We start from the raw sequence: 144,179 nt of genomic DNA on the forward strand, positions 1-144,179 counted from the left end.
CTGCTTAACTAAAGACCTGTTGCATGACCATAGACAAGTCACTGAAATTCCCTTAAAGAATCCAGACAGAGGGAAGAGCATGGGCAAAGACACAGGCACACAAGGGCAGATCCAAGGTCAAGAAAATGTTCACACACAAGCAGATTTTTTACATTCTATTATTCCATTCCATTATTGTTGATAATAATGGTAATACTAAACAATTTTTTAAACTCTTTTAACTTATAATTAAATCAGAATTTATGGTAGGAGGGGAGCGCAAGATTTTTAAAAAATAATAAAATAGATAAAACAATTAAAAGTGGAATAAATATGAAGAAGTAAACTAGTTAAAGAAAAATCCTTCCCCTATTCTCCCCTCTCCCCCCAGTGATTCCAATGAGCAGCGAAGGTTGAGTGCAGGAGCTAACATCACTCCGTGGTGTGGGGCAGGCGGTGCTGCTGTTTCAGGTGAAGCAGTTCTCCTGATTTCAACCACTGCAACCCAGCAGCTGGCCACCACCCACAGAGACGGGGCATGCGGCAGGGCCTGCTTATCAAGTCTCCAAGAGATGATGTTCGGGGACTAGAGGGAACATGACTTGGATCACAGCAGGAGAAGATTGGGTTAGATCAGTGGTCAGCAAACTGCGGCTTACGAGCCATATGCGGCTCTTTGGACCCTTGAGTGTGGCCACGAAGTTTCAATCACACTGTATGTGTGCTCCCGCACGTGGTATTTTGTGGAAGAGACACACTCAAGGGGCTGCAGTTTGCCGACCACTGGGTTAGATCAACCAAAGTGGGCCAAGGCCCCAGAACCAGTTCCCAGTAAATATCAGGGGACAGACTGGGAACCCTGCTGTGACGGGAGCCTGTGAAACCCTCACAGGTGGACTATTGATAGTCAGAGGAACTAGGGGTAGCAAATGACCTTCCCAGCAAGCAGAGCATATAGAATTGGAAAGGCAACTGTGACACCAAGACAGCCAGGAGCCAGCATGGCTGCTCACTGACCTGAGACCCTGGCAAGTCCCTCCTCCTGCATGAGCACAGTGTCCTCATCTGTGGCCTGAGGGAGCTTGGTAAGCCTGCTCTGGGATCAGTCTAGCTCTGCATTTGCACACAATAGTCAATGCAGAAGACCAGTGGTTAGGCAGGCAGTGAGCTAGGAGTAAGGGTGCCCAGCACTCATGAGGGTGGTCATATTTGTCTCTCACCAAGTTAAGGAGGGAACCTGGATAGACCCCAGGGCTTCCCAGCCATTGCTCAAGCTTCAAACTTCATGCCACTGAGAGAAGAGAAGGGGTGGGGAGAGGGAGGAGATGGCCCTCATGAATAAAAACTACTCTGGGAAGGGGCAGGAAAGGGAATGGGGAGGAAGAGAAAGAGAGAGGGATAAACATAGAGGAAGGAAAATGCAGCCTCATCTGCTTGTGTTTCTTGTATTTAAGATGCTGCCTTCTAGCATATTTTTAAATCCATCAGACATGAGAGGCTAATTTAAATAGACCCACACTGGGAAGCTGGTAATTTCACTTGGCACAGTAGACAGCTGGCTGGACACTGGTGAGGCCTCAGCACCCTCCCCATGCTGGACGAGCTGTGAAGCCCAAACCTCTTCGGTTGACTTTTAGGCCAGGTGCTTTCCAATTCCTGATGTGAGAGCACAGGCTGGAGGTTGGGAGGTGGAGAGGATGAGAGAGAGTTAGAAAGATAAAGAAAAGGAAGAAAGGGAGGGAAAGTAGGGTGTAGGGAGCGGCTATAGGATTAAGCCTGGGACTGACCTGTTGGCAAAGCCACAAACAAGTCCCAGCTTAGAGGGCACAGCCCTCTTAGCATAATTAGGGTTGACCTTATGATGCTCCCTAGATCTTATCTGGGTAGCTAATGGGCTGGGGGAGGTACAGCAAGTGCTGCCAAAACAAGTGAAACTCACAAGAACATTGTAACTATGGTGAGCACTACCTTGTTTACCTCTGGCTATAAAATAAAGCATCAGCTTGCTGTCTGGGTCCCTCTCTGTGGCCTTAGCCAGGCACAGGAAATCCACTAGACCCAGCTTATTCTCTTTGTCTGTCTTTTCTACATCCTTCGCTGCCCCCGCCCCCCCTCAGGCTCACCGAACCCTTGGCTGTGCTGGCCCGGCACAGTAGGGGGAGACCAGGAGAGAAAGTGGAGGTGGATTCCTTGTAATTCACTGTATCTAGTTTCTCACTGACATTCCAAAAAGAAGAGTTCATCTGCTTGAACACCTCCAGTGTCAGAGAGCTCACTACCGAGTGAGGCAGCCCATTCCATTGCTGGACCATGCTCACTGGGATAAGCTTCCTTGCGATAAATCAAGTCCCCACTGTCTGCATTCCCAGCCCTCTTGAGTCACTCAGAACAAGTGTAACACCAAAGTCAGCCCTCCCTGAACGCAGTATGCCAGTCCCTCTTCCACACTGATCCGTCTATGCTGGTTCCCAGTCTCCTTACTATACATTATTACAACATAAATCTTGCAAAACCAAAATATTTTGGGGTGCTAATGAATGTATTTCCAGCTGTAGTTAATGCAACAGAATTCCAGGAACAACAAAAGACAATTGTCATTTATTTATTGTTGTCATTCAACACACTCTCATTGAGCCCCTACTCTGGGGTCCGACTAGGTGCTCCTGTTGGCATGTGGAATATGAAGGTCCTGTCCAGGACCTTATATACAGGGGGAGCCAGGCTCCTAAAGAGAAGCGTGTGCTGGGCAGGGGCAGAGATGCCAGGAGGACTGAGAGTCCCTCCCCCATTGAGTGGGTGTGGGTGAGGTTGGCTCGAGGGCCTTCAGTGAAGGAGAGCCATGGCATTGTTGTGGCATGTTAATGTACACTGTAGGTTTCTAGGTGTTTCCTCAAGTACTCAGAGGAACCTTTCCTGCTCCCTCACCTCTGGTTATAACTTGAGACAAACATTGAGCATCTTAGAGCCCAGTTGTTGGGCATTGAAGAGAATCCATCCTTCATTCATTCAAGGAATATAAATGTTTCAGAAGGTAGTTTTTTTTTTTAATGTATTGAGGTATAATCTACATAACAAAATTTATAATTTTAACCATTTTTAAATGTACAGCTTAGTGGCATTAGTACATTCACAAGATTGTGTGCAACCATCAGTACTCTCCAACTCCAGAACTTTTGCATCATCCTAAAGTGTTTTATAAATCTAATGTAAAGGTGGTTTAATTAGGAATGTGCTATGTAAAGTCTTAATGGACAGCAAACCCACCCATCCACTGCCTCATGTCTATTACATACCAGGCCCCAGTAAGTACAATACTAATGAGACCAGAGCCCTGCCAGTGAGAACCTTATCGTCTGCGATGCTGGCCCTGTCCAATGTCAAAGCAGAGTGAGGGTACAAAGCTTTCTTAGAAAAAAGTCTCTAGCTTGAAAGGATGCAAGTTCTCCTTATTCTATTGGCCCAGGGAAATGGGAGCTGCTCTTACCTGAGGCCTCAGCTTCTCCCAGTTACCAAATGTGGGCTTTTCTTTCTTTTTCCTATTTTGTTTTGTTTGGTCTCTTGCACAAATTTAATAACTCACATTTGTCTACAGACTTTCAGTTGACTAAGCCCTTTCCTCAGAGTTCTCATTTGACCTTCACTACCCTGTGAGGGCAGTTGGGCAGAGAGCGCTATTGTACAGACTTGGAAGCTGGGGCTCACAGTATCATGCAGTTCCAGGTTTTGCTCAAGGTCATATAATTTGTGGGGAGCACAGCCTGGGTAAAGATGGCTGGTTCCACACCAGGAAGAAGGCGAACTGGGCAGACAAGTGTCTTTTTATGCGCAGAAGCATGGAGCTCAAGTCAAATTAAGCTGTTGAGCTGCCTGTGGGTAATGGATTGCTGCTGCTCGTGGCAGCTGGGGTGGCTGCAGGGTGATGAGCTGGAATGCTCTGATGGGCATCACACTGTCTGAAAGGCAATTAAATTGCAGCAGCTAGAATGCTCCTCAACACTTTGTTTTAAAAGCCAGAAGCATTTTAAAACATTTGACTCATTTGAAGCAGCGAAGCAAACCCCATGGGTCTACCAGGTCACAGGCCCAGAGGTCCAGCCTTTGGGACCTGGGGCTCCAGGGGAGTGAACTCACCAAGTGGTGAGCCTTGTTCTTGAGAAATGAAGCTCTGCTCTGAGTGCTCCTTTAGGCAAGCATTGTTTGCCAGTCACTGTGCTAAACATGAGGGGACAGAGATGAATGCTTCTGCCTCAGGAGCTCAATCCAGTGCATTTTGCTCATTAGAGCCCTTGGGGCAGTGTATATAAATAATTACTGCACACTATCATTACAGAATAGCCTGGGGAGTTCATGGGCCAGATATTGAATTGCCCCTGACACTCTGCCCTTGACCTAATGCTACACATGCTTGATGAATTCTAGTTCTATAGTCACATTACTCAAACATTCTAAGGCCCCTTGAAGTCCACATGCTTCAATTTCTGTTTCCAAGTTTTTTTTAAAAAAGTTCATTCTTTCCGTCCATGTTCTTTGGGCATTTTTGCTTGGTAGTGTGGTGTTTTTATGGGTAGCATTTATTTTTATAGGTCAGATGGATCAAGCAATAACTCATTATGATAGCACAGGCCTCACTGGCTCTATGAGTTCTCATTTGTTGGGAGAGGAATCTCCTGGTGTTATGACAAGAGCCTGTAAGTCCCACTTCTGAATCAGAGCCAAAGCCCTGATCAAGTCCCAGCCCTGAGATAGGTCAGTTCTTGGACCTGACTCAGTCTTGCCGCAGGGTGATGAATGACCCACCTCGCCAATGCTCCTCAGTTTCCACATTGATTCCAGGTCCTCCGCCAAGTGCTATGTGGTTTCCCAACCTCCAGCATTTCCAGCAAGATCTTTTTCCTAAGTAGGACAGTTCAATTAACTTGGCTCCACTGACCTTTGTTCAAGGTTAGAGTTGTGATGTTCTTTGTTACTTCTACTGCTGATAATTAACATGTTTATTAATGGACACCTTAATAGATTTAGGAAGTGGGGGAGGTTTAGAAACCTCCTATATCCTGTTAACCATTATCAATACCCCCCACCACAATCTATATACCCCAGGATAAGAATGTAAAATCCTATGAATTTTGACTGAACCTGATTAGAATTTGTATAAACCAATTTCTATTCCTCAGATGACAGGAGGAGAGAGGGCAGTACTCACAGGGCCACTCAGCAACAGGGCATTTAAGTCTTAGGTTTTGTATGTTTGTGTACTGTGATTTCATTATTTTGAAGTCATTAATCTGCTTTTTAAAAAAAGTTTCTGATTTGCATTCTTCCTTCATTTATAGCTTTTGACCAAAGCTTTGTGTAATGTCTGAATTCTTGGCAGGAGGAGAAACTGCCTGAGGATGTCTGGCCTTCTTCACTTCCAAGGAACTGGATACCTCCTTGGGCTGTTCATCTCTAGCACAGAACCCAGAAGCTCAAAATGGAGAGGAGGATCCTCAGATCTGAAGGACTTCTGAGTTTCATGAGAGGAGGGTTCTCAGATCTGAAGGACTTCTGAGTTTCATGTTCTCCCTCCAATTCAGAAGAGATAAAATATGATGGGGAGGAGCTTAGAGGTAGGGCTAAGAAATGAACTCAGAGTTCTGGCTATGTGGTATGGAATATAAAGAAGAAAGCAGGGATAGAAAGCAGAGCTTGATTTGTACATCAGTTCTTTGAACTTTAAATCAGCTTTTAAAAATATTTTCAAAGACCTAAAGGAAACAATGTCTAAAGAACTATAGGAAAGTATGAAAACAATGTCTCTCCAAATACAGAATATTAACAAAGAAGTAACAATTATAAAAAGGAACCAAAGAGACATTCTGAAATTGAAAAGTACAATAATGAAAATGAAAAATTCACTAGAGGATCCCAATAGCATATTTGAGCAGGCAGAAGAAAGGCTCAGTGAACTTTAAGATAAGGCAATTGAGATAATCTGGTATGAGGAACACAAAGAAAAAAGAATGAAGAAAATTGGACAGAGCCTCAAAACCTATGAGACATCATAGAGCATGCCACCATGGCCATAATAGGGGTCCTAGAAAGAAAAGAGAAGGAGAAAGGGGCAGAAAAAAAATTTAACAAAGTAATGACCAAACACTTCCCAAATTTGATGAAACACATTAATATACACATCCAAGAAGCTCAACCAACTCCAAGCAGGATAAACTTAAAGAGATCCATAACTAGGCACATCAAAGCAGCAAGAAGCAATTCATCATATACAAAAGAACCTCAATTAGATTAGCAGCTGATTTCTCATCAGAAACCATGGAGGCCAAAAAACAATGGAATAGTATATTCAAAGTACTGACATTCTGACTGAACAGGGAAGGACGTGCAAGGAGGGTGGGGGGAGGAGGGAAAGTTGGCAAGTGGTAGGGGGCGTTATAAACCAAAAGTTCTATATCTTACAGTTACCATTCAGTCATTTCTAGATAAACAAAACTAAGAAAGTTTGTCTCTAGCAGACCTGCTCTATAATAAATATGACTGAAATGAAAGAACACTAGATAGTAACTTGAATCAATATGAAGAAATAAGGGGCACTGGTAAAAGCAATTACAAATTAAATATAGAAAATGGTATAAATGTATTTTTTGCTTTAATTCCTTTTTTTCCTGTTTGATTTAGAAGACAACTCCATAAAATAACTGTAAATCTATGTTGATGGAAACAAAATGTATAAATATGCAATTTGTGACAATAACAACATAAGGAAGGGGTAATAAAGCTATACAAAAGCAGTTTTGTGTACTGTTGAAATTAAGTAGGTATTAATCTAAACTAGTTTGTTATAAATGAGATATTAATAGAAACATCAGGTAACCACCAAGAAAATAAGTTTAAAAAAGTATAGTAAATGAAAAAAAAGGGGAATTAAAACAGCACACTAGAAAATAACTAAGACAAAAGAAGGCAGTAATGGAGGGATAGAGGAAAAAAGACATTCTATATAACAAAGAGGTAATATGCAAATTAACCCTTACACCCTCACAAGATGGCTGCCTATAACCAGAGTTAGTGAGGGATGACAAAATGACTGAACAAGCAGGCTGTGTGGGGTGACCAGGCCAGCAGGGGGGTTATTGAGGGATGACCAAATGACTGAACAGCAAGCTGCATGGGGAGACCAGGCCAGTGGGGGGGGGGGGCAGTTAGGGGTGACCAGCCTGGCAGGGGGTGCAGTTGGGGGTGACCAGGACGGCAGAGGGGGCAGTTAGTGGTGACCAGGCCAGCAGAGGGGGGGCAGTTGGGGGCGACCAGGCAGGCAGGCAGGTGAGCAATTAGGAGCCAGCTGTCTAGGATTGTGAGAGGGATGTCCAACTTCTGGTTTAGGCCCAATCCCCAGGATCGGGCCTAAACCGGCAGTTGGGACATCCCCCAAGGGGTCCTGGATTGGAAAGGGTGCAGGCTGGGCTGAGGGAAACCCCCACCCCCTTTGCATGAATTTCATGCACCGAGCCTCTAGTTGAAATATAAAAAAGAAATAGCAAAATGGCAGGCATAAATCTTAATTTTCTAATTACATTAAATATAAACAGTTTAAACTTGCCAATTAAAAGGCAGAGATGGGAGGAATAGATTTAAAACACTATCCAACTATATGCTGTCTATAAGAGGATCATTTTAGACTCAAAGGCACAAATAGGTTCAAAGTTAAAAGATGGAAAAATACACCATGCAAACAGCAACTGACAGAGAACTGTTGTGACTATACTAATATCATAAATAATAGATTTTAGATACAAATTGCTATAAAGACAAAGAAGGACACTTTATAATGATAAAGTGCTATTTCATAAAGAAAAAATAAACAACTACAAACATATATGAACCTAGAAATAGAGCTCCAAAATACATAGAGAAAACCGAGGTCTCTAAGAGCAGTCGAGGAGAAGGCAGCTCTGTCTTAAATATTTGATGCCCACGACCCATTATGGTGCTTAATAGCCTACCACTAAGAGTTCATTCCTTGGGTTAAAGTTCTGGTCTCCCTTAGAGTTCTTTGTTAAAATGTAAATATAGCCCTGAAGCCACCATTTGTATTAACACCTTCGTAGAAATTGGTTTAAGATCTTTTGGAGCAGTGATCTCTTGGGACAGAAACAAAGGCTGAGACATTTTTGATAGAGCGAACAGGAGTGGCCTGGAGTAGGCCAGGGGAGAGTAGAAAGGAGGAGAGTCCAAGACTGGGTGGAGGTATTAAGAATAGAGAAAGAGCCCAGAGTGGCTCAGTGTTTGAGCATCGACCTATGAACCAGGAGGTCATGATTTGATTCCCAGTTAGGGCACATGCCTGGGTTGCTGGCTTGTCCCCAGGAGGGGGCAAGAAGGAAGCAGCCGATCAATGAATCTCTCTCATCATTGATGTTTCTATCTCTCTTTTCCTCTCCCTTCCTCTCTGAAAACAATATAAATATATATATTTTTAAAAAGAATAGAGAAAGAGTACAGGATGGGAAGACATGGAAGAAAGCTAGGGTATCACAGAGAAACAGAAAAGACCTCAAAGAGTCTGTGAAAGGAAAGTGAACGGGGCATTGGTTTGGTGCCAGAGCTCATGGTTTGGCAATTCAAGGCTGAGGGCAGTAGCAGACCCCAGAAGAAGCACAAGGAAGCAGAATACAGCAACAAGTGAGGAGCCAGGAATGACAACGAGCACAGGTCATTCCCAGGTAAACACCAAGGAGCTGGCACCGGGTCTGAGCTGCTATATGAGTCCTGGAGAACCACAGATAGGGAGGGAGAGTGGGCTATGGGCTGAAATCAGACCACAGACACTGGTAGACTACAGACATTGACTGGAAAGCCAAAGGCCATGAGGCAAAGCCAGATACAAGCTCATCAGCCAGGTAACTGGACTGGGGAATGGGGATTTATCCAGTTTGGGGTAAGCACTTGGTGTTAGTTGGTTCTTATCTGAAACTGAAGCAAGGAAAAGGGACTGGGCAGCAGCTCAACAGTAATAGCCCCTATTTGTTAGCGCCTCCTGTGCTGGGCACTGTGCTAAGTACTTCAGAAACATTGCTTTATTTACTAGTTTAAATGTCCCTGAGAGGTTGATGTTGAAACCTCTGATCTACAGATTAACATGAAGCCTGGTGAAGTGACTTGCTCAAGATCATAACAGCAATGTAAATGGGATGGAGAAGAAGTTTTTCTGATAGCACTGCTGGCTCGGGGCCAGGCTGACCATCCCTGGGTGACTTTAATCACCATGGTGGTTTAAAAGGAATGGGAGAGTGCCCTAACTGGTTTGGCTCAGTGGATAGAGCGTCGGCCTGCGGACTCAAGGGTCCCAGGTTTGATTCTGGTCAAGGACATGTACCTTGGTTGTGGGCACATCCCCAGTAGGGAGTGTGCAGGAGGCAGCTGATCGATGTTTCTCTCTCATTGATGTTTCTAACTCTCTATCCCTCTCCCTTCCTCTCTGTAAAAAATCAATAAAATATATTTTAAAAAATTCCTTAAAAGGAATGGGAGAGAAGGGGAGGAGAGAAGGGAAGGCTGAGACATGGGAACACAGAACTTCTCAGAGTCTCTCTGAAGTCCTCATGCTCCACACTTCTTCAAGTGAGGTTGGAAAAGGGAGCAGCAGAGGCCTGAAGACACTTTCTGCCCTTCTGTCTCTTGGGACCTTTGAGGGTTCGTGGGGCTTTACCCCACACACTGGAAGGCCAGGCACTAGGGTCATCCCACCCTGCTCTAAGTCCTGAATCCACTTCTCCTAAATGGAAAAAATGCAGCCCGAGCCAGGGGTCAGGTGTTCAGGGACAGATGCATCTATGGCTGAGGGAACCCCACGGAGAGCCTGCTTGCCCCATAAATCCCAATTGCCATCCTGTTTCCATCAGAAGCAGGACAGCTGCTTCCCTTTCTCCCTGGCAATCCCTACCTTCCACCTGCACTCCATACAAGTAAAACATACATTCACACAGCAACACACCAGATAAGAGGGCCACCGCCGGGTGACCGTCCCCCACACATCCCACAAATGAGACCACCACCAGTGTCCTCTCCCAGGAAATGGAGTCTCCTTCGAGTTCCCCTCAAACTCTGAGTGGGGCCAGAGCAGCCTAAGTGGGAAAATGAGCAGGTCGTCAAAAGCATTCTGAGGGGGAAGAGCCTGGAGCATCAAATAGCCCACTGCTCACTTTACTGCTGAGATGGGGGCCCAGGGAGGGAGCCGGCTTGCCGAAGATCCAGGGGCCCCTTCCAGTGCTCATTGCTGGGTTTTGTTCCACACCCTTCACGGGCTCCCTGGTGCCTCTGAAGGCTGGATGACAGAGAAGAGAGGAGTCTGCAAAAAGAACTGGGCATGTACCTGGCAACCCCTGGGGCTCTGACCCCTTTGGGGGTCAGTGGAGAGGATGTAGGGAGGAGCATTGGGAACTGTGGCCTCTCCCCAGCCTGGCTGACTGTGTGCATTTGTCTTGAGTCATCTTCTCAGAGGCGTGTGGGCACTTTCTGCCTCTCTGCCTTCACCACCTCCTCTCCTGCGGGCCTGGGCCCACAACCCGAGAATGGTCATCGGCAGTGATCTTTATGGTCATTTCATCCAACTTCCCTCCCAGGGCAAGAGTGCCCTCGCCAGTTCCGCTGCCAGCCAGCCAGGGCTGGGCACTCATCAGCACCCAGGCCAGAGACCACCACAGGCCCAGACCTTCCCTTCATTCCAATGCCCTGAGGTGTTGCAGTCACGGTGCCCAGGCCAGCAGCTACACTCTTTTGACAAACACCAGCAAAATGTCACCATCACAGCCACACTTAAAACACACACACACACACACACACACACACACACACACACACACGGTCTTCTGGAAAATCGCAAATCAAATAAAATGAAGTCAGTAATGATGGACCTGGTGTTGGGCCTCACTGCCTGCATGTCAAGCTACCCTGTCAATCATCACATACAATTTCTCAGAGAGCTATTTTGAGAAACATTTAGAAAATGGCTTTACATAGCTATAGTTTATTTATACCCTCCAGAAATGGTCGCTCTGTTTAGCAGCAGATGGTTTTTCCCCCCTGGTTTTCTTTTCATCTCTGAAAGTGAAGCAGGAAGTAAGCCCACTCCCTAACCCTAGGCACCCATTTATCACCCCAGCCCACCTGGGAGTCCTGGCTGTGGGTGGGCGGTGAGGAGAAAAGGCTGGGGTTCTTATAAGGCACTGTTTCTGAGAACCCGTGGGGCAAATACCACGGGCCAGTGGCTGCTGAGAGAGGCTGGGCCCTGAAGCCTGGGGAGGAGCAGGACCCCTGGGGGTGGAGGATGTGGGGTGAGGAATAGGATGCGGGTGCCCAGGTTTGCTCCCCTGAACACCACACAGGCACCTTGAGGTCCATGAAGCATATGCCAAGAGTGTCCCATTGGCATCCAGAGAACAGGAGCCAAAGCCCGACCAGCCACCCTGGCATTCATTGCCCAGGTGCTGTATCTGTGGCCTGCAGGAAGCAGCAAGTCGGCCCTGCACAGTTACCATGGCAACTGCTTTGCTGAGGCTCTTAAAGGCAAGGGGGTTGGGGGGAGGAGGAGGGTGGAGAAGGCACGTGGTGGCTTCTCTGGGAAAGCCCATCTGTTTCTTTCCCCAGGAAGCCAAGCTGGAGGTGGGGGGAGGGAGGGAAAGGAATGGGCATCTGGGATCTAGAGAAAGAAGGAAGAGGAAAGACTCTAAGGTGCTCCAAGAGCAGCTCTCCTGAGTGGAGGTGCTCCCCTTTCTTTGGGGAAGGCAAGTCCCTGTCAAGGACAGAGGTCTGGGCCGGCCTTGGCGGGAGCACCTGTGCCGAGCCACGCGCAGCGTTCAGGTGGGCCCTGTGAGCCAGGCCTGGGGGAGAGGCGGAGGCGGTGCCTTTCAGCCACAGCAGGATTTTTTCTTGGCAGGGCGGGCAACCTGGATGGTGTCCTCCCTCACTGTGTCTTCTTGCTCCTTGAGGATCCTGGGAGGAGGGAAGGAACAGCATCACTAGTGGGTAGCTGCTAGGCCCTTGGGTTACAGACCCTCTGGGTGATACTGAGGGGCCGCAACCTCACCAGAGCATCAGAGAGAGTACTCCAAGTCTCCCCTGTGGACTACAGGCCCATGAGTATAATGTGTAAAGCCAGAGTTCAGTCAATAGTGAGCCTTCCCACCTCCTCCAGGAAGCCTCCCCTGACCGTCCAGGTGGTGTAGTGCGAGGATAGCACTCTGACCCTTCTGTTCAAACCCCATCGCTCCCTCCGCACTGAAGGAGCTGCTGAGAGCAGAGACTACGGTTTGTCTCTTCATTTCTGCAGCCCATCACAGTACCCGGAACACATAGAGGCTCAGAAAATATATTTCTTAGTTATTAACTCTACGGAAGGGCTGTCCCATGTGGCCACAACTCCAGATTAAATGTGGGAAAGGAAGGATTAAAAACAGTGTTAAGAATCTTATCCCTCTTCATACTGTCGAAGTGCTTTCACCTTCAGCACCTGCTTTGATTCTCACAACAACCTGGGAGTGGGCAGGGAAGGTATGATTGATGTGCCTACGTTAGGGCAGAGCTCAGAGGCAGAGTGACTTGCTCTGAGAATCAGTGCAGAGAAAAGCCTAAAACTTTCCCCAGGGTCTTCCATCGCTCTACAACCTCGCCAGGGCATAGAAATTGTTCTGGGCTCTTAATTACTCACCTAAAATGTTTTTAGATGCCCCAGAATGAATGCTGAGCACAAATGATTACTATTAGATATCTGTTAGCTGGTGCATGGATGGAATGAAATAAATGCCTGAATAGATGAAGGAGTGAATGTTCAAGTATGGAAAATAGGGCCCTGTGTGTTGTGGCGTTTTCTTAATTGTGATGTAGGCAGAGGTTTATGGAAGTGTCTTTCTATGGGACCAGCCCTTGGAATGCCATCACCTTGGTTGCCTCTGGTCTCCCATCACAGCCCTTCTCTCCTGGGTTCCCCCTCCCTCTCCCCCTCCCTAGGAGTCCTAACCCCTCCTTGATCCCAGCTGGCTGGCAACTAATCCCTGCTAAGACTTGAGCCAGGATTGTGGGACCTAAGATACGACCTTTCCCATGATCATTTGCATTTAAAAAGAGGACACAGACAACAGTGTGGTGATGGGGGTGGGAGGGGGGAATTAGGGGGTGGCTAAAGGGGGTATGCAAATGGGGGACATCTATAATAGTGTTAGTAATAAAAATAAAGAATTCCTGGGGAAAGGCAGCCTTTAAGAGAGAAGATTGCAGACCCAGTGACAGGCAGGGAGGCTTCCTTCTTGGCTTTTTTTGTGTGTGTTTCAGAGGCTGCCCTTGACCCCTGGAATCACACACAAAGGCCCAGGCCACCAGCCCATTTACCCAGAGGCTCAGGCACATAGAAAACAGACCAGAGGTCTGTGGGAGGTGGGGGATGATGGTGAATGCAGTGAGCTTGGGGGTGGGAGGTGGGGGATGATGGTGAATGCAGGGAGCTTGGGGGTGGGAGGTGGGGGATGATGGTGAATGCAGTGAGGTTGAGAGTAGGGCTGTGTGGGAGTGGTGGTGAGTGAGATGAGGCTACAGGTGGGGAGTGGGGTGGTGGGGAGTGCAGTGAGTTCTGGGATAGGAGGTGGGGTTGGTGAATGCAGTGAGGTCGCAGGTGTGGGTGTGGGTGGTGGTGGTGAATGCAGTGGTCCCTGTCAGACCCGCAAAGCAGTCACATCATCCCACCCATCCCATCCCATCCGCGGAGCTGTCCTCTACCTGGCCAAATGGAGCAGGGACTCTTTGGTGTTGTGACCAGAATAGGCACTGCATTCATAGAAGATCAGATTGTTCTCCTAGAATCATAAAACAGAGGGGATAAAAGGAGGGGAGCTGGAGGGAACTGTGGGGCAGGGGAGAGCACCCTGTCTGCATCTACCAACACCCCTGCTTCTTCTCCAAGTCCCCTTTAATTCCTCCGCCCCTTGCCATTCTCTAAGAGGTTGATTTCTGTCTTCTCAGGCAAGTTCTGTAACCATTTCCCAGGTGAGCTGTAACAACTGTGAAGCAACAAAACCATAAGCTGCCTTAGTGCTTCACACTCCCTCTAATTACTCTCTGGTAAAGCGTGTACTCATTTCCTTTTCACACCAGCCTGTGATGCAGACAGGCAAAGACTCAGAGGCCAGGATGGGCAACATTCTTCCCACTTCATGGGCAGGAAGACTGAGGCTAGAGAAGGTATAAGTGGCCGGCCTGCTCCAGCCCTGTCTTTAGTTAATGGCAGGGCTCCCAGCAACACACCTTTCCCAGGACACAGGCATGCCATGGCCTAGGGGCAGATGTCACTGAGGGCTCCCATAGGCATTCTCCTTCACACAGTTAATTAGCACTCCAGCGTGGCTATCAGCCCTGGTGCATGGACAGCTGTCCATCCCTTGACCAGGCAGAGGCGGGGCTGCACTCACAGCACAGTGGGCCCTTGGCCAAGGCTCATCATTTTCTATTTATCACTCCCATTTATAGCTGTCCTGCTTCCTCATGACAGTGCTAATGGCACTGAGCCCTGGAGGCTGATGTCCTGTGGGGATGCAGGCAGTTGAGTGAGGACACTTCTTTTGTGGCTGCAGATCAAGAGACTCTGCAAATGCTTGTTTCCAATTCAGCTTTCCTGCTGCACACCCCACGGGCCCAGCTCTGTCCTCCAGCCTCTTCACCCCTGCCCCTCCCGCCTCAGTCAGACCCTGACTCCTGGCCAGTCTGTGAAGAACGAAGGTTTCATGGGGAGGTGGGGGATGTGCACAGGGCCTGAAATTGGAAGACACAGTTTGTCTTCCAGCCTCAACTACAGACCCCACCACTGAGAACCTGCGTGATACTTTGAATAAATCACTTAATTTCTCTGAGCCTGTTTTTGTTTCACTGACAAAAAAAAAAAAAAAAGAAAACGGAATGATAAAAATATAGGTCTTGCAGTTCCTTAATCAAAATCCTTGGATCCAGTTGTGTTTTAGAATCCAGAAATTTTGAGTTTCAGAAAGATAATGCATGTATACACGATATCAAATAGTACCCTCAGTGGGTCTGGGGCAGCACCCTGTAACCAAGCGTATTAATATTTCTTCAGTGAAACATTTGAATATTCATTCAGAGTGTGGCACACAGAGACCATAAATAGCTGCATGTCAGTTCTGGTCAGATTCTTCTGCCAGATGAAGTCAAAACCGCTCTTTGTTTTCAAAGCTTTTTGGATTTTGGAATTGAGGATGAGGGCTTGTGGATGTAGCTGCTTGGTGACCCTCCATAGGAAAACCTACCGGGCCCTTCTTCCTTCTTTTTCCTTGGATCTTACCATCTGTGCCCGTTGTCCCAGCCTCTGAGCCACGAGCCTCTGTTTAGATTGAGCACACTAAAACGATGAATCCTTGGCCGAACAGCTCCCCCATCTTTCCAGACACACGGTGCCCCGAAAACTATGCTGAGGGCTGGAGCAGCCCAGGGAGAGCACGGCGTGTTTTGCTGCCTGATTTCCGTCCAACCTTGTTGGCTCTGGGCCTGGGCAAGCGGGCCGCTGCTTGTTTGACGGCAGGCCATCCAGGGTGTGCCCTGCGTTGGTCTCGAGTTCACAGCTTTGAGGCTCAATCTGACAGACAGGATGCACTCTCCACAGAGCTGTCCAAAGAAGGACCAGCCTTGCCGTGAGTGAGTGTTCCATCCCGGGAGGCGGTCAAGTGGAAACACAGATGATGGGATTCAAGCATCAGATAGGGACTAAAATAACCAACTTCTCACTATCTAAGAATTTCTAATTCTGACTTCTGAGGGAAAGAATTTGGGAAAATTCCCCACACCTTAGTCATCCCTGGCCAACTCCCACTTACAATCTGAGGCTCCCATGGAAAGTTCCACATGCACAGGAGCTGGACGCCTATCTTGCCCACTCGCTCCCTTCCCAGCGGACTTCCAGGGAAGGTTCCCCCCAAGGCTCTGGGGCACATGCCCAACTGCCTTGGGTGCCACCCAGTCCATAGAGATGGGGATGCCTGCTCTTACCTTGGCCAGCTGTTCTCCAAGGCCCCGGGGAACTTCCCGCTCTTTCTCGTTGTCAATTTTATTGCCCAGCAGAAGTACAGGAATACGGTCCCCCACAGCTTCCTGTGGAACAGACATCCCCACTCAGAGAAGCATCCACAGGGAGAACCCAAGGGCAGGCTTGGAATGCTGGATGGAAAGACACATCCGGCTGTGAATGCCCTGCTGCTGCAATAGGCCAGGTGACAACAGAGGCATCCTGACAGTGGAGACCCACCTTCTGTGGCAGCCTCTGTTTACAAGGCTTCTGCCAGGTGCCCGGGGCCCACTCTGGGTGCCTCTGGGTGCCCCCAGTCCCTGTCAGTGCAGTGACCTCTGCCTCGCCACTCTCCTTGGCTGCTGGACAGAACACACGGACCCCCTGGATGTGCTGGGAGTGGGTATCAGGGTGAGGGCACATTTGAACTATGTGTCCTTCTCCAGGGCTCACAGCCCCCTGAGGCCATTCCTACATGACTAGACTTAGTCTTAACAAGAACGAACCAAAGGAATTAATGCAATGTGGTTTGGGGCTGTTCTAGGGGTTGCTGGGTTAGAAGTGGCATCTCCAGGCATTTCATATTGGGCACGTAAGCTCTCTGAGGGTTGGGTCCAAATCTGATTCATGCTATTGGGTCCATGGTGCCTGGAAAATGACTGTTGTGTGCCTCATGGAGGTCACCACGTGGGCCTGCAGAGCCTTGTCATTGGGTACTCTGGGTCTGAAGGAAGCCCTGTGTGGGAAGAACTGTGTGGCCATAGCAACTGCACCTCTTGGGCCAGAAGTGACAGGATTATTCAAGGGGTCAACCCTATTTACTCCTCATGCGGCTGCGGCAGACCAGCAGGGGCCTGTGTACCCAGAGTCCCCGTGCCTTGGCGTCCTCCCTGTGAAGTGGGTGCACCGTCCGTCCCTCTCCTGAGGGCAAAGGGCCCAGGCCACACAGCTATTTAGTAAGGACATAGGGGAATGTTCACATTTAAGCAGGTTGTTATTTTTACTTGTGAGCTATTTAATTAGGGGCTTTTGATCATCATTTGGTAGAAAATAGTTATTCATTGTAGCTAAATGTACTAAAGAGAGGGGGCTGTGGGAGAAGAAGCTAACGGTTATAGTTTCGCCAATAATTCAGCTATTTTACATTGCCAATCCAAATAAATGTCCAAAGCCCACCCAATAGGTACACCTCTTTTAAGTTTAAATGCAATTACATTTGAAATTAAGCCCCAATGATTTCTTAAAGTATACATTCAATTTTATTGCTGTTCAGTCAGGAAAAACTTAAATCAATGAGAATTTTGAAGCTCAGAGAGTCCAAGAGAACATTCAACATCAAAGTCACTGAGTTATGAGGACCCTTTAGTATATGGGCCCACAATTCTCTAATGTTTTCCTCTAAATTCTGATTTCCAACAAACTCTCTGCTATTTAGTGTCTCATTAACTAGAACCCTCTAAAAGCAGTATTCCACATATCCATGGTAAGATGGTAAATAATGTTGGTAATGGTGACTCAAAGGCACAAGATCTTACATTGTCTTCTGACCCATCAAAATAGATTCAATTATGTGTACTGTAGTTGATGTGTAAAGTGGATTGCATTTAAAAATTTGCAAGTGAAAACCCCACTTATGGATTATAAAGAATGCTGTGTCATTAATGGGAATGCCCCATTCTCTGACTGTGCTGTGCCGCAGAAACCTGGGCAAAGAGTTTTATACAGAAAAGGAAGAAAAGAGGAGGAAGGCAGGAGATGGGCCAAAGGGCTTGCTGCTTGGAGTACAGGAGAGACATTTGTAGATTTATGTGTGAGGAATGACTAAGGCTTGTGGGATTTCTTGACGTGGAAACTCTGAAAATATGAGCATCAGACTTGAAATCCCAGGGCAGGAGTCTAACCCAATCTGGTATGAATGGTGGCCTCAGTTTCCTCCCTTTTAAAGGGCATGCTGGGTACTGAAGGAGGGGATTGGGTGAGGTAGGAAACAGTCCTAAGCCTGACATTTGAGCCCTGTGCACCACACACAGCAGTGTGCCCCTTGGGAAAAGAAGGGGAAGTCTTCTTTTTAAAAGAAATTCCTGGATATAAACATAGAAGAGCTTATAAGGGGCAGAAAGTCCCCATCTGGAGCAGTGGCTTCTGCTCTTTGCATTGTCCCTCTTTCACAGACATTCTGCACAACTCACTCCCTCTCAGGGGCCCTGGCCTGCCACTGATAAAGGAGAATTCGGTTTCTCTCCAAAGATGTGGCAAAAATAAGTGAGACCACACATAACACTGGAGAGTGTGCTACCGTGGGCAACCAGTGGACGTCACTCCAGCCCCAAGTCAGTCTCTGACACAGGGCCACCCACAAGGAGGGGTTGGGGCTGGGGTGGGTGTCTCATGGTCCTCTCTCACTTTAACCTCTGACTAAACTCCACCCTTTTTGTACACATAACTAGGTTTTCAGCCTATATATCACTTGCCACAAAGATGCTCATAATTATCCACCTGATGAAGCAACACTTCCTTTTAAAAGTCCAAAGTTCACCTCTTCTGAAGAACAAGTCTACATCCCCCAACCTCTGCTGATGTTTCTACAGTTGTTGGTAAAGTCCCATAGGCATGCCAGGTCAGAGGGAGCTGAAGCCCCTTAGCCGTGCACACAATCTCTGTAGGTGACCTGGCTCTGCTGTCCTGTGGGGCCCGCCCCAATTGCTCCTCTCTGCTCTGAGCTGTGAAATAGGCCTCTAGAGCTGGTTTCCCTCTTCTGACTTAGATACAGAAGCCTCTCTACACCTCCAAACACTTTAGTTGCCTTTCTGTGAACTTGAGCTTGTTGGAAGATAGACTAGTTGGAATTCAAAAGATTATGCATCTCTGATTTTAAATAACAAGGCTGTCAATTTGGAGCAGCGGACTGACATTTAGCTCCAAATGTGCAGCTGTTGGGTTTGGTTGGTTGTAGTGTGTGTGTGTGTGTGTGTGTGTGTGTGTGTGTGTGTGCGCGCGTGCACACACATCTATTTGCTGGGAGGTAAGAAAAGCACTTAACTGGGAGGGTGCTGCTATCTTTCTGGAGCCAGAACAAAAATTTCTCAGCACATTAAAGCTTGCAGTTATGCTAAGAAAAAAATGACTGTAAAATTATATCTTGGGGGTTTCCATATTTATCCACCCCTTGACTATGAGTCAAAACAAGATTTATTTGTGTAGTTCGTTTAAACTGCCAGCACTTCAAGCTCAGCTTGGAATGTGGGGAACAAATCTGCTATTTTTTGCTCTGTGTTGCACATTGTCACCAATGACAAAGATCACAGAATGAGAATTAGCCAACAGTCCACAAAAGGGGAAGAAAGTGGGCCTGACCCCTTTCTGCTGAAGAACTAATGGTTCTGCTTTGAGACCAGAGCTGGCAGGACTGAAAAAGAAATGAACACCTCTTTCTCAGAAGCAGATTTCAACCATGGGCCATGTGATGAGAGAGAAACATAACGCAGTGGCAAAGCCCTAGATTTTAGTTCTGGCTGTGCTGTCCCACAGGCCGGAGTGCCTTTGGACAAGTCACTTCCTCTCTGGATCTCAGGATTTCTCATCTCTATAATAAGAGGCTGCATTGGATTAATTTCCCCTTTTTTTCCAGCTCAAAGGCTTAATGATACCAGTCGTATTCCATTTCCTTGACTTATAGATCTAACAATATAGTGCTCTAGAATAACAAAAATATCTAAAGTAAAAGTTCAACATGCAGACACTAGGACCAAAAATCTGGGTTTGGGGAAATACCAACCCACTTAAGCTCATTCTAAATCCTATTTTCTCTGTCTGATACAGGCCCCAAAGCCTTCAGATGTCTGGTGTGTCCCATGGTCTAAACGTGGGGCCCTTACAGCTCAACCAGTTTCTTGTTCAGATTGGACTGGTTAAGCCAGTCCCAGCAGCAGAGATGAGAAAGAGGTAGGGAGGGTTGGGAATGCTGAGTTGGCAGGAATGACTAACTGCTTTGATTTCCTATAGGGTGTGTAGGAAATGTAAAAGGGCAGGAGTATCAGCACAGAACAGACTGTGTCTGGGCCCGGCTTGGGCCTCTTCTGCAGAAGGCCTTCGGGCTGGGTTAAGCTATCCAGGTGGGGAGGATGAGGGAGGGTGAGTCAGGGGGAGAACAGTCACAGCGGCAGGATGCTCGCACCTCATAAAGCAAGGTGCTTCTCTGAGCCAAAGGGTTTTGGTTCCCTCTGGGCTGGAAGGATCCTTTAGGGTCCCTCTGATGCACAAACACTTCTGACCCATCCTGTGGCCCCCAGAGAGTCTAAGGTCATACTTTGTAGAATGTGGGGGCCAGGAGGGACCTTTCAGAGACTCTGATTCCTTCCTTCATTGTGTGACTGGCCACAGTTTCATGACCAGAAATGGCCAAGCTGGGATAGTAAGACCTTCCTTTTCAGGGAGCTCCATACCTCCCCTGAGAGTCTGTTCCAACCACAGAACCTCTTCCACGAGTAAGTCTTTGCTATGTATAATCTGGGGCAATTTTAGCCCTTTATTCTTGTGCTGCTTTTCAGGTTGTGGGAGGAAGGGACATTGAGAACAGCTGGCCAGCATTCACTTAATAATACGGCTTTAGAACCTGCAGCCTGTTATTAAAGCTCCCCTCTACCCTCCCTTCCCCAGGTGAGGGAGTAGGCAGCATGCTTGGAGCTCCATGGAAAAATAAGGTGCTCCACAAATATAAAGTACTTGCTATCTTCAGTTCCTCTCCAATCAAATTATGTGTCAAGTTTTAATCTATCGCCTGACACCTCTGATTGCTGGTTGCCACGGCAGAATGAGTTAGCTTTTCAAGAATCTTGAGAATTATCACATTTATGATGCTACTGCACCACACCTTCACCACGCTGTCTGCCATCTGACACAGCCTTCTGCACTTGCTCTCAAAACCCTGGGCCACCCAGCTGGGTGCCTCATACTGAGTCCTCAGGAGTGCCTCGTAGGTGCTGGACATGTGGGAGAAGCTCAGAAAATTCTCATTGAAGGGCATGAACATCTTTGAATAAGATTTAGAGGCTTGCTTCTCAAAGTGTGGTCCCTAGACCAGCAGCATCAACCTCCTCTGACCATGTGTTAGAAATGCAGCATCTCAGGCCCAGCCCAGACCTGCTGAGTCAGATTCCGCATCTTAACAAGATGTCCAGGACACTGCTAGGCCTATTAGAGTTTGAGAAACACTTGTCAGCTGGGAACCATGATGGCTGAGAGTCACTTGGGAAGGTGTTATCTATTTATTTTTACATTTCCAGGCCCTGAGTCATTCTCTCTGGGAGAGAAGGCCCTGACATCTGTTTTGTTTGATAGCTCCACAGGTGATCCTGATGTTCATCTAGGTTTGGGATAGTCATTGAGAGTTTAGCTATATCTTCTGCTGATTTTAAAAAAGGAGAACTCAAACTACAAATTGTACAAAAAGGCCCATCCACACACAGATAATTCTGATTTAACCACATAAAGAACTGCCATCTCAGGTTGGCTTCTGAGCCCATAGAGGCACCGGGGCTCCATGGGGACTCCTGATGGGCCCATGCTGACAATGCGTTCAGCCCCACCCCATAAGGAACAGCACATGGCATAGTTTTTCTGAAGAATGACTGAACTTATGCTTCAAGCTGTGATTATGCCCTCTAATATTTCTTCACCTCTACCATCAGCACCAAGTTCAACCTGATCTTCTGCTTCTCCTGCTAAGTCACAGGCTCTCTGTGCTAAACAGGAGACTTAGTAACTATACCTTCCTAATGATGGCAGAGAGGGAAGTTCCATGAATTTGACTCCATTTATCCCTATTGATCCCAGACTATTTAAAATTCCTCTACCCAGCTCTAGTATATATCAAAATATAGATATTTAGGAATAATTAAATGTTTGTGGCTGGGATATATATGACAAACTCACAGATAACATCATACTCAATGATAAAAAGCCAAAACCTTTCTCTTTAAGATCAGAAACAAGACAAGAATGTTTATTTTCACCACTTTTATGCAACATAGTATTAGAAGTCCTAGCCACAGCAATCAGACAAGAGAAAGAAATAAAAGGCATACAAATTATAAAGGAAGAAGTTAAGTTGTCATTATTTAAAGATGATATGATACCATACCTAGAGAACTCTAAAGATTATACCCAGAAAAACCTATTAAAACTAATAAATAAATTCAGTAAAATAGCAGGATACAAGATTAATATTCAAATAATGAATAATACACAAATAATGAATATCAGAAGTAGAAATTAAGAAAACAATCCCATTTATAATTGCATCAAATAGAATAAAATGCCTAGGAATAAATTTAACCAGGAAGGTAAAAGACCTATACTCAGAAAATTATGAGATAATGAAGAAAGAAATAAAAGAAGAAACAAATAAATGGAAGCATATACCATGCTTATGAACAGAAAAAGCTAACATTGTTAAAATGTCCATACTACCTAAAGCAAGCTACTGATTTAATGTAATCACTATCAAAATACCAATGACATTTTTCACTGAACTAGAACAAATAATCCTAAAATTTACATAGAACCACAAAAGATCCTGAATAGCCAAAACAATCTTGGAAAAGAAGAACATAGTTGGAAGTATCACGCTATCTAATTTCAAATTATACTACAGGTTACAGTAATCAACACAGCATGGTATGGGCACAAAAACAGACACAGAGAAATGGAACAAAATAGAAAGCCCAGAAATAAATCCACATCTATATTATCAATTAATCTATGACAAAGAAATAAGAATATACAATGAGGTAAAGGCATTCTCTTCAATAAATGGTGTTGAGAAAACTGGATAGAGATACATGCAAAAGAATGAAAATCATTTTCTTATAAGAATAAACTCAAAATGGATTGAAGACTTAAATGTAAGACTGAAATATAAAAATCCCAGAAGAAAACATAGAAAATAAACTCTTTGACATTACTCTTAGCAATATATTTTTTTGGATATGTCTCCTTGGGCAAGAGAAACAAAAGAAAAAAATAAACAAATGGGACTACATAAAAATAAAACGTTCGTATACAGTAAAGGAAACCATCAACAAAATAAAAAGACAAACTACTGGATGGGAGACGATATTAGCCAATGATACATCTGAAAAGGGGTTAATATCCAAAAATTATAAGGAACTTATACAACTTCACACCAAAAAAAACACAAACAATCCAGTTAAAAAAATGGGCGGAGGACCTGAATAGACATTTCTCCAAAGAGGAAACACAGATGGCCAATACACAAAAGCAAAGATCCTCAATGTCACTAATTATCAAGGAAATGCAAATTAAAACCACAATGAGCTATCACCTCACACCTGTCAGAATGGCAATCATCAATAAATCAATAAACAACAAGCATTGGTGAGGATGTGAAGAAAAGGAAACCCCTGTGCACTGTTGGTGAGAATGCAGACTGGTGCAGCCACTGTGGAAAACATTATGGAGGGTCTGTAAAAAATTAAAAATGGAACTTCCTTATGACCCCAATGTTTCAAAAGAATATATGCACCCCAATGTTCATTGAGCATTATTTATAACTAGAGGCCTGGTGCATGAAATTCAGCACTGGGGGAGGGGTGTCCCTCAGCCCAGCCTGCACCCTCTCCAATCTGGGACCCCTTAGGGAATGTCCGACTGCCAGTTTAGACCCGATCTCTCTCACAGTCCAGGACTGCTGGCTCCCAACCACTCACCTGCCTGTCTGCCTGATTACCCCTAACTGTTTCTGCCTGCCAGCCTGATCACCCCCTAACCACTCCCCTGCCAGCCTGATCAACATCTAACTATTCCCCTGCCAGCCTGATTGCCCCCAACTGCCCTCCCCTGCCCACCCAGTCGCTCCCAACTGCCCTCCCCTGCTGGCCTGGTCACCCCTAACTGCCCTCCCCTGCTGGCCTGGTTGTCCACAACTGCCCTCCCATGACGGCCATCTTGTGGTGGCCATCTTGTGACCACATGGGGTGTGGCCATCTTATGACCACATGGGGGCGGCCATCTTGTGATGACATGGGGGTGGCTATCTTGTGTGAGGGCATGACAGTCAATTTGCATATTACCTCTTTATTATATAGGATAGCCAAGACATGGAAGCAACCTAAATGTCCATCAAGAGACAAATAGATAAAGAAGATGTGGTACATATATACATGGACTATTACTCAGACACAATAAAAAGAAATGAAATCCTGTCATTTGAGACAACATGAATGGGTCTAGAGGGTATTACTATGCTAAGTGAAATAAATCAGACAGCAAAAGATAAATACCATATGATTTCACTTTTATGTGGAATCTAAAGAACAATATAAACAAACAGTACAGAAATAGACTAATAGATACAGAGAACAGACTATGTGTGGTGACAGGTGGGTACTAGACTTATCAGGATGATCACTTTTTAAGAAATATAAATGTCTAATCACTATGTTGTACACCTGAAACTAATTCAATATCGTATGTAAACTGTACTTGGAAAACTAAAATATCAAAAAAATGTTTGTGGCTAAAAAAAGAATGGCTGACCTTCGCCCACTTCCCCCAAAGTTATGGCCTCAATTTCTTTCTTTTTTTTTTAATTCTCACCTGAGGATATGTTTCTTATTGATTTTGAGAGAGAGAAAGGGAGAGAGGGAAACATCTATGTGAGAGAAAATAGTGATCAGTTGCCTCCCATACTCGCACCAACTTGGGACTGAACCCAAAACCTGGATATATGCCCTGACCAGGAACCAAACCCACAACCTTTTGGTGTATGAGACGATGATCTAACCAACTGAGCCACCTGACCAAGGCATATCCTCAACATCTTAGTTTGAAAATGAGATGGCTGTCTTAGACTAGTGATTTTCAAAGGGAAACCTTCTTACCTAGCAAAATTGTACCAGCACCTCCAATATACCAAACTGAAAGAACTACAGTGGCTCTGACTGAGAGAGGGGACAAGGGCCCAGAACTGTGATGGTTATACCTTTCCATGCCCTGCCTCTGTCCCTAGGAGTGTCACTCTGCTTCTAGGGTTCCACCAGAGAAAGTTTGAAAACCACTGTATCAGGTAAGCACAAAAGTCTCTGGTGCTTAACTTCAATGAGGAAGATAAATCACTGGTGATGTCAAAGAAAAGTCATGTCTGAAATCCCAAAGTTCAAATAAGATCCACTTCCAGATGACCCATACCATTTGTTTCCATTAATAGCTTGGTGTAGAGCAATTCACTACATCTCAAAATGTACATTTTCTCTATTATAACTGTTTTTAGGCTCAAAGATTTTAAGAAATAATTTGTATTAAGCAAATTTCTGAGAAACTCAAGAATCTGACTTCCATTCTTGTTCTTTATTTTGGGGGAAATGAGAAGGATGGGGATTAAGAGTAGAGAAAGGAGCCCTGCCCAGTGAGGCTCAGTTGGTTGGGCATTATCCCATGCACCAAAAGGTTTCTGGTTCAATTCCTGGCCAAGGTACAATACCCATGCTGCAGAATTGAGCCCCAGTAGGGGTGTGCAGGAGGGAGTCGATCGATGTCTCCCTCTCATATTGATGTTTCTATCTCTCTCTCTCCCTTTCCTTCTCTCTTAGAAAAAAAGAAAGAAAGAAGAAAGAACTAAAAGAGTAGAGAAAGAAGTGGCACAGCCAGTCCAAACTATAAGAGCAACAGATTTTGGTGGGAGGAATCACAGATATTAGGGCCAAAAGGATGAAGAAATGAACAACTCCAGGATTCTGATTGCACAACGATACAGCATCCATTCAGGCATCCAACATGGGCTGAGCTCTAGTTCTGTGGGCCCCCTGCAAGCACTTTGTTACTATGACAAAGATGCAGTTTCAGTTCCCAGGAGGCACAGAGTGCATGCAGCACAGATCCACGCTGGGAACTATGTCCTTTACAGCAATGTGTCCGTGTGGCAAATAAGTAAGGGGTCCACGGAAGGTCTAATGGGCTTGAATAGAGGTTGAATGTAAGCTTCGTGAGGACAGGGACATTGTTTCATCTACCTGCTGCTCTAATTCCCAGATCCTAGGAGAGTGGCTGGCAGTGTTTTGAACAAATAAATGAACAATGCATGAATTCTGCTGGTGGAAGGAAATGGGACACCCTACCTGATTGCTTTGTAAATGAATCAGCAAGGCCCTATTAAAAGAAGTAAGTGGCTTGCCCACTCTGCCATTGGCCTTGAAAAGTTGGCATTTAAGTGGTAAAGGAAGAGCATGCAGATGGTCAGGAAGTTAAAAGGGACATATCACAAGTATAAGTCAAGAGGTAGTGTCTCAGAGATAATCTAGAATTCAAACAAGAGTGCTGTTGCTTGTGGGCCCACCTAGGGTGACTTTGGGGTGAACCTGGGGCCCTCATATTGTGGGTCAACCTCCCCTCCTGTGAAGGGCTGTGACAGAGGCCTCAAAACACTGTGTGGTGTCACTTTGGGCTGGGCACAGCTGGGCCAGCTGGAGCTAGAAAATGCAGGGATTTGAGGAGGCGGTGGTGAGAGTGGGGGAAGAGCACAATTGTAACTCAGTTTAAACACCCATTTCTTAGGGACACCTTCCTTGACATTGTACTCTGTGCTCCTCCTCTAATCCTGTCCTACTCACTTATAGCTCTTATTGAAATCATAATGATATAATTATCGGTACAATCTCTATTTTTGTATGTCCCATAGGAGCAGGGACTGTATCTGTCTTGGTCACTTTAGAGTCCCCAGTAGCTAGCTTGGTACTGGTCACTTGGGTAAACAAATGTGCGAATCGGTTTGTCCCTGGAGAAGGTTTTGAAAGAGCAGAGGAACAGGCAGGAGATGGGCAGAGAAGAGAGAAAAGCAAGGGGCCTGCATAGTGCTCCCAGGAAGGTCACCAGCTCACCTCCACGCTGCTCAGCCACTGCCGGACCGACAGGAAGGACTGTTTGGCTGTGAGGTCATACATGACGATGACACCATCGGCCTTTCTGAAGAACTGCTGGGTGATGCAACGATACCTGCCATTGAAGGGCCACAGGTCAAGGAAGCACAGCCCTCCCTTGCAACCCAAACCTTCGGCCCCCGGGGAGAATGGAGGAGGCAGTGTTACATCAGGACGACTCCTCACCTCTCCTGCCCGGCCGTGTCCCACAGCTGCAGGGCCACCTGAGAGTCACCCACATGTACCATCTTCACACGGTAATCGATGCCTGAAAGGTGGACCAGGCTTGTTACTTCCAAATAAGAGCATGATGCCCCAACATGTCTGGAATCACATCAGGTCAAGGATGACAGCTCCTGTGTAGCTCATGGGAGGCGATGTGGGGAAATGGACAGAGCACTGGACAGGGAGGTGTGGGACCTGATTCTATCTCTGCTACTTATTATCAAATCACTTAACCACTCTGAACTGCAGGCTCCTCCCTGTACCATAATCCATACCCTCCTTAGGGATACTACAATCAGGTTCAAATGTAAAAGCAATATGCCAATGCAAAGACATTGTTATATTCATGAATTTACTCTCTTACCACAAAGATGGAGCAGGAGGAAAGACTGTCCTTAAATTTCTTCCTCCCTTTGCCCTTCCTTCCTTCCTTCCTTCCTTCCTTCCTTCCTTCCTTTCTTCCTTCCTTCCTCCCTTCCTTTTTCCTTCCCTCCCTCCCTTCCTTTCTCCCTAAAATCATTTTCAATGTTCCCCTAATAAAGTTCAAATATCCCTGGGTATGGATCATACTTTCAGACTTCCATCAGCCACTGCAAATGTATGTGACAGAGCCAGAGGAAGAACAGGGGGAGCAGGAGGACAGGAAGGTGTGGCAGGTGGGGGAAAGGCTACAAGAGAAGAGGGTGAAGGAGGGAATCAAAGGCAACATTCACCCTGGAGGCGACATCAGAGCTCCTAATCCCAGCCACTGGGCCACTCACAATGGTCTCTCTGACGCTGCAATCCCACTTGAAATCATGGACCACAGAGAGAGGGAGCAAGCTCAGGTACACACATTCTGAGCCCACAGCAGCCCTCAGAAGTTCTTTGATAACAGACATTCCTCTCTCGCCATCATTTAAGAATGTTCACAAATGCTTAATCAGGCTCAAAAAGTCTTTCCCTCTTAAGGTATCAAATCTTGGAAACAGAGGGCATCCTATACCACCTCCAAAAGGGCCCAGCTTCTAAGGTCCTCACCCTGGAGGGCTCAGGGAGGACAGCAATAGCAGCTTGCATGGAAAAGATAGAAGTGACAAAACAGACAACAAAGAGGCAGTCAATGGAAAAGACCATCCCAGCCACTGTCCCCAGGCAAAGGCCAGTGCATTATGGACACGTGAGTGGGGGAGAAGAGGGAGAGTCGTCACCCCTAGAATGACTCTAGAGGCCCTGTGCTTTGCAGATGAGGGCAGAGGGGTACATTTTCTAGGTAGAGAAAAGAGTGATTTCACCCATTGGTAGAATGCTTGATATTTCTAACTTTCATATGCTATCTCTCTATCATCACAGTGCTCCCCCCATGACACATATGCATGCACATACATACACATGCCTACAGATATGTATATACACACCACCCCACCCACCACACCAATGAGAGATAAAGAAACAAGAATCCAGAGATGGCATGCCTCGCCCAAGCTCATCAGGTGCAGTGTGTTGCAAACCCAGCTCTGAGGTTCATTCTTCTTTTTTCACCAGTATCCTGGGCACAGAAACACCTGGCAGCTTCATTTCATCTGGAAAGTCCAGGGCTAAGTGTTTCCATCCAAATGGATTACAACTGGCTGGGAGCTGAATCCAGGTGAGCTTTCTTCTTAGCCAAAAGTGGAAGTGTTTCCCCAGTGTATACTCTGGGAGACTGAAGGGGCTGCCTACTTTCTGGCAACAACTCAGGAGAATGCCAGCACTGTCAACACACTTTCAGGGCCTGATCTGAAACCAGCCAGCCCAAGGTGGGAAGCCCAAGGACAGAGCCTTCTTCTTGGTGGAAAGAAAGGCTTGAAGGCAGAGGGGCAGACAGGTCTCAGCTCTTTATGATTGAGCTCTGCCTCATTGGCTGATTGCTTTGCTGAGGGACAGGATGCTTATCTTGCAGAGAGTGAGGTGGACCAAGGAGTGCTGGACAAAAACAGGTTCTGTGCTGTGGTGAGCTTGGTGAGTACCTGCCAGGTACTGGTGCTTCTTTCTGCAGCCTCAGACAGGCAGGCCCAGGAAGCAGATAAGTCCATGGGAGGGAGAGGCAAGGGAAGGTAGAGACACAAGGAGTCAATTCCAATAGAAGAGGCTACACAATAACATGGGACCTGAGGGCCTGAACTACACTGACTTCTAAGACCATAACCAGTTCCAACACCCCAGGAGCCAGGCGACCATGTTGTGTTCCTGTCTTAGCCCTGCCTTTGACCAGCTATGTGATCTTGATGACATTGCTTCATCTCATTTTGGGGGAGTTTCACTGTCCTCACCTGTAAATTGAGGTGTGATGGAGGGTGTGGAGGGTAAGTTGGTGCTCAGGATCTGTTCAGCTGTAGCATTCAATGAACACATGGAGGTGACCTCCAACTTGCAACCTAACTGGTTCCTTAATGATGGCTGGAAAGCTGGAGCCTCTGTGGCTGTGAAGTGTGTTATGTTGTGGGATGGTAATGAGTTAGAGCTGGTTGATGGACTCCAGAAAGGGTGACAAGACAGGACCAAGCTGTCATTTAGAGCAAGACGGATGTGGGAGTGGGAGTGTCTGCAAGTTGTCATGGGGACAACTAGGGATTTCTCTGTAGAGATGGGGAGAGGGATAGAAACCCAACTGGTGGCCAAGAAAGAGCAGAGTGCAGTCTGTTGGGAAAAGCAGGAGCGGTGATTCTATGTGGGGCAGTAGAAAAACACTGGACTAGGAGTCCTGGGTTCTAGGGAGCTTTTGCCTTTAATAATCAGTCTTTTCATTTACAAAATGAGCTCTGATGTTCTAAGAGACCATCCTTTGACACCCACAAGGCCCAAACACCTGCTTGTAAAGGAATCATGTGGTGCTAAGGTGGTGCAGGCAGGTGCTCAAGTCACACTGTTGTACTGCAGAACTTACATTACGCGCAAGCCAGGAGTTGAGTACCAGTCATGGTCCCTTGAGGCAGTGGGAAGCCAGGAAGTCCCCTTTGATGACGGAGGTAAGCTTTAAGGGGCTGCTGAGTCCCTGTTTGTACTGTGTTCATGGTTCAGGGGCTGCTGCCCTGGACAGGTGGTTGGCTAGAGCTCCAATCTAGGGTTGGACCGCTTTGGCCCTCCAGGGCCAGGACTCTGTGGCTCTTCTGTCCTTTTACAGAAGCATTTGTCAGGTGGCTTCTATGACTGTGCCTACTGACAGGTGCACCAGAGCAAGGCCTGCTGTGTAGCTGGAACACTAATTTGAGCCGCAGTTCCTACACCTAACTTGTAGGTGTTTCCATAATTGGCCCCCTGGGAAGTGCAAATTAGTCTGGTTTTCTCTTTTTAGAGACTTGCATCTTAGGGACACTAGTTGGAAATGTAAACGAACCCTGATTCCCTGATTTCAACAGGAGAGGCACCTAAACACTTGGAATCTGTCCTCCTGCCTCTCATGGTCTGTGCTTGAGCCATGGCTTGTCGGGGCCCACCCCACTGAATGATCTCCCAGGAATTCAGTCCACCTCCTCAGCCATTGCTTCCTGTGTCACCATGCTCACTCCTGAGCTCAGTGCACCTGGCTCACTCCCAGTCACTTTTCTCCAGGGCAGACAAAGCCAGACTCTTCTGGGATGAGTTCACAGACTCTGCTCTTCTTCCCTTCAGGGTCCCGATTCTTCATCTTGAGGTGCTCTCAGTTTTGGGGTGAAATGGAGCAGAAGGGAGGGACAGGAGGATATTCCAGATGTGGAAACACCATAGGAACAGGCCCAGCAGTAAGAATGGCACCCTGAAGCAGGTGGGAGGAGACCCATCTGTAGAGGAAAGTTGGAAGAAGGGCCAGTTCAGGATTAGAGGAAGAACATGGAGTCTCCCCAGTCAGGACTCTGGGGCAGGAAACGTTTGTCTTGTGGGGCCAGCTGTCAGGCACCCAAAGGTAAAAGATGGCCTGGACAGAGGCTCAGGCCTGGAAGCAGTATTGTGTGACCCAGTTCATTTCCCTAATTTTTCAGATGAGAAAAACTGAAGCCCAAAGAGGGAACGTGTCCCCCTGAAGTCACATAACTGGTTAGTGGCAGAGCAGAGACAGAGAGCCAGGACTTCTAATGCCCCACTGAACCTCAGCAGCCTCCCCTGCCTGCACCCATCAGTCCACTTCCCGTGGCAGGGAAGTGTCCTCAAAATCCATGGGGTGCTGAGCACACACAACTCAAAGTTACGAGGGACACTGTGGAATGGAACAGAAGGGGTTTGGGGGCAGAGGGGAGGCTACTATCTGCACCAACCTGCTGATGGGAATGTGGACAAGCCTCTTCACCTCTCTGGGCCTCAGTTTCCTGATCTGTCCATTGGGCTGATAACAACACTTGCCTCCCAGGGTTGTACGAAGGTTGAGTGAAATGATGAATATAAAAGCCCATGGTAAATATTCAGATATATCCATATATTTTCAAATATAGTTGACTTATCAGTGTGGTTAAATGGCATACAGTAGGAACTCAGTGGACTTATTTTTTGTTTGGGTGATTCAACTTGGTAAAAGCTAAAAAGGTCAAGATGCCTGTGGTCTCACCACATATTCCAATGCAATGAGCAACTTTTGGAGAAGGGAGAAAGTCCTTCATCTAAATAAAATATTACACAGGAGTGGGAGCACATTAAGCCATGATCATCCACTAATAGCTGCACTTAATGGGCTTCTCCAGTGAACTCCAGCTGCCACCCAGCAGGCCCAGGAGGCAGGACAGGTAATGTCTTGTCATCTGCGTAAAGGAGCCATCTAGAGCTCTGCCCGCCATCCCTCCTGTTCTCTCTCTTTCTCTCTCTCTCTCTCTCTCTCTCTCTCTCTCTCTCTCTCTCTCTCACACACACACACACACACACACACACACACACACACACACTGAGAGGGGCAGGGCACGGAAGCAATTGGCTCATGGAGGGGGTTGGGGTTGTGGTGACAGGGGTGGGGGGAGGGGGAAGGGAATAAGTCCCAGCAGGAACATGAAGATTCAGGGCCCTGCTGAAAGTGGGAAGAAACAATAAGAGAGAAAGGCTCAGAGGGGTAAAAGGGCTGAAGTCCATCTTTGGCAACTTCAGTTCTACTCAAGCTGGACCTGGGAAGCTTTCGGTGGTCTTGTCCCACTGGGAGTGAGCTTAGCAGCTAGCCCTCTGCAGGCATGGACTGCGCCTGTCCCTCAGCCTCACTGTGGAGCAAGCAGACCTGGCCTCCCCTCCCTGAGGACCCACAGCTGCTCCCATTGAGCTCCAAGTGCCTCCCTCGGCCCCCTTCTCACAACCTCCCCTTCCCTGAAGTGGCAGGGCCCAGTTTAGGGGTAAGAACTTACCCACCGTGGCTGTCATGCCCGGGGAGAACCGGTCATCACAGAATCTCCTCAGGAAGGATGTCTTCCCTACGGCAGAGTTGCCCACAAACACAATCTTGAAGAGCCGGTCTGGGGTGGAGAGAGAGCCTTCCTCCTGTGGACGGCAGACAGTGTGGCCGCAAGCCCTGCTCCTGCCACCACCTGCCCTTCTCCCATCCCTCCGGTGTGCAGGGGACAGTGGGGACCTGGTCTCCACACTGGCACCAGGAGACCGCCCAGCCGCAGATGCAGGTAGCTTTGGGCATCAGCAAGGGGAAGAGGGACATTCATTCAACCGGCAGCTGTTGTCTGCCTACTATGATGCAGGGATGAGGAGGAGGCCTGGCTTGTGGTGGAAAGAAGCGGACAGGCATGTAAACAGACAATCTCAGCACAATGGTCCAAGTGCTCGGGCAGCAGGGAGGAGAGCCAGAATTCACCCCGCAGATGCCTTGAGCTGGGCTTAAAGCAGAAGCAGGGGTGGTGAAAGGGGGGATAGGAGAAATGTTCGCAGGGAGGAGAGGAGATAGAAAAAAGACATCTTTGTCACAGGGGCAGAGACAGCCCAGGCTGGGGTAGGGCTCTTGTTTCTGCCCTTTCATTGAAAGCCTAGACCAGTGATGATGAACCTATGACACGTGTGTCAGAGGTGACACGCGAACTCATTTTTTTGGTTGATTTTTCTTTGTTAAATGGCATTTAAATATATACAATAAATATCAAAAATATAAGTCTTTGTTTTACTATGATTGCAAATATCAAACAATTTCTATAGGTGACACGGCACCAGAGTTAAGTTAGGGTTTTTCAAAATGCTGACACGCCGATCTCAAAAGGTTCGCCATTACTGGGCTAGACTGACGGGGATAGTCTTGCCTTCCTGCCCTTTGCTCTTCTGTCCCATCTCATCAGCTTCCATCCAGGATCCCCATTTGCCTGGGGAACAAAGGCAAGACAGTCTCCACCTCGTAGAAGGGGAAATGCTAACACCAGGCCACTGGCAGCGCATTCAAATCCCCCAGCACTGCTGCTCCTCCTGCCCTGCCCGGCAGCAGGAGGGCTGGGGCTGAGCCCGCTGCCCATTCATCTGGGATGCCGAAGCCCAGTGGGGAATGGACTTGCTTAGACCAGGGGTGGGCAAACTTTTTGACTCAAGGGCCACAATGGGTTCTTAAACTGGACCAGAGGGCCGGAACAAAAGCATGGATGGAGTGTTTCTGTGAACTAATATAAATTCAAAGTAAACATCATTACATAAAAGGGTACGGTCCTTTTTTTCAATAGTTTTATTCATTTCAAACGGGCCGGATCTGGCCCGCGGGCCGTAGTTTGCCCGCGGCTGGCTTAGACACTGAGGGAATGAGAGGCAGAGAAAGGACCTGCCGCCAGCACAGGGTCATTGCTCTCCACTGAGCCCTCATTCCTGTGGGAGAGCTGTTTGCTCGCTCCCCCCAGTCCTGCCTTCAAACCCAGCCCAGCACTGCTGGTTCAAGTGAGGAAACTCTTTGGAATCTATTGAGAAGTGGATTTGGGGGAATTAGCTCCTCTCATCCAGCAAATACTATAATGGAGTGGCAGCAGATCTTAGCAGCACTTGAGTATCAGAGAAAAGCCACTAACAGCCTTTTGGGGAGAAATCAATTCCATGCAGCACTTCAGTAGGTATTCAAGGTCAATTTCAGGAATTTAAACTTAAAGAAAAAAATGCTCCACACTCAAAAACTATGCCCCCTGCCCATTTTCTTTACTCTTGCAATGCCAAGGGCATGGGCTCTCTGCCAGTCTCTGCTCAGCCTCGGTCTCCCCGTAATTTGTTTGAGATGAAAGCTCAGAGCAGCATCTGTGTCCTCAGGCCCAGGTGTGGGGAGACATGAGAAGCCCAGGGCAGGAGGAGCAGGTCCCGCTGCAGAGGCTGTGCCTGACGTTAGCCCTGTGCCCACCCCCTACCATGGGACAAAACACTATTTTTTTTTTTCAGGCCGAAGAAGATAAACACATTTATTGATGGTTCAGCTGCGGCAGGACACACCTGCCAGGTGCAGCAAACTCCTACTCAGTGTTTGTGCACTTAGGCCATGTCCCTTCTGGGGCGAATCCACAGTGAGCCAACCAGATCGGGGCCAGACAACTGGAGGAAGGTCTGCCAATCTCCTTCCGACCACTTTAAAAATCAAACTAATATGTACTTTGTTTTTAGAATTAGGAAATGCAGAAAAGCAGGGAGGAAAATACTAATTATAATCTACCCTACTGCCCTGCAGTGGTCACCACTCATGTTCAAATGCATTTCTTCCAGGCTTTTTTTTCTATATAGATGAATGAATATATGTTTTATTGAGAATGACTTGAGATATTATAATTTTATCATTTTCATATATTATTAAATTATAAATATTTCTCTGTTTCACTATTTTTAAATGTTATTTTTAACAGCAGTGTAATATTCTACTGAATTAATAAACTATAGTTTATGTCCCATTAGATTTTCAATTGCTTGCTATTATCTATAATAATAAAAGCATAATATGCTAATTAGACCAGACATCGTTCCAGACGACCTTCTGGATGAAGCCGGGGGTTTGAGGGAAGCCCGGGTCCTGGGTGCTGGAGGGAAGCTGGAGCTGGTAGCAGGGGGAAGGAAGGCCAACTCTTGCACGAATTTCATGCATTAGGCCTCTAGTACACTTATATTCTTGCATTAAATCTTTGTCTGACTTTGGTTATTTCCTGAGAAAAGACTGCTAGAAGGAGAAGTTCTGGTTCAAAGGACGTGGTATTTATAAGTTCATGATTCCTGCTATCAATCTACTGTTCTGAAAGGTTGCACAGTTTCCGGCTGAGCAGCCTTGCTCGGAGGGCCTGCCTCATGCCACCTTCCGAGGAGCAGAGCCTCTACTGAGGCTGCTGTGGCTGCTGGTGGATCATATTTCCTCGTTGCCGCAGTTTCTGTCCGCAGCTGGAAGGCAGCCCAGACTGGTGGAGCCTCAGTGTGTGAGAGCAGAGGGAGAAGGTTGGGCCAGGCCGCACCCCTTTGGACTTTACTTCCCAGTCTGCCGGAAGGAAGAATACATCTCCGACGCCTCGTTAGATGACTGCAAGGATCAAATGCCATAGCAGACACAATGCTTAGCCTTTTCCCTCTACCGCTGGCCTCTTGACATTTCTTTCACATTTGGGGGGAAAGCATGGGGTACTGAAAACCCCATCTGTGCCCAATGCCTGCATGTATAGCGCTGACAGGGTTGTGGAAGGACAGGTAGGGGGAGGGGCCTCACCCACCAGTGGGTGCCACCAATTCTCCACCCTCCCTGGGGCCTGGGCCTCCACCATTCCACCCTTCAGAGGAGTGACACATAGGCATGAATCTTAATCCAGACCCAAGGGTGATAACTGACACCACATGTCCCTGCACAGTGGCCAGAGAAGTCTTCCTGTCACACATGCTAATACAGCCATGGAAATGCTCCAGGTGGCAAGGGCTAATTCTAAAGGGCTGGCCTAGTGTGCAGGGGAGCCTCTTTCACACTGCCGGGACATTTCTAAAGCTGCTTTGGAGGGTCAAGTGGAGGGGTCAGGGCCCAAGGAAGGCTCCTAGGCTTAGGTCACAAACAAGGTGTGGAACATCATCACTATGAGCCAGAGGAAGATGGTTCATATGGCCTCCTTCTCCCCACAGAGTTTAGAGGAAGACCTGGTGGGGAGTTCAGGTGGGACATGGGGTTGGTGCCTTACGCTGAATCAGAAAAGAACATAGGGTAGGGAGTGGGACAAACATCAGAGTTTATAAGGAGAATTTACCAGGACCCCTGAGTCTCCCCCAAGACACTCAGCTAAGCAGGGAAATGTAGTATTTGAAGGACACAAATATGTTGAATCATGAGACCAGTTACATCTGATTTTCTAAGCTGTCTTTGGGACTTGGCATAGGAGTGACCTCTAAAGTCAAGGTGCAATATGCCCTTACCTTAGACAGAGCTTCTTTCCCAACAGGCTGCCCTCGGGGAGATGTGGGCACGAGTTCCCCCTGAGAAGGTTGGGCCTGCTGGCTTTGTCCTTCCACCCCCTGGTTGGAGACCGCCTCCTCTTCTGGGCATTTGCTCAGCGGCCGCTCAAAGCTGCCATCCAGGAGCTGGGGCAGGGGGTCTTCTTCAATGGAGATGATTCTGCGGAGTGCCCGGGGGCGTGGACCCTCAGCCCCTGGCTCCCTGGTTCCTGGCTCCTCTTCTGGAAGGGGATACCCACTCAGGCCCAGGGAGCTTCTCCTCCTCAGCATGCCAAACACATCCTCCTCCTCCTCTGACTGGCTGTTTGGGGGGGAGAAGATGGAAGAGGGGGAAGAAAATTGTAAAATGTATCAGTATGGAAGCCATAGCGCTTTTCTGACAGATGACAAAAGAGCACCACACCTTGGGGGTACAGAGCTCTGGAAAAGGGAAAACCAAACCCAGCATTGTTTAGTTCATTCACTCAACACACTTATACAAGAGCCTGATGGTGAAGGTGATGAAGGTGATGGTGAAGGTGATGATGATGAAGGTGATGATGGTGATGACAGTGAAGGTAATAATGATGATCTATCAGGTATAAAGCTAACGTCACAGTCATGAACAAATGGACACATCCCCTGTCCTTGAGGAATGCTCAGCTTAGTGGAAGGGCTAGAGCAATAATGACACAACTAAACACATTTTTACAAGTTGTGAGAAATGCTTTGATGGAGAAGAAAAGGGTGTGAAGAAAGGAGCATAAATAAAGCATCCTGGGTTAACGACCAGATAGCCTCGACTCTGTTCCCAAGGCCAGCCCTAACTAACTGTATGTCCCCACTAGTCAGATGTCTCCTGGCTCAGCGGCAGCTGCCCACTAGAGCACGTGCTTTGGGTCGAAGGAAGCCAGGGTATCTCGACCTGCCTCTCCTTCCTTTTCCTTTCTCTTTCAGTGACCCTGCAAGTCAGTCAGAGGGAAGTGGCCTCAGAGCCTGTTTGCTCACCACTATATATATACCCAGCACACAGCGCAGTATCTGTACATTGCAGGCACTCGATAATAGACATTAATGCAGGGCTCATGTCTAATTTATCTTTGGAATCTTCACAGAACTCAAAAAACTGTCTGCTACATAGGAGGGAATTGGTAAATGCTTATTGACTGAATCAATCAATGAATAGATTCTGTTCGGAGGAACCAACAGGCCAACTATTATTGCACAAACTTAGCTCCAAAATTGTACCTCACTGTTCAGATACTTAGAAATTCACAATGATCAGCTCCAAAGACTTGACTCATCAGCTGACTGACAGCCCAGAGCCACTTCCCTTTGCCCACCTGGTATTGCATGCTTGCTGTCCTCAGTGTCTCCTAGATGAGCAAGTTCGCACACTTTGTCCCCAGATCTAATACTAAGGGATCCAGCTGCCTCTAACTCTCTCTGGCCATCAATGTGGATGGAGCACATGCCAACAAGAAGAAGGGGATTGGCTGGTCTCTGAATAAACAACAAACCCCTCCTTTGGGGATGCAATTATGTGTTATCCAACAGGAACAAAACATGTCATCTTTGAGTTAATTACATATGAATCATTGAAAGAAATCAGTCAAGCACAGGCCCTATTCTTGTCTGTGAAGGAGTTCAACTCTTAGAGATTCCATAGGGCACTTTAATTGTCCTTTAGAGCCCAAATAGTCATGTGCCTGAAAAACCAAGTGTATCCATTCTGCTCAACTGACAGCTGGGCATCGTCAGGCCACACTCTCCATGTCTGTCCCTGACCGCTCTTGTTCTCTCCCCTCTGCTGATCTATAGCACTGCTTCAGTCCCTCTCTGCAGGCACACACTGGACAGGACGGGAGGGACAGAAAAGACAATGGTTTGTCCTAGGGGCTCGCTCTGCACCAGACTCCTCCTTGGATGTCAGAACAGGAGGGGATATGTCCTCCAAGATTCAAGGGGAGCGAGCACAGCTGACCCCAGGTTTCCCCACCAGTGCCACTTCCCAAGGGCCAGTCTGCACTCAGCACAGCACAGGCTTGGGGCCTGCTCCCAAGAAGTACAAGACCAGCGAACAGATAATGAATGAACAAATAGAGGACAACTTACCTTCTAAGGATCCCTCTGCCGTCCATATATTTGCCTATCACCGAGCCAGATCTCTGTTTCCAGCTTGCCTTGGCAGCAGCTGTGTTTGCTTTGGCTGCCTTATCTTTCTGCAGAAACACAAAAGGCCCTCAGATCCATGCCTGCCAGTTTGTCCTAATGTTTGAGCAGAAAGGGCTCAACTTTCCCACCTCCTAGGTCAGGCTTTAGACAAAACTCTGAATAAGCAATTGATGTTCTTCTCTCCCTGCTGGCATTTTCACCAGAAGTCCTCCACTTCCTGTCTAATAACCTAATCAAATGAGCCAACACACAGTTTAGAGCCCGGGGTCCACGATATTGTCCTTCACAGGACTATTGATAATTTGCAAGAGCACAGGTAAGAGGAGCTAGATGTGGAAAGCATAGGAAGAATGTTTATGGACAGAAAAGACCCTGGCTCTTTAAATCACACTCTCTGTGTGGCTCCAGTTCCAGGTATTCCCAAAGGCTCGGACATGAGAAAGAGACCAGCCCAGAGGACCAGTTCACTCAGCCCCCGTCCACAGCTACTAAGCTAGCACAGGGTATGTCAAACCTTTTGTGGGTGGGGGCTGGGTGTGGATAAATGGCTCACACATCTGTAAGGAAGAGCCTGGGTGGGGTGGGGGCTTGCACCCTCTTTGCCAATGCTCCCTAACAGTCCCTAAAGGAATCTCTCGTTAACCAGCCATCCCCATGATTCCTGATGATCCTTAAGGGGGGGGAGGTGGGGAGTGGCAGGACTCCCAGGGCCTCTGCAAATATGACTATAATGATTCCAAGTTAATTTTTAATTATTACCCAGAATTAACATGATTTTTTTAAAAAAGAATTAACATGATTTTATCCCCCTTTCTTAAGCCCATTCCCTTTTCAAAGCAAAATGAGTTTGGCAGGTGAGGGAAAGCAAGGTCAAGGGATTAGGATGACATTCGGTTGGAAGTTTTAAAATAAATGCAGTTACTTCTACAATAATAACCATTATCATCATCCAACACACGTGTAGGCTGAGGCCTTGCTCTGGTAGGACTCAGGTGGCGCAGAGGTGTTTGCTGCCAGTCAGTGATAGAAAGGACACAGTGGAACAAGGTCCCTCCAGGATTCGCAGTTATAAACCAGGTGCACTTCATTCAGGGCAAACCAGCTGCCCCTTGCCACCTGCATTTAGGCCACTGTTCAGCCAAGGGTCCAGTGGGAGACCTCCTCTTGACAAAAGTTTTTCTCAAAAACCCCTACAATTTGGGGGGGGGGAAAATAAAGAATAGGGACTCCCTTTCCTGATGAGGTAGGCAGGGTCACGGTCCAAGGAGGCGAATGACTTGCCCAAGGACACACATGAACTTCATGGTGTGATCATTCTAATAATTAAAAACTCACATCAATCAGTCCTGCCACCATTTTTCTTCCCTTGAGAGCATCCAACAGCCGCTGTCTAAGAGGGAAGAAAGTAGGGGAATGTGGGATCCTAGATTTTGTTTAATGCAGCCCAAAGGGAAGATTTTAAATAAATATAGGATTTTGTGTTATTTGGGAAAATATGTAAGTATTGTGCTCAGGTCTGGAGAAGCAGGGGCCTCCACAAGGTAAAAATATTGCTCATAAAATCTACTGCATAAATTGTCAAGTATACATTTTGAATTTTGAATTAAAATGCAAATTTTTTATCAAGAGATAAAAATTTTAATAAAGAAAAATGCTGCAAGCTTTGTGGTGTAAAAGTGATCGTGACATTTCAACTGCGTCATCTCAGGACAGAACTACCATTTCTGCATCCAAGAAATGCGTGACCCTCCCAATTATTTGCCCTGTTATGCCAAGAGGGAAGTGTGTGACTTCATGGGAAATTAACACACTGTTACCCAGGAGGTCCCCTGCATTTTTATTATTTTCTAAAAAGCATATGCCATGGTCCTGCCACACAGAAAGGAGCAAGCAGACCCCACACCTCAGGACATTGCGGGCCAGTCCCGGCTCAGGCGCTGGCTGCCACCGGACCACAGACCTTGTCTTTCCCCAGAGGAGGGGGCACCGGGCACTTACCTGAAAGCATATGTCCCTTTCATCCCGGAGGTGCTTGTTCCTTTCCCTGCGGTGGAAAAGGAAAATCTATTCAAACATGGAGCTTGTGGTCCACGGAGCCGATAGCAGCAGTCGCCAGCGGGTGGTACAGAGGAAGGCGTGCTGTGGAAGGCCCGCCCCTTTCCTTAGGGGTTGTGGTTAATGGCAGAGGATAGTCTGTGTAAATCAGCTCAGAGGAAGGGGATAGGCAGAATGGCCTCCTGGCACCCATGCCCTTCAGATCATGCACGGGTCTATGCCATCACCAGGGAGCCTCCCCCAGAGGGTGCCCAGGAGTCACTCTGGGCCTGTGAGTTGCTCTGGGGCCTTGTGCCCTCTGTGAACCATTCATTCGTGCCCACATCCTCCCAACAAGAGTCTCCTGGACACCCACTATGTGCCAGGCACCGTTCTGCCTATGAAGGTTATACCACTGAACAAAACAAGAAGTTCCTGCCCTCAGAGAATTTGTATTTTAGTGCAGGCATAACTGCTGCTGAGAAAAAGCAGGAGAGAGGAGCACTGTGGGTATTTGTGGCAAGAGCCTGGCGTGCAGAGGGGACTGCTGGGGCACAGCCTGGGCTGGGGGAGGCCTGCTGTGCATGAGGAACAGAATGAAGGGCAGCAGCGTGCTCAGAGGGAGAGCATTAAGAGACAAGGTCAGAGAAAAGATAGAGGAGGAGGGCGACCTGCCGTTCATGGCCTGTGGGCCATTGTAAGAACTTTGATTTTTCATCCAGTTGAGAGATGGAGCCGTGTGGGTGGGGGTGGAGAGGCAGAGGAGTGTCCTGATCTGACCCAGGTTTTCAAAGGAGCCCTATAGGCGCCGTGCCAAGAACAGACTGCTGGGGACGAGGGTGGGGCCGAGAATTGGTCAATATTTTAATTAACATGGTGGTCATTGGTTCCACTTTCAGTGGTAGAAAAAGCCTGACTAGAGGGTGGGACTATGAGGAAAAGAAATGGAGACAGTGACTATAAGGGCAAACAATTCTTTTGAAAGTTTTGTTGAAAGTGATTAAAGAAATGGAAAGTAGCTAGATGGGGAAGGGAGGATGAGATACTGTATAAGAAATATTATAACACATTTAGATCTCTCCAAAGGGAGGGCACAGCTGTGGTCTGACTATCATCACTGTAACATGGCCATTTACTGGGCACGGACCGTGGGCAGGCATTCCGCTAAGTGAGCTGCACGCGGCAGGCGCCGGTCTGAGACAGGCCGGAGGACAGACCTCAGCTCCCGGGGTTGTTCTGTACCAGCTGTGCATCTGGTGAGCAGCCAGGGCCTGCAGAGTGAGCGGGAGGGACGAGGAAGGTTCTTGTAAACCCTGAGGATGGAAAGGGAGCTTCTCATGCCGGAATGGCCGTCCCTCTGTGCAGGAGTGACGTGAGCGTCCCTGCGTCTGGGTGAGGACTTGGGGAGCCCTGGGAGCCACATCTTTCTCGGGGCTTTGCTGTTGTTTCATGCTTTGTGCAGCCACCACCATGCAGAGGCTTCAGTACTTAAAGAAATGCTAGACGCTTTACATGTGTCCACTTTCATTCCCATCACTCCCTGTTGGGATTGCTACTCACATCTATCATCTGAGTCTCAAAGGAAGCCCAAGAGGTGGGCAGGAGGAGATTAAGACGCCCACGGGTTAAGTCAATTGTCCAAGGGCACACACAGTAATGAGGGGCAGTGCTGGGACTGGAACCAGACGCAGCTGCAAAGGGTGTGTTCCTGAAATTGCTTCCATTTGCTCCATTTCCCTTAGGAGGGCAGTCCCCTCCTCATCCGGTCACATCCCGGCCATTGTCCTGATTTCACCACCACCACCCCTCCACATCCCACTGTTCTCCCCACCCCTCCCCTCTCCCAACTTTCTCTCCTCAACTTCCGTTTCCCCATTGCTCTGGGTCACTAGCTGGTGACTTCAGTGTGGAAGAGAAACCTGCTGGGGGCCTCCCCTCCACAGCTGGGCTCTCACCAGCTGGCAGAGGCTGAGCTGGTAACCATGCTGTAGCTCCAGCCACGTGATTCTGCACAAAGGCTGCTCTCCTTTAAAAAGACCCACAAGCATTTGCAGAATGCTGCCTTGTCACCCCCCTCTGCTCACTCATGTTGAATCTGCCCTTTTCTTTTTTCCAAGTATAATAGAAAGAAGGGGAAAAACACAAAAAGTTGGCCTTGAACATCTTGTTCTCTTCCTTTCACCAACGCCTTCCTAAGAATCAACATCTTCTCTTAAGTGGATGAGAACTTGCCCTTTGGGGCCCATTGGAACCAGGCATTAAGCGCAGTAAATTTGAAGGGCATTCAATTTGAAGCACTTTTCAATCTGGTAGCATCAGGGATGTGAGACACAGTGACCTTACCTTGCTTTCAAACAAAAAAACTAAACAAAAGCTTCATCATTTACCTGACTTCAAAGCATTTGCCCTTTACAAATCAGAACCGAAGTCTTTCTGCTTGGTCACTACTCCCCAGGAGGTGGTTGGTAGGCAGCAGGCACTTAGAAACCTCAGAGGCGGAACTCAAAATGCTACCTTTCCCACACAGGTTTGGTGGGATTTGGTTTGGTTTGGGTTTTGGGCGCATCCCAGGCCAATGAGCTTTGAAGTTACAGTGAGTTTTAGCAGGCGAAGGAGACGCCATTCTTGGTGCTGTTTTGACTCATTTTTAGGCAGACCCTGCAGATTACTGACCATGGCAATAAAGGGAATATCGTCCTAAAGCAAGTCATGAATTTTTTGGTTTCCTAGTCCATGTAAATATAGTTTTATTCTATATTGTAGTCTTAAGTGTGCAAGAGCATGATGTCTAAAAAAGTACAAACCTTAATTAAAAAATACTTTATTGCTAAAAAATGCGACACATCATTTGAGCCTTGTGGAAATATGGCACCAATAGACTTGCCCGATGCACCACGGCCCCAAACACGCAATTTGTAAAAAAAAAAAAAAAAAACCCGCAATATCTACAAAGCACAACAAAGTAAAGGACAATAAGATGAGGTGTGCCTGAACTCATTCAACAAACATGAACAGAAGACGGCAGGATAAAGAGAATCGATCCGAAGTGGATCTCCATTCTGGCTCCACCAGTGAGTAGCTGTGTCACTTTTGGTAGATTATCTCATTTCTCTAATACCAACGTCCTCATCAGCTAACTCCTGTATTAACAACTGCCCTGCCTACTTTCCTAAGTTTTGTTGAAGATGAAAGGGGTCGTATGGCTGGCACAGTGTAGATGCTCAATAAATTCAGGTCCCCTTCTACTTGACAAGGGCCACACAGGGTGCTGTGAGAGATGCGGTGAAGAACGAGGGAGGGCCCGCCCACAGGGGTATAAACTGGAGAGGGAAGTGGGCGTGTGTAGATAGACCAAACATAATGGAGAGGGTGGTACTTGGTGTCTGAACAATACATCAAGGGCAGAGAAATGAGGGCGCTCTCTCAGCGGCTGTTTTCCGGCATGTAGGCTGGGTGGACTCAGCCTGGCCCCCACCTGAGGCATCTGGGATGCGCCCTCAGAACACACACAGCGCTGACCCACCTCAGGAAATCCAGTTGCTTCAGGAGCCCCGACTTCTCCCTCTGTAGACTCTCCGTCACGCGGTACACTTCCCTGAGGAGGAGGCAAACAGCAGAGATGAATGATTGTTCGGGGTGGGGGGAGCTATGGGGTATGAGGCACCCGGGAGCCCTCACACTGGAACAAGCAGGCAGCTGGAACATGCCCCAGCGTGGGCATGGGGACCAAAGGGTTTCAAGGAACATGACCTTCCTTGGAGAGCACGTGCAAGTGTTCACAGCCATGACCTCAGTTAGTCATCACAGACACCCCATTTCACAGACACAGGCTTCGATAACCCTCCCAGCTCACACAGACAACCCAGGGTCCTCATCAAGGCCTCCTGGCCCCAGACATGCTCACTCTGCAGCCATTTGCACGCCACCTCTGAGCATGACTCTGTGATAGAGAACCACTGTTTTCCCAGGCTTCAAATGGTCCTGCCCCCCAGAGTTCAGGGGATTAGAATTAATATTCTTCTCCAGCCCAGTCTTGGAGGGTGAGAGCAGAACTGGTATTCTTTTTCCCTTAGGTGCTGGTTAGGTTTGTTTCCAGGAGCTCTCAAAGAATCATTTTCCTGTTTCACCTCCCAAAGTCTCCAATCTGTTTTCAGATATCTGGGATTTCCACCATTGATCACTCATTTCTTTGACTTAGGATTTCTTATCTCTAGCTGTAAAGAGAGACTTATGCATCAGTTGTAATCAGCTGTTTATATCACAGTGTGAACATGGTGGCCATATAGGGAGTTGTGAGGAGGGAGAGAGAAGCTGAAAGTTGCATGGGTGGCTGGAGGGCAACGTAGTAAGGCAGGGTCCTGTCCAGTTTGCTTGCATTTGTATCCTCCCTGCAGGGCCCTGCACACAGGCAGAGTCAACAAGAAGCAGCAGGAAGGAAGAAAAGAGAGAGGGAAGGAAAGAGTGGGGAGGGGAAAAAGGAAGGCAGGGCTAGAGGGAGGAAGACGGAAGGAAGGAAGGAAGGAAGGAAGGAAGGAAGGAAGGAAGGAAGGAAGGAAGGAAGGAAGGAAGGAAGGAAAGAAGAAAGGAAGGAAGGAAGGAAGGAAGGAAGGAAGGAAAGGAGGGAGGGAGGGAGGGAGGGAGGAAAGGAAGGAAGTGGAGTGAGTTGGGGAGGTACTCAACAACACTCAGGGAAGAAAGGAAAAAAGGCAGAACTGGAGACACTGGGAAATAAACCGTGGTTGACTTCATAACTTCACCTCCATCCTTTCCTCTGTGCTCTGCACCATGGTTTATGGAAAGGACCCAAAGTTCCACGTCTCCAAACCACAGCATGGCATTTAGTGAAGGGAGCATCTTACACCCTGATAACATTGTCAACTTGCATAGGCTGTCAGGGCATCTGGATTGTGCACACTCTGGGCTGGGCAAGAACAGTCACCCTCGGCCACCCATCCATGTCATTGAGCTGGAGAAAACAGAACCAGTTTGCTGGGTCCATAAGACTCTGCCAAGCTCACAATGACCTGGTTCCTGAAGAGGTATCGGTGGTGGCTTTCCCCCCTTTATAGAATAACTATAAAGTCAATTACAACAATAACAGACTGAATTAAATTCTAAGTTCACCTCAGATAATCCTAATTAAGCAACAAAACTTCTCTGGCTCCTGCAGAGCTGCAAATTCCTAACATTTTATTACCAATTATATTTAATTTCAACTTGGGGAAAAAACAACATATTTGCCATTACCCAAACCAGGTTCCCAAACCCCTGTCTAGGATTCTGCTCTGATTAACAATTAGAGCTGCCTCCTGGCTGCCTCTGTGCCCCAGGAGCCAAGCTTGCCTGGACGCTTCGTGCGACCCCACCTGGTCCTGCTTCTCTCCGGGGGCAGAGGAAGCAGACAGCTTACCCCTGCTTTGGAAAACCACTCATTGCAGATCTCAGGTCTGGGTTCTCCTAGGGCAGTGGTTCTTAACCTTCTGGCCCTTTAAATACAGTTCCTCATGTTGTGACCCAACCATAAAATTATTTTTGTTGCTACTTCATAACTATAATGTTGCTACTGTTATGAATTGTAATGTAAATATCTGATATTCAGGATGGTTTTAGGCGACCCCTGTGAAAGGGTCGTTCGACCGCCAAAGAGGTTGCGACCCACAGGTTGAGAACCGCTGTCCTAGGGGGTTTGACTGAGGAACCAATTCCTAAATAAGAAGGTGTTGCAGGTCTTCTCTGGCCTTGTTCTCACAGAACAGACCATTGGAGCTATACCAACACACATATATACACACATATATTATATTACATGTCCATGCAAACATATTTTTCCATTTGTCTAGTAAACATAAATCCAGTTGGATATCCTATCTAATAAAAGACAAAAGGGTAATTAACCATACCTCTGCTATGCTTCCCATTGGCTAATCAGGGCCATATGCATATTAACTGCCAACAAAGATGGCGGCAGGCAGCCATGCAGCTGAAGCGAACATGAGGCTTGCTTGCTCCAGTGAAGGAGGAAGCCAAGGTTCCCCGTCTGCGGCGTCCCGGCTCTGAGCTCCGGAAGCAACAATGTTTCAATTATAGAAGCTAAACAAACCCCAGATACCTGCTTTCAGCCAGCTGTGGCCACGGAGCTGAGAGCGCCAGTGACAGCAACAATGTTTCAATTATAGAAGGTAAATAAATCTCAGAAAAAATAAAAAAAAAAAAGGAGAGGCTGGGAGCTTCAGTCCCGGCCAGCCTGAAAACGGCCCTCAGCCCCTCACCCAGACTGGCCAGGCACCCCAGTGTGAACCCCCAAGCTAAAGGGTGTTTGGCCAGCCTGAAAACAGCCATCAGCCCCTCATCCAGGCTGGCCAGGCACCCGAGTGGGGACCCCCACTCTGAAGGGAGTGTGACCAGCTGCAAATAGCCATCAGCAGCTCACCCAGGCTGGCCAGGCACCCAAGCGGGACCCCCACCCTGTTCCGGGACACCCTTCAGGGCAAACCAGCTGGCCCCCACCTGTACACCAGGCCTCTATCCTATATAGTAAAAGGGTAATATGCAAACTGACCCTAACAGCAGAAAGACTGGGAATGACTGGTCACTATGACACACACTGACCACCAGGGGGCAGATGCTCAATGCAGGAGCTGCCCTCTGGTGGTCAGTGTGCTCCCACATGGGAGAGCTCTGCTCAGTCACAAGCAAGGCTGACAGCTGCCAGTACAGCGGTGGTGGTGGGAGCCTATCCTGCCTCCTCAGCAGCGCTAAGGATGTCTGACTGCAGCTTAGGTCTGCTCCCCGCTGGCAAGTGGACATCCCCTGAGGGCTGTCAGGCTGCCAGAGGGATGTCTGATTGCCATCTTAGGCCCAGTCCCCCAGGGAGCAGGCCTAAGCCAGCAGGTGGTCATCTCCCAAGGAGTCCCAGACTGCGAGAGGGCACAGGCTGGTCTGAGGGGCCCATCCCCCACCTAGTGCACAAATTTTTGTGCACCGGTCCTCTAGTTTATATATATAAAAGCTAATATGCAAATTGTCCCCTCAGGAGTTCTACTGGGAGACTGGGAGTTTGATCACTCGCTATGATGTGCGCTGACCACCAGGGGGCAGCGCAGAAGGAAGGGAGGCCCTGGCCAGCAGCCAGAAGACCCGGATCGGCCCTGATTGCCAGCCAGGCCTAGGGATCCTACATGTGAATGAATTTCGTGCACCGGGCCTCTAGTATATAGATAAATAGACATCAGACCCTTGAACAATGTGGGGGTTGGAAGTGCCAATCCTCTGGGCAGTTGGAAATCCATATAAGTTAAGTTGGCCCTCCACTTACACAGATCCCACCAACCAGGGATAGAAAATACAGCTGACTCTTGAACAATGTAGGTTTGAACTGCTCAGACCCATTTATACACATAGAAACATATTCAGATTATTTCGTGTTAACAAAAAGAAAAGCATTTCTGGGTGAAAAAAGGTGCTTGGATGTTTGACTAAATGACCTTGGAAGTCCTCCTAACCTAGACATTCTAAATGTTTACATTGGTAATATGTGAACTAAAAGGGGAAGAACTTGCCTTTTTCACAGGAGTAGTTGGTGAGAGATGTATGGTTGCCATTAGGAAACTGCTGTTGGTTTGTTTTTAGGAGGCAGATGAGATATGGAGCACACTCTGAAATACACTGTCAAGTGAAAAATGTAGGCAAATGCAGAATAATGTGCTACCGTTTTGTCAGTGAAAATTGTGTGTATGCATGCGCACTTGCATATGCATAGAACTCTCTGGAAGGACCCACAAGAAACCATGACTGGCGGCCTCTGTGTGGCTGGAGGCCAGAAGTGATGGCGCAGGGGATAGAGGCAAACCTCTTTTAGTGCATATCCTTTTGTGCCCTTTGAATTTGGTGCTTTGTCATAAACTACCCTAAATAAAAGTTAATTAACAAAATAAACGGAGAGGTGCTTTCAGCTGACCTTCATCTTTATATTATCTTCCCTGCTTGATTGTTCTTTCTTTATCATATTTTAAAATCTAGTTCTCCTTCCTTGAGCATCTTCAGAGAACAGGAAAATCAATTTGCCCATTCAGAACTCTTGCTGATAAATGACTCAGTCTGTTTATCTCTGAATCTTCCCTTTTCCCCTCCCGGCTGTGAAGCAGTGTCAGGCAGCAAGACATCAGAACCAGGCTCTGTCCCATTTTCTGGAACTAACTAGCTGTGCTGCTTTGGGTTGGTCACTATACTTCTCTGAGCCTCAGTTTCATCATTTATAAAATGGGAGATGGAGAGCATTAAGGTCCTATCGGTCCTGGCGGTCTGGGACTCTGTTCTATAGAGGACAAGCGAGGCTCTCCCTGCCTTCTCTCCTGACCTCCCTGGAAGGCCAGGAATGCTCTCCTGGGCTCCAGCACTCTGTCTGGCTGTACAGGACACTGCACGCTTTTCCAAAACAAGCCGGGAACGGGGGAATCATTTATCTCTTCCTCCTATCCCTCCTCCCCTCTTTTTTAATTCCCAACCTCCAGAGACTATCTCTGGCTTGGTTAATTAAGATGAGGCTTCAGGAAGATTTGAATCCTCCTGCTATGATCTGTTACTCCACGCTGTGTGCTCATTTCCATCTGCTATTCTAATTCCTTCGCCTTCAGATGTTTGTTGCTTTTAGAACTTGATTGAATTTTAAAAGCCTGAATCCTTCATTGTTTGCAAAGTTAAATGCCTGTGCCTTGTTGACCTGCTTTCAATGAGGAGGAACTGATTTTGCTCATTTACAATGAAATACACTCTTTTTCCACTGGTCACCCAAGAATTGGTGTGTGTGTGTGTGTGTGTGTTTAATTGCAGATATCTTACTGGGGTAAAACTTTAAATCCAAACACCTCCCTCTCACCCTAGGCCAGTGGTCGGCAAACCGCGGCTCCCGAGCCACATGCGGCTCTTTGGCCCCTTGAGTGTGACTCTTCCACAAAATACCACGTGAGGGCGCGCCCGTACAGTGCAATTGAAACTTCATGGCCCACGCGCAGAAGTCGGTTTTTGGAAAGGAAATAGACGAAACAAGTACAGTGGAGCCTTGACTTAAGAGTGTCCCTACTAACGAGTTTTTTGAGATACCAGCTGTCTCTCCGCCCGATTTTTTGCATTGAGTTGACAGAGTAATTTGAGTTAACGAGCTCCTTAACGAGCTCCTTAACGAGCTCGGTCTCGGAACGAATTAAACTCGTAAGTCAAGGCCCCACTGTATACAAGACGAGTGTGGATGGGAGAGTTGGAAGGGGTCGACCTCAGTGAACGTACCTCAATCAGATTGAGGATGTTTTTAGCAAAAGCCAGCCTTAGGAGTACCCCAATTAAGTTAATGACAATGTACCTACCTATATAGTTTAAATTTAAAAAATTTGGCTCTCAAAAGAAATTTCAATCGTAGTACTGTTGATTTTTGGCTCTGTTGACTAATGAGTTTGCCAACCACTGCCCTAGGCAATCAATCCCACATGATAGAAGACACCACACGTGAGCCAGACAGCAGGACAATTTGATTTAGGCAGGCGGACCAACATTTTGCCAACAGTCCGAAAGTGAGGGCTTTCACTTTTGAGCAAGGAAAGTGAATATATGTACAACATCAAGCATTGGTAAGTAATACTGCCTTTCCTCTAAAATCAGACTTCTCATTCTACCCAGCACAGGACCAGGCACACAAAAACATTTCGCAGAATGAATGGATGAAGACATGAATGAGTGGATGAACAAACGAGTGAGTGAATGATGGCCAGTCCAATGCCTGAGTAAATATTTTCTAGCTGTCTCATTGTTCCTTGGGAGGGTAACCAAGAGTGTCTAGCATTAAGCTTCTTGGACAGATGCTGAAAACCTCTGAACTTCAATTTCCTCATCTATAAATCAAAGTAGATCATAAGCGTCCCTGCCACATCAGGATGCTGTAAAGGTCACAGGAGATGATGTTAAACTATCGACGCAAGACACATTGAATGCTCAGCACAGTACCTGGCACAGAGTAGTTTTCAATAAATATTTGCTAAATAAGTACATAAATATATAGAGAAATGAATGAATAAATAAAAAAGTGAGATTCCTCTCCCTGGGCCTCAGAGTGCATTTGGTCTCAAAACCTAACACTCCGGAGACAAGATAAATGCGGATATTCTCAGCAACTTCTCCAGCTGAATACACAGACCACACCTGGAATCTTTGCAGGCATGTCTCTGCCTCACAAGCTGAGCCATGTCCTGACACCACAGCATTTCACTAGCAAACTAGGCCCCGAGAGGTGTGGGGCTCCCCAACCAGCCCATGCAGAAGAATACTTGTAGGAAAAAGGGGCAGAGATGGAGTGAAGATTCCAGGGCACCGTCACATGCCCCCTCCATTTACATGTCAATCTCAGAAGTGTTCGGGCTTCACTTTCGTCCCCTTCGGTCCCCAAGGTTTCTAAACTACTACGGTCATGTTTGATCAACCCGCTCACTCAGCATTTTCTCACAGACTGAAATATATTTGTTGGTTGGATAACATATCTTCCTGATCACATAATAAATTTTCCAAGAACAGAGCTGTGTATCCTAGATAATGCTCAGCACAGCATTGGTCTGCTGATAGTTTCAGAAAACTAGTTGAGGTCTTAGGGAGCAAGGGGTCCAATCCCCATTTTACAGGCAAAGGGACAGGGTCTCCAAGAGGGGAGATGGCATGCTCACTGCAGGGAGGGAGCAGGAGAGCAGTGATAGGGGTGCCTAAAGGCCACACTCACATCTCCTTCTCCTGGTGGAGTTTGCAGGCCTCTTGCTGGAGGCTTTCCAGCTGCTGCTGGGCATCCTGCAATTCCCGGGAGGTGCGCTCCAGCTCCCGGGCCAGCTCCTGGTTGGTGAGTTTCAGCTTGGTATTCTCCACTTTGGTTTCATGCTTGTCATTATGCAGGGCTGTGCACTGGCCCTCCAGCTGGAAAGGAATGGGGGACAGAGAGGAATGGCGGGCAAGCACCATCATCAGGCTGGCCTGCCCCAGCCTCATCTAGCAGGAACCATCACTGTACCCCGCACTGTCCTCAAACTTTGTCCTGTTCCTTCATTCACACATATACACTTCAGGAAGCAGGAGGAGCTTCCAGAACAATCTCAGCTCTCCCTTGTTTCCATAGGGCTACGAGAAAAGGAAATTCCACATCCATCTTTGACTCTTTTTTTTTTTTTAAATCTTTTTTTTCTTTATTGGTTAAGGTATTACATATGTGTCCTCATTTCCCCATTAACCCCCAACTCCCCCCTCCCCCTCACACACACACACTCATGCTCTCATCCCCCTGTTGTCTGTGTCCATTGGTTGGGCTTATATGCATGCATACAAGTCCTTTGGTTGATCTCTCCCCCTTACCCCCACCCTCCCCTACTTTCCCTCTGAGGTTTGTCAGTCTGATCGCTGCTTCTCTGTCTCTGGATCTGTCCCTGTTCATCAGTCTATGTTGTTCATTATATTCCACAAATGAGTGAGATCATGTGGTGTTTATCTTTCTCTGACTGGCTTATTCCACTTCGCATAATGCTCTCCAGTTCCATCCATGCTGTTGCAAATGGCAAGAAAGAATTCCTTCTTTTTTACCGCAGCGTAGTATCCCACTGTGTAGATGTACCACAGCTTTCTAATCCACTCATCTGCTGATGGGCACTTAGGCTGTTTCCAGATCTTAGCTGTGGTGAATTGTGCTGCTATGAACATAGGGGTGCATATATCCTTTCTGGCTGGTGTTTCTGGCTTCTTGGGATATTCGACTCTTACCTCAGTGATAATTACCATCATCCCATCAATGGACTTAAGCGCTAAAGTAAATCCTTCTTGTTGTCCGTTAAGCCGTTTCTTCTCCTTGGCCGTCAACGGAATGGAGGACACTAAGTAAGGGGCTCTCATGAAACATCCCTCCCGATCGTGAACACTGAGACAAACCTATCACCTTCCCTTCTCTCAGCTGCGTCAGGCCCGTTCCTTTCATCCACAGAAGCTTTGAATGGTAGCCAGAAACACTGAAAATGCCTAGGAAATGGCTCCAACAGGTCAAACCAAACATGTTCCTAAAGCAACTCAAAACCTGCCTTTGAATGGCTTCAGCTTTTCTTGGCTAGTGGTCATGCCTTGCAGAGCTTCCAACCCTCTCAGCAGAGGAAGCACCAAACCAAGGCGAACTGTTTATAAAAATTTAGTTTAATGAATGTAGCCAGTAAGGGGAGGAGGAAGAAATGGTGAGGGATGTTGTGTGATTCTCAGGAGGCTCCTGTGTAATCAGGTAAGCGTGCAGTAAGTAAATCGAGTGGCAATCATTCCTGTGAGGGATAACTCTAATTGGTAAGGACTTAATGCATAATAGTGAGGAGGAGAAAGAGTAGGAGAAGCAAGTCAAGGTAAGGCTGTGGAAGGGGGAAGGAAAGGCAGCTGCCAGTTCCTGGAGTTGACACCGTCTTACTGCAGAGGAAAGAAACCCAAATCCATAGACGGGGTAGTGGAGTGGAGCAGTCTGCAGCCTTAGCATGGGGTGTCTTCAAACACATTCTAATGCATTGCTAAAAATAGGCCTCTCTATTTAAACTGCAGCAATGTGTCTGGGTCTGTCCAGGGCTGGATTCCTTCCAACACAAGACAAAACAGGAGGATACGTGACACTCTCTCCCCTCCATGAGCCCTGGCTTTGGAGAAGAGGCAGAGCCTGAGGTTTGCCGAGGTAATAAATCTTTCTGGGGTCATTAGCCAGGCGTTCCCAGCCATAGTGGATGGACACAGTGCAGCACCCAGCCTGCCTGCTGGGAGCTCAGGTGCATCAGAGGAGCGTCTGTGTCTGCATCCATCTGCAGGATGATGAAACAGTCATAAAGGAGGTGATGAACCACGTCCAGGGGGAGATGGGGATGGAAAATCTGACCTTTGAAAAGCCTCTTCCTGCTGGAGGCTCCATGGCCATCCTGGCGGGCAGACAATACTGTCTGCAGCCGCCCCCAAAGTAGCAGGGACTGTGTCCCTTGTACCTCAGCACTCCCCTCCTCTCTTATACAGCATGCAGAGGACAAATTAACATTTTGGCATTCGGTGGCTCCTGGGCACAATCATACGGCAATGTCTGCAGATACCTCAAGGGAGAATTCTTAGCACCTTCTCAAAGTTAAACACCTGGCATTGGAGAAGCAAAGGCTTTATCTTGGGATCATCTCTGATTTCAAATGCTCTCTTGTACAACTAAATGATTCTTTTAGATTGAAAAAGAGAGAAGTCCTTAACTGAATGGCAGGGAAAGTGGGCCAGAGCCAGAGAAGAGGATGCAGTGAGGGCCGGGCGTCTGAGGACACAGCATACCCGCTTCTGCTTCTGGGAGAGCTGCTCCAGCTCCTGCTCCTTAGACAGCAGCTTCTGCTCCAGCTCCTGACTGCGGGCCTGAAAGCGCTCTGTGTCCTGCCAGAGAGAGGGACATGTGAGGCCTAAATGCACCTGGATGGAGACATTTTCCCACCTTGAACCTGCTCAACAGCAGGGCCTGCCCATCCTGGTGGACTTTGGGGCCTCCCCATAGCATTCCAGGGCCTTGGTGATCTGCCAGCTGGTTGGTGCGGCCCAGTGAGATACAGAAAGTGCAAGTGCTAGGTGTGGCTTGACTGGCGACGATGTACCCCCCTTCCCCCGTAAAGGCAGTGTCAGTAAGTGGGGGAGTACTGAGCAGGAAGAAGAGAACAGGCCTGACCTCAAATCTCAGGCCGTCTCTTCATCTGTAAATTGGGGGGTGGATTATCCTTCCATGTGGATATTCTGTTTCACGTTGGGCCTGTCATTTGATCCCTTAAATGACCATCACTCTGGAAACACAGGGCATCATTTCTTTTGGGTCTAGGTCCTCACTGTTTTCTGACCATGATGGAGATTTTCCCTTCCTCCTGATGTACCTTCCCTCCCGCCCTAGAACTGAGCTTCCCCACTCAGGGATGCAGAGTCCCTGATGATGCAAGAGCAAAAGAGACCTGGTTGTGGGATAAAGAGGAAAGTGTGTAGGTTGTCAGGATGCCTGACACTCTCAACAGAGCCTGGAATGGGGTAAAGGCCCCGAGCTGGACGTCCGGAGACTTGGGTTCCAGGCCTGGCCTTGCCCAGCTAACTTGCTCATTCTTCTAGATCATGGAGCCTTTGTTCATAGAATAGAAACAAAAATACCCATGCCACTTATAGCTTTCCATTTGCCTGAAGGCAGAACAGAGGCGCAAACCATGCAGGAAGAGAAGAAACCACCATAACCTCCATATAACTCACTGTAGGAGCCCCAGTTGCCCGTCCCATGGAACAACGCCTTTCTGAGGAGGACAGCCTTGGAGGCTGCACTGGAGGGCGGCCTGTCCTGCTGGCAGGTTGCATGTGATGGTGCAACAGTCGGGAAACAGGACCGCTCTGGGGCAGAGGCCTTTGGACACCTCCGTTTAGGGCTCAGGTATTTCCTGGGCTCATTGTTTGTAGATGCTACCTGATTCCTCTGCCCATTTTCAGGAAGGTGACTGCAGCTCAGGGACAGCTCTGTGACTGTCCTCATCTCAACCACACGTAATGGCAGAAGCAGATTTGAAGAGACAGTTCCTGCTCCCAACTTCTGTTACAGGAAACCTGTTTCATTTGGCTTGTCTGCTGCTCATGGGGCAGGTACCGGTGGGCAGTGCTGGGAGGGGAGCAGCTTCAGATCCCCATGACGATGCTGCCATCTCTACCAGGGCCTGCAAGTGTCTTACTGCCTCGCCAGCACAGAGCTTTGAGAGTCTAATACAGGGGTGGGCAAACTTTTTGACTCGAGGGCCACAATGGGTTCTTAAACTGGACCTGAGGGCCGGAACAAAAGCATGGATGGAGTGTTTGTGTGAACTAATATAAATTCAAAGTAAACATCATTACATAAAAGGGTACGGTCTTTTTTTTTTTTTAGTTTTATTCATTTCAAATGGGCACGCGGGCCGTAGTTTGCCCACGGCTGGTCTAATACCTGGAGCTGGGTGTGCAAGTGAGTAATATTTCCCTCTTGGTCAAACAAGCTGCTAAACATAGAGCCCCAGAAGGTCCTGCTTTTCCATGCTGTCATCAACTGTAACCCCACTGCGCTCACACTGTGGCCCGGCAAAAGCCTGCATACCCAAGGCTTAGTCGCATGCCATAGCACTTTCTAATAGTTTCCATGCTTATGCAGAAACCATAAATCTAAGCACTGAGTCTGAAAAGTGTTTGCAACTGAGAAGGGAAAATCAGGAGACAGGAGGGGGCAGGTGGGTGAAGCAGAAGCATGGTCAGATCACCTTTGTGATACTAATTTGTCCTTGAATTTTTCCCTCTGACCTCTTCCCACTCCCAATCCCCATGTGTTGGCCCACTTTTGCTTCTGGAAGCATCCCCTTTCTTTAGCCAGGACTTTGGTCTGTTGTCATGGCCCAGGCAGAGGGGCAAATGCCCCAGGGCTCAGCCCCTCTGAGCAGTGGGCCATCTTGGGTAAAGGAAGTGGCTCTCCTACTGCAGGGTAGGGGAAGGCTGCTGTTCTCAGAGGACTATTTCAGGGTCTGCTAGTTGAAGAGAGTTTGAGTTCTGTCTGCCATATACTCACTCCCTATGCTGAAGGTTGGGGGGCAGCCAGAAAGTTTTAAAGCTCTAAAAAGGAACAGGGAGGAGGTCTGGAGAAACTGACAAGTCTCCATAAGGCTCTAGTTAAAGAACATGACTGGCCTTTTCTGGAAGGCATCCAGACTCCTTCTCCATTTCAATGACATCTGTGATAATAAATTAAGATGTGGTTTGGATGATCAAAGCTGCATACAACTAAAAAGTGGTTCAAACCAGACACATTAGCAGGGGAAAAGACATTGTGACAACAATGCTGAGAGGCCAGGGATGATGTGCTGAGAGGCCAGGGATGATGTGGTCTCTGTAGGGTGTCCCCAAAAATTTATATGCTGTCACCTAACCCCCAACGTGATGGTATTAAAAGGTGGGGCCTTTGGGAGGTGACTAGTGCTCTTATAAAAGAGACCCTGGACAGCTTGCTTGCCCTTCTGCCATGTGAGGAGACAAAGAGTATTTGCAGTCTGTGACCCAGAATAAGGCTCTCACCAGGACCTGAATTCCCTGATCTTGGACTTCTAGCCTCCAGATGGTGAAAAGTAAATGTTTGTTGTTTGTAAGCCAACCCTTTTATGGTATTTTTGTAATAGCAACCCCAACTGACTAAGACAGGAGGTCACTGTTCAAGATCAAAACTCTTCTACTGAGAACCCACCAAGTAGATAATCCAAAAATGGATAACAGAGTTTCCTATAGCTTTGTTTTATGAATATGGATATGCTTAGCTTAGCCTGGAAAAGGTGATGATTTTACCAGTTCTGACCTCCCAAAACAAATAGCAAGGCTTGGTAGGAGGCTAATTGCCAGACTAGGAATAGGAAATGTGAGTTTTAAATTTCCTCCCATGGTATCTGAGAAAGGTAGGATTTCATTTGTCTTGGGTATTAAATTTTCTAGGTGTCTAAGGGAAAAGGGTGGGATGTACAAGCTCCAAGGATGGTCCCCTTATGGAGTGGAGTGAGCTGGTGCATTTGGGTGGGCCTACGATATGGGCCTAGACTAGAGCAAGTGTCAGATTCAGTCTTCAGGCTGCTTAAACTGGTAAGGCATGCACCTTCATCTTTTCATTCATTTATTCATTCACTCGTTCATTTACTCATTGAACCAACAAACAAATGTTGAGTACCTACTACGTCCCAGGCATGGCCAAGGTGCTGAGGATATGTTAGGTATAAAGTTAAAGATCCCTGCTCTCGTGGAGCTTACATGTTAGTGGGAGCAGACAGATCACCATCAGTAACAGTAAACAAGTACATTATATGCTATATTCGAAGGTGACAAATGTCGTGAAATAATTATAAATCAAGCAGAGAAAAAGGGAATCAGTAGTGCCATGGGTGAGGCATTGCAATCTTAACTTGGGGGAGGTAGTCAGAGTAGGCGAGATCAACCTGGCCCGCAGAACCAAGCCCCGGAAGTGACTTTTACCTTCAAGAGAAACCGCTCCTTCTCACTTTTGATTTGCTGCTCCATCTCCTCATAGAGATGCTGGATTTCTTCATCATAAGCAGCAATTTTCCTGCAAAGATGGCAAAAGGAGAGTCTGATGAGGCTGACACTGAAATTCTTTTATCCCACAGAAGCAAGTCCTAGAGCTTGGGCACCAGAACCCCACTGGATCTGTGGGTGGTGGGGTGACAGGTGGTGGGGTCAGGTCAGTCTGAGCTGCAGGATCAGGTCCTCAGGATCAGCTGACTATAGAGGCCAGCAGGACCCTCTCCTCTTCTTCCTTCAGACCAGCACTCCCGGCCATGCACATGCTCCTCAGCGAAGCTGCCCTGGCTCTATCAGCTTTATTTAACACAATTCCCTGGCCTCTGCTACACTCACCCTGCCTCCTGCTCGCTGACACCCCCGTTTGCAGACTGCATAAAGTTGTGTGGGCTTCTTTCCTGTTCGGCTTCTTGGACTATGTCATTCCCGCGTTGGATGCATTCTCTCTACTGGCTACATCAGCACCATCTGAACTGCACCATCAGAGGGCTCTCCTAGAATTGTGTGCTAAAGTTTGTGGATACATACTTCTCATAAGAGCTCAAAAGATTGCATGATAATGACAACCACCACCACTACACCCCCTGCAAAAGAAGGGGCCACACCTGCCCAGGTGTTCATGCCCTCTAGGCATGGGGCCACAGGCAGACAGTATGAGACTGTGAGGCTGGCAAAGGCTGGAGTTATAATTAGATGTCCTCATCCCCACTCTCATCATCTTCCCCCACTCAGAAGAGCCCCACAGGACATGAAGGAAGCTCATGGGCTCCTACACAGATGAAAACAAAAGAGGCTGTGAGGACAAGGTTTGTAAGTCACCCTGGGGTTGTTCCTCATTTTTTGCCCAGTAATAGATCCTCCTCCAAATGCCCCCAAATTCAAACAGGAAGGATCAGGTATTAGCATTTGAACTGAGACTGGAAGTTATCACACTGCGCACAAACATTCCCAGGGTATTGTGTTTCTATACCTTTTCTCTGACCTGCAGTGACAGGCCCCCTCTCTGCCCCTGCTCTCTGCCCTCTTTCTCTCCTATTAAAGGAACTCCAGGCTCCAGTGAACAGGCTGAGGTCACAGCTCTCAAGGTCTGTTTTGAGCATGTAACACACACACATCCTGCAAGTTTTGGCACTTGTCATCCTAAACTCAAATGATAGCAAGCCCCCTCTACCCTTAATTCAAGTAAGAAGACTTTAATAATTGAGGAAACAGTCCTAGTCTCAGTTCTAAGAGGTTCTGGGGAGATTCTGAAGAAAACATCAAGGATGGGTATGTATTTATTCCCCTGAGCCTTTCATCGTTTTAACCCCTACCTCCCTATGTCCACTTGGGACTCTAATCCAGTGTCAGCTGTCCCAGCTGCCTATGATTGCACCATAGCCCACTCACTGCCCCTTCCTCTCTTGATACCTGTCACTTGCACAGACTGAGCAATGACTAAGGAGCCATTTTGATTGGCATCCTTTAAATTCTACAGAAACCACAAAACAGACGCAGAAAAAAGAACAGGTGTGAATCTCCATGGTCAAGGTCACTCATTAGAGCACCAGCCTTTGAGTTCCCTTTCTTAGCTGTATATCCAAGACCAGAAACCTGACTTTGAGTGAGTACAGGAATGGTCCCAAGATGTGCTCAGTAAAAGGTGACAGCTCTCCAAGACTTCCATGAGCTGCAGCCCTGTGTTTATCATTGTGTTTGACATCCTGGTGCAACAAATACCTTTTCTGCTAAGAGTAAGAAATCTGTTCTTGGTAAATGACAGGTGTTTTGGATGGTTACTTTTGTTCTTAGCTAACCCATGACAATACAAGAAAATCTTACAGAGAAATAAGGAACAAGAACACCTGCTGTTAAATGGGAACATTTCAGGAACAGAAATGAATACAGTTCGAAAGAACTTTCAAAAAAAATGGTCTTCTCTTGGTCCCAGGAATTATCTTCCTGTACGTGAAGAAATTCAGATGCTAGATGGCAAATGGTGTCAAGGAAAACTTTAGACAGCAATTTCAACTATATAAATACTGGAGAACTAATAAAGTGAGATGAGAAGAATTAAAAAAAATAATTTGGCTCTGTGAAAGTAATACTAATTACAGTCATTCATATAGACTGTTTACCAGTTATGCCTAGAAACCATGCAAGGCATTAATTGTGTACTATCATTAAATGTGTTACATTAACTTTGCTCTAAGTTTTATTTGATTAAATTAATAAACTCTGTGCTTGTTTTTTGTGCTCACATGTCAGTTTGCTAGTCATGAAGTAATTTTGCAAACTGCTAAAAAAAACAATTGGAGGGAAGGCAAATGTCACCTCTGAAAGGTATGTACTCCCATCCCTCACTCACACAGGCTGAGTTCACTACAAAGAAGCGTTGGGAGTCCAGGTGGGCATCCGTGATCCTGGGCCCAACCAGACTGATACATGGAACCAGGCCTTTGGAAATGTGTTGGCTTGGCTGGCCTCCTGGGAGACTGCTCAGGCCTGAATGACTTTTGAGGATGCGCCCTGACTCATGACCAGCCTGGATCAGACACACGAGAAGCCAGATCAGGAGTCAGAGCCCCAGGGGCCCATCCCAGAGCCAGCTCACTTCCTCCATGTGACCTTGGACAAGTGACTTTAGATCCCAGGATAGCACCTGCCCTGCATTTCTCCCAGCACTGTCATGATGAATGTCAAACAAGAGAGCAGGTGTGGAAAGCATTTGGTACTACAAAGTCCTAAATAAATGTAGGGATTATTTATTATGGTAATTATTATCAGGGGCTATGGAGGGCAAGGACTGGCATTCCTCCAAGGGGAGGAGGGCCTTAGTTTCAAGGGTAAAAGGGTTGTTGGGATTGTAAGGGTCAGAGGCAATCAGGAAGATGAAGAATACAAAGCTAGGCAATAAAAATCGCTGTCAGACCAATCCATTAGAGACAAGGTTGTGTGAAAGTAGGAGCTGCAGAGCCAAAGCCTGCATCTGCAGGGAGCTGTGAGAGCAATAATAGCGAGAGACACTGAAAAGATCTATGCGCACAGTGTGTGTTGTTTCAGATGGGCACACCTTATTTTTCCATCCAAAGGAAAAAGGTAACCAATTCTGTTTGCTTATTATATTCATTTTTGTTCCCACGATTTCTAAAACTACTCTTATTGCTTGATGCATACAAGCATAGACTTTGAAATCTTCCCTGTGAGCCAATAGGTTTCCTCATCTATTCCAACCCTCACTGACCTCCTTTTCTGAACTCTTAGGACACCATACGTCTTTATTTGACATTTAATTTTTAAGTCCTGAAGAACTGTTTCATATGGGTTAATGCTGTTTTAATTCGGTTATAAACAATCAGACGTTTATAACCGGCCCACAGGCCCTGTGCTCAAAATGTTAATGTTTAAGACTTTGGGCACCAAACTCAGAAACCCGTGGACTATCTTGATTGAGGGAACACTAAATTCCAGGGGAAATAAAGAATTTCAGGGTTGGGAAGTTTGTCTGATCCAACCACCTATTTTTCCAGTGTTAAAATTCTTACCACAATATCCTCACCAAGTATTTAACCAAACTATATTAGAACAGCTCCAGTGATAGGGGACTTGCTAGATCTCTAAGCAACTCTTTCATCTTTGGAATATTCTGGCTCATAGAAATGTGTCTTCCTATGATTATAAACATCCTATCCATAAAAACCTTTCATATATTTGAAACAGCATTAAGACTTCAAGGAATAGCCCTGGCTTCAGGCCATGCCTCACCACTTCCTTGAATCATGTCTCATATGGATTTTTTTGTTTTGTTTTGGTAAGTCTGCTCACTATTCTCTTTATACCTTGCAAAATGGCCTCTAATTTAGCTCTCTCAAATCATGGAGCCCCAAACCAAGTACTCTGTGTATGAAGACTATTCAGTGCAGATTAGAGCTGGGCTATTGCCTCTCTTGTTCTTACTGCTGCATATCTATTCATGAAGCCTAACATCACATGCTTTCTCTTGGTATGACCCATTTGTCAACTAAAAGCTCTAAACTTTATGGTTGTGTGATGGTTTTTGTTTTAAAGATGGTGCTACTCAATCATACCTTTCCCACTTTGTGCTTCTGCCATTGGCTTTTTGGCTTTTGGCAAAATCTTAAATATAATTCTGTTAGATTTCATGTTTGTTAGATTCAGTCCATCCTTCCAGCCTGTCACTGTCTTAATGGTTTCCCACTGTTTGTTCAGTGTACTCAATGACCTTCCAAGTTTTGTTATATTTTAAATTTCAATCATAATGTAAACTAAATAACCTATAATGTTGCTTTTGATTACTTCCTTCATCTAGAGTTATTTAGAAAACTGTTTAAAATATATAAACTGCCTACCAGTGTGGCTCAGTGGTTGAGAATTGACCTATGAACCAGGAGGTCATGGTTCACATGCCCGGGTTGTAGGCTCAATACCCAGTGTTGGGTGAGCAGGAAGCAGTGGATCAATGATTCTCTCTCCTCATTGATGTTTCTATCTCTCTCTCCCACTCCCTTCCTCTCTGAAATTTATATATATATATATATATATTTATATATATATATATAAATTTATATATATATATACACAAACACATATACACTATTGGTTTCTAGTTTTATCATATTATAATCATATTATAATAAGAGAATATACTGGTAACGTATTTACTTTACAAAATCAATTAACCTTCCTTTTGTAACCAAAAACACTATCAATTCTATGTAAAGTCTATGGGAAGCATGTATATTTATTTGTAGGACACACACACTCTACATTCATCTCTTAACTTAAGCCTGCTGGTGGACGGTTTCAAGTACTGTACATATTTAATGTACTTTTTGCCTGATTAATGTGTTAGGACACAAAATATGTCTTAACAAATTCAAGAACATGGAAAACATACCAAACATCATCTGGGATCATAATGGCATGAAACTAGAAATCAACTATAATAAAAAACCACACACTAGCCAAAACCGGTTTGGCTCAGTGGATAGAGCATCAGCCTGCGGACTGAAAGGTCCCAGGTTCGATTCCGGTCAAGGGCATGTACCTGGGTTGCGGGCACATCCCCAGTAGGAGATGTGCAGGAGGTGGCTGATCGATGTTTCTCTCCCATCGATGTTTCTAACTCTCTATCTCTCTTCCTTCCTCTCTGTGAAAAATCAATAAAATATATTTTAAAAAAACACACACTAAAAACACTCAAACACATGGAGGCTAAGTAGCATATTATTGAACAATGACTAGGTTACCAATGAGATTGAGGAAAAAATTTAAAATTACTTGGAAATAAATGAAAATGAACATACAACAACCCCAAATCTCTGGCACACAGTGAAAGCAGTCTTGAGAGGGACATTCATAGCATTATAGGCCTACTTCAAGAATCAAGAAAAATCTCAAATAAACAATCTAACCCTATACCTAAAAGGACTAGGAAAAGAACAAGAAAAACCCAGGGTAAACAAAGGAAGGAAATAAAGATCAGAGTGGAAATAATGAGAGTAAAAAAAACTATACAAAAGATCAATGAAACCAAGAGTTGGTTCTTTGATAGATAAACAAGATTGATGAGCCGGGCCAGCATGGCTCAGTCGTTGAATGTTGACCTAAGAACCAGGAGGCCACAGTTCTATTCTCATGTCAGGGCACCTGCCCGTATTACGAGTTCGATCCCTAGTGTGGGACGTGCAGGAGGCAGCCAATCAGTGATTCTCTATCATCATTAATGTTTCTATCTCTCTCTCCCTTTCCTTCCTTTCTGAAACCAATAAAAAATATATTTAAAAAATTGACGAACCTTTAGCTAGAACTCACCAAGAAAGAAAAAAAGAGGACCCAAATAAAATCAGAAATGAAAGAGGCTGACATCACAAAAATACAAGGATTATAAGAAAAAACTATGACAATTATGTGTCAACAAATTGGACAATGGGGGCAAAATGGACAAATTCTTGGAAACATACAATCTTCCAAAACTCAATCAGGAAGAATCAGAAAACTTGAGTAGGCCAATAACAACTAATGAATTTGAGCAGTAATTTTAAAACTCCCGGCAAAGAAAAGTCCTGGACCAGATGGCTTCACAGACAGATTTTTACCAAACTTTTAATCTTTTTTAAAAATATATTTTATTGATTTTTTACAGAGAGAAAGGGAGAAGATAGAGAGTTAGAAACGTCGATGAGAGAGAAACATCGATCGGCTGCCTCCTGCACACCCCCTACTGGGGATGTGCCTGCAACCAAGGTACATGCCCTTGACTGGAATCAAACTCGGAACCCTTTCAGTCCACAGGCCGACGCTCTATTCATTGAGCCAAACCGGTCAGGTTTACCAAACTTTTAAAGAAAAACTAACACCTATCTTCCTCAAACTATTCCAGAACAATTAAGAGGAGGGAAGTCTTCCAAACTTTTATGAGGCCAGCATTATCCTAATTCCCAAACCAGATATAGACACTACAAAGAAAGAAAATTAGATGCTAATATCCCTGGTAAACATAGTTACTAATATCCTCATCAAAATATTAGCAAACTGGATCCTGCAATACATTAAAAAGATAATACACCATGACCAAGTCGGGTTTATTCTGGGGATGCCAGGCAGGAACAATATCTGCAAATCAATAAATGTGGTACATCACATAAACAAAATGGAAGATAAAAATCATATGACCATACCAATAGATGCAGAAAAAGCATTTGATAAAATCCAACATCCATTTATGATCAAAACTTTTAGCAAGGTGCAAATAGAGGGATCATCTCTCAACATAATAAAGGCCATATATAAAAAACTACAGCCAATATAATACTCAGTGGGCAAAAACTAAAAGCATTTTCCTTAAGATCAGGAACTAGACAGGGATGTCTGTTTTCATCACTTTCATTCAACATAGCACTGGAAGTCCTAGTCACAGTGATCAAACAAGAAGAAAAATGAAAGGCAGCCAAATTTGAAAGGAGGAAGTAAAACTGTTATTATTCACAGATGACATGACATTATACATAGAAAACCCTAAAGACTCCACCAAAAAAGTACTGGATCTAATAACTGAATTTGGCAAAGTAGCAGGATACAAAATTAATATCCAGAATTTGATGGCATGCTTATTCACCAATAATGGACTTTCAGAAAGATAAACTAAGAAAACAATCCCATTTACTATTGCAACAACAACAACAAAAATAAGGTACCTAGGAATAAACTTAAGCAAGGAGGTAAAAGACTAGTAATCAGAAAACTATAGGACATGAAGAAAGAAATAGAGGCAGATGCAAACAAGTTGAAGTATACAATGTTCATGGATTGGAAGAATTAACATCATTAAAATGTCCATACTACCCAAAGCAATCTATAGATTTAACACAATTCCTATTAAAATACCAATGATATATTTCACAAACCTAGAACAAACATTTCAAAAATTTATATAGAACCAAAAAAGACCCCAAAATAGCCTCAGAAATCTTGAGAAAGAAGAACAAACTTGGAGGGATCATAACACTGAATATAAAGTTATACTACAAAACCACTGTAATCAAAATCGCCTAGCACAGGCACAAGAACAGGCATATAGATTAACGGAACAAAACAGAGAGCCCAGAAATCAACCCATGACTTTATGGTCAATTAATATTTGACAGAGGAGGCAAGAGCATGCAATATAGTAAAAACAGTCTATTCAATAAATGGTATTGGGATAACTGGACAGGTACAGGCAAAAAAAAAAAATGAAATTAGACCACCAACTTACATCATACATAAGAATAAACTCAAAATGGATAAAAGACTTAAATGTAAGTCATGAAACCATAAAAATCATCAAGTAAGCATAGGCAGTAAAATCTCAGGCAATATTTTTGCTAATATGTCTCCAAGAGCAAGGAAAATACAGGAAGAAATAAACAAATGGGACCGCGAAAAAGCTTCTGCACAGCAAAAGAAACCATCAACAAAACAAAAATGGAACCCACTGTATGGGAGGACATATTCACCAATGATTCATCTGATAAGGGGTTAATCTCCAAAATACATGAAAAACTTGTACAACTCAACACCAGGAAGACAAACAATCCAATTAAAAAATGGACAAAGGACCTGAATAGTCAGTTCTCCAAAGAGGACATATAGATGGACAATAGGCATATGAAAAAAATGCTCAACATTACTAATCATCAGAGATGCAAATGAGATTATCACCTCACCCCTATTAGAATGGCTACCATCAATAAATCAACAAACAACAAGTGCTGGTGAGGATATAGGGAAAAGGGAACCCTAGTACACTGCTGGTGGGACTGCAGACTGGGGCGGCCCATTATGGAAAACAGTATGGAGTTTCCTCAAAAAATGAAACATGGAATTGCCATTTGATCCAGTGATCCCACTTCTAGGCATATATCCTAAGAATCCCTAAATACCCATCAGAAAGAATATATGCACCCCCATATATTGTAAATAATGCTGCTATATGTTCATATCAGCATTATTTACAATAGCCAAGATTTGGAAATAGCCCAAGTGCCTATCAGTAAATGAGTGGATAAAAATGCTGTGGTACATTTACACAATGGAATACCACATGGCTGTAAAAATGAAGGAACTCTTACCCTTTACAACAGCATGCATGGACCTGGAAATTATTATGCTGAGCAACATAAGCCAGTCAGAGAAAGACAAGTACCATATGATCTCACTACTATGTGGAATCTAATGAACAAAATAAGCTGACAAACAAAATTGAACCAGAGGCATGGATACATGGAACAGACTGACAAATGTCAGAGGGGAGAGGGGTAGAGGGGATGGATAAAGGAAGGTGAGGGGATTAGCTAAAGAGTATATGCATAGCCCATGGACACAAACAACAGTGTGGTGAAGTCCAAGGGATTGAGAGGGTGGGGACTGAGTGGAGGTGGGCGAAGGTGGAGGGAGGGAGTTGGGAGACATTCGCAATAGTGTCAGCAATAAAAAAATTTAAATAAAAAAATAATATGCATACCTAATATGAAGGGTAGCCTATAGACTGTATTTAATCATTCCTATTGAAATGCATTCTCTGATTCTCCAGAGGCCTGTGGACCCCATTTTAAGATGCTCCTCTACAATTCCTTCAGATTTCAGCCAAGGAGCAAGTAGAAACTGCAGGGGAATCATGCAGCAAGTTGGTGTATGTGGTATGAAGACATGTGCAGGATGAGGAGGCATTAGGGAACAGAAGACATGGGGAAGGACACGAGCTGGGTCCCTCAGTAGAGCAGAGTAAATGTGGAAAGAGAGATCTATAATATCATTATGAACATTAAAAAGTACTGCTTATGCCCTTCATAAAGCAACAATTTAGACTTATGGAATGGCCTCTGCACACCAGGAATTTAGCACCTACAAGCACCAAGTCCAATGCTAAGGGGGCAAGGAGGAAAGAAACAGGCAGGAGCCTCACACCATGAAGTAGACCCCAGCCCACAGTGCCTTGCTGGGCTCCAGCTGACAGTGACTCTGACCACAGAGCCCTGACTGGAGGGAAGTGGAGGAAGCTACCTGGTCTGGTGGTGGGGAGGATGGTAGAGTTGTTGGGGGAAACGTTAAGAAGGCTGAGTCCAGGAAAGGGAGATTTTCCATAGTGAGGGGAAGAGCAACAATTATGTACTGAGGACACCATATGGGCAGGGAGAGATCTGAAAAAATGAGTCTTCCTGAAGGCCAGTACGAAAATCTCAGCACAGAATGTTAGCCAGGTGTCTGCCTGTGGCAGGTGCCCCCTCTCTAAAGGAGGAGCATAAATGTCTGTGTGTGTGTGTGCGTGTGTGGGCGCACGCATTCGTGTGTGGTAGTGGAGACTGGAGGATGGGATGTATGGGAAGAAGGCAGAGGTGGGGAAATACTGATTCTCATGAAATGAAGGCTTAGGTTCTGAGAGGCCTTTACAAGGTAAATTAGAGGGAACTAACTGGAAGATGAGAGGTAGTTAGCAATAATTTATGCTGCAAACCTCCCACAGGTGTTGTGTGAAAATTAATTAACCTTCACAAAGTGCTTTGCACACTGAGAGTTAAGGTACCACACTAGAGTAAAGCATTAATACTCCATACCACAGGCCAACACCTTCCTGCCCTAGAATGTTAAATATTATTTTCCTTGTTCCCTCTCTCCTTTGCCTTCATTCAGGAACAAAATCCATTTGGAGTTCGGAGGTCTCAGAAAGCTGCTAGGTTCTAGGTAGGGGTACTTTTTTTATGCAATGAAAAAAGTACCTTCTCGCCCTAACCGGTTTGGCTCAGTGGATAGAGCGTCGGCCTGCGGATGCAAGGGTCCCAGGTTCGATTCCAGTCAAGGGCATGTACCTTGGTTGCGGGCACATCTCCAGTGGGGCATGTGCAGGAGGCAGCTGATTGATGTTTCTCTCTCATCGATGCTTCTAACTCTCTATTCCTCTCCCTTCCTCTCTGTAAAAAATCAATAAAATATATTTTGAAAAAATAAAAAGTACCTTCTCTCTTCCCTAAATGAAGGTATAGTTTTGACCTTGGACAGAACAAGTGACATTTCTCTATATTTTAGATAAATTTCAGAAGCTTGAACTCAAGGCAGAGCTTCAGAAATGGCCACCGGCTGTGGAGGGTGATCATCCTTATTTCATGGCTTCTATGCGCGGGCAATGGCCTGATCAATGTCTCCTGGTGGGTACAGTCTGGTGAAAAGCAGATGCAATGGGGAAAGAACGCCTCCCCTCCCCATCACAGACTCTGAGCTTAAAAAGCTCATGTATTCCACCTCCTTTGTTGTGCATGCGAAGAAAATGAGGGTCAAAGCAGTGACGGGACCAACCTGTGGTCACCCAGATTCCCTGGGTCAGAGTAGGGGAGAACCCAGGCCTCAACTCCCAATCTTATGTCCCATCTTCAGCAGCACACTGTCTTCCCTAAAACTGAAAAATCCCTACATTTGCATTTAGGATCATCAATGATCCAAATCCCATGTAGAGCTTGTCAAGTGTGGAATGAGCAGACACTGGAGTGAGGAATGGAACCAGCTGACTGCACTACAGGGCTGGGGAGGCCAAGATCATGGCCAAGGCCTGACTCCCTTCCCCACATCTTTCCCACCTCCACCACATATGCACTGATCCCAGAGTGCAAATGTCTCAATGAGTTTTCTATTTGCCAGAGAAGAAAATGGAAGCAAAGTTCAGCCTCAGCCAGCTTTGTGGTTGAGATGAGAATGTGAGGGTTTCAGACTCACCACTGCCCCCTGCCACCTTCTTCAGGCAGTTGCAGTCTCTACACAGCAAGGAGAAGCTCTTACTAGAAAACTTGTATTTACAATTTTCTTGTTTTCCTGAAAATAGTCTCTCTAGGACTCTCTAATTCTCTCTCTCTCTCTCTCTCTCTCTCTCTCTCTCTCTCTCTCTCTCTCTCTCTCTCTCTCATGCACCCACATGCACATATGATTAGAGTAGAGCTTAATAAAAGGAAAACAAGAATTTGTAGAAAATTCTGCAAAGACTGTGAAACTACCAATTGAATTTTCAAGATGGATGGTTTCTCCCTAATTAGATTCTGCTGTCTTGTATAAACCAACTTTACAGCTTTATCCCATCCTATAAAGCAAACCATTTTTCATTAGCTAGGTTTACAAACGATGCCCATGGAGCACGCAGAGCACAAACAGTCCTCACCTTTCCACTTGCTCTCAGGGTGATGTTAACAGCATGCTGCTGCCTCAGATAATAATCTATACTAATAAAAGGGTAATATGCTAATTAGACCGGGAGTGGGGGAGGGCAATTGGGAGCAATCAGGCCAGCAGGGGGCGGCAGTTGGGGGTGAGGCCAGAAGGGGGTACAGTTAGGGGCAAGCTGGCCCACAGGGAGGTGCAGTTGGGGGCAAGCAGGCTGGCAGGTAGGGTCAGTTGGGGGCAAGCAGGCTGGCAGGTGGGGTCAGTTGGGGGCAAGAAGGCCGGCAGGGAGGACTGTTGGGGGCGAGCAGGCTGTCTGTCTGGGGCAGTTGAGGGTAATCAGGCCAGGAGGGGGGTAGTTGGGGGCAATCAGGCCAGCAAGGGGGGGGGGCAGTTGGGGGCAACCAGTCTGGCAGGGGGGACTGTTGGGCTTGAGCAGTCTGGCCGGGGTGGGGGACTGTTGGGGATGAGCAGGCCAGCGGGGGGGGGGGGGGGGTAGTTGGGGGCAATCAGGCTGGCAGGGCAAGACAGTTGAGGGCAAGCAGTTTGGGGGGGAAGTTAGGGGTGATCAGGCCAGCAGGCAGAGTGATTAGGGGCATTCAGGCAGGCAGGCAGGTGAGTGGTTAGGAGCCAGCGGTCCCAGATTGCAAGAGGGTGCAGGCTGGGCTGAGGGACAACCCCCCTGCTGTGCCCAAATTTTGTGCACTGGGCCACTAGTACACCAATAAAATACAGGTGCCTGATTAAGCCATAGCCTTATCACCTTGAGCCCTTCCTGAGAACTTACCTTTACTCTCAGAGCAGGAGTAAAATTACAGGTAGAAGGGCACCCTGGTGTACCTTCTGCAGGTTGTTACATTCTGGAAGGACAAGCTAGAGCAGCATTTCTCAAAGTGTAGTCTGTGGCCTGCCTGCATCAGAACCACTGCGGGAGGTGCGGGGGGGGGGGGGGGGGGTGCGGCAGGGGACAAAGATGCACATTGCAGAGCCCCTCCACTGATTTAGGCTCTCCACTGATTTAGACACACTGATTTAGGCTCTCTGTGGAAGGGATTAGGAATCTACCTTTTAATCAAGATTCTCTGGTCATTGTGAGGCAAACTAGCATTCAAGAATGGCACAGCTAAGGCTCTTCCCAGGTGGCCAGATGTTCTTCCTCAGTCTAAACTGTATTCTTCATGCTAAATGCAAAGTTCTCTGAGCCTCTGCACTGTGGACAGAGAGGAGAGTGGCACAGTGGCCATCTAACCCCACTCCCTTGGAGAGAAGTAGAGGCATGGTTGGAGCATTCCTCACTTTGGAAGTTCAGCAGCGGAACTGGGTTTTAGCCTCAGGTTCCTGCATTTGACCTTGCCCCCCACCTCACCCCACAGGACTGTGGCTACTTCCCGGTGGACATGCAATAGAGTCAAACATTGTACCCAGGCTTCCAACTCAACTCTGAGATTTCCTCAACTTCTGCCCCAAAGGACAAGGGGCTGGGGGATTGGATGCTCCCAGACTGGCCTTTTCTCCTTTTCCCAACATGCAGGTTTAAAAAGTATCCATGGCAGTGAGGTAAGGAGGGCCCCGGGTTATTTCTGACACTGTTGCAGAGATTGGTCTCCTGACATCAGCTTTTAAGAGTTATCCCAGGTACTCAACTTAGCTGCATCCTCCTACCCCCCACCACCTAGAGGTGAGCCTGGAGAGGAAGCTGGGGGACCTGTCACTCACTGCAGCAAAACTCTAACCCTGGGGAATGGCCCAGCCTGGGGAGCTGGGACAGGAAGTTCATGCCCTGCTTGACCTGGTTGAGGCCAGATTTCCCCCAAGGTCAATCCCATCTCCTCTGGGTCCAGTGGGAGAAAGAAACGAGTTGTGGCTTGGAAAAGGAGGAAGAAGCAGAGGCTGCAGCTGCCAGTGGCAACGCTGTCTAGTGTTTCAACAGCATGGGAATTTTCTGGCTGGCTCTGTGGCAGCGTTTTTATGGGTATGAGCTCTGCCTCATCACTGTAATTGTAAACTCCTCAAAGATAGGGACTCTGTGTTCTATTTGCTTAACTCAGAGCCTGGCACAGAATAAGTGATCGTTAAATCTGGGCTAACAGAGACACGTGGATCGTATCCCTGGTGCCTGGCCCTGAGCTGGACACACAGGGGTAATGACCTGAGCTCTCATTACCATCTCCGGGACAGGTGCGCATTTCCCAGGTGGAATTGAAATGTGATTCCCTGTACCGGAAGGGAGCTGTGGAGGAGCCTGGCGGGTGCTTGAGACTCCTCAGGATGCCCCAACTCCAGCCTGAATTGGGCCATTGCCCAGCGCTTCCTTCCTCTTCCTTCACAAGCACCTTTCTCTCCCTCCCACACACAAGCCCAAACCTGCCCAGAACCACTTAACTTCACCCTGAGCCATTTGTAAAGAATCCCACTGAAATATTCTACATCCCACTGGGGATACCGGTTTCCTGTTTGACTTCTGGATTCTAACAGCCCTTATAGATCACCTAGTCCAGTCATAGCCCAAAGTGAGATGTGACCAACCTTTTCTTTTTTTGTCTTGAAAAGAAGAGAATAAAAGAGACTCTAATAGAAAATGTCAAAGCATGAGCACTATTTCACAAAACTTGTTTCAGTTAAACACATGTGTATGGAAGTTACAAAAGCAAACGCATTCCCTTCTAGAGAGTTACAACCACAAAGTTGGAAAAATACCAATCACATTCTCTCACATTACTAATAAGGAACTAAAGCACAGAGAGGTAAAGCAAATTGCCTAAGCTCACACAGCTGGTCAGTGGCAGTGCCTAGGCAAGAACTCAGGTTTCTCCTGTCGTGTTGCAGTGCTCTGGTTCTGCACCCAGAAAACACCCCTGGATGGGACTGGCAAGAAAGCACAGTGAATCCCCACCCCCACCCCCAGAGCTCCCCAGCCAGGAGTGGGCCTTAATCAGCTGACCCCAGGTTGGGAGCTGGCAGGGATATCCACAAATGATGGGCTCAGAGGCCTAGAACCTTTGGCTGAGCTAGTTTTGCATGTGTAGCCATGACTACCCTTGACATTCATCTTAAAACTTCTTAAGCAATAACTAAATCAGGGCAAAAGTTCTACTGGAGGCCACTTTAAGATGGATGTGAGGGCTAAGAGGCTCTGCAGCAGGTCGGGAGCACAGGCCTCTCTCTGCGGGAGTGTGGGCAGCAGAGAAATACCCTGCAGGTAGGATTCCAGGCCATGGGCTGGGCCCATTCAGACTGTAATTACCCTCACCTCCTTAGAGAACAAGAGTGCCATCCTCTCTGTGGGTTGGGGGGTACCTGACTTGTGCTATGGCTCCTGGTGTGATCAATGCTGTGGTCAGAGGCGAGATGGGGTGTGGTGATGGTCAGAAACTAATCCAATCTCCTCATTTTACAGGTGAGAAAACCAAGGCTCAGATAGACCCAGAGAATTGAGCAAGGTCACAGAGCAAGCTGGTTGGAGAGCCACACATGACTCAAACTCAAGCTCCTCATTCCCAGCCTCCCACTTCTCAAACCCATGTCCAAAGCACCTGGACATCCTGCTAAAATGCTAAATTATATATATGGAGCCCTGACCTCATTTGCATAATATATTATTTGCATATATATGCATATTTGTATATATTATGCAAATGAGGCCAGGGCTCCATAATGGTCACGACCAGCTCAGGAGGAGGGGCTGGGTGTGGCCAAGAGCCTGAGAGATCAACACAGAGGGCACCTGCTCCAAGCCTCAATGGCACAGCTGAAGGCAGGCCACCAGCAAACATACATACACAGGGTGCCTGCTCCGAGCCTCCAACATGGCTGGGGGCAGGCCCCCAGTGGACACACACACACACACACACACACACACACACACACACACGGCACCTGTTCTGAGCCTCCGTGGCCAGACTGCAGCTTAGGCCCACTCCCCACAGGGCCTAAGCCATCAGTAGGACATCTCCTGAGGGCTCTCAGACTGTGAGAGGGGGCAGGCTGGGCTGAGCGACCCCTCACCCCCAGTGCACAAATTTCATGCACTGGGCCTCTAGTCCTACCTAATAAAAGAGAAACATAGTAATTAGCCGTACGTCCGCTACCCTCCCATTGGCTAATCAGGGTGATATGCAAATTAACTGCCAGCCAAGATGGCAGCCGGCAGCCAGGCAGCTTCAAGCGAACATGAGGCTTGCTTGCTTCAGTGACGGAGGACTCCAATGTTCCCCGCCTGCCGCTGCCGGCCTCTGAGCTTGCAGTTTGAAACATTGTTACAAATATAGAAGCTAAACAAAACCCCAGAAACCTGCTTTCAGCCAGCCGGGATCTCAGAGCTGGAGTTGAAACAGTGTTTCGATTATAGAACTCAAACAAACCAGATACCTGCTTTCAGCAGCCGAGGCCTAAGAGCTGGAGCCAAGCCTCAAAGCTAAAGCTGGCCCAGAATAAAAAAGAAAAAGAAAAAAAGGAGCGGTTGGGAGCTTCAGTCAGCCTGAAAACAGCCCTCAGCCCCTCACCCAGACTGGCCAGGCACCCCAGTGGGGACCCCCACCCTGAAGGGTGTGTGACCAGCTGCAAACAGCCATCATCCCCTCATCCAGGCTGGCCAGGCACGCCAGTGGGGACCCCCACCCTGATCCAGGACACCCTTCAGGGCAAACCAGCTGGCCCCCACCCATGCACCAGGCCTCTATCCTATATAGTAAAAGGGTAATATGCCTCCCAGCACCGGGATCAGCGTGACAGGGGGCAGCGCCCAAACCCCCTGATCACCCTGCGGCTCTGTGTGTGACAGGAGGCAGGGCCACAACCTCCCTATCCACCCTGCTCTGTTCGTGACAGGGGAAGGCGCCCCAACCCCTTGATCAGCCCTGCTCTGTGCCTGATAGGGGGGAGCTCCCCAATTCCCTGATCACCCTGCAGCTCTGTGTGTGACAGGGTGCGGCGCCCCAACCCCCTGATCGGCCCTGCTCTGTGTGTGACAGGGCATGGCGCCCCAACCGCCCCCCACAGGCCCTGCTCTGTGTGTGATGGGGTAGAGCCATAACCTCCCCATCGGCCCTGCCCTGAGTGTGACAGGGTGCGGTGCCCCAATCCCCTGATCCGCCCTGCTCTGTGTGTGACAGGGTGCGGTGCCCCAATCCCCTGATCCGCCCTGCTCTGTGTGTGACAGGGGGCGGTGCCCCAACTCCCCTATCAGCCCTGCTCTGTGCGTGACAGGGTACGGAGCCCCAACCCCCCTGATGGGCCCTGCTCTGTGAGTGACAAGAGGCAGCACCCCAACCCCCTGATTGGCCCTGCTCTATGCGTGACAGGGGGTGGCGCCGCAACCTCCCCATCAACCCTGCCTTGAGTGTGACAGGGGGCATTGCCCCAACCCCCCAATCAGCCCTACCCTGAGCGTGACTGAGGGTGGCATCGCAACCTCCCGATCCACCCTGCTCTGTGCATGACAGGGGGCAGTGCCCCAACTCCCCAATCAGCCCTGCTCTGAGCCCAACCAGGGGCTGCACCTAGGGATTGGGCCTGCCCTCTGCCACCCGGGAGCGGGCCTAAGCCAGCAGGTCGTTATCTCCCAAGGGGTCCCAGACTGCGAGAGGGCACAGGCCTGGCTGAGGGACCCCCTCCCCCCCGAGTGCACAAATTGTTGTGCACTGGGCCTCTAGTCCTATCCAATAAAAGAGTAATATGCAAATTAGCCATCACTCTGCAACAAAGATGGCTGCGCCCACAACCTATAGAAGGGAATATGCAAATTGCTGTCACTCCTTGACAAAGATGGTGGCAGCTGGGGCAGAATGCTGGAGGGCCTGTGGGCCTGCTTGGTCGCCACTGCTGTGGAGGCGTAGGAGCAGAGACACAAGCCTTCAAGGAGGCCCGGCACTCAGCAGCTCCAAGCCCCAGAGCCACTGGGACTGCAGCAGAGACACAAACCTGCAGCAAACCTGTGGAAAGGGAGATAAACTAGCATAACCTTATCTCCCTTTCCACAAGATGAGAAAACTGACCCTGATTTATTTAGTGATATGGCCCACACCTTTCTACAAGCACAGGGTATGTTATGACCACTCCCAGGAAGGTCTGGTCAGAATACTGTCTCCAGGGAATAACGCTACTGTGGCAAATCATCTAAGAGGAAACAAGCTATTGTTGGGTTTATTCTGAAGGTCAGAGAACAGGCCACCCCAACATATGCCATGTTGTTATATTGATGATCTTGAGCTGCAGATGCTTGAAAAACAGCAAATGCAAGGAGAGGCTTTCACTGAAGTCTCCTGATCTGCCTAAAATCGGACCCCCCCAAAAGGTCCCCTTGATGGGGAAAGTGCCATCAGCCAGTGAAGACTGACTCCAGTCACAGGACAGGAGACTAGAAGTTCACATCACACCCAAACTTTGTTACAAACTATCTCCCCCCACCCCCATTTATGTTTCCTAAAAATCATGTACTCTCCTCTGAGGCCTACATCTCCCGTCCCCTCTCCCTAGGAAAAAGGTATTTAAATCTGGATTTTAAGCCACCTTGGGGAGTTATTCATTTTTCCCTGGGATTTCCCACATATACACGAGGTACATATGTTAATGAACTTTTGTTTTTCTCTTGGTAATCTGTCTTTCATTACAAGGGCCTCCGCTAAGAACTCAGAAGGGTAGAGGAAAACTATTTTTCCTCCTCTATAATTCTATCTCAGGAAATCAAGTCCTGGGCTGAACAGTGAGGTTGGCTCAAGTGCCAAGCAGTCCCAGCTGAGGGGAGGGAAGCTTCTAGAGGGAAATCAATGATATTGGCATCAAAGTAGGACAGAGGGCACATGCATGGTTGCTGGTGGGAGTTTAAAGTGGTTCAACACTTTTGGAGGATGATTTGGCAAAATCAATAGAAATGTTCAAGGTACATCCAAGAGTGTTCTTCTAGGAATCTCATCTGCTGAGATAAAGCATGAGTGCATAAGCCCTGGTCAGAACCCAGGATGCTACTGCAGGCTCCCCTTCCACGATAGGAAAACCTGCTAACAACCTACATTTTTAGGACAAAGTGGCATCTACACTAATAAAAGGGTAATATGCTAATTAGGCTGAACATCTTCTGGACGACCTTCTGGACAAAGCCATGGTGGCAAGGCTAAGGCAGAGACAGTTAGAGGCGATCAGGCAGGCAGGGGAGAGCAGTTAGGAGGATCAGGCTGGCAGGCAGATGAGCAGTTAGGAGCCAGCAGCCCCAAGGGGTCCCGGATTGGAGAGGGTGTAGGCCAGGCTGAGGGCCCCTCCCCCAGCTCTCGTGCATGAATTTCATGCACCAGGCCTCTAGTATATATGTAAAAGCCTAAGCAACTATTAGACCGTTTGACCATTCAACTGGTAGCTATGATGCACACTGACCACCAGGGGGTTAATGCTCAATGCACAGGCATGGAAACATGGAACAGACTGTTTAATCTCAGAGGGTAGTGGGTAGAGGGGAGGGCAGGAAGAGATTAACCAAAGATCTTATATGCATACTAGAGATCTGGTGCACAGATTCGTACACTGGTGGGGTCCCTCGGCCTGGCCTGCAGGTATCAGGCCAAAACCGGCTCTCCGACATCCCCTGAGAGGTCCCAGATTGCGAGAGGGTGCAGGCCAGGCCAAGGGACCCCACCAGTGCACGAATCTGTGCACTGGGCCTTTAGTTTTCTGGATAAGGAGGCTGAGATTCGGAGAGTTTAAGTAACTTGCCTAACTCACACAGCTAGTAAGTGCCAGAGCCAACATTCAAACTCAGATCTGTCTGGCTCATGGTTTAATCAGCTACAGACTATATGGAAATGTATCCTCAACCCTCCTTTCTCTGAGCCTTGGGGGCCTCTTCCCAGAAGGCTCATGACATTGCTCAGTTAAACCAGGTCCCCCCAACACTAGTTGGTCACAACTTTCTCATAACTCAGGGTCCTAAAGTTCCTATGTGTACCAGTGGACCTCAACAAGTTATCTTTAGAGCTAATGTGAGGGGCGGGGGCACAGAGCTCGGGTAATACATGGCAGCTGACCTTCTCAGTAAGACACAAGGCGATCTCTTTTAATTAGGGGCTTGCGAGCTTTCACTAAGGCCATGTCCACACAGACTCTGAAACACTGCCCTCAGGAGGCTGTGCTGGGCACCAGGAAGCTTGTGGGGAAGTATCTGCATGGGTGGGGGTGTGGTCTGTGTTGGAATTGCTGAGGATTCCTATGGAATATAGGCGGGTCTCCAGGTGGGGATGAGTCTGTGGCTGAGGCATGGGGGAGGGCCACCTTTGCATGCTTCTGAGCGCTACCCAAACGCAGCCATGCATTTTGGCTGCACATTCAGGATTATGCATCATCCGTAGTTACACTATGTTTCACAGCACACGAGCTCACTGCTGTAATATACATGCAATGGCTGTGTACAAGCACAGCACCCAAATGGCACACTCATTCCCTTACTACAGGTGAATAGGTTGGTCCTGCATCTGTGGCCAACAGGTGCCTGGCTGAATTTCATTTGACTCCTAAGCAGCCTCTTCAGGTGTTGGTGTTCACTGGCCTGGTCTTGCCTCCTCCAGGAATCCTAGAAATTGCTAGTTTCCTGGAGAGGCCCTGAGGGCAAAGAGGGCAGCAGGAGAGACATGAGCTATGATGGCAGAGTGTGATCATAAGGGGGAATGCAGTGAACCAAGGGCCAGTCCAGAGTTGGGAGGGTGGGTTCAGTACGCTGGAGGCTTCCTGTCCAGAGTAGGTAGAGTGGTTTTCCAACTAGTCTCAGTGCCAGGCTGTCTCCCTCTGAACCCCAGCTCTGCCACTTACAAGATGTGTATTCTGGGGCTTGTTACTTAACCTTTCAGTCCCTTGAGTTCTTCATCTGTGATGTAAATAAAAATAAATCCAACTGAGCCCTCACCGGGTGACTCAGTTGGTTGGAGCATCATCCTGTGCACCAAAAGGCTGTGGGTTCATTCCCCAGTTGGGGCGCATATGGGCAGCAACTATTCATGTTTCTCTCTCTCTCTCTCTTTCTCTCTTCTTCTCTCTCTCTTCTTCTCTCTTTCTAAAATAAATTTTAAAAACACACATATCCTTGGGTGAGAATTAAAAAATAAATTAATTAAAAAGTAAAATAAAATAAATCTAAATGAGCTAGTGTATATAAAGCATTTAGAATAGCACCTAGCATATGGTAAGAGCCTAACAAATGTGAGCAAGGGCTTATAGATAGATATAGATATATAGATATAGATATAGATATAGATATAGATATAGATATACATTAGATATAGATTAGATATAGATGATATAGATATAGATATAGATATAGATATAGATATACATTAGATATAGATTAGATATAGATGATATAGATATAGATATAGATATAGATATAGATATAGATATAGATATACATTAGATATAGATTAGATATAGATGATATAGATATAGATATAGATATAGATATAGATATACATTAGATATAGATTAGATATAGATGATATAGATATAGATATAGATATACATTAGATATAGATTAGATATAGATGATGATATAGATATAGATATAGATATAGATATAGATATAGATATAGATATAGATATAGATACAAACACACACACATTATGACGGCAATGAGGCCTCCCACTCTGGCTCCCACTCTTACAGAATATAAGAGAAAGCACCATTTGCATTCCTGTTTTTCACACAGATGGACAGAGAGCAGCTGAGGGCACCCACTTTCTCAGGGCACACTCCAGTTCGTTCTTCTCCTCGTGGGCTTCTTGGAGCTGCAAGAAGATTCTGGTCAGGAAATCCTCGAAGTTGGACAGTAAGTGAGGCTCATCCTTCTTCAGCTGCAGCCAGAGTTGCTTGACGTCACTTTCACTGCAAGAGGAAAGGAACGTTAATGTAAGAGTGTGGAAATGAGGCTTTAAGGCAGCGGTTCTCAACCTGTGGGTCGCCAGCCTGTGGGTCGAGACCCCTTTGGGGGTTGAACGACCCTTTCACAGGGGTCGCCTAAGACCATTGGAAAACACATATATAATTACATATTGTTTTTGTGACTAATCACTATGCTTTAATTATGTTCAAGTTGTAACAATGAAAATACATCCTGCATATCAGAGATTTACATTACAATTCATAACAGTAGCAAAATTACAATTATGAAGTAGCAACGAAAATAATTTTATGGTTGGGGGTCACCACAACATGAGGAACTGTATTAAAGGGTCGCGGCATTAGGAAGGTTGAGAACTGATGCTTTAAGGGAACACACAAGTCCCCAGCTGTGAAACAGGCAGCCAGAAACAGCATCGTCATCATAATGACGACAGTGGCTAACCTTTACCGAGTGCTTGCTGTGTGCATATTAGCTCATTTTATCTCATAGCAACCTCTGTGGCAGGTGCTGCCATCACCCATTTAGAGATGAGGTGACAGATGGGGAGAGGAGAGGTGGAAGAGCTGTCTCAGACCACTCAGCTGGTAAAGGATGGAGCTGGGAGGCACACTCGGGCTGTCTGACTTCTGTGTTGACCTCCTTATCTGCCTCACTGGCTGCTTCCACTCCCCTGTCTTTCTCTATGGGCTGGTGGTGCTGAGCGTGCACAGCTGCATGCTGGGTACATCTCAGATGCCCAGAAGAAGAAAGGAGGACAGGAGTCTGGTGCATGTGAGGACAAAGGCTGTGGAACTACAGGAGAGAGCTTGTCACCCTAAGAAGGAAGGTCCTCACAGCTGAGAGGGAGAGACATGCCATTTGATGGATGGCAGAAGCAATTGTCACTGCGGGAAAAGGAAGAGAATAGGCAACACCCCACTGGGGCCTGGTGGCAGCAGGAATGACTGACAGGTGAAAGGAGGGGAAGTGGCAAGTCTGAAAGATGTGTGCACCACATGGAAAGACAAAGTCAGGAGGGAAAGAGCAGGCAGAGAGACAAAGACATAGAGGGACATGGCCAGAAACCGCCCCCCAAAAAAACACACACAAACACACACACACACACACAAACAGGCCCACAGGGCACATTCATATGTGCATGCACAGCAGCAGAGACACCTAGGGTCATGCTGACCAGCAGCGAGGAATAGGGAGGTGGTGTACACCATGGACCCTGCTCCCTTCTCTGGAGAAACTCAGTAATCTATAGCCAATGACCCCACTGAGCCAGACAGTAATCTGATTTGCACTCCATTAAATTCTACAACCACTATGATATGAGGGTAGCTATGACCAGAAACCCTCATGATAATGAATAAAATCCTTTGTGCTTATATCACAAGCACCATATTTGAGAAACTTTCCTCAGAAGTGGTATTTGATAGTATCATGTTACTAATGTGCCTGGAATATAGATATTACTCTATGAGAAGAGGCCAACTGAGAAATAGATCTATCTCTGGTTAGTTATCGTATCATCTGTCCAATTATCCCTCCCTCCCTCCTTCCTTCCCTTGCTCCATCTCATTCAAGCATTCACCAACTCATCTAGACCACCTGTCCACTCACCCATCTGTCCATCTATTTACCCATCCATCCATCTATCTACTCACTCACCCACTCATTAAGCCACCCACCCATCCATCCATTTATCCACCCACCCATCCATCCATTTATCCACCCACCCATCCATCCATTTATCCACCCACCCATCCACCCATCCACCTAACAAGTATTTATCATCTGTTGAAAAACTAGCATTGAACTGGGTGGCATGAAGGAATCTGAGAAACAAGTGAAGGAGAGGTAAGGAGCTTCCTTATTTCCCATAATGAGCTCCATTCTCCCCACACAGAACATGTTGTGGCTATCTACTTTATTATCTGGGCACAATGGATGGGGCAAAAAAGTTTCAGAGCTAAAAGGTCTCAGGGTTGCCCTAACCGGTTTGGCTCAGTTGATAGAGCGTCGGCCTGCGGACTGAAGGGTCCCAGGTTCGATTCCGGTCAAGGGCATGTACCTTGGTTGTGGGCACATCCCCAATAGGAGATGTGCAGGAGGCAGCTGATTGATGTTTCTCTCTCATCGATATTTCTAACTCTCTATCCCTCTCCCTTCTTCTCTGTAAAAAATCAATAAAAAATATATATATATATATTTAAAAAAAGGTCTCAGGGTGATGCCACAATGGCCTCCTGTCACTATGACAGGTTGCTTTCCTCATGAATAACTGCATTATAAAAAGATCCATCTTACTAGCCTATATTGGTCTTTTCACATTTGTCAAGTTCCTAATGGGGCCTGACAGAACCACCAATTGGGCTCGAACCTCCAGTGAGATTTGCAGACCCATTTGACCCTTTCCCAAAGCTCTTGAACCGCTTATTAATGGCCACATCAACTCCCCCAGATTTCTAGAGAAGAGACAAGTCTTTAAACCCTTAGTAAAATAATAATAATAATAATAATAATAATAATAATAATAAACCAGGCACATAAACAACAAAATCACTCAACAAATCAAACTGTCAAAAAAAGGTGGGACTCCAGATGTCCATTCTACACCCAGGGTTCTCCTCTGGAAAGATATAGGCGTATGGAGCTAGAAGGGAGTTGGGTGGTCAACCTGTCCATCTTCCTGCTTCCAGGACAACACACAAACCATCTTGGAGCTTGAAATCTTAGTCTTCATAGCCTCCTCTATTTCCTTATCTGGAGTCCCACAGTCACAGCCCTCCTGCTGAAAGTTAAGCCCTCTTCCTTCTTGTTCCACCCCAATGAGGATGGAAATTGCTGGTCACCATCTTCTATGTATCAATTTTTGTAGGCCACTCTTGAAACCTTCCCCAGAGCCTTCTCTTCTCCAGAAATCTCATGTGACTCATTTGTGCCTCTGACATTAGTCAGACATCTGGTGACATCTGATGAACTCTGATTTGCGGGCCCTGCCAAGAAGGTGGCTGTTCCGGAAGTGATGGGGGTAGAGAGGCACCTCTCTGCATTACAGTCCCTTGGCTCGCCACACTGCCCTCTCCTTCCCCCTCCTCTAGGAGGAGGCTTCACGTAGCCACTGGCAGTGGTCACTGTGCTCTGGCCTCTTGTCCCTGGAGAAGCTGAGTCAGGTGTCTGACTAAGGAGCTTCACACATACCTGCGCCCCCAGCACGCCTGCCTAACCCACTCCAGTTCTGCAGATCTGCGCCTGCACCAGCCCTCCAGGCCTGAGCAGAGCTGCTGCCGCTGCCACTTTGTCATTTCATTTCCTGGCCAGAGCCTCCCGCAGGGCTCTCTCCTAGCCCCTCCACCTGTCCTTTCCTTGCCTGGCACAGGTTTTCCCAGCTTTTCTCAACTCAGACACAGCCAATCAAATCATTTGCACAGCCTGTCATTTGCTAGAAAATTCACATAGCAACAGACACTTTCTTTGGCCTGCATGTTGTTGCAGACTCCTTCTCTCCTGCTTCCTCTTTATCACAGTCTCTTCTTCCCAAGCTCAGGACACATCAGCTCCAATCATTAGGCCACTCCCACCCTTCATGAAACACACACCCAACCCAAAACCTATAGACTCAAAAATGAAAAGGCAAAAGGCAACAGAAATAGGGGGTGGAGTATTCCATGTTTTTCAGGTCACTGTATGGTTTCCATTAGTGACGCCATCACTTTATTTTATTTTATATCATTTTTTTAAATTCCATTTTAAATGTCAGGGCTCAGATTCTTATGTCTTTCTTCCAAAACACTTTTTGCAAAAAAAAAAATAGAAAAATGGAGTATTATGTTTTGTTTGAAGTTCCATCTAAAATTTCTAGCTGAGCAACTGATTTCCAAGTGGTGGGCTGGTAAAACCTGGTTAATTTCCTGCCTCGGCTTCCTGACAGGTTTGGTTTGGCTTGGGATGCAATGTGCAGACACTTCCACAAAGGGCGCCTTTGCCAGGAGCCTACCATAGCGGGTGGCTGGGATGCACCGCAGCCCAGAGAGCCTGGGTTGGCCCCAGTGAAGGTGGCAATGCTGGTGAGCTGAGGGTGAAGCCTTAGGCAAAATGCAGAGAAAACCACAAGGCCTGGCACAGCCCTCTAATGTGCGAGCGCTCCTCACTGAGCCTCAGACTGTGCTGGTAATGAATAGCAGGAAATGCAGAGAGTGGGAGAGTAGGGAGATAGTTGATTCCCATGAAAAAAGTGGGAAAAGCAGAGACAGGGCCCCCACACCATGACACACAAACAGGACATTGCAAGGGCAAGCTGTATGGGGCAAGTCTTGAAGCTGGCAGCACGGAGCCTGGGCCTGGCTCTGGGGGCTTAACAAACATTAATGGTTGAATGAAGCAGATACAGAGGTTGCTCCTAGGCTGGGTTCCCTCCCCCAAGTCACTGTCGCCACTTACTCTTCCAAAACATTTTGGGCTCCAAGTTTGTCCATCAGCATCTGGAACTGGGCTTCTTCATCTTCATCCAGGTCACCCAGATCCTCCTCCGCTCTGGACTGATACACCTTCTCCTCCTGGAGCGGGGCCACCTGTTCACTTGCATCTCCCTGACTTGGCTTGCTCTGGCTGAAGAAGAAATGACCTGGGGGATGCATGGTACAAGGGTCTGAATCAGGCCATGCTCACCCAAGAAGACCTTCCCTTTCTCAGTTGCCAAGAATCATTTGAGGTTCATCTGAGAGAAGAAAAAGGGAAACCACCTATAGCAAATATCCTAGGACAACATATTCTGGATTTTGTGTCTTTCATACTCCCAAGAGACTCTGCCAGAGATGCTAGAATAGAACCTGGGAAAGGCAGAATGCATGGCAGGTACTCTGGCACCTTGGTGGTTCTCAGTCCTTTAAAGTCTGGCTTAGAACTCATCTCTTCATTGATTTCTTCTCTAAACAACAAGACCTTTCTCTCCGTCATACCCCAGTGACCCAACCGCCCATGCTCCATGTTATCATCTACTTGGACCTACCAGCAGCATCGCTATACTTCACGTTCGCAAATTACTGTATAGCTTCAGGTGCACTCTTCCCATTCTCATACGGTCTAGGAATACAGTTTATCTTCCTAAGACCATTGCAAGCTCCTGAAAGTCAGGAAAGGCCTCAGATACTTCACAGTAAACTATACGGCACCTCGTGGGAGCCACATGTGTGGTGAAATGTACCTGCTGATTTATCTGATCAGTATCTGCTCTAATCAATATCAGATCAGTCTAATTTGATGGCATAGCTGGTTTTCTTGTCTTCTTCAAGGATCTCTGATCTCCTGGTTAACCTGGAATGACTGTCCTATTCAAACCCTCTAGGAAGTCCTAAACCCCGAGACTCAGCCGGAGTCTGAGTCGTCCCACTTTATCGTCCTCTAGTACCAAGGCAGAAATGAGAGGCTGGGAATCTCATCTCAGCTCCCCCTTTCATGCCAGGCCTTCTGCCAGAGCTTCTCTGGATTCCACTTGCCATTCCTGGTGGCAGGGAACTTGGCAGTGACAGTGTGGTAAGCACTGACAGAGCAGTGGTGTGAGCAGCCAAGGAAGACATATGAAAGAGCCACAAAATCCAGAGCCTGAAAGTGTCAGGAAGGCAGAAAAGCTTGTGCTCCCAGGACCCTAGGATCTGGTGGGCAGGGTGCACTTTCTGTAGGGTTAGGGAGACCCAAACAATGGGGCCCCCACATCCATCAGAACTTACTAAACCCAGTGGTGAACTCCTCTGGAGTCAGAAAGCCATTGCCATCAGCATCCAGGGCATCAAACACATCCTCCAAGTCCTCCAGGCTGAGGGGCAACTCTTTATGGAGCCTCTGAAAACAACCCAGACCGCACTGGTTAGCATTCATGATCATGGAGGGTGGCCTGGGGCCTCCTGCCAAAAAAGGCCCATCGGGGCCCTGTCCTACAGAAGCCGGAGTGAGCGTCTGAAGACCACTTCACCATCCTTCTCCTCCTTGGAATAGTAGAATGTCAACCAGTTATTGGGTGCTTACCAAAGTGCTAGGCAATTTTCTAAGTGAGTTATAAGTATTTAAACATGTATATATTTATCAATATATTTATATACCTTCTATGTTAATATATCTTTGCATTGAATTCTCATGACAACCCTAGGAGGTGGGTGTTATTATCTCCATTTTATAGATGAGGTGTGAAGTTCAATGACCTGTCCCATGGTCGCCTAGCCCAGCGGCCGCCAACCTTTTGAACCTCACAGACCACCAGTGGTCTGTGGACCACCATTTGGCGACCACTGCTCCAAAGGTTTCCTTAAACCAGTGGTCGCCAACCTTGCGGACCTCACGGAATGACGTTGCCAGGTGTCAAGTCCAGGTCTGACTCAAAAGCTGGTGCTTCTCACAGCTGTAATGGACCGACTGTACCGGAAACTATACAGGACTGAATCCTATTGTGGGGTGATACCCACACAATGTGAGGCCGTCAAGTTAAATGAGCTAACAAATGTAAGGAATATGGCATAGTGCCTGGCAGGGAGAGAGGGAGAGAGAGAGAGAGAGAGAGAGAGAGAGAGAGAGAGAGAGAGAGAGAGAGATTGATTCTGACCAAACAAGGCCACTCAGTGAGTGGGTGACAGAAGCAGTTTTGTGCCCAGTTTTTCCCGCTCTGCCTGAGCCCCTTTTCCTCAGCCATGCTACCTCCCTACTGAGACGCGGGCGTGGGTCACACTCGCAGAGCTTTCTCTGATGAAGGCCACTCATGTCTCAGGGCCCCAGCACCACATCTGTGAGTTCTCTGGGACACACATTGGTTCTTCAGCTCCGAGTGGGGACTGGATTAGCCCCTTCTTCCCTCTGAGTGACCTGTACCCCTCACACCGGTTTATGCTCCACTCTTGCTCCTGCTGGCTCTCAACTAATTCCTGACAGGATGTTAACTGCTGAGGACTTAAGGTATCAATTCTAGAGAACATTTGTGTTTTAAAGGAACCTGGGCAAGATGGTGTGTGACGTCATAAATAAATGCTGACCTGAGTCCTGGGCTGAGACCAGAACAGAAAGGACCAACTGATGGGATGACGAGCAGCGTGGCCTGGTGTGCAGTGGCCCAAGCCAAGGCTAATTTGCATAGTGGAAACAAATGTCCTCTTATACCCTAATAATCTAAGTCTCCAAATGAGGGCTCCCCAAGGAGTTCATTTTATATCCCCCCTCCCAGTTAGCCAAAGGACAAGTGCACAGAATTCCTGTGAAAGTGACTGACAGCTGAATGTAATGAACACAGGCTGCCGGAAGGGAGTACATACTCATCTGGACAAAAAAAAACACGAAACAAACAAACAAAAAAACCTGGCAGGTGTAAAGCTCATAACATAACATGCAAGAATACTTGGCTTGATCCAGTGGCAATCTTCTAGCTGATATGCCATAAAGTTTAATTTGGCAAGTACGTGCATTAGGGAGACTATGATGCATTACAAAGTGGGAAGACAGGATGATGTGAAAGCCATTTAGAAGAATTAAATTAAACATGAATGAGTTTTTGTCTTAAGGAAGGGGAGTGAGCGTGTGTGCAAAAATTCTAGAAGTGCATCTGCTTAGCATACAGCAGAGTCTCTGGTTTACCAGTAGTCCATAAACCAGCCATCCCAAATGCCGCAGGAAGAGAATGGGGAGTGAGGAATCAGTTTTGCAAGCAGAACGTTTATTAGCTCCGCTGAAACAAAAGGCATCACACTGAAGGTGGGGGAAAAGCCCATTCAGATTCCAGCCCTTTCTTTGGAAACACCCTTCTCCCTCCCCACTGTCAGCCTAGGGTTGCTGGACCTGGTGTGAAATGGGACAGCACACACAGAGCTGAAGCCAGAAAAGGGCTGGAAGGAAACTGCTGAGGTCGGTGGGGTCCTCAGCTTGGCTTTCACCCAAACCACCCACACGTGATAACTTTTCTCTTGTTAGGAAGAGCCAAGAGGAGCTATGTCATACCCCACCTTAGGCACTATTCCTGCATCTAACGTATCCCGCCACAAATCCTTCCCATTGTCTAATCCCAATCCTCTGTCCACATCTCAAACCCAGTGTCCTCTTCCTGCTGTCAGTGAAGATGAGAGAGCAATATTATATCCTCCAAGTAATTCCCACTCTTCATATCCTGGCAAATTCGCACTGAGTTCTTCTTCAGCCTTCTCCGCAAGCCGCACCACGCCAGAGTTCATAACCCCTTTTACCTGAAAAACCCTTTCGTCTTAGTAACTATAATTCTCTCTTATTTGTCTTTCCTCTCAGGGCCTGCAGCTTATTCTGGTCTTGTTCCCTGGGTACCTAGTGCGCTGTGTCTGGTCAGGATTACTCCTTCCTCTCTGTAAATAACCGTGAGACTCTGAGGTCACAGCAGAGACCAGCGCTGGGAGGAAGACCCAGTTTCCCATCCCGGCTCCTGCTGCAGTCCAGGGGTCCTCTGGTTAATCATTCTCTCACTCCCTGTCCGCTTACCATCCCACACCTGCCCACCGACCACCACCATCTATTTGGCCAGCACCATCAGGCACGGCCTCAAAGAGCCCCTGCTTCACTCCCACCCACCCCCACCCTGGCAGGCTGGCAGCAGGGAGGAGACATGGAAGGACATCAGCGCGCCCTATTCCCTGGCCCAGGGCGGGCCCTGCTCCTCAGAATCTGCGACTCCTGTAAACACTGGCCCCCCTTCACCACCTTTAAGAAACTCTGAATTGCTGCTTCCCTCTCAGCTCTGGCCTCTCTTGCTCAGGGAGCTCTGTGGCCCCAGGTTCGGCCAGTACACACAGACTCCCCAAACCCATTCTCTCACTCACAGGTCTCACCTGGGCTTGTATTTTACATGCTGTAGATGTGATATCTTGGTGAATGTCTGCTCCTTCAGGGGACTCGAAGCTCTGAGAACAGGAACCCCATTCACTTTTCCTCGCTACTGTGACCCCAGGACCCAGCCCCGTGCTGACACACATGGAGTATTTAGATATTTGTTGAATAAATGAGTGACTAAGAGTGATCACAGGGATCCTGGACTCCTATTGACACAACGTTGGTCTAGACTCCAGAGCAGCACTACTGTAGGTTCTTATAAACTGTGCAAGCCTGCAGCAGCAGCATTGAGGCCTCGGGCTCCAGGGCCCGGGAAAGCACTGTCTTCTGCTGCACTCAGCCTGACCCCTCTACCTTCCCGGTCACAGCCCATGGCATGCCCCTTGAAGCTTGAAGCAAATGTTTGCGCTGCTTTAACCATGTCTCAGGGGACACTCATGAGAGAGAAAATCAGACAAGCTCCATCCTTAGGGCCGGAATGAAAGTCTCCCTCCTTTGGGGGCTTCCACGGCATCCTGCCCAGACCTCTGTCCCAGCACCAGCCAGGTCTTCCCTGGGGTAGAGCTGAGCTTCCAGAACCAAAGGTTTTCAGGGTGAGAATGTGGAGACAGGATCCACCTTTTTCCTGCTTTGTGGTTTGATGTGCTTGGTTTCGGCTGATTCCTTGGTGTAGACAGGGGTTCTCAACCTTTGCACTATTGACATCTTGGAGTGGAGAGTTCTTTGTTGGAGGAGGGGCAGCGGGGAGAAGCTGTCCTGTTCATTATAGGATATTTAGCAACATCCCTGGACATTACCCAGCAGATGCCAATAGCACCTTCCTCTCCAGTAGTTTCAATCAAAAATGCCTGCAGATATTGCCAAATTTTCTATAAGAGGCAAAATTGACTTCACTCTCGCACACTGATCACAAACAAAAAGAGCACCAGCTAGGTACATATGGAAGGTGCCTTCTTCAGCAGAAAAGTCCTCTGTTTATCTCTGAGGAAGGACAGATGACTTGCACTTAAAATCACAGCTTGATGGAGCAGCCACCATGGAAAACAGTATGGCAGTTCCTCAAAAAGCTAAAAATTACTATGTGATCCAGTAATTGTACTTCAGAGCATGTGCCCCAAATAATTTAAAGCAGGGACTCAAAGGATATTTATACACCCATGTTCATAGCACTGTTGTTCAAACTCAGAGACATGAAGCGACCCAAGTGTCCATTGACCGGTGAGCAGAGAAACAAAATGAGCATGTGTGTACATGGTACATTATTCAGCCTTAAAAAGGAAGAATACCCTGACACATGCTACAATGTGCATGAACCTTGAAGACATTTTGCTAAGTGAGCTAAGCAGTCACAAACGGGCAAATGCTGTGTAATTCCCCTTAGATGAGGTAGTAAAATTCATAGACAGAAAGTAGAATGGTGGTTACCCGGAACTGGGGGAGGGGGAAGGAGGGGGACTCAGTGTTTAATGGGCCCAGAGATTCTATTTTGCAAGATGAAAAGAGTTCTGGAGACGGATGGTGGTGAAGGCTGCACTGCACAACAAAGTGGACATATTGAACTATCTGTACCACTGAACTATACACTTAATTGTTAAAATGGTAAATTTTATGTGATGTACATTTTACCACAATTTTTAAAAATCACGGTGTGGAGGACACTGGGTCTGGGTTAAGACACAGGGTACAAGTCCCCCTCCCTCCCACCGTGCACCAGAAACACACCAGGTTCGGTCTCAGGGCTCAGTGCCCTCCTGCTCACTTGTTCTCTTCTAATGCTGGGAGGTGCTACAATGGTTCACAGGGGAGGAAGCATGGCCAGAGGGTGCCGAGACATACAAACGCCCATTGCTAGCAAGTTGCAGATTCAGAATTAACACTCAGGTCAATTAAAAAAAATTTTTTTAAAGTCTTCTTGTTAACCTAAATCAGGCATCAGCTAACCCTTTTCGTAAAGGGCCAGGTAGTACATATTTAGGCTTTGCAGGCCCTCCGGTCTTGGGCACAAACTGCTCAGCTCCGCCTTGGGAGTGAGAGCCGCTGTGGACACTATGTAAATGAGTGAGCACACTGTGTTCCAATGCAACTTCACTTGCAAGAACAGCTGCTGGGCCAGATTCGCTTGGTCTGCCGATTCCTACATGATTCTTAACAGTCTGGCTAAGCCAGGAGTTCTAGGCAGTGCTGGGAGGTAGATAACCATTTCACTCCTCTAAAATATCAGGAAAACAGGGTTTTTGAGGCTCTAGGTTTCTTCAGAGAGAACTGCTCCCACCCTGCATGCCACTCCCTCCCCCAGATGCAGGAGTCCCTCCGTGCCCTCTCCAGCTTGGCCTTTCATGTCCCTCTGTCCCTGTGAGACAGGACTGGCTCTCACCCTGGGCCCTTGGCCCTCTAGGGCCCTTGCTTCTCTAGCGGACTGTGCAGACCCCACCCTGAAAAGCAATCTGTACCCCCATTCTGCCTGGAGTGATCCCTTGGAGCCGGAGAGGTTCCCTGTGGAGGAGAGTGGAGTCTGAGGGCGGATGGGTGGAGCTGAGGACCCTCAAGGGCTGCCTAAGCTGTTCCCACAGGTCAGGCTCCACCCTCTCGACCCTGCAGCAGGATGTCCTCACAAGGAGCCCCTGCCCTCAGTGCAGCCACTTCAGTCCCTCCAGGGACCGCTAAGGAGAAAGCCTTCTCCTGGCCCCTGCTCCTTCCCGTCTGGGCTCTCTGCTCCTCAGGGCAGGCGGACTGCCTCCTGCTGGGGCTCCGCCCATGGTGGCCGTGTCCCCCACCTCTCAGATGACTGGGAAGTCCACCTCACACTCTGCACATGGGCTTTTGTTAATCAGGAGAAGGAACAAGAGCACTGGGGAAGGAGCTTAACTCTCCCATTCATTTTTCAAAAGGACAGCGAGCTCTCTGTGGTTTTGTTCCAACTCTGCCTCTTCACGGCCTCCTCCAGCCCCTACGTTCTCCATCCCACGTAACCCACAGCCTCTCCTTCCTTGAGAGCCGTTCTCAGTTTTAAAGGGCCTTTCCTAGTGGCTGAATTTTTGTGTGTGAACACTTTGAACTCTTCTCCCTCCGGCTCCCATGAGGCTGTGCTAGGAGCTGATGGTGAGAAGGGTGGTGCTGGGCAGGTACATGGAGCTGGCCACCAACCAAAGGGGTGATGATGTGGGAGTGACAGGCAGCAGGCAGATATCTGTAGGTTCTGCCCAGGAGAACCACGGGGCACGTGGACTTTACGCAGATAGCCTGGGGTCAACTATGAGAGGCGACTGTCCTTTGTTTCTCTCTTTCCAGCATGTCTTTCTCCAGACGTGACCAGTGGAAGCATCAGAGAAAGTGCTTAGGTGACAAGCTTTGTTCTCTCTCTTGATAGCACTCTCTTAGTCTGAAAATATGAAGAATGTTCAATGCTTCATTGTCCACAGTTACACAGAAATTTCAAAAAACTAAGGAGCTGGTAGAAATAAGTGCCATGAATGCACATGCATCTGCTGGTGGATGCCATCCCCCCCCCGCCCCCCCACCTGGGTCAGGAGTGAGGAATGAGGGAGGAAGACTAAGGAGGGATATAGCTGAGTTGATGTCTCTGCACTCGATGTTTCTGACTTCATTCCAAGTCAAACACAAATGATTTCTTTAACGATTTCCACTTGGCAGCTTAGATTCCCCACGCCTCTGCCTCCTTTCATTGAAGAGCGGGTTTCAATGCAGGTTAACGGGGATCTACACAGTGAGGTGCACTGTGCATGTGACCCAGAATGACCCTCAATAAATGTGAGTGCCCTTTTCCCTGTTTCTAGAAGGGATAAGCAGAAGTTAAGGGCGCTATTGGAACTATGACCACCAAGCACCACTACCAGACCTGTGAGTGAAGTTTGCAGACAGGGTTTTGTCACTGGTTTGCACAAAATACATGAAATCCGGCCTTCTACCTGAAGTGAGGCTTTGGGGATGAGTTTCAGTGACAGACTTTATTGGGGAGTCAATTACTGAAAGAAATTGAACCCACAAGTCTGATCTCACTGTGGGCTTAGCTGGCTCTATTTCCCAGGTCTTTTCCTCTCAATTTGTGCAACTACTGGATGGTGGAGGGGTGCTGGGAGAAGCCAGAATACACCATCCTCTGGGCCAGGAGAGAAAGACCCGCTCATCTTAGCCTCCACGCCTTGTGACTCACACAAGTGAGCAGCAATGGGATTGATACTAATGAGGTCTAGTTTCATTGTCCAACTTTAGTATATTCTGAAAACCTAGACTTAAAAAAAAAGAAAACCTGGCCATTGCAGGTCTTGCTTCTAATAGCATAGCTGCCAAAAATGCTCTTGACAGAGCAAGTGGCAACAAGATATGGAAAAGAGATGCTTCCATAGAGCTCCAGTGGAGCCTGAATTTTATTTACTCACATCAGGGTGAAATCATGACTGCAGCATAAGAGACTTAAGTGAGACACCAAGAAGAACCAGACCAGGGGTGGGCAAACCATTTCCTAGCTATAAATCAGACATATCCCACTTTTGTATGACCAGTCAGCTAAGAATGGCCTTTACATTTTTAAATGGTTGAAAAAAAACATTAAAAAAACTTTTGGTGATGCGTGAAAATTATTTGAAATTCAAATTTCAGTGTCCATAAATAAAGTTTCATTGGAACAATGCCACTCTCGTTCATTTACATATTGCCTATGACAACTCATGCAGAGCTGAGCAGTCAGGACAGAGACCACATTGCCCATAAAGCCTAGAATATATATCCTCTGGCCCTTTAAGGACCGTTTGCTGAGCCCCACACTAGCAGATGTGTGCACTGGGGATCTGTATTCTCTCTCTCTGGAAATGCTTACAGAAGGGGTTAAGCGTGGTTGGGTTTCAGAGAGAGGAACAGACAAGGTGAGCTCCAGGAATGCCTTTCTCTGCGAGCTGCCCCGACACACATGCACCTCCCAGGAAGGACTTCAGCAGAGCTTTGATGTGAAGCAACAAATTGGTGCCTTTTCACCTGTTTCAGAAGGTTCTTCACCGTCTCTGACGTACGTCCCTTATAGTGCTATCACCTTCTCCCCAACCCCGGGGAGTTACTGAGTCAGGAAGGGAAATAACCCCCGAGTATGACAGCAAGCAAAGACCAGAAAAATAAGGGAACCCGGAGAGCTTGGACCGATACCTCCTCCCAGGGCAGAGTTTAAGGCCTCTTTTCTGTTAAGGATGGTGCCTCCAAGGGGGCAAGTTGTAACCTGAGACAGGGAGACCCAGGCCATTTGGCTTTCCAGGTGGACAGGCCCCTCTTACCTGCATATCCCTCCTGGCGATAAAGCCCTTGCCCTCCGCATCACAGGTCTGGAAGAATTCCTGTGCCTTCCTCAGCATGGCTACCTCTGCCAGCACCATCTCCTGTGTCTCCATACACTCCAGGCTGTCCAGGGGGCCCAGGCAGGCCCCATTCCCCTTCGGTCCCCGGGCAGGTCTCTGGGGCCTAGAAACCACTTTCTGGTCAGGGGTAGCCATCCAGGTTTATCAATTTCTCCAAATCTTTTCAGACCCTGATAATAGAAGATGAGAGAGAGGTGAGTGTGGTGGGGATGAAGTGAGGCTGAGAACGAATGAAGGGGATGAGAGAGAAGCACAGAACTGCTTACCAATGTGCCCGGCATCTCTTAGCAACCACCTCTTAATTAGCAGAAACTCGGACAAGGGGAAGTGTGCCATGATCACTAATTGATCAGCCAGCCCATCAAAGAGAAAAGAGAAGAACAGGTAAAGAAAACAGACACTTCCAGATTGAAAGAAAATGGGTAGAGGAAGCCTGAAAATAATTTCTCCCAATTTAAACAAACAACAAAACAGATTCTGATAGACCAGCTACCATTTATTGCATGTTTACTTGTAGGCAGGCACCAGGCAATGGTCTCTCTCTATCCATCATCATTTATTTCTCTCATCTCTCTGAAATAGGTCTTATCATCTCTATTTTATTGAGGCTCAGAGAGGTTGAGTGACTTGCCAAGGCCACACAGCAGTTTGTACAAATTTGTGATTTAAATGCAAGGTCATCTAACTTGTATTTGCTATTAATCCCACACTGTCCTGACTCCTCCTGAGCCAATGTTTCAGGGCTCCCCTCACTCAGATGCACTCTCTCCTATATCACTCATAACCAACAAGTTCTTGGGGAGCGCTTAGGCTCTGCCACAGATCCATGGAGGCCATGATGGCTGGATGAGAAAGTGCACCCTGTCCTCAAGGAGCTTCCTGTTGTACTGGACTTCCCAGGCCTGGTTTCTGGGATTTGTGATTCTGTCTTCAGCCAATGTAGAATCACAAATCACAGACCTGTCAGGTGTGTGTGTGTGTGTGTGTGTGTGTGTGTGTGTGTGCTTTTGTTAATCCTCACCCAAGGATAGTTTTCATTGATTTTTAGAGAAAGTGGAAGGGAGGTGGAGAGACAGAGAGAGAAACATCAATGTGAGAGAGACACATCGATTGATTACCATCCAGGTTTGTCAATCCAGGACCAGGGATCAAGCCTGCAATCTAGGTACATGCCCTTGACCAGAATCAAACCCAGGACCAGAATCAAACTTCAGTCTGCAGGCTGATACTCTATCCACTTAGCCAAACCGGCTGGGGCTCAATGAGGTCCTTAAAGCCCCTCAAGGAGTTTTTTTCAGAAGGTTCAGTGCAATGTGATGTCATAGAAGAAGGCACAAAACCTGGCTTCCAGTCTGGACTGCACTGCGACTTATGAGACCTTGAACAAGTCACTTGTCTGGGTCTCAATTTCCCCATCTGTACAATTAGAAGGCCGGGCCTGTTGGTCTTTAAAGGCCTTTCTCGCTCTAACAGTCTGGAAGTCTGACATTTCAATATAATTAAATGTTTTTATTGAAAAATTGGGTTAATGTGATAAAAGAAAATAGCAATATCCTTAATATCCTTGGATTTTCCCATCTGAACTTTCGAGAAGTAGACTAGGTCCAAATTTCAAATGTATGACAATATTTGAATTTAAAAATATAGCTATTCACTGTAATGCATTTGATGGGAAAATAGAGAAGTGAAGTCCTAAACCACATTTCCTATGACCACGGTCAGAATAAAGGCAGAAAATCACTGTATCACCAGGTGGGTTTCTCTGACTATTAGAGTCTGGGACTGTGGCTCAGCCACACCAGGACTCCAAAGTCATCTATTATTTCAGTCAACACCTTCCATCTGTGAGATTTGTCCAGAGACATGGGCCTGGAGCTGGATGACCGCCTCGGCCCCAGGAATGGAGTCCGTGGAACAGAGCCGGGACAAGGCAGAGCAGGCTCCCCTTCTCTCTGTGCTCGGGCTGAGCAAGGAACTCCCACCCTGACACCTCTGACCAGCCCCTCACTCGGAAAATGGTCTTTCCTTCATCCCTACATGTGCGTGTGGGCTGTCACCTGATCAGAGGCAGATTTAACATTTTTATTCTGTCTTTCCCAGGGGGAACTGCCTTGCACGTAAGTCCCCAGAGAGCAGGGCTGTGTCTGCAAGGCTTATTTATGTGCACTGCCTGGTACATCTGCGTGCAATGCTGAGCTCAGGGAGGGCTTTTGGATAATGATAGTGGTGCTATCTGAGCTTCTGTAAATACACAGCATGAGCAGAGCAGCTGCAGTCTTCCTGATGTCTGCAAGGCCTCATCCCCACCTGCTGTCCCAGACACTAGGCTAATAAAACCTGTCATTCCCAGGCCCCTAACCTATTTCATCCTATTGAAACCTGACATCCTTCCATAAGGTACATAGGATTAGGATTCCTGTCAAACAAATGAGGAAACTGACTTTGGGATAGGTCTAGTAACTCAGATCAAGGTCTAGTATAGTTAGAGGCTCATGTACTTACTGTATCACATTGCCTTCCTATCATAGGTCCCAGCTGTGGGCCTGCTCATCACAGTCTACACTTCCCCAACTGATAACAACCTAAGTCACCTCCTAGAGGAATGCTGATGATTTTAACATTATTCATTCATTTATTCATTCATTCATTCATTCATATCTATTGATTACCACATAGCAGGCTCTGAGCTAACATTGAGAAATGGAAACATGAATAAAACATGGTCTCCAACCTTAATGAGTAAGTGTCTGTGGGATTTTAGTCATGGTGACTGGCTGTGAAGGAAGGTATTTTGGATTGGGTCCCTCCTTCATACCCTTCAAAACAGACTATATAGCAATCATCTACTACTGACCCACTGTGTGACTTAAGTGAGTCCCTGAACCACCCTGGGCATAGAAATTAGTGAAGATGATCTCTCAGTTCCAGGTCTGACTTTCTCTGGGTCTCTGCCTTCCCTGGCCATGTCATAGGTGATGCATAGTATAAAAAGGCCTATGTAATATTTCTAAGGAAGCCAGCTATGAATACGGGTAGGTAGGTACCTTGTCTTATTTGATTTTAACCCCAGATCCTAGCCCTGAATATGGCATAGAGTCGGTGCTCATTGCTTGTTTGCAGAAGACCAATCTTGCTAAATTCTTTGCAAGGCCTGAAAACATTTGTATTTCAGTCAGGTAGCTCTATATCCAGGATTCTTAAGTCTCATAAAGAGTAAGTTCAGACTTTTGTTTCCAGAAAAGATGGAGTAACAAAAACTGTATCGAACCTTCCAGTTGAAATAATAAAAAATCCAGGAAAAATATATATTTATAATGGTCTTCATGATGCCGGATATTAGGCAATGAAAGACAGTGCTGAGACTAGGGTAAATTGAGTGAGGCCTTAAAGTGCAAAATTAAAAGAGGCATTTACTCTCAGTTGCTAGCCCTGTATTTGCACAACTCTGTATCTTCTTAAGACTGAGGTAAAAAATTTAAAGGGGATCCAAAATGTAAAGAGGAATCCACTTTCAAACTATGTATCCAAGAGTGTTTATCCTCTAAAATTTTCACTGTAGGGGCTGTACTCACCTCACACCAAGCCAAGCCCTGCTCTTGAGCGGTGAAAAACAAACAATATAAGTCCCATTGTTGCCTAAAGAGTTTCTCTGTCATGGCACAGGAAGGGGTAACCCAGGCAGAGCCTGGAAACTCCCTAAGTTGAGAAAACCCAACTATATGCTGCCTAAAAGAAATGCACTTTAAACATAAAGACACAAATAGGTTAAAAGTTAAAAGTTGGAAAAATATGTATACCATGCTAACACTAGTCAAGAGAAAGCTGAATCTTAATTAATAGGCAGACAATGTAGATTCTAGAACAAAGAATATTAATGAAGATAAAGTCATTTCATAATGATAAAGAACTCAATTCATCAAAAGAAAGTAACAGTCCTAAACATTTATGTACCTGATAACTGGATTTTAAGATGATGAAGTAAAAACTGATTGATAGAACTGTAAGGAGAAAGACACAAATCCACAATTATATTCAAATATTTCAATGCCCCTATATCAATAATTAATAAAACAAGTAGGCAGAAATCTGTTAAAAACACAGAAGATTTAAACAACACTGTCAACTAATTGACATTTATAGAACACTCCACTTAACAAAAGCTGAATACACTTTCCTTTCAAGTGCACATGGAATATTCTGGTCCATAAAACAAGTTTCAATAAATTTAAAAGGATTCAAGTCATAAAAGTATGTGCTCTGATTTTAGTGGAATTACATTAGAACCAATAATAGAAAGACTTCTGGGAAATACTCAAATATGTGGAAACTATGAACCTCACTTCTGAATTAACCCATGGGTCAAAGAAGAAATGAAAAGGAAAATTAAAAAGTATTTTGAGCTAAATGAACATGAAAGCACAATACTTTATATCAAAATTTGTAGGATATTGCTAAAGCAGTACTCAAGAAAAACTTTTTATAGCACTAAACCATATATAAGAAAAAAGCAAAAGGCCTCAAATCAATTACCTCAGCTTCTATCCTAAGAAACTAGAGAAAGAAGAGCAAATTAAACCCCAAATAAGGGGGGAAATAATAAAGATCAGAGCAGAAATCAATAAAATAGAAAGCAATAAAGAAAAACAGAGAACACTTAAACTAAAATCTAGTTCTTTAAAAGCAGTAAAGAGAGAAGACCCAAATTACAATATCAGAAATTTGAAAGATAAAAGCATTACAAATTTTACAAACATTGAAAGGCTAATAAGGGAATATTATGAACAGCTTTATAACAATAAACTTGACAATTTAGAGGAAATGGACAAATTCCTTGAAAAACATTAGCTATAAAAAAAGAAATAGATGATAGCCATTCTCTCAAGAATGAGGTGATACCTCATTGTTGTTGTAATTTGCATCTCTCTGATGACTAGTGACTTTGAGCATTTTTTCATATGGCTGTTGGTCATCAGTGTGCCTATTTAGGTCCTTTGCCCATTTTTAAATTGGATTGTTTATCTTCCTTTTGTTAAGTTGTATGAGTTCCTTATGTATTTTAGAAATTAAGTCCTTATGAGATGTAACATTGGCAAATACATTCTCCCACACAGTGGGCTCCCTTTTCATTTTGTTGATGGTTTCTTTTGCTGTGCAGAAGTTTTTTATTTTGATGAAGTCCCATGTGTTTATTTTCTCTTTAGTTTCCCTTGCTTTAGGAGATGTATTGGCAAACATATTGCTGCAAGAGATATCTGAGATTATGCTGCCTATGGTTTCTTCCAAGATTTTTATGGTTTCACATCTTACATTTAAGTTCTTTATCCATTTTGAATTTATTCTTCTGTATAGTATAAGTGGGTGGTCTAGTTTCTTTATTCTTTTTTTTTTTTTTTTGCATGTACCTGTCCAATTTTCTCAACACCATTTATTGAAGAGACTATTTTTACTCCATTGTATGCTCTTGCTTCTTTTGTCAAATATTAATTGAGCAAATTGGGTTAGGTCAATTTCTGGGTCCTCTGTTCTGTTCCATTGATCGACATACCTGTTCTTGTGCCAGTATCAGGCTGTTTTGAGTACAGTGACTTTGTAGTATAACTTGACATCTGGTATTGTGATCCCTCCAACTTGGTTCTTTCTCAAGATTGCTGTGGCTATTTGGTGACAATGAGGTATCATCTCACACCTGTCAGAATGGCTATCATCAACAAATCAACAAATGACAAATACTGGCAAGGATATGGAGCAAAGGGAGCCCTAGTACACTGCTGGTAGGAATGCCGACTGGTGCAACCACTATGGAAAACAAGTATGGAGTTTCCTCAAAAAAATAAAAATGGAACTGCCATTTGACCCAGTAATCCCACTTCTAGGAATATATCCTAAGAAACTTGAATACCTGCCAGAAAGAATATATGTACCCCTATGTTCATAGCATCGTTATTTACAATAGCTAAGATCTGGAAATAGCCCAAGTACCCATCAGTAGATGAGTGGATAAAAAACCTGCGGTACATTTATATCATGGAATATTATGCAGATGTAAAAAAGAAGGATCTCTTACCCCTCGGGACAGCATAAAGGGATATGGAGAGTATTATGCTTAGTGAAATAAGTCAGTCAGAGAAAGATAAGTATCACATGATCTCACTCATTTGTGGAATCTCATGAACAAGAAGATCCAGAAACAGAAGCATGGAAATGACTGACAAAACTCAGAAGGAAGGTGGGGGTGGGAAGAGATTAATTGGGGAACTTATATGCATATATATTGGGGTGAATGCCTGAGAAGGAGGGGTGCAAGTTAGAGGGGTCAATAGGGGGAAAAAGAGGGACATCTATAATACTATCAACATCTATCAACAATAAAGATAAATTAAAAATAAATAAATAAAAGATGAAGAGAAAAGAGAAATAGATAACATGAATAAAAGAAATAGATAACATGAATAAACTATATCTATTTTAAAAATTAACCTGACAGTTAAAAATCTTTCTACAAAAAGCTGAGAGGCCCAGATGGCTATAATGATGAATTCTACCAAATATTAAAAGAAAAACGAATACCAATTCTATGCAAACTCTTTCAAAAAATTGAAGAAGATAAAATAGTTCCTAACATATTCTATGAGGCCAAGATTATCCTGATACCAAAACTGGACAAAGACATTACTCACAAAGAAAAATACAGGCCAATATCCCTTGTGAATATAGATGTAAAAATTCTTTAGAAAATGCTAAAAGATTGAAACCAACACCATATATAAAACAAATAATACATCCTGATCAAGGGTAGTTTCATCCAAGTAATGCAAGAATGGTTTAACATTTGAAAATCAATAACATCATTCACCAAATTAACAACTTAAAAAAGACAAACATTATGATCATCTCAATAGATGCAGAAAAAGCTTTTGACAAAACCCAACAGCCACTCTGGGTGAAAGCTCTCAGAAAACAAGGAATGTAAAGGAGGATTGTCCAACCTGAAAAGGAGCACCTATCAAAAAACCAATAGCTAACATCATACTTCATCATGAAAAACCAAATACTTTCCTCTATGATCAAGAAAAGGATAAGAATGTCTGCTCTTACCACTTTCTATTCAACATTGTGTTGGAGGGTCTAGCCTCCAAGGCAAGGATAGGGCAAGAAAAACCCCCAAAAGATCTAGATTGGAAAAGGAAGAAGTAAATTGTCTTTATTCCTAGATATTAGTGTTTATGTGGAAAATCTGATAAAGTCCACAAAAAGCTACTGGAACTAATCTGTGACTTTGACAAATTCAAAGGATACAAGTGCTCTATATAAAAATCAATTATATTTCTGTAATAAAAAGTTGAAATGAAAATATCACTTACAATAGCATAAAAATATGAAATACTTAGGGATATATCTGACAAAATGTGTAATACCTATTCACTGAAAGCTACCAAATATTGATAAGAGAAATTAAAGAAAACAGAAGTAAATGGAGATATATGCATGCCCATGAATTGGAAGACTCCATACTAAGATGCTATTTCTCCCTAAATTCAGGTATAGATTCATCTCAATCCCAATCAAAATCCCAGCAGGGATAGAGATTGACAAGCCACTCTAAAATTTGTACGGAAATACAAATAAAGATAAATTTAGAATAGCCAAAATAGTTTTGAAAAATAACAAAACTGGAAGACTAACACTGCTTGATTTCAAGACATGAATCTGTAGTAATCGAGGTAGTGTGGAATCAGCATCAAGACAGAAAAATAGACACATGGCATAGAACACAGAATAGAGAATCCAAAAACAGATTCGACAAACATGCAAAGTCAATCCAGCAGAGAAAGCATAATCTTTTCAGTAAATGGTACTAGAATAATTGGATATCTATTTGCAAAAGAATTTCAATTTGTACATTATGCCACATACAAAAATTGACTCAAAATGGATCACAGACCTAAACGTAAAATCAAAATATATAAAACTTCAAGAATATCTTTGTGACACCAATAATTCGGATTTTATTAAAATTTTAAATTTCTGCTCTTTAAAAGATGCCATTTAAGCTATAGACTGGGAGAAAACATTTGCAAAGCACATATCTGATAGAGTATTTTGATTCAGTTTATATAAAGAACTCTCAAAACTCACAAGAAGATAAACAACTCAATTTTTAAAATGGGCAGAACATTTGAACAGGCAATTGATATATAGATATCAAATAACTACATGAAAATGTTCAACATCATTAGTCATAAGGGAAATACAACTTAAGCTGCAACAAAATTTCACCACACACTTATTGGAATAGCTAAAAGGAAAAAGATTGACCATACCAAGTCTTGGCAAGGATGTGGCACAATTGGGTGGCACTCTCTTACACTGCAGGGCAGAATGTAGAATGGTACAATCCCTTTGGAAAACATTTATCAGTTTCATTAAGAAGTCAAACAAACTTCTACCCAATGATCCAGTCACCCCACTCCTAAATATTTTATCCAAGAGAATCAAAGCATATGTCCATACAAAGACTTGCACATGAATGTTTATAAAAGCTTTAGCTATAGTAACCAAAACAACAGAAATGCTCACCAGCAGAGTGGGAAACAAATTGTGTTGTTTTGCATTCAATGGACTGCTACTCCCAGGAAAGGGAAGGCGCTATTGATTGACCCAAGCAACAAAACAATCATGTGAATAAATGAAGCCAGACAAAAAAGAGTACTAGTACTGGTACATACTATTTGATTTAATGTATATAAAATTATTAAAAAAATGAAGACAATCTATAGCGACAGAAAAGAGATAAGGAAGGAGAAGGGTGAATAAGAGGGATTGCAAATGAATTAAGAGGAAACTTTTGGGGGGGTGTGAATATATTCGCAATCTTAATTGTGGGAGATATGTACATATATATACATATACACATATATACAAATATATATCAAAATTTATCAAATTATATACTTTAAATATGTGCAGTTTGCGCATGTCAATAGCTCAATAAATGTATTTAAAAAGAATACCATAGGTCCAGGCCAGAACCTTCTTATGTCCTCCAGGACTTGCAAATCCAGCCCTGCCTATTGTGCTTCATCTCAGGAGCTTGATTCCTCCTTTTACATTCAATCTAACAAGCAGGAAACGGCTGAAAATTTAGTAATTTCCCTGTGAAAACTCTCAGTCCCTCCTCTGAAAAAAGGGGAGCAGGCAGAGCCCCTCCTGAAGCCCATTCCATGGTGAGTTCAACCCCCTTCCTCTTACTCCTTGGCTGGTCTTGGCCTGCAATCTTTGCACAGCACCTGTGGGTCTTCCAAAGGGAGCGGAAGACAAAACAACAGAAGCAATCTCCTTTCAACTCAAAAGAAAGTAGAAGCTCAGTGATACGCTCTGTGGTCTCCCATTTGGATGGAGCCCAGGATGTCCTGACTCAGAGCTGGAGACAGCTTTCTGTTTCAAAGAGTTGTCAGAGCAGCAGACAGCATTTCTACAAAAGGGAAGTAGTGGGGTGTGGTCCAAGGCCAAGGGAAAGGGCCATTACCTTCACGACGAGGACAGAGAAACTGCTTTTATGAAAATTGAATTTATTGGGGTGACAGTGGTTAATAAAATGATATAGGTTTCAGGAGTACAGTTCTAATAATACATCACCCATATATTGTATTGTGCCTTTCCCACCCCAAGTCATGTCTCTTTCTATCACCACTTATTCCTCCTTTATCCTCTCCTGCTTCCCCCACCCCTTATATGATTTCACTTACATGTGGAATCTAATGAACAAAAGAAACTAACAAACAAAATAGAAACAGACTCAGAGCTATCAAAGGGGAAGCGAGGCTGGGTGAAAAAGGTGAAAGGATTAAGAAAAAAACCAAACCTACAAACAGACAACAGGATGGTCAGAGAAACTACTGTTTATCTCCCTGTCCCTCAGAGCAGACCACTCTTCTCCCCACCAGAATGAGTTCATAAAAGCCTTTGAACACAGATGGAAGTTATCTAGCCTTCAACCATTTCCAGAAACATTTCCCAGACTTCCAAAGTAATTTTAAGATCAAGCCTAAGCCCTTCCTAAGGTTTCTAAGATAATTTCCCCCTCACTCTGGGCTCAGCAGAGATGGGGAACAGCTGGTAGCTCCCTGCATGCCACATCCCTTGCAAACTTGAAAGCGGCTACTAATCCACCCTGATCTCCCTTGCATCTCTCCTGCAGCACACAGTCAGGAATCAAAGGCCTCACAGCATCTTCGGGACCCATCAGATCTCCTTGATTACCCAGCTCCCGTGGAGGGATGCTCCCTAGGCGGCAGCAGCCCAAGTCTCTGCCATTAGCTCTGAGTTGGCTGTCACAGGAAGGCAGAGACAGGTGAGTCTTGTCAGAATGCAGAGGGGGCAGGAGGGTTGCTGCTGGAAGGGTTCCAAAGGCAGCTCCAGTAAGAATGGGTGTGAGATACAGAGCATGGTGCCTGGTGGGCCACAGAGTGGTAAGGGCACCCTCTCAAAGGTGCCTGCATACACTTGCCCCTTGGTATGGGCTGGCGGGGCACATGGCCCTCCTGGTGGCCTGTGGTGGGTGACATTATACCACCAAGTCCCATGCAGCCGGGGCAGCCAATGGGAGATTGATGGGCCTCTTCATGGTATCCCTCATATAATATTTTTTTGTTTTGTTGTTTTTTGTTTATTGGTTTGTTAGGTTAGAATTTGATCTGGGGTGTAGGGTTTGAGTTCTACAATAATAAGAATAGTAACAAGAGCTCACACTCCTAAGGTACCTTCCCACCCTCATGTTACAGGTGAGGAAAGAGGCTCAGGGAGCTGAAGAAACCTGTTTGTGGCCACATGGCTGGTGCCCCAGGTGGTCTGGCATCCGGCCTTGGAGTCTGTGTTCTTATCAGTAAGAGGCCTATCCCACAGTAAGAGGCCTATCGGAGAAGGGGTGGGATTTGCCCAAAGCCCCCCCGCCCCGACCCCCCCCCCCCAACTGTCAAAGAAGCACATGGCAATCTCATAGGGAGCAGGGAAGGTCTGGTTTCCAGACTGGCCTGGCTCCTGTGCTGACACTTGAGCAGTGGTTGGGGGAGAGGAGGGTTGGGAGGGGGGGTTGGAAGGGGTGGAGAGAGGAGCCCCCTAAAGAAGCAGCTTGGCCACTCTGCCCTCCCTGAGAAGATCCTCACACCTGCCTCTCTGCCTTGGTCTCAGCAGAGGGTCCACCCAGAGCTATGGGGACAGGGAGGGGTAAGGGCATGAACAGCAGCCAGGCCACCTGTGGAACCCAGAGGTTTGGTTAAAGCACTTTTCCCCCACGTACTAAGATGGATTTAAAACATACCTTTTTGTGGGGTGGGTGCAATTCAACCCTTAGCAGGTAATGTCACAGAATACCTTGAAACAAAGATTTCAGTCAAAGTGGTTTGTCTGGGGAGAGGAAAGGGGAGGGGAGGGGAGGGAGGGGAGGGAAGGGGAGGGGAGGGAGGGGAGGGAAGGGGAGGGAGGGAGGGGAGGGAAGGGGAGGGAGGGAGGGGAGGGAAGGGGAGGGAGGGAGGGGAGGGAAGGGGAGGGGAGGGGAGGGAAGGGGAGGGGAGGGAGGGAGGGAGGGAGACTTTTGGAAAGCACTGTGCCTTCCTTGAGCTTAATCCCAGGGCACTTTCCAGCTTGGTGTACACCACATGTCTCAATGATCCAACCCCAGGGGCAAAGAAGCTGGGGTATTTATATATCAACCCTATCAGTCACTGGGTGTGGGCTGCTCCTGGGGGCATTAATTCCCCACACTCCACTTTGCCATGTGTGGAGTGGGTGCAGGAAAGCCCCAGGCAAAGAGACAAGCACTGGCCCCTGGAAGTTGCCAGAAGACATGGAAATGGTCAGGCTCCCTGATGTGGGCGGGTCCCCAGTAGCATCACAGGGGTAGGTGGGGTGAGGAGAGGTTCTGGGCCTCCCACATGGCACCCCAACCCTGCTTTTCTCTAGGGAGTGTTTGCCTAGGTAGCTAGTTAGTTGTAAATATAGGAAGGGAGCAAATGGATCAGACATTAAGCCTAATAAACAAGGGAGCAATATTGGCTGAGCTTAATGAGGTTGAAAGCTACAGCTTCGCACATTCCAGTCACCCCCACTCCCCCTCCCCCCTGCCCCCAATCCTCTAATTCCTGAAGCACTTGGGAAAGATTGGTTACTGGCCATTAGCTGGGATTACTGAGGGAGAGATATAACAATTAAGGGAAAATTCCTCTGCTGGGCGCATGCCCAGTAGGAGCCAAGATGGGAACCATAAGGGAGAGGCGTCTAGCCTGGGAAAAGGGCCTGCAAAAGATTGGGAAAGAGATTGGGCTTTTCAGTTTGAAAGCCCGAGGTAATATAATACAAACTTAACAAAGGTCTCTCTGGGTAACAGGCGTTGGTTTGTTGGTGTGTTTGCGCACTTGCATGTTCAGGCCCAAGCATGGGCTCCACGTGCTGGCCTGGGCCCGGCAATGCAGCCCCAGGCGGAGCTCACCTGGAAACAAGGACTAAGAGAGCTGGATGGGGACAGGGCCTGAGCTGGACTAAGCTTTGGCATCGACTGAACTGATGACACAGGATTTCTGGATCCTGAACCTCCTTCTGGGCTTGATGAGCATAGGCTGGACTTCTTCCACAGCGGGACAGAGTTTGACCACCTGGCCGTGGATGAGACACTGGCTTGTGGGAAACTGTTTATTGCCTTCACTATCTGATAAGCATAGATAGAGAACACCGCCCCCCCCCCCCCCCCCACACACACACACACACACAAGGCTGGGTGCCTTTGAAGCCCTAGCAAAGGTCGGAGCTAGGCGCCACCTCTGTTTGTCCAGACAGTGGTAGCTGAAACTACTCCCCCATTTATTATTATGTAAATCCTTGCTGATGGGATAGTCTGCTTGTTACTAGGGGGTCACCTGCCTAAGGGCTATGCTATGGGTGCATCCCAGATCAATAAAAGCTTGGTGAGGCCTGAGCACGGAGGAAGTCCTTTGGGACTTGCCGCCTGGTCCCCCAATATTGCAAAATTATCTCGTGTCTTTTTCTCTCATTTGTTGTGTGGCTCCTCTTTCAGGTACCCAACCCTACTCCACGCAGAATGTGGAGGGAGTCTTACTCGACACTGGCTCATCCTGGAAACAATCCATTGTGTTTTCTTCAGCTTCAACAAATCTTACCACTACCTGTCATCCTGCATGCGTGATCCCTGAAACGCTTTTCTCTCGACACCACAAGAACCTCATTTCCACCGGCAACAGCAAAAAATGTGGAGGGTGAGGTGGGGAAAGGCTGGGGACCAGAGCAGAGAGAAAACTCCGTCTCTCTCTTCCTCCCCATGGAAAAGAGGAATCCAACACAGAGGGTTGGTAAGGGCCAAATTTCCCAGGTTCAAATCCTGCCTCCACCACCTTCTAGCTGCATGACCTTGAGCAAGTTAACCTCTCCAGGACTCAGTCTCTCCATCTGTAAAATGCAGATGACTGCATCTACTTCATGTGAGGACTAAGCAGCATAAAGCATGTAAAAGACCTTGAAATTATGCCTGGCTCCTAGCAAGGAGGTGATAAATGTTAGCTCTAGTGATTATTTCTAAGGCATTTTCAATATTAACCTTTATAGTTCAAAATTCTGATAGTAAGATGACTCTTTGGGAGGTGATGAAATAATTAAAGACACACTATAAACCAATAATGGCACTTATTACACTTGGTAGTTTAAAAAGAACTTTCACTTCTGTGATCTCATTTCCATAGTGATCCTGTGAAGATGTCAGGACTGGCTGCCTTTTTCCGCTTTTACTAATGAGAATCTCATTCTCCAAAAGGTTAAGCGACACGCCTCAGGTCATGAGCAAGTTGAGCTGGGATTCAAACTTCACACCACTGAGAGGTCAGAGAAAAGACCAGGTGCATAATAGGGCTACATTTGTTTTCTAGGACTCAACAAGGGAAGTTTCTCAATCCTTCTCCCTCCTGTAAAAACACTCCCTAGGTCTTCTCCAACTCTCGGTATTGCATGTGCCTTTAGAGCCCAGTTTCCAGCCCACCTCCTCCAAGAAGTCCTCCCTGACCACCCAAGCATCTGTGTCTCTGAGTGCGCTTGCATGCTTCGGGCATTAGAACATACTGCTTGGTCTGGTGGAAACAAGCCCAGAATGTATAGCTGGTCAGTCAGACACATGGGTGACAACCTGATATTTCTTCTTTTTTCCTCAAGGCAGAAGCCTCCTTAATAAATCTTAATAAGAATTAAATTGATATTTGCTCATTTAAATAAAAAATGCCCCACCAATTCCCAGCCTGGTACTTCACGGACAACAGTTGCTCAATAAATGTGTGTTGGTTTCTTATTAAGACCATTGAGAGTGAGGGCTCAGAGTGGTGACTATTTGTGGTATAATGAAAAATACTGGTTCCTAGCACAGAGCTCCTAAAACCCTCGGAATTCCCTGAGTGAAAGGGGTATCTTTTGTAATGTATAAGGAGCCGCTTTCATCCATACCTGAGTATATGCTGATGAGCTTACTGGAGGCAGGCCCTAGAGAGCTTCTGGGTGGGGGCTGATCGCCAGAGGAGCCACCCATGTGATTACAGGGTCAGGATTTTCAGGTCCCCCCACCCTCCCGCCTCTAGGAAGGAGAGGGACGGTTATTTCATCAATCATGCCTGTGTGACAAAACCTCCAGGAAAGCCCTCGCCCAGGGCTCGGGGAGCTTCCAGTCGGTAAGTACCTGGAGCTGTGCTCTGGGCGGGCACCCTCTCCCTACACCTTGCCCCGCTCGCCTCTACCCTCTGGCTGTTCCTGAGTTACATCCTTTATAAGCTGATATCAGTAACCAAAAGTAACTAAAGTGCTTTCCTGAGCCCTGGGAGTTGTTCCAGTGAATTACTGAACCTGAGGAGGGGGTTGTGTATAGCTGGTCAGTCACACACATGAGCGACCATCTGGGACTGGCATCCAAGTGAGGACAGTCTTGTGAGACTGAGCCCTTAATCCGTGGGGTCTATGTTACTGTCAAAATTGAACTGAGTCAAAGGACACACATTTGGTATCAGAATGGTGTTGTGGGGAAAAAAAGACACTGAAGTATTTAACATTCATTCTCTGGGCCGGGTGGGGGAAAGCCCTAAGTCAGTGGTTCTCAACCTTCTGGCCCTTTAAATACAGTTCCTCATGTTGTGATCCAACCATAAAATTATTTTCGTTGCTACTTCACAACTGTAATGTTGCTACTGTTATGAATCGTAATGTAAATATCTGATATGCAGGATGGTCTTAGGCGACCCCTGTGAAAGGGTCGTTCGACCGCCAAAGGGGTCTTGACCCACAGGTTGAGAACCACTGCCCTAGGTTATCATACCTGAATATTCCTGGGTGTCCATATTTCCACAAGGAAGAAATTGTGATGCTTGTGTTTCTGCCCAGGTGTCCTGAGAGGTCATTTCCATGTCCCAGGCACTGTCTGCACAGGCCATGGCAGCTGGTGCCACTGTAGACTGTCCCCACCCTGGACTTACAGGGTGGGGCCTGTTTTAAATCCATCTTAGTACATGGGGGAAAGTGCTTTAACCAAACATCTGGGTTCCACAGGTGGCCTGGCTGCTGTCCATGCCCATGCCCCTCCCCCTCCCCATGGCTCTGTGGATCCTCTGCTGGGACCAGGCAGCAGATGTGAGGATCTTCTCAGGGAGGGCAAAGTGGCCAAGCTGCTTCTTCAGGGGGCTGCCTCCCACACCCCTGCTAGGTCCTAAAACCCACATACACACACACCCACTGCTCAAGAGTCAAGTGTCAGCACAGGAGCCAGGCCAGCCTGGAAACCAGACCTTCCCTGCTCCCTATGAGATTGCCATGTGCTTCTTTGACAGTTGGGGGGGGGGGGTCGGGGGGGGGGGGCTTTGGGCAAATCCCACCCCTTCTCCGATAGGCCTCTTACTGTGGGATAGGCCTCTTACTGATAAGAACACAGACTCCAAGGCCAGATGCCAGACCACCTGGGGCACCAGCCATGTGGCCACAAACAGGTTTCTTCAGCTCCCTGAGCCTCTTTCCTCACCTGTAACATGAGGGTGGGAAGGTACCTTAGGAGTGTGAGCTCTTGTTACTATTCTTATTATTGTAGGACTCAAACCCTACACCCCAGATCAAATTCTAACCCAACAAACTAATAAACAAAAAACAGCAAAACAAAAAAATTATAAGAGGGATACAATGAAGAGGCCCATTAAAACATACTGCTTGGTCTAGTGGAAACAAGCCCGTTGACTACCTCGGCTGCATGGGACTTGGTGGTATAATGTCACCCACCACAGGCCACCAGGACAGCCATGTGCCCCGCCAGCCCATATAAAGGGGCAAGTGTATGCAAGAACCTTTGAAAAGGCGAACTTACCACTCGGTGGCTGGCTGTCACTTATGCAACCACTATATCTTGCCTGCTTTTTCCTCAAATTAGGCTCAATTTCCTTGTTCTAGTCTCAAGGGAGAAAGAGAACAGCTGTCTCCTATAAACACCTCTTCCAGGTCTGGACAACCATTAATAAACACCCATTCCCACTTCTCTGCTCTATGATAGGATACATCAAAGGCCCTGGATAGCGGCTGCAGGTCTCTGTGAGACGGCTGCTGTTCACCCTAATTCCTCTAATAATTAGTGGTTGTAAACCACTCCGAAGATGAAAGGCATTTTATAAGAGCTAAGTCCTGTTATGATTAGCTCCCCACTATGCTGATGAGCACATCAAAGCCAAACACAGCCACAGCATGGTGTCTGGTGCTTAATTAGATGTAGTTCAAGGTGGCTGGTATATATTAAAGAAACCGCTGCAAAATTTGTCAACATTTAAAAAGTGCCTGCTTTCTTTCCAACACGACAGGCTCTTTTCCAAGGCGGTCCCTGTTGATGCCTGCAAGGCTGTCCGGGGAGGACGGAGCTAACATAGCCTCTGGGCCCGGAAGGGAAGGATGCAATAACAGCACCTGCCCGCGGATAATGTCTCCTTGCTGCCAGCACGAGTCTACGCCTGGGCTCTCATTTTGTTCTGTTTCCCTATCATTCTGCAACATGAGCGCATAACACTACCCGCCCTTTGCAGAGGAGGAAGCGGGGATCCACACATCAGGAGGTACCACTGGGCAGGGGAACAGTTATCAAGGCGACCCTTTCGCCGCCCCGGCCACACCCCCAGGAGATATGTACACCTCTCCAAACCCCACACCCAGCCTCTACGTGCCTTTTCTAACTCCTTCCACCTGTTGACTCTCAGAAGGCTGGCACTTGGGTGCTGGAGCCACACTGTCCACATGGACGGAGCCAGAAGTGCCTGAGTTTCCCGTCACCTCTCAGCCCTGACCCGATGGCTGGTGCATACGTGTGAAAGCCCAGTGCCCTGGCCTCCATCAGGGACAAACGCTGCCTTGTGATTTGTACTTTAGAGCAAAGTACTTTAGAGCCTGTGGGTCCAGGCTAAGGCTGGAGCCTGCCTGACATCACTCTGGCTTCTTCCCCTCTCCTGCCCTGCTTCCTGCTCCTTTACTTTGTCCTCCTGGGAACGTTTCCTGAATAAATCACTTGCCCATTGGTCCCCCTCTCGGGATCTGCATCTGAGAAACCAACCTAAGACAATTCTCTTGGTTTAGCACTAATGAGGACATTTTGCATGTTTGCCATTAAATGCATTCTCCCAGATCTCTTCGGTTTCAAGTCTTCGCTGCCAAGTCTCCAACCCTAATATTTACCTTTTCTGTGTCTACTCCCAGGCCCCCACCTCTTAGCTCTTCACTCTCAAAGTACCTGCTTTCCCTTGGATCATGATATCCCAACTGCTTCTGAAAAAACTAACCTTTGAGCTTCCTCTGGGCACATGGAAGGCACCGAACCAGCAGATGCTGGGAGAGATACGAAGATACGTTTATGACCAGCCCTTTCCTCAATGAATTTACAATCTTGCAGGGACATAAGACACAAATACTGGGGGCAGAGGATATGAGAAGAGCCGTGTGCATGCACACAGGAAAACTGTAGGAGAAACAACTCAGAATTTTGCCCCAATGCAAAGCCACTGTCCACAGCTCTCCGCACTGTTCGATTCTGGCTGGTTTACTTAATCTTAAATGTCTAAGGAAATGGAGGTCAGCTCTGGCAGAGATACCCCAAATGAGTGGAGAGTCCAAAAAAAGCAGCTGGTATTTCATCCTGGTTGGCATTTTCTAAAAAGCAGTCCTACCTCAGGAAACAGCTTCAGAGAGGGTAAACAAATTGACCTAGGAAGACAGCTAATTAGTGAGAGTGTGAACTCAATCCTAAGCTTGCCTGATTCGTTAAAACCTCAGTTTATTTATCTGTAAAATATGACCAATGATTCCCACTCTGCATAATTGTTACAAAGATTTAAAAATAGCTTATCAAAAATATCTGGTACAATAAGCACTACATAAGTGGAAATCACTCTTATTACTTCCAGAGGTAATATTATTGAGCCAAAGAGCACTTTATATGCAAATGTTAAAGGTTCTTAATACATATTACCAAACTGCTTTAAAAAACAAAAACAGCTAAACAAGGCCGTGACAGCATTGCCCAGGGAACTTTCCTGAAACGCAGGCCTGATCATGCTTCCCTGTGGCATTCAGAATCATTGCCGCATTATTCAAAATAGCAAAGATATAAAAACAGCCTAAGTATCCATGAATGATAAATGGATAAAGAAGAGGTGGCATATATTCACAATGGAACATTATTCAGCCATAAAAAAAGATAATCTGCTATTTGTGACAACCTGGATAGAAGGGCTTTACCCTAAATTAAATAAATCAGACAAAGAAGACAAATACTATATGATCTCACATGTGGAATTCAAAACAAAATAAAAAACAAACTGAACTCATAGGTACCAAATACAGATTGGTGGCTACCTGGGGTGGGGTGTGGGGGGGTGGGAACCTAAACAGGATGTTCAAGGCCAATTTTCCACACGCATGTGCAAAAGGCAATGACACAGCAGTTTTACTGCTCGCGCTGCGCAGGCGTACCTCTCTATAACCCAAATATTGATGTCCCTATTTGTCAAGAAGCCTCTTTTTTCTAAGTTGGTATAAAGAGGTGTTACTGGCCAGCAGGTACGCAGCTGCTCTGTGCGGCTACTTTGAACAGCTGCTTTGTCTGATGGCTCCTTGTTATCAATGGCTACTTGATCTGCAATAAAGTCTCTCCTATATGCCTGTGACTTCTCATATCTTCTTCCAATGCCAAAGGGGAGAGAAATGGTGAAGGTGGTAGAAAAGAACAAACTTCCAGTTACAAGGGGAGTATGTCCTGGGGGTGTAACGTACATACAGCATGGTGACTACAGCTAACAATATTGTATTTTCTAAGGGAGCAAATTCTAAAAGTTCTTGTAACAGGAAAAATATTGTAACTATGTGTGGTGATGGATATTAACTAAACTTATTGTGGTGATCATTTTACAATATATTCAAATATCAAATCATTATGTGTACCTTAAAGTTATATAATGTCATATGTCAATTATATTTTAATAAAGCTGGGGCAGGGGGAGAGGAGTGGGGAGAAAACTGTGTCCTCAAGTAGACTGGGAAAAACAATGGCCATCTGATGAACTCAGTTTCTGGAAGCTAAGCGCCTGCTAATGATTCTCATAAATATTAAAAACAGCAGCAAAGACACCCACACAGACTTCACAGATTTCAGGCCTGAGGACCAGGGGCTGTGGGGTACCCTGTCCACCTTTTGATCTCTCACTCACCTGGCAGGTCCCGGCTCCTCAGAGCAAGGGTAACGCTTCAGGTCTGGAGAGCACGTTTGTGACCCGTGTTTGAATCCCGCCTAGGAAACACACAGAGATGAAAACGCCGTCTTTCCCCCAGGAGCCGCAGAGGAAGGGGTTTATGGCAATGGGGGGAAATGTCCCTCTCGCTAGGGTTGCAATGCCCCTCAGAAAACAGGCCTCGTCCCATCCTTTTCCAGGTTTTGGAGATGAGGAGAGTTGGAGGGATTACAGTGGGAAGTCTGCATAGCAACGTGAGTCTGGAGATGGGTCCAGCCCAGCAGAGGCTGACTCTTGTGCCTAAGCAGGGGGTAGCCTTGGGGATAACTGGACACCCCCTTTCAGCAACCCCAGCTCTCAGCAGTGATCTTTCAGCTTTTGCATCTGATCCACAAACGCTGTCTGCACCATTGTGGAAGCTTACCCTTGAAGATGGAGAAAGAGAATTGTGGCCAGAATCACTGCCCTACCTAAGAAAGCTCTGCAGTAGTATAGTAAGTAAGAAAAACCTAAGGGCCCCATATGGGTACCAACCTAAACGGTGCTGGAACAGGCTCTGGGACAGGGAGATGCCATTAATTAGCACTGTGAACTTGGGGACAAACTTTGCAGAATGCTTTGGCCTCATGCTAAGTAACATGGTCTGAGGGCATGCCTGAAATTACTGCAGGCAGCTGTAGTGACTGCAAAGGAGGCTGGGATTCTCTGTTGTACCCCTGCTGAGGCCAAATCTCCAACAATCACTAGATCTGGCAGACCAGATGTGTATTCCCAGCAACCTTGGTCTCTGTAGGGTTTACATGCACAACTCATCTGAAGCAAGTGCCTGGTGTTCTATATGAGGTAATGCAGTTCTCAGGTGTTCATTCAACCATCCAGTGAATGTTTGCTCTGTGCAGGCACTTTTCTAGGTGCCAGAGAAGCAGCAATAATGCGAATCCAGCAAGCTTTGCACCTGTGGAGCCTAGATTCCAGTGGAGAGAGACAAGCAATACATATATAAACCCAGTAAGTATTTTCAGAAAATGAAAAGTGTTGGAAGAAGTCAGCTTTCAGTACCTACCCCTCAGGGGCATTGCTGCTGGAAGCAACCAAGGTGTGGAAGCCCCACCCAGGCAGCAGCCTTCAGCAGAGCCAGAGCCAGGCAGAATGGAGAGCAATGTTGCCCTGACTGTCCCCAGCTGCCGACACCTGGGAAACTTAGGTTATACATATTTAGAAAATATATTTTGGCTCTACATAAGATGTTAATAGTGTTATTTCTAGGTGGTAGTCTTAAGAGATGATTTATTTTGCCTTCCTTCTGAATTTCCTAATAGTTTTATTATTACAATGTAGTGCTTTTGCAATGAGGGAAAAACACATTTTAAAAAATGAGAACACTGGCCTAGATAAATCAAATTAATAAGGAATAAATTTGGATGGGTAGGCAGGGACCAGATCTTAGGATGATGAATAACATCTTGCCATGCCACTTTATGGCTTACAAAAGCAATTTCACAAAAATATCTCCTTCAACCCTCACAAGATAATCTCAAGGTTACATAAAAAAATAAACCTTAGTGCAGGAAAATGCCTGCCCCCAGGTGCCCGACTTCTCAGCCAAAGTGTTTGCCATTATTCCGCGTGGCCTTCTGAAGCTGACCTCCCTTCAGACACCACCAGCACCCAGGTGCTAACTCCCCCTGTCTCCACCTTTGCCCTCTCCTACAGGGACCAAGCTGATTTGTTCAGATGTGTAGTTATTGGCCCAGTCTTCACCTGGTCCTACCTGGTTCTAGGCTTTATACTGAGTGCTGGGGACACAGGGGAGAACCAAAAAGGTCTTCACAAATTAATGAATGTATGATACAAATCATGGTTACTGCAGTGGAAGAGAAGTAAGGGTGTTACACAAATGGCTAGCACCAGAGGGAGCTGATCTGGATGGGACACTAGCCCTTTGCCCGATACTGAGCAATACGTTGTCACTAAGTCCCCAGGGTATGTCAGGCACACATTCTCATTGAGGCCAATATTACAAGATACCTGTTCTCAAAGGACATATACCCTGGACAGAGAGGCAGCACTCAACACCAAAACAGAAGTCCACTGAGGACATCGTGGCACTTAAAATGATGAAGTAGCCCCCTTCAGCCCTCTCTAAAACAAGGTGAAGTTGACCAACCCGATCATCAGTGTTGGCACAAGTAAACATGTGATTGTCACCAGGAAAGAAATGGCACAGACATACAGAAAGTGCATAGCTGACACCACAAGACCGGGCTTCAGTGTCTGAGTGGGTGGCACAAGCATTTAAGACAATAGGACCTTAGAGGTGGGAGAGGACTGGATGGGCTGCCATGCTGGAAAAGGCTTCTGTGGAGGAGGCCGGCCTCAGACAGTGAAGGGATTTGGATGTTCTTCCAGGCAATCCCATTTAGCATGGCCTTGAGGATGCCCAAGAAGCCTGCAGCACAGCCCGTGGCCCTTTCTCTCCTGGACACAGGAGGCTGGCTTCCCGACCTCTTGCCTGGGACTTGAGAGAGGAGGCCTGGGGTCCTGTTACGTCTGTTTTGGGGTTTCTAAGTGTCCCTCTAACTAAGCTCTGAAGAGCCAGGAGGGCTGTTCGTCACCCAAGGCTGAACATAAAGTCTGATTTCAGCACCAGGCAGCTAGCAAATGATGAAAACACCTGGCTAATGAGTGCTTGTACACATTGGGTTTTACTGAAAAAATCCATAAGCGAAGCTCAAAGACTTTCAGGTGTTGTGATCTAATATGAACAGAAATTTCAAGTCAGGTTATGTTCTCAGTTGCCATTTGATATCACAGGCACCACTGCAGTGATCTGAGCTATGGTGAGTTCCCTGGATACACCACCAGCTGAATAGTAATAACCATACAATAATGACAACAAACTTTCATATGGTGCTTTAGAATCAACAAAGATATTGTCACCTATGCCTATGAGTTAATATCTTATTTGTAACTAGAGGCCCAGTGCATAAATTCATGCACCAGTGGGGTCTGGCCGGCCTGCCCAGATCAGGGTCGATTGAGGCTGAGCTGGCAGTGGGGAGGGGACATGGGAAATTGGCCAACCGGCCCCACCCCTGATCAGGCTGGTTGGCTGCCACAGTGCACGTCATAGTGACCAGTCATTCTGGTCGTTCTAGTCGCTTGACTTTTATATATATAGATAAGACCATGCTGGCAGCTATGGATCCTGGACTATAGCTGGTGAGGCCTGGGCCTGACGGTGCCAGACCTCTCACACCTACCCCTCGCTGTGACACTGAGTCACCCTCACTGACACCTTCATCCCCACAGCGTTTTGACTTGGCAGTGTGCGCTGTGAATAGGCTCAGGAAACCTGTGCTCATCCTGGATCTCTTCTGTTCTTTCTGTTTGAAGAACACAAGGTTTTGAGTTTAGACAGCGCTAGGTTCAAGTCCCAGGGCTGTCATTTATGACTCATGCGATCCACAGCAAGTTATCTGGTTTCTCTCAGCCACTTTCCTCCTTTCTTTTTTTAAATTTTATTTTTTCAATTACAGTTTAACTCAATATTATTTTTATTAGTTTCAGGTGTACAGCATAGTGGTTAGACAATCATATACTTTACAAAGTGCTCCCCCTGATATTTTCAGGAACCCACCGGGCACGATACATAGTTATTACGACGTTATTGATGATATTCCCTATGCTGTACTTTACATAGTGGTGACTATTTTTTAACTACCAATTAAAAACTTTGTTATCAATTTACTACCAATTGATAACTTTTCATATGTCTATTGGTCATCTGTGTGTCCTCTTCAGAGAAGTGTCTATTCAGATCCTTTGCCAACATTTTAATTGGATTGTGTGTGTGTGTGTGTGTGTGTGTGTTTTGTGTGTGTGTTTTTTGGGGGAGAGGGGTTGTTGAGTTGTATGAGTTCTTTATAAATTTTGTATATTAACCCCCTTATCAGATGCATCATTGGTGAATATGTCCTCCCATTCACTAGGTTATCTTTTCATTTTGTTGTTGTTTCCCTTGCTGTGCAAAAAGTCTTTAATTTGATGTAGTTCCATTTGTTTATTTTTTATTTCGTTTCCCTTGCCCAACAAGATATATCAGAAAAAATATTGCTAAATGTCAGAGATTTTACCATCTATGTTTTCTTCTAGAAGTTTATGGTTTTGAGTGTTTAAGTCTTTAATCCATTTTGAGTTTATTTTTGTATATGGTGTAAGTTGGTGGTCTGGTTTCATTTTTTTTTTTTTTTTGCATGTATCTGTTCAATATCCCCCACAGCACTTATTGAATAGAAAGTCTTTACCCGATTGTTTGGTTTTGCCTTCTCTATCAAATATTAATTGACCATATAGGCATGGGTTTATTTCTGGGCTCTCTATTTTGTTTTATATGTCTATTTTTATGCCAGTATCACGCTGTTTTGATTATTATGGCCTTGTAATATCATTTGATATCATATGCTGTGATACCTCCAACTTCATTCTGTTTTCTCAAGGTTATCATGGTTGTTTGAGGTCTTTTGTGGTTCCATATAAAATTCTGGATTATTGGTTCTAATTCTGTGAAAATGCCATTGGTATTTTGATAGGAATTGCATTCAATCTATAGATTGCTTAGGGCAGTTAATGATGTTAATTCTTCCTACCCATGAACCCAGTATATGCTTCCATTATTTGTATCTTCAGTTTCTTTATTCAACATCTTATAGTTTTCTGAGTACAGGTCTTTTTCCTCCTTGGTTAAATTTATTCCTAGGTATTTTTTTTTATGCAGTTGTAAATGGGATTGTTTTCTTAGTTTCCCTTTCTGATAGTTCATTATTGGTGTATAAAAATGCAACTCATTTCTGAATATTTTTTTTGTATCCTACTACTTTACTGAATTATTTTTTAGTTCTAGTAGTTTTTTTTGTGGAATCTTTCAAATAACAGTACCTCTCTTGTAAAGGTGCAGTAAAGATAATGAAGTACTTAGCACAGGGCCTGGCCCCCATACCTAGCACTCAATACCTATTAACTATGTTGTTGTAGTTACTGTTATTATTACAGAGAGGACAGCTCCATGTCATTCTCTGTCTCAACCCAGAGACTAGGACTCTGTGGTGTGGCATTCTCCCTCTTTCTGGCAGGGTGGCCTGGGGGCCCTGGGAGAGGCCTGTTGGCGGGGAGGCAGCACTCCCCCTCGACAGGGCCTGTCGCTCCCCAAGCTGTACTCACTGGGGTGAATGGCAGAATCTCACCCCTGAGCTCTAGAACTGCACTGTCCAACACAGCAGCGGCAGCCACAGCCACACAAGCTCTGAGCCCTCACAATGTGGCCCGTCCCAACGGAGACCAGCTAGGAGAGTAACCTAGTTCCAACACAAGGAATGACCACAACAGGGATGGGTCCTGAGGGCGTTGTGCTCAGTGAAGTAAGTCAGACAGTGAAAGACAAATATGATCTCACTTACATGTGGCATCCAAACAAACACAAAAACAAGCTCAACAGATTACTGTTGCCACAGGTGGTCAAACTAATGGTACCAAATCCTGGTTATAAAATAAGTAAGTCCTGGGGGTTTAATGTACAGCATGATGACTCTGGTTAATAACACTGTACTGTATATATGAAAGTTGCTTAAGAAATAGCTCTTAAAAGTTCTCACCACAAGAAAAAAAAATTCTGTTAAGTATGTATGGAAACAGATGTTAACTCGACTTATAATGTGATCATTTCACAGTACATATACAAATACTGAATCATGATGTTGTAAACCTGGAATTAATGTAATATTATATGTTAATTATGCTTCAATTTTAAAATGTAAATTATCTTCTTAATAAATTTGTAGATGGAGACTATGCTGAAATGATAATATTTGGGGTGTATTAGGTTAAACAGAATATTAAAGTTAACTTTGCCTATTTACTTCTTCTGATGTGGCTACTAGAAAACTGAAAATTACATGCGTGGCTCACATTATACTCCTTCTGCACAGCGTGGTTTGGACCAGGAGCTCAGTGAGGCCAAGGCTTTGGCACTGTGGTTCCCTGCTGAGTTCCAAGCACCCAGGACAGGCCCTGAGTGAACGAATGGGCCAGTGAGTGAGAGTGTGAGGAGAGCTTTCAAAAGCGGGAGGTCAAGCTTAAGGAGGTGGGGGTAGTCCTGGGGCAAGTTAGGGGCAGCCTGGATTTTGCACAGATGAGTAAACTGAGGTTGGAAAACATATTAAAAACTTGCTCCAAAACAGCCAGGATTCAAATCAAGTGCATCCCAAACCTATGTTCTTTCCACTAAAACCCGTGATCTCCCACAGGCATGCAGAGTTGCAGAAAGAAAAAAATACATACATATATTTAAAGCACATTCCCTCCATACCACTGAAGTCCTAGCTTGGGGAAAGTCACTTGGCCTCGCCTCAGGGTGCTCACATCCTCATCTGCACTGTGTAAACCACCAGACCCCATGGATCTCATTTCTTTCCCCCAGTGTGTGCACAGAGCGAACCCCAGTTTGTGCACGGAGAGAACCCCAATGAGTACACAGAGAGAACCCCAGTGAGTACACAGAGAGAACCCCAGTGAGTACACAGAGAGAACCCCAGTGTGTGCACAGAGCGAACCCCAGTGTGTGCACAGGGAGAACCCCAATGAGTACACAGAGAGAACCCCAGTGAGTACACAGAGAGAACCCCAGTGTGTGCACAGAGCGAACCCCAGTTTGTGCACGGAGAGAACCCCAATGAGTACACAGAGAGAACCCCAGTGTGTGCACAGAGCGAACCCCAGTGTGTGCACGGAGAGAACCCCAATGAGTACACAGAGAGAACCCCAGTGAGTACACAAAGAGAACCCAGGTGTGTGCACGGAGAGAACCCCAGTTTGTGCACGGAGAGAACCCCAGTTTGTGCACGGAGTGAACCCCAGTGTGTGCACAGAGAGAACCCCAATGAGTACACAGAGAGAACCCCAGTGTGTGCACAGAGAGAACCCCAATGAGTACACAGAGAGAACCCCAGTGTGTGCACGGAGAGAACCCCAGTGTGTGCACGGAGAGAACCCCAGTGTGTGCACGGAGCGAACCCCACTGTGTGCAGAAGGCAGTCAAAGGCTGACCTCTGAGTGCTTCCTCTCTCCTCTCCACTCTTTGGCTCCAGCTGAGATTTCTCGGCATCACCCAAATCAATAATTTTTTTAAGGCTTCTCTTTGATTTTACTTGGTTTTAGATGTTTTTCTTCAAAAGCAAAATCTTGCAGACTTTTTCCTTGATCTTGTAATGAAGTTCCTTCCAAGATATTTAACTTTAGAAATAGTTTCTGCTATGCCATCTTCTTTAAAGAAAGACATCTAAATCACAAACATCCCATCACAGTCAACTAAAAAGCTCAGAAGGCATGCGGGCTTGTCTGCCTTGTATCTGCCTTTACTAGGTGTAGCCGTTAATAATGCGGATTTTTTTCAATAGATGGAGTTACACGTATGTTGATATAAATGCGATTTGATATGTATGCTATTTTGTTGTATTGACAACAAGCTTCAAAACTTCATATGTCAAATTTGCTGAAGGTGTTAACATAGATATTTTTCCACTTAAAAATATCGAATTTTGTGCCAAAAAAAAAAAAGAGAGCATTTGTGGGAAGTTATAATTCATTACTTTATTTTGAAGAAAAGTGCTGCTGAATACTTTGGAAAGCTTATGGTGAACATGCTCCATCTCAAGTGGGGCCTTGACTTACGAGTGTCCCGACTAACGAGTTTTTTGAGATACCAGCTGTATCTCGGCCGATTTTTTGCATTGAGCTGATAGAGTAATTTGAGTTAATGAGCTCCTTAATGAGCTCGGTCTCGGAAAGAATTAAACTCATAAGTCAAGGCCCCACTGTACTTGTGAATGCTGGTTTAAATGCTTTAAAAGTGGTGATTTCAGTGTGAAAGACAATGAATGTCCAGGTCAACGGAAAAAGTTTGAAGACCAACAATTATAAGCATTATTGGATGAAGATGCATGTCAAACTCAAAAACAACTTGCAGAAAGATTAAACGTTGCTCAGCAAACAATTTCTGATCATCTACAAGGATTGGGAAAGATTTTAAAGGAAGGAAAATGGGTGCCACATCAACTGAACAAAAGACAAATGGAAAACCGAAAAGTCATCAGTAAAATGTTGCTTCAATGGCACGAAATAAAGTCTTTTTTGCATCGAATTGTGACTGGCGATGAAAAGTGGATTTATTTTGAGAATCCCAAATATACAAAATCATGGGTTAATCCAGGTCAACCATCAACATTGACTGCAAGGCCAAATCGCTTCAGAAAGAAGGCAATGCTCTGCATTTGGTGGGATCAGGAAGATGTGGTGTATTATGAGCTTCTAAAACCAGATAAAACCATTAATACTGATCGCTACCAACAACAAATAATCAATTTGAACCACGCTTTAATCGTGAAATGACCAGAATGTTCCAGAAGACACAGCAAAGTAATTTTGCTTCATGATGACGCACCATTACACACTTCAAAACCAGATAAAGACATGTCTTGCCTGGGAAGTGGTAACCCAACCGCTGTAGTCACCAGACCTCGCTCCTTCAGATTACCACTTGTTCCGATTGATGACACACGCACTTTCTGAGCAGCACTTCAAAACATATGAAGAAGTGGAAAATTGGGTCTCTGAATGGTTTGTCTCAAAACAAGAAAAGTTCTATTGGACGGTATTCACGAATTACCTGAAAGATGGGGGAAATGTGTAGCTAGCGATGGACATTACTTTGAATAAAGCACTTTTGATGTTTCTCTTGAAATTATCATGTTTTCTTTGATTACAAATCCGCATTATTAACCGGTACACCTAGTACTGTCTGTTGCCATCTATGCCCCAGCCTCTCGTGTTTCCACCTGTGCCTGAGGAGTCCTGATGCTCAGAGAACAGCTTCTGCTGCTTTTCCTCTGCTGACACCCTCTCATGGGCTCCGCTCTGCTCTCACCTGCGGTCTGCTGAGTGCATGCCCCTCCTGATGGTCTCAACCTCCAACAGAGCTTTTTGGAAAAGAGCCTGTGCTATTTCCATTTCCAATCCTAGTCCAAGAGCCTCCTGAATTTTAATTTAAGCGAAGAGTATTTTAGAGCCTCAACTGATTTGTCAGAGAAGAAAATCTCACCCACTCCTCCCCGGGTAAAACGCCAACACTATTTTTTTAATCAGAAAGGATAAAGAAAGATTTGCCAGAATCAGCGGTGTTGTTCTAAAGTGAGAAAAGAGCCTCAGTGGAATAGCAGGGTGGAGCTGCTTTTCAACGCAGCCCCTCCAGGGTGCGGAGCACAATTAGTCACCCTCTGTGCGTGTCTCAGCCACGTGTTGAATCACTGTGCATCCCAGTCCCCTCCCCAGCCACCCAGCAGAGTGGCCAGCAGACACTGGTGCTCAGGAATGCACAGACGTTTTAAACAAGCATCAATGGCCAGGACAGCAAATTTGCTTCTGCTTCCTCAAAATGATTATGTGCTGAGTTCCAAAGCCAAACAGATTTGCTGAGTGGCTCTCGTGGTAACATTTGCAGAGAGACTCTTAGTGCAAGATGCTGTATTAGTAACAGGGATAACATGTAGTGAGACATTGTCTGTGCCCTCAAACAGCTCACAGTGACGGCCTGGGGTGCGGTGGGGGCTGGGTAGAGGGGGCACAAAGGGGGGGAAGTGGGAGACATTTGTAATGGTGTTCACAATAAAAATAAATTAAAAAAGAAGGGAGGTGTATGTGACAAAAGACATGACAAAAGACAATGTAAAGCAGAATGAGGAAAGGCGATGATAAAAGTATACGTGCGTGAATGTGCATTGAAAAAGAATGAGAAGAAAACATACCTCAATGTTAACAATAGTTATCTCTGTTTATTCTCTTTTTTTAATGTCTTTTTTTTATTATTGATTTCAGAGGAAGGGAGAGGGAGAGAGAGATAGAAATATCAATGATGAGAGAGAATCATTTATAGGCTGCCTCCTGCACGCCCCCCAATGAGGATCGAGCCTGCATCCCAGGCATGTGCCCTTGACCAGAATCAAACCCTGGACCCTTCTGTCTGCAGGCCTATGCTCTACCCACTGAGCCAAACCAGCTAGGGCATGTTTATTCTCTTTTTTACTGTATCACATTCTGTGATTTTTTTTTTTACAATAAACATATATTGCTTATACAATAAAATGTGTTTTCAAGAATATTTTCACAAATGCTTAAGGACAATGATTTGGGTGATAGACCAAGCATGTCAAACTCGCGGCCCACGGGCCGCATGTGGCCCACAATTAATATTTTTGTGGCCCAGCCAATATAACGTTGAAATGTAAGAAATGTTTTAATAAAAATCTCATAATTTAATTTTTACAATATCCTATATACATAACTATTAATAACAAACTACAACATTCACTAATGACTGATTATTATAATGTTGCATTAATTTCCCTTAATAGCCTTACATGCAGGCGCACCATTTCTCTCCACTAATATTAGCAGGGAATATTTTAGCAGCTGATTGCCACGTCATTAGTCTTGTACTGACTTGTTTTGTGTACACAACAGGAAATATTTCACTTTCAGAGAACAGGAAAAATAAGTTTATTTGCATTATACTTATTAATTTGTGCAGTTACTCAGTGTCTGGTAAGTTAATGTTCAAGAAAAAAATATTAATTTTTATGAAAATGTTCTATTATTTTATCTTAATGATTACTCATTTATTTCAGCCCTTTGCATTCAGCATGTCTCTATCAAAATAAACCTACATTTCTATGAAAATTGAAGCTTCTTTTTTTGCGGCCCACATAAACTTAAACCTTGTTTATTTGGCCCGTGTTTGCTGTTGAGTTTGATGTGCTTGCCCTAGAGCAGTGGCTCTCAACCTCCCTAATGCCGTGACCCTTTAATACAGTTCCTCATGTTGCGGTGACCCCCAACCATAAAATTATTTTCGTTGCTACTTCATAACTGTAATTTTGCTACCGTTATGAATCGTCATGTAAATATCTGATATGCAGGATGTATTTTCATTGTTACAAATTGAACATAATTAAAGCATAGTGATTAATCACAAAAACAATATGTACTTATATATGTGTTTTCCTATGGTCTTAGGTGACCCCTGTGAAAGGGTCATTAGACCCCCAAAAGGGACGCGACCCACAGGTTGAGAACCGCTGCCCTAGAGGATGGAGCATGTATACTGACCCTGCAGGACCAGTAGCACTGGGCAGTGAGGAGACAGGGGAGGCCAGAACAGGCACAAGCCTGGGAGCCCTGGTGGCATGTATGCCCATTGGAATGAGTAAGCACACAGGTTAACAAGCCCTGAGGCCAGGGCAGTGATGGCGAACCTATGACGTGCGTGTCAGAGGTGACACGCGAACTCATTTTTTTGGTTGATTTTTTTTTGTTAAATGGCATTTAAATATATAAAATAAATATCAAAAATATAAGTCTTTGTTTTACTATGGTTGCAAATATCAAAAAATTTCTATATGTGACACGGCACCAGAGTTAAGTTAGGGTTTTTCAAAATGCTGACACGCCGAGCTCAAAAGGTTCGCCATCACTGGGCCAGGGCCTGTCTGTCTTGTTCCCAGCAGAACCCCGCACTTTCCTGGGGTGCGCCATGCAGTACTCAGCACCTCTGTTGTGCAGGTCTGTGGCTGATCTCTGAACCCTTTCTCTGGGCTGAAGCCACGCGTGGGAAAGCAGCCAGCCTGGCCTCTCACCACGGCTGGGCTTCTGCCACCGAGCTCGCTGTCTGGAATCCACTGTTTGTCCCCACAGTTCAGCTTGTGGGTTGTGTCAGATTTATCCACCCCTCCGCCCACCCTGAGAAAGTACCGTAGGTCTTCTTGGAAGTAGGAGGAGAAATGGAGGCTGGAAACTGTGTGTTTACATTCAGAATACTCTACTGCTCGACTGGACACCTGGCCACTGTCCCCTGCTGTAGGGTCCCAGTGAGATTAAGGTCTCAGGAGGGGCAGCTCATGAGACTCCATCCCTAACATCAGCCCACTCCTCACCTGAGGTGCCCTCCTCCATCACAACCCACAATGGTCAGGGACGGGTACTGGGGCTCCTGAAGGCAAAAGGATGCCCAGAATGACCTCCATCAGCACGACCAATCTAGGGGATCCCAAAATTACTCCCTGAGGCCCACAGCTCCCTTCTGACCCACACCTAGCATCCTGCAGCATCTCCTTCAACATTCAAACACGCCTGGCAGTGAGACGCGCTGTCCATGGAAGGAAGTGCCCTCCTTCCTTTAAAGTCACTCACTCCCAGAAAGTAAAATGAAGGTGTTCCTATGCCCTTTGTCCATTTCTGGGACAATGGATAATGCTAAATCCCCACACAACTAACAGAATAACTGTGGATTGGGGCTCCCCTCTGTTCCCTCCTCAATCTGAATCCAGTCTGGAGCCACCCCCACCCCAGCTCAGTGGCTGCAGTCCCTAGATGGCTCTCACAGGCAGTATTTAATTGCCTCTCCACCCTGGGGTAACCAGACTCAGGGTGACCTCTCTGCTCCCTGCTGCCGGTCCTTTCTGTTCTGAGTGAGCCCAGCAAACAAGGCCTGTAATGTGATGAGTGAGTCTATGTACAAGCACTCGCACCCTCTCAGCTCCTCCGTGCCAGCCCCACAAGGCAGGGAGGATTCTGCTTCCACGGGCATTATCGTTAATGAGAGCTTCCCTTGCTTATGCTTGCAGAAGGCAGGCAGTGCCTGCGAGGGGCCTCCACAGGTAACTGGCTGGTTATTAAGGAAGACCAGTTGGCATTGTGCGTGCTTCCAGGCTGGCTGCTCTCATTCCAACGCACTGGGAGAGGATGGATGGCTCCTCTGCACTTCCTGTAAGAGCTGCCGAAGGGATCAACTCCCAAGACAGGGCAGATCCACCCAACCTGTCCACACTTTCCCCTGGACTTCCAGCTGGAAACAAATGGCTTTGCTCACACTCATGAAGCCACCACACAAGATGGGGCTGCTGGTGTGGGGAGAGATGGAGAGCAGGAAGGATGCAGACGCCAAGTGTTCAGACACTTGACCCAGGCCTGGCGGGCCTCCCTACAACCTCGCCATGCAGCTCCTCCTCACACCCTTCAGTGGCTCCCACCCTTGTGGAATGAAGTGCCAACCTACTCTCCTGGCTTCTTGGGCCTTTTGTGGTCTAAGGAGGGGCAGCAAACACTATTCCCTGAATAGGACAGGATGGAGCACAGAGGAAGGCAGCTTTCCACACCAGGCTTCTCAATGGGCTCCAACCGATAGCTCCCTCTCCTCGTACAGCCACTCTGCCTTCTAGGCGTGCTGCCCCCATTCTTCTCAGCCAGGCCTTCTCACTCTCACTCATTTTGCTTCCCCATCCGAAAAGCTCCTATATTCCCCCCCATCTCACCACATTTTTAGCCACCCTTTAGGCAGTGTATGAGTTTCCTAGGGCAGCTGCAACAGTTATCGAAAACCAGGTGTCTTAGAGCAACAGAAATGCATCCTTTCACATTTAGGCAGCTGTGCCCCCTCAGAAGGCTGTGGGGGACAGGTCATTCCTTACTTCTTCCAGGCTTGTAGCTCTGGAACTCCAGCCTCTGCCTCTGTTTCCCCCTGGCCTTCTCTCCGTGTCTCTCCTATGTGGGCCTCTTGAAAGGACACTGACTGAAGTTAGGGCCAGGGGATAGTCCAGGATGATCTCAGCTGGAGACCTGTCGCTGAATCACCTGCACACAGCCTTTTTCTGAGAGGGTCACAGTCACAGCTTTTGGTGGTTGGGACAGGACCTATCTTTTTACCATTCACCCCACTACAGGCAGTGATTCTCAGTCTCACAGAGCACCAGAGTCATCTGGGGAGTCTTCTGACTCCAGATGCCTAGGCCTCATCCCAGATATTCAGTTTGAAATGCTTCTGGGTGGGATCAAGGTGTGAAGTGTGTGTGTGTGTGTGTGTGTGTAAATGCTTGCATGAATGTGTGTTTAACTTTCCTAGTTTCTAAAGTGCAACCTGGGGAGAGCCACTATTTTAAGCCTTGAGGACTCATAGTATCTCATCCAAGCAGAAATTACAGGTAATACCAACGTTCACTGATTGCTTTCTCATCTAGGGTTACTCTCAAGTTGGTCAAAAATCACACTGACATCTATTGTTTTTAAATGTTGCACAGAGAATGTCAGAGACATCACTTAACCCAGTGATGCTCTGCCCTCTTCAATCAATGCACCATTTTTTATAACAAATATTTGGAAATGTTCTTTTAACTACCTGAAATGAAACTTCTAGATAAGTCAGTCAACCCATATGCAAAATCTAGCTCTAACTATAATAAAAAGGAGAAAAAAGGAATGCAATTTATAATAAAAATAATAAGTATTTCAATATGTAAGTGCTCACGCACGACTGCACAGGGATGCATAATGAAGAAGTCAATGCTTACACCTACTTATAATGGATAAGATTAGATTTAACTTCTCATAAAGACTACAAGGAAATAAAAGAGCAGAGGACAACAGAATAAAAATGCTAGGATGAAAAATAGCAAACCCACTATCCTGTCTGGATCTGATAACAGGAAGCAGGTAATAACCTTACCTGAAGTAGAGATAACGTGCTGAATAAAATTACAAACATGCAAGTAGAGAAAACAAGAAAGTATATTATTCTTTTGTATGAGCTAAGCGTAGTTATTTATTGTGCAGAGACATAGGACAGGGCAGTGACAGAGCCTCATGGAAAACGTGTGTAATCTGGAAATCCCATCCACGGAGCAGGGGCACACATTCCGTTTTGGGCATTAAAAAGCCTTGGAGCCCTGGCCAGTTGCTCAATGGTTAGAACATCAGCCCATGGACCGAAGGGTTTAATTCTGGTCAAGGGCATGTTATCTCAGTTTTGGGTTCGATCCCTGGTCCCGTCGGGGTGCTTGTGGGAAGCAACCAATCAATGTGTCTCTCTCACATTGATGTTTCTCTCTCTTCCCACTCCTCCACTCTCCTGGAAAACCAATGGAAAAACTGTCCTCAGTTGAGGATTTAAAAAAAAAAAGCCTTGGAAACCATATCCTTTTTGTTTAGGCAGAGGGGAAAGGAGGAGGGATTGGAAAAAGTTGTTTGGTAGACCTCTAAGGAGACTACCAGAGTAAGAATGAAAAACAAAGGCAACCTCCAAGTAAGTCATTGTACTATCTATTTTTTCCAAGAGATTTCTTATCATTGCACTACAAATATAAGTATATTATATAAATTAGAACATAAACTATTTTAACAACAGCTTCTCTACAGAAGCTCACTGAGATGGTGGTATTCCTGTGCTTCTGCTAATTTAGCAACGTGTTGTCCTGTTGCAAATCTGCAGTGACGTCCCTGCTGCTGCACGGCTCAGCGTGTGTGGAAACGCTCCGATCTAGACAGGACGCCCACAGTGGGGACATTATCCAGTCATGTCAAGGCTGTGTCTTTACACCATTTAGGCTTCTCTTCCCAGAACAATGGTCTCCTAGATTACTGGGCTTTCGGCATAACTTCTTTAAAAACTTCTCAGTATTACTATATGAGAAGTACTTACCAATTATATGTGCAGTGGGCTGAGTTTGGCAGACTGGGTGACAATTCACTAATGACATTCCCACACAGAATCATGACTAGCATGCCTCGCCCCCATCCAGCAATGCCAGGGGCTTCACCCTGTTGTTGTGCCAACTCGAAGCCACCCACAGATTTCCCAAGTGCCCCCAGAGCCGCAGTACTCAAAGCTCTGGGAGCTTTGCACCAGCCTCAGTACCTGGAGTCTATTGGACGTGCAGAATCGAAAGCCTTGGACAGACCTCCTGGGCTGAAATGTGCATGTTAGCAAGACCCCCAGTGGTCCATGTGCACAGGGAGCGTTTGCGAAGCACTGCCCTCTGGGCAGCCTGACCCCGGGAGGAACCCTGGTAAAGCCCAGCCTCTTTCATTTCTCAAATGAGGAAGCGGGCCCAAGAGGGGAGGTCAATGTACATTTTCCTCCTCTTCTTGTCAATAGGTCCCTGAGGACAGAGTGTGGGTGTGTCTCTTGCATGTCCACACAGACGCCAGTACAGAGAAGCGCACGGCTGTGCCCTGCAATGCCTGTTGTCTGTTCCATCAGGACTCTGAATTCTCCTTTTCAACCAGAAAAAAATGAGTTTCCGTTACTCATCCCTAGAAGCACAAGCAGCAGGTCCCCAACAGTCACTTGGACTGAGTTTCAACACCTTTGTTTTGTATAACTTCACCACTAGCATCAGCTGCACCAAAGACCGCAGCATCTGAATGAAGAGCAGCTGGCCTTGCCCTACACGCTGTGCCTGGGGGCGGCTATGATTAGTGTCACACTCAGAGAAAGAATAAGTACAAAGCAAAACCCCCAGTTGTTCTACGATGACCACAGAGATGATAGATACCGTGGATGCAAACCTGGGGGAGAAGAAAGAAGAAAGGCAGCAAATAAAAAGACAAGCAAGGAGCCTCCCTCCCTGTGACAGGAAGCCCGGCCTATGATCCTTCTGCTGAAGTGTGATGTCAAAGGTCGAATATGGTGACCTGTGAACTGTGTCCTCCTGCCCCCCGCCCCCCTCTCTTCCCTGGCAAATTTAGTCCTTCGCCCGGGGACAGGGGTTCGCCCTCCAGCAGAATACTAACTCCCAGGGTAAGTGCCCCACGGGAGGCAGCCCAGCTTAGACATTAAACCCAGGCCCAGGAATGAGAAAAGCTGAGATGGGATGCAGGAAAGGGGAGAGGCCGTTTCCTTCAGCCCAACTTCAGCCCTGACTGAAGAGCCCACAGAGCTCTTTGCCAAAGAGCCCACAGCTCCAGAGGTGCAGCCGTTGTCACCTTCATCCTGGCCTGTGGTCAGAAAGATGGCTCAACCCCTTAGCTCACAGCCTCCACTTCCGGGCCTTGCTTCCTTCCTCCATCCAGCAGAGATGAAGACCCAAGACAACTACAAACGACCCACCTTGTTACCCCACAGTGAATTTATTTCCTTTCTCACATCCAGGACCCGGCCTGACACATCCATGTCACTCCAATGCCACACTCATCAGGTGGCACTGCAGTGTCTGCTGACATGTCCTAGCTCTGAGGACCAGGGTATGGCCCATTCATCGTATCTCCCACCTGGCACAGTGCCTTGCATTCAGAAGTTGCTCAATAAATGTTCGGACACTGAAAGAGCAAAGGGGGCAAGGGAGCCGATTCTTCTATCCAGTGTGACAGACTGTAGAGGCTGAGCCTGGCCTCTGTTAGAACAACAATGCTTTCTCATTATTTGCCTTCCTGCAGCATGTCACCTCTCGCCTACTTTCAGAGTTTCCTCTTATCTTTGTCATGACTGTCATCATCACGCCACCACTGACGACAAACTGAAAAGGCGAGAAGTATAACTGTTAGCCACAACCTTAAAAAAAAAAAAAAAAAAAGGAGTTTGAGGCAGCATAATATATTGGCTAAAACAGCAGGTTCTAGAGCCAGAAGTTCTTGGTTTAAGATACTAGTTCCGCCCTAACTGGTTTTGCTCAGTGGATAGACGTCTGTCTGCCGACTGAAGGGTCCCGGGTTCGATTCCGGTCAAGGGCACATGCCCGGGTTGCGAGCTGGATTCCTAGTAGGGTGCATGCAGGAGGCAGCCAATCAATGATTCTCTCTCATTCATTGATTCTATCTCTCTCTCCCTCTCCCTTACTCTCTGAAAATCAATAAAAATATGTTTTTTAAAAAAGATACTAGTTCTGCCATGTACAAGTTATGAATCTTAGTCAAGCGACTTCACTCTATTACTGTTTCCTTGTCTATGAAATGGAAACAGGAATATTACATCCCCATCCTCGTGGGGTTCTGGTGAGAGAGTACATGTGTTAGAATGATGCATTTGACTGTCTTGTTCATCGTCATTGCTGGTCTCCAAGCAGCTGCTCTGGCAGTGCTAAATCAACCAGCGAGCAGAGTCCTTCCCTTCTGCTCGGAGGTGAGAGAAAAGCGTGGATGTAACAAGGCCAGGCTGCACAATCAAGTGCCCAAATGAGTAACACAGATGAACATAAGAAGAAGCAGAATTACATCCACAAAGGAATCTGTCTTCTCCTTTTCTTCTTGAAAAAGACAGCCTCCCTAGCTTTCATTTTCTACTTGAAAGAATGTAGAAAGAGCATGGGTACAAGAGCGATTTCCCTTCCTTCTGAATCTACCATAAGAAAAAGAGCACAAGCAATCGAGGTGCTCAATGCAGTCAACACTCAGCCTCAAAGCAAAGAGGGAGGAAGAGGAGGTGGGGAACATGCCGAATGGGAGCAGGCCGGACCCAGTGTTAGGGACCCTGAGAAACAGCTAACAATCCAAACAGTGGTCAACCTACAGTTACTAGAACTTCGTGTTTCCAGCCTTTTTGATAATTCAAAGATATTTCAGAATTTTTAAATGTTATACATGTTCAAGCATAGTACAAAGTGGCAGTTTTAGTCACTGCAGCTTTGCTTGTAATAAACAGCGAATGGCTGAAAACAACCTGTGTCCATCAGAAGGATTTTGGTTAAATAAGTGATACATTATGCGTCCACACAATCTATACACCCCTGTAAAAAAAGGGTTGAGAAAGCTCTCGATGTATTGATAGGGAAAGAGTGCCAAGATAAGTGATAAAAGCAAGGTAGAAAAAGCATGTAGTGGACTACAATTATGTGAGAAAGAAAGTAATGGAGGCAGAATGTGATTTGTACTGACTTGTATTTGCAATAAGAAACTCTAGAAAAATGTGTAAGAAAGTAATAGAAGTGATAACAGGGGAGGGTGCTGGACAGGCAGGTGGGGGCCAAGATAAGCTTTCACTAGATATCTTTCTATAATGATTTGATTTTTGAACTATGTAAATATACTGATTATCCAAAAACTAATATAAAAACATCTGAACACCAGCCACTGTGGCCAAAACACATCTACGGGCTGCAAGTGGCCTGTGGGCCTCTGGTTTGCAACTTTGGCACTAAAGGATCTCAAACTGGGGAGGCAGAAAGTTGGCAGCATGAAGTCCAGGGTTCACTAGGCTCAAAGACAAGCAGGTTGTTCAATATCTGGTATCTAGAACTCTCTCTGAGAGCCTGGCAATGAGTTGGCTGAGCCCAGTAGCTCCTCCTCTCCTAGGGCAAAAGGGTGAAACTTTCCACAGGATGAGGTAGGCTCCTCCACTTTCCTCCAAAGTTGTTACCTGGAACCCAAATGGTCGGTGTGTTCCCAGCCTCTGAGGCCTCTTCCCGACTTGTCCTATGAAAGGGCAGAGAAGTAGGAGCATGGAACTCCTCCTCTGGGGCACAGACAGTAGCACAGTGTGTCCACTGGGCCCCAACCCAACACAGTTCCCCAGACAGTGACGAGAGAACTAGACATGTGCCCCTGCTGCTTCTTCTCCCTGCCTCTTCCTGTCAGCACCAGGGACATGGCTCATGTTCACTCCTAGTCCTTTGTGTGTTCTGGTCTTGGCCCCGTGAATGAGCTCACTTCGTGTTCTGGGTTGAATTGTGATCTCCAAATAAAGACAAGTTGGAGTCCTAACCTCCAGTACCTCAGAATGGGATCTTATTTATCCATAGGGTCATTGTAGATGTCTTGAGTTAAGTTGAGGTCATATGACTGGCGTCCTTATAAGAAGCAGTCATGTGAAAATAGAGACAGGTAAAGAGAACGCCATGTGACAATGAAGGCAGAGCTTGCATTCCACGGCCACAAGCCAAGAAACACCAAAGACTGGCACAAACCACCAGGAGCTAGAAGACAGGGAAGGGTTCCCCACAAGTTGGAGAGGGAGCAAGGGCCCTGCCAACATCTTGACTTGGGATGTGTCTCCTCCAGATCTGTGAGACTATACATTCAGTTGTTTTTAGTCACCCTGCTTGTGGTATTTTGTTTTGACAGCCCTCAGAAATGAACACACTCCGCCAGTTCAAGTGGCTAAGGTTTCTGACGCTGTTCATCTCAGGAGGTGCTCAATAGCTACTGATGACAACTCTGCCCGAATGATTGAAAATTCTAGGCCCTTGATCAATAAAATTTTATCGTTTAAGTATATATCAAAAAATCAACCAATAAATAATTACTGAGTATTGACCTTGTGGAGAATATAAGAGAAATGAAATATTACTGTCCTTAAGGAGTTGACAATTTGATTTAAGATAGGCACATAAAATATAACAACACATATAATGGCCAAATTAGTGTTACTTCGCCCCCTGCCCCACCCTAGAAGTCACTCATAACTAAATCCCACTGTACTGCCTCATACTCAGGCTCCCACATATTTTATCTTACTGTCCCTGATGTATGTCCAGAAGAGCTGGGCAAATTTTAGAATGTCAGGCTAGTACATAATTTCTAGAAGCTGTCACCACTGCTCCTCACATGGAACCCAAACTTCTTGGCCACTGTGGATACCTTCTGCTGTCCATGATCATTATCCACTACCCTTGGTGGAAGTTTCTCATCAGTTTCTTACCAGCTTTCTTTTCCTGTTCAGACAGCCAGGCCCTGGAGGGACAACGAGCCTATTCCACAGCTCTCCACGAACCTGACAAGCAGAAAACACACGATCCATGTGGATTGGGAGTCCACTTTGGTATGTTGACTAACAGTTTTTAATAGGGCTACAGAAAACCAGAGATGCCTACCAAGAAACTGTATTCTGTGTCCTTCAGAATATTTGCTTATTTGGCCCAACCTTCTTGCAGGGGGCAACTCCCACTATACCTGCCTCTAGGAGTCATAAACAAGCCTCCTGTCCAGTTACACCTCTGGGGGTGTGGAGGGGGCACCCCTCCTGAACTGAACTGAACTCTCCTGTTCTCGTTCTCCCTCTGAACCCCAGGTCCTGGGATCCAGCTGCCCCAGGGTTCCTTCTGTAACTCTCACCTGAGACGTGGCCGTGCTGGATGCCAGGTGGAGCCCCAGGCTGGACTCATGAGGAACAGCACAAGTCGCCAGAGCCCCACCCTTGACAGCAGCTGATGGCCCAGCTGTGGCTCAGAGCCGGTGTCCTGAAGGGCAGCTGTGGTCAGGGCGGGACCTGCAGGGACAGACAGAGGAAAAGTCTTCTCATTTTCACTTCAAGTAATTCCTTTTAGATTCTCAAGGTAGAAAAGACTCCTAAAGTCATGTAATTTTCATTCCTGTGACTGCTCAAATAAACTTGCCCCTGGGGTGTGGGTCAGGTTTTGTGGCTGACACTGTTGCTCACCTCCACAACATCCATTTCTCCCTTCCTCCTTTCTAACAGAACTCCAATGTGTTCACCACTCAGGGTGCCACCATATGTCCAGCTCAGGGGCCTCATCCAGTCAAAGCAAATGCAGGCCCTTTGCAAGGGGGTAGGTTAGAGGTGGGCTCTGACCCAACTCTAGTCACTGAGACATGAAGAAGGGCCTGCTGGTGGGGGAGGGGAAGTTCCTTGGAAATGTTTTCCTTGCTCTTAAGAACTTCTCCTTGTTCAGCCACACCTGATTTTCTGTAGCCATATTGTGACCTTCTACAGCCACACTGTGACCATGAGAGGGGAGCATAAGTAAAGAGCAGAGAAAGATTAAAAAAAAACAACAAAAAACACCTGGATCTTTGATGATATCATTGACCCACTGGATAAACAACCCTGGTGCTGTGCTTTCTCCAGCATCCTCCTATATAATAAAAGGCTAATATACAAATCAACCTAAAAGCAGAAGGACCTGTCACTATGCTATGATGCACACTGACCACCAGGGGGCAAACGCTCAATGCAGGAGCTGCCCCCTGGTGGTCACTGCACTCCCACAGGAGGAGCACTGCTCAGCCAGAAGCTGGGCTCACAGCTGATGAGCACAGTGGGGGTGGCAGGAGTGGGCCTAAGCCACTGGTCGGCAAACTCATCAGTCAACAGAGCCAAATATCAACAGTACAAGGATTGAAATTTCTTTTGAGAGCCAAATTTTTTAAACTTAAACTATATAGGTAGGTACATTGTTATTAACTTAATTAGGGTACTCCTAAGCTGGCCTTTGCTAAAAACGTCCTCAATCTGATTGAGGTATGTTCGCTGAGGTCGACCCCTTCCAACTCTCCCATCCTCAACTCCTGCATGAATCGCGCGCCTCCCCCGCACTGTGTATCCCCTGGCCCACCTGCGCCGCGTTTCCCATCGCCCGACCGACCGACACCCCCTACTTCTTCTAATGCCACTTCTTCAAAATAGACTCACCCAGGCTGAAAACCGATTTCTGCACATGGGCTACGAAGTTTCAGATGCACTGTACGTGCGTGCCCGCATGTGGTATTTTGTGGAAGAGCCACACTCAAGGGGCCAAAGAGCTGCATGTGGCTCACGAGCCATGGTTTGCCGACCACTGGCCTAAGCCATCAGTCGAACATTCCCCAAGGGCTTCTGGACTGTGAGAGGGCACAGGTCAGGCTGAAGGGTTCCCCCCACCCCCAGTGCACGAATTACATGCACCAGGCCTCTAGTCCTATTATAACAGTAAAGAGTATCCTCATCACTTATGTCCACTGTGTGGGGGAGTTGCTACCTGTAGTTAAGATTATACTAAGTGATGTGCTCTCAGATTGTTCCCAAGAAGACAGGCCCATATTCCTGAAGCATAATCCCACTATCCTGAATACAACATTCCCAAACGTCCACATAATTCTTTTCCTTCTACCTTTTCTTAGCATTCAGTTCTTTGCCCAGATTGAGCACATTTTACCATATTTTCAATACAATATTCAATTCTATAATAGAAGCCCAGTCAGTTAGTTAATTAGCATTTTGGAATCCCTGTGATGTACCAGACAGCCAGGGAGAGTGCACCGTGGAGGAGATCACTCCGGGGAAGGAGGAGAGCGCCTTGGGCAGGGTGCGCACACTGGAGTGTGTGAGCAGGAGGAGAGGCTGAGGAGAGCAGGGCGGCCAAATGAGGTGGCAAAGAAGAGTGTTTTAGCACCTCAGCAAAGAAACTGGCTCTTGAAAGAAAGAAGATTGTGAGTAGAAAAGAGTGAGGGGGCAGACATCCATCACCAAAAATGTGAATTATGATCTACACTAATAAAAGACAAACATGCAAATTGACCATACTTTCGCTATGCCTTAAGCCACGCCCACCAGCCAATCAGATCAACTATATGCAAATTAACCCAACCAAGATCGTGGCTGGCAGCCAGAGCTGGAGCAAGCAGGAGGCTTGGGTTGCCCTGGGCGATGGAGGAAGCCAAGCTTCCCTCCTGCCCACCCTGGCAGGCTCTGAGCTCCTCTCAAGGCTACAAAGTTTCAATTACAGAAGGTAAATAAATTCCAGAAGAAAAAAAAAACAAGTAAAAAAGGAGTGGCTGGGAGCTTCTGTCTCCAGGGGGGCTTGGCCAGCCTGAAAATGGCCCTCAGCCCCTCACCCAGACTGGCAAGGCACCCCAGTGGGGACCCCCCACCCTAAAGGGGGTGTGGCCAGCCTGAAAACAGCCATCAGCCCCTCACCCAGGCTGGCCAGGCACCCCAGTGGGGACCCCCACCCTGAAGGGGGTGTGACCAGCTGCAAACAGCCATCAGCCCCTCACCCAGGCTAGCCAGGCACCCCAGTGGAGACCCCCACCCTGATCTGGGACACCCTTCAGGGCAAACCAGCCTGCCCCCACCCACGCACCAGGCCTCTATCCTATATAATAAAAGGGTAATATGCAAATTGACCCTAACAGCAGAAAGACTGGGAATGACTGGTCACTATGACACACACTGACCACCAGGGGGCAGACGCTCAATGCAGGAACTGCCCCCTGGTGGTCAGTGTGCTCCCACAGGGGGAGCTCTGCTCAGCCACAAGCCAGGCTGATGGCTGCCAGTACAGCAGTGGTGGTGGGAGCCTCTCCCGCCTCCTCAGCAGCACTAAGGATGTCCGACTGCAGCTTAGGCCTGCTCCCCGCTGGCAAGTGGGCACCCCCCGAGGGCTCCCGGGCTGCCAGAGGGATGTCTGATTGTCAGCTTAGGCCCAATCCCCTGGGGAGCAGGCCTAAGCCAGCAGGTGGTCATTCCCCAAGGGGTCTCAGACTGTGAGAGGGCACAGGCCGGGCTGAGGGACCCCCCCCCCCCGGTGCACAATTTTTTGTGCACCGGTCCTCTAGTATAAATAATAATAGATAATGCTGGCAGCTAACATTTCCTGGGCACTTACGATGAAGCAGGCATTGTGTTTAGTTCTTTCTGACTATTAACTCATTGAATCCTCTCTCATGGAAAAGTAAACCGTGGCATGGAGAGGTTACACTCATTACCAGACCACACTGGTGGTTCTCATATTTGTAGCCAGAAGCAGCCACCACTGGGACTTGTTACAAATTCAGATCTTGCGCCCCATTTCTGACTTACCCAATTTAAACCTCTGGGGGTGACGTCCAGTATTTTGTGTTCTAACAAGGCTTGCACATGATTCTGATGCCCACTTATATCTGAAAACCCCTGCTCAGCACTATAAACATGCAATGAGAAGAGATGGCACATTCAGAGGAGTATAAATGGTGGGCAAAGGAGAGAAATGGGGTAGATGTGAGGAACCTTACATATCATCTAAGGAATATGGGCTTCATTTACAGGCGCTGGGGAGAAAGGTGGAAGTGAGACAGCATGTGGCACGATTGGGATGAGATCCTGATTGGCATTAATGCTAGGACTGGACCCCAGCAGGGAGAGGCCAGAAGGAGGGAGCCCTGGGAAGAGGCAGGTGATGGTTCAGACCAGCAGCAGGGGCTGCACGAGGCGTGACAGTGCAGAGAAAGGAGGAACCTGCATAGGGTCAAGAGACAGAGTGAGGTAACAGTTGGACATGGCACACAGAGCTGGCAGAGGTATCCGGGATGACTCCAGGGCTTCTAACTTCAGAGGTGAGGGCCATGGTGAAACTGGTTAGCCAGATTGGCAATACTAGGAGAGGAACAAGATTGGCAGGGAAGACACTTGGCTCTACTTGGGAAATGTGAAGACTGAGGTATCTGTGGGACATAGAGATGTAAACACTTCAAAATGGAAGGAGAAAGGGGGACCTGGTGCTCAGGAGTTGGGTCAGGGCTAGATACATAGGCTTGGGGGTCACCAGCATCAATGTGATGGTTGAAGCCATAGACGGTAGTAAGACTGTATAGGAGGAAAAGATTGATGGCTGGATCCTGCAAGACACTAACGTCCTCTGGGCGCGGGGGCGGAGTAGATGGATCCCCACCACGCTGGTGAGCAAGCGCACTATGAGTGGCTTCTCAGCAAAGCACCTCAGGCACTGTTCGGGGCCTTCATAAAATGCCTTCAGCAGAGAGTGGCAATTCTAGGTCTCAAAGGCCAACCTCCATTACTTTTCCCTCTCATCATTTTATCAATTTTAAATAAATATGCTAGACTTTTATTTCCAGCAGTATGGCAGGCTAAGCACTTAGATTGACCCTACCATTGAACAACACTAAAAATTTTGAATAAAATATTTAAAAACCATGTTTCAAAAAGCTGGTGAGAAAGGAATTCACTGGCCAGGGACTTTTCAGATAATGGAATGTCCAGCTCTGACTATAATAATGACTTTAATATAATATTAATTAGAAGTTAAAGACAAGCTTGCAAGTATGTGCAGGGAACAAAAAAATCATAAAGAATAACAAAGAAGATTTTTTAAAAATGAACCAGAGAGGATTTTTTTTCTTTTTTCTTTTTTTTTTGTTTTGTTTTGTTAATTCTCAGCAGAGGATATTTTTTCCATTGCTTTTTCAAAGAGAGTTAAAGGGAGAGAAGGAGGGAGGATAGAGAGAGAAACATTGATGTGAGAGAGACACATCGACTGGTTGTCTGCCTCACATGCCCTGACCAGGGGCAGGGAGTGAACCTGCAACCAAGGGGCCTGCCCTTGACCGGTAATCGAACCCAAGACTCATTGGTGCAAGGGCCGATGCTCCAACCACTAAACACACCGGCCAGAGCCGAAGAGAATTTTTAGAAATAAAAATTAAATAACTGAAATGACAAAGTATGGATAGACTTCATAGGATAGTAGATACAGTCTGAGAAAGAAACAGTGAGCTCAATAAGTATCTGTTGATCCATTTTGTTTTATGAGGGTTTTTTGTTTTGTTTTGTTTTGTTTTGTTTTGTTTGGCATCACCATTCAATAAAACCACATTGATAGACCCGTAAGGTATCAGAAAATTCAGATGTGGTATGTGGTATAATATGATTGCTATCCAGTACAAAGTAGAGCTTTTCATTCTATTTCTAACTCCAGTAAATGGAGCTTGTGTGTTTAAAAAAAATTTTTTGTTTGCAATGTGTGAATACATAATGAAGGCCTAGTAATTATTTTTTATTAACATTCATTTCACTTAGCAATCCCTTCTTGTGTCTGTTTCTGATTCAAGCTGTCATTCAATGCATTAAAACTACATTCCTTAAAAAGTTCTATAGCAGACTTTTTACATTATAGTTGGCCCACCCCTATCTTTCAACTGGCCTGAGCCTGGGGAGCTCGCCTAGTTGGAGTCAGGAGATTCTGTTCCCATTTCACAGCTGTGTTAACAGAGCTCTGTTATCCAGCAGACCCCACAGCCCAAGGGGTCAGCCCTTGTGGGGAGCCAGTCTAGTGCAGCGGGATCAACAGCATGGGTGAGATGTCTGTGATGTAGGTGTCTATACCAGAACTAGATGTGTGAACTCAGACAATTCTGTACCCTCCCTGAACCTCTGCTTTCTTGTCTGTAAAATGGAAATGCTAACCCCTAGATGAGAAACTGCCTGGCACATGGTGGGACTCAATAAATTATCTTATTATGCATGGGGCCATGTGAGTCTGCTGGGTTCTGAATTCACTCCCAGAGTTAAGCCACATCTACTGAAGCTGGAACCCCAAACCACAAACCAAGGCAAACCCAAAAAATCTGAGTAAAGGGGACACAGCAGGGGCTAGTGCAGTCCATAAAGAGGGTAAGGAGGAGCAACAGGAAATGCACCAGAGACACACTGCAGGAGATAAATGCTAGGAAGAAGCCTGCTGAGAAACAGAAATGCACTTAGCATTATTTGTAGCCAGGACAATCACACCCTCTGAGTAACCTGCCTTGCCCTAAGAAAATGCAGGGTCAAGCCCCAGCAAAACTCCAAGAGGGAGAGAAAAGCACACGTGATCACCATCAAGAACAAGAGCTGGCAGGGTCACCAAGCCCCTGCTGGCCAGAGAACATTCCACATCTCTTTGCCTGGGGAGGGGCCCACAGTCAAGGCTAAACACACACTTCTATAGTACATGTGTAATTAGTTGAAAAGCTTAATTTAGTAGTTTGGCAAATTCCATTAGCTGTTTTTCTATGGTATGTAATTAAGCTATTTTCAAGAAAATCCTTTTTGGCTAAAGGTTCCAATTAAGAATCCTAATGGAAGAGGGTTCATATAATACATCCCCAAATCCATGCAGTTACTAGAAACCTTCTAGCATACACACCAATGTGAGGCAGGGTTGGCTGTGCTTGATTCTATACATTCCCATCCCGATGAAGGAGGAAGGATTTACAGGGGTCCTCAAACTACGGCCCGCGGGCCACATGCAAATACAAACATTGTATTTGTTCCCGTTTAGTTTTTTTACTTCAAAATAAGATATGTGCAGTGTGCATAGGAATTTGTTCATAGTTTTTTTTTAAACTATAGTCCGGCCCTCCAACGGTCTGAGGGACAGTGAACTGGCCCCCTGTTTAAAAAGTTTGAGGACCCCTGGATTAGAGAGTCCAGAATCCAATCCGGGCTCTGAAATTGCTACAGCCTGTTACATTTCTGATGCTGCTTCCTCATGGGGAAAGGGTGGATGATAACCACCTAAAGGACTGCTGGGAGAAATGACAAAGTGCTTAGCACAGAACCCAGCCCAAAGGAGGGCAGACTCACAGAAGTTCCTTTGGCTGAAGCAGAGATTAAAAAAACAAAAAGCAACAAGAAACAGAAGCAGGAAGATGGCCCAAGTGGAGAGAGCCTCACGGTGCTGAGACAGCGAGACCGTGGCCCTCCTTGGAGCCAGGGTGAACACCAAACCCTGTCAGCTGGGAGGATAAAGGAAGTTCTGGAGACGGTGGTGGTGGCTGCACAACACTGTGAATGTTCTTAAATTGTAGATTTTTATGTCATGTACTAGGTATATTTTACTCCAATGAAAAAAGACCATTACAAAAAAATTCAAAAACCAAACAATACCCTAAAACTGAATTCTCAGGCCACTTTAGACACTAAAATAAAAATAGTGTAAAGGGGAGTTGGAATCACCTTCCATCTGTGGGGTTCTCTAGGGAAGGCAGGGTCGGTGCACCCAGACACCACCCCGAAGGCTCTGAGTCAAGATCTCATGGCACCAAGCTGACTGATCCTTCTCCAGGCCGTCCATCTGATCCAAGCTCCCTGAAGTCCTCAAAACCAGAAGCCACCACAGACCGGGACACCAGAGAAAGACCCTGAGATCCTGATGCAGAACAATTTGTCTTTCCTGATGGCACCTCAGATACTAACTTCTGACCACAATTCAGATGAAACTTCCAAGGACCAAGTCCCCTCCCTCCTCAGTGTTCCCATTGGGGTGGGGGAGGGGGGAGGGGGGAGAGAAGGTGGCTGTCCTCCTGATGAGAAAACCCTTGCCTTCGGGAGGAAAGCCTCTAGCTTTCACTCCTGCACAGAACCATAGAGAGAGTGGCTTTGACAGTCCACCTCCTCCTCCTCCTCCACAGAAAAACAAAGCCTGGCTGAAGACAAGTGTAGTCCCTCCTGCCAGTGTCTCGAACCCCCTCCGCCAGGACCTCTCTGACTCATCCATGTCCCCCGAAAGGCATGCCAACCTGGTACCTCCACGCCAAGGGAGGAAAGGGCTGTCCCTGTGCCTCAGGGCACTGCGGTTGCAAATGTCCGTGCCTGGGCCTGACCACACTGCAGCCCAACAGCATTTCCCAGCTGATCGTCCCTTCACTTCCCAGTCATTGAGAGCCCCTGGAAGCTGGACATAGACCCCTAGGGGGGCCTCCAAGCAGGGAGCCTCTTGCCCCACCAGCACGCTGTGTGCTGTCCTCAGTGCTATCACACACCTGCCTTCAGTGCTCCCACTCTGCCCTCTGCCTGTCCAGTCTGCCCATCCTTGGATCCAGCTCAAATCCCACCTCCTCTGTGAAGCCACAAGAAATACCCTTGACTCTGCTTGTCAATACACTTTGAGCTGCATTGGTTATCTTTTCAGATCATCCCTCCAAGGGGACTGTAAATGGTGGCTGAAGGGACTACACCTCTCTTCGTAAACCAGGTCCCCTGGGAACCTGAGCTGTACAGTAAGCAACGATGAGGTGAGACTCTGGCCTGGCCCTCTGGGGAATTCCAGTCCAAGACTGACATGCTGACGAGGACCAGCTAGGGAAAGTTGGACCCCACACTACAGAACTCAGGAGCAAACTCTCCACAGATAAAGCCACCTAAACCTGCAAGACGAGGTAAACCTTCACACCTGCCTGTTCACACCTATGTGCTCACCTGAGGTGAACTGGCAGGTTCCCACTTCCATGAAGAAGGAAGAAACTCAGATTTATAGGGTGAATCCTGAGGACACATGAACGGCTACAGAGTTGGGCCCTGACCTCAGCATTCACAGGGGCAGGCTGAGGAATGGTTGAGGACTTGGCCCTGGGGCCAGGCTGCCTGGGTTCAAATTCCAGCTCAGGCTCTTAATAGCTGATTGACCTTCAGCAAGGACCCTGCCCTAGAAGCCTCATCTCTAAAGTGGGGAGAATGATAATAACAGCACCTGTCCCACAAGGCTGTACTAAGGATTGAGTTTGTTTGTGCCAAGTTCTCAGCTGTGCCTGGTACATTCTGTGCACCAGCCTCGAGGTGCCATGGGAATAGAGTCCCTGAGGTTCCGTGTGTGATCAGAGTGGAGCTGCAGGAAGTTGGTCTCCCTCCCACGTCAGCGCTGACCCGACCTTCCACACCAGCGGCGAGGTGTGCGCTCATGTGGATTCATTGTGGCAAAGCAGCATGCTTTTACCAGGAAAACTCAGACCAGTTGCAAATCCTGGAGCTCAACACTGAGCAATCACTAAAGTAAATAAAGTGAAAATAAACCAATCGCCCAGGTAATAAGAGATAACCCTTTTGTCTGAACTGGTAATTAATGGAGCCACTGTAGCCACCTTCCTACTTCCCCTGTGCTACTGTGAGTTTAAAAGGGAGTTAAGGAAGGTCTTGGCACACCCACAGCATGTGTGCTAAAGTCTCGCCCTTCTCACCTTTTCTAAGCCCAGCAGGGCACAGAACTGCACAGACCCAGCGGAGCTCTAAGAGCTTCTAGAAGGCTGGGTGCTGAGCCAGTCCAGCCCCCTTCTCCCGCCACCGGAGCTCTCTTGCATAAGGCACAGTTCCCACCTTCCCACAAGTTCTCAGGCCCAGCCACACATTCTGCCCAGCCCTGGGAAGGGCATAAGGGTCTTCAGAGCAGGTTTAGTGGGGACAGAGGCCCTTAAAGCCTGGCTGCTCCGACCTCCCTGCATCTCCTAGAAAGGCCTGGAGCATCACCCAGGGTCAGGCTCTGCCCCATAAATGCCTCCCTGGGCCAGCCCATCCCGGATGTGTCAACAGGCAGGCCTGGTAAGAAAGAGCCATGCTGACATTCAGAAAAAGCCCGGGCTGGGAGCCAAAACAAACTGAAGAAGGGAATGCACTGTCCCCAGAAGAATCTGTCACAAAAGAAAACGCCGTATTCCTCAAGCTAGGAGAGACCCTCATGCAAACTTGTCCATCAGACAGCGATCCCTCACGTCACCCAGGCAGATGAGGGCCTTCCGGAACCCAT

At 46.5% G+C, this 144,179-nt stretch overlaps 1 protein-coding gene across 1 annotated transcript; it reads right to left on the reverse strand.

Moving 5' to 3' along the window:
* Nucleotides 1-10,959: 10,959 nt before the first annotated feature.
* On the reverse strand, nt 10,960-93,679 carry CRACR2A (calcium release activated channel regulator 2A; the record flags this gene model as incomplete). The annotated part of the gene is made up of 17 exons (XM_081082362.1): nt 10,960-11,961; nt 13,738-13,814; nt 16,012-16,113; nt 26,920-27,034; nt 27,145-27,226; nt 32,496-32,628; nt 36,478-36,817; nt 38,611-38,717; nt 40,669-40,714; nt 44,228-44,299; nt 51,461-51,648; nt 54,043-54,138; nt 57,751-57,841; nt 79,205-79,351; nt 83,799-83,982; nt 85,085-85,196; nt 93,464-93,679. The coding sequence occupies 17 exons, from the start codon at nt 93,677-93,679 to the stop codon at nt 11,877-11,879; spliced, it is 2,193 nt and encodes a 730-aa protein (XP_080938488.1). The 3' UTR covers nt 10,960-11,876.
* Between the last annotated feature and the right edge of the window lie 50,500 nt (nt 93,680-144,179).

The sequence above is a fragment of the Myotis nattereri genome (assembly GCF_964212035.1).
Source record: "Myotis nattereri genome assembly, chromosome: 2".
Classification (NCBI taxonomy): domain Eukaryota; kingdom Metazoa; phylum Chordata; class Mammalia; order Chiroptera; family Vespertilionidae; genus Myotis; species Myotis nattereri.